The 144,179-nt window shown below is 40.9% G+C and overlaps 3 protein-coding genes across 8 annotated transcripts in view; 2 read left to right on the forward strand and 1 right to left on the reverse strand.

The window, feature by feature from the left end:
• Positions 1 to 18,093: 18,093 nt before the first annotated feature.
• Positions 18,094 to 89,388, forward strand: HIBCH (3-hydroxyisobutyryl-CoA hydrolase). Of its 4 annotated transcripts, none has more exons than XM_089523245.1 (14): positions 18,094 to 18,174; positions 23,143 to 23,185; positions 25,436 to 25,576; positions 26,501 to 26,585; positions 27,256 to 27,336; positions 29,276 to 29,328; positions 63,300 to 63,378; positions 65,727 to 65,872; positions 68,514 to 68,600; positions 72,330 to 72,388; positions 74,278 to 74,359; positions 83,762 to 83,881; positions 87,266 to 87,299; positions 88,365 to 89,388. In XM_089523245.1, exons 1-14 carry the CDS (start codon positions 18,137 to 18,139, stop codon positions 88,481 to 88,483), a joined length of 1,167 nt encoding a protein of 388 aa, XP_089379371.1. In that variant the 5' UTR covers positions 18,094 to 18,136; the 3' UTR covers positions 88,484 to 89,388. The 4 variants fall into 4 exon arrangements, with proteins under 4 accessions (XP_089379371.1, XP_089379372.1, XP_089379373.1 ...); XM_089523246.1 differs by lacking the exon at positions 18,094 to 18,174 and adding an exon at positions 18,399 to 18,465; XM_089523247.1 differs by lacking the exon at positions 18,094 to 18,174 and adding an exon at positions 18,534 to 18,600.
• A 2,699-nt stretch (positions 89,389 to 92,087) lies between these two features.
• AKAP19 (A-kinase anchoring protein 19) lies at positions 92,088 to 116,410 on the reverse strand. 3 transcript variants are annotated; one of them, XM_089519592.1, is made up of 3 exons: positions 116,166 to 116,410; positions 107,797 to 107,900; positions 92,088 to 94,574 (listed from the first exon to the last, which is right to left on the reverse strand). In XM_089519592.1, exon 3 carries the CDS (start codon positions 94,458 to 94,460, stop codon positions 94,194 to 94,196), a length of 267 nt encoding a protein of 88 aa, XP_089375718.1. In that variant the 5' UTR covers positions 94,461 to 94,574; positions 107,797 to 107,900; positions 116,166 to 116,410; the 3' UTR covers positions 92,088 to 94,193. The 3 variants fall into 3 exon arrangements, with proteins under 3 accessions (XP_089375718.1, XP_089375717.1, XP_089375719.1); XM_089519591.1 differs by lacking the exon at positions 107,797 to 107,900; XM_089519593.1 differs by lacking the exons at positions 107,797 to 107,900; positions 116,166 to 116,410 and adding an exon at positions 98,552 to 98,594.
• Positions 116,411 to 144,006: 27,596 nt separating this feature from the next.
• Positions 144,007 to 144,179, forward strand: part of MSTN (myostatin) — a 9,839-nt gene continuing 9,666 nt past the window's right edge. The window contains exon 1 of the mRNA XM_089519594.1: positions 144,007 to 144,179. This exon is cut by the window's right edge and continues 331 nt beyond it. Coding sequence (XP_089375720.1) covers positions 144,138 to 144,179 — 42 coding nt within the window. The 5' untranslated portion in view covers positions 144,007 to 144,137.

A 144,179-nucleotide genomic window follows, 5' to 3' on the forward strand; every position in this document is an offset into this window, starting at 1 on the left:
AAGGTTACAGTCAGCTCTCCGTATCCACAGATTCTTTATCCATGGATTCAACCATCCACAGTTAAAATATTTTTTTAAAATATAAATCCCCAAAAGCAAACCTTGATTTTGCTATTTTATATAAGAGACACATGTCTCTATATTTAATGAGATGTGAGCATCCACTGATTTTGGTCTCCACAAGGGAGGGGCATGGGCCAGAACCAAACCGCAATGGATATCAAGGACCCATTGTAGTCCCCAAAAAACCTCAAAGCCAGTTGGATTCTTTAATGCCCCCCTCCCTCCACCGTTACACTAGAATTATGATCCTTCTGGAATTTGTCCCTATGAAAGGGCAGGGTTCTTTCCATTTGTATAAAGAAGGAGAGGTACAGTGGCTAGACGCCCTTTCTAAACAAACTCTGGGAGTGCCTTGACAACTACGGAAGCAGGGCTGATCAATCTTTGCTGAGTGAGATCTTGCAGGGTGCTGCAAGGAGCACAAAGCAGACTTTGTCCTCCTGGAGAGCAAGAGGCTTTACAGTATTGATTACGTTAAATAGTACAGGGGCAGGATACAGATTTGCAGTAGATCCAGAAGGATTTCTGAGTTCCACTTGCTTAACAATAACCTCACATGCACCTTAAACTATACTGTTGAATGAAGAAAGATTGGGACTTTTTCTTCAGATGCCCTTAGACTATGGAATGACCTGCTGGAACAAATTTGACAGCTGAATATGCTGTCTGAATTTAAAAGAGCATTAAAAAACAGCCTCTTCTGGCAAGCTTATCCAGCTGATTTTTAAATCGTCAATTTTCCCTGTCTGCTTTGGGCTTGAGTCAACCAATCCTCTTGTGCTGGAGTATTAACTTCCTTCCATTTTGAGCATAGACTATTCTTGCAGATGTAATCATATACTGTATCGCAAAGTCCTCCCATAACTCATCTCCATTTGGTTATCCAAGATTCCAAGTAAAAATATCTCTGGTTTCAACTGTATTTTTAATTTAAAAAGATCTTCCACCATTTTATGAACCCAAGTCCAATATTTCTGTGCTTTATTGCAAGGCCACCATATATGGAAAAAAAAAGCCCAAGCCTTTTGCTTACATTTCCAACACTCATTCTTCTTAAACATTTTTGTTAATCTATCTAGTGTTAAATACTATCTATACATCCTTTCATAAAAACATTCTCTCATGTTATTACTCAATGTAATTTTCAAACTTTATGTCCCATTGTTCCATTAAAACTGGGGAACTGATATTTTGGGCCCATTTCACCATACAGTCCTTTACCTGTTCCCCTTCAGTTTCAAGTCTCAACAACATTTTGCACATCTTAGCAATTAAATGTTTATCATGAGAACATTGCTGAGCTTCAAATTCAGATTCAATTATTTCAAAACCACAAATTCTTTTGTCCATTTTTAAATCTCTCATTTAATTTTCTATAAACAAACCAGATGAATACATGATCTTCATTCTCTATTTCTTCCCTTGATTTCAATCTACATTGTTCTTTTTCTATTCCCAGCAAATCTTTACATATCTACCATTTATGTTATACACATATCTTTCTTTTATAAAAAGATTCCAGGAGAGAACATCAAGGAGGCAACTTTGAATAATAATCACTTTTATATCCATTCCATATCCACAACAATGATTTTCTTACATAGTGATTGTTAAAACTTGTCAAATTTATCTTATAACATAGATAACTATGCAAACCTATATTCATGTTGGCACTTTCCAAGTGCAACAATCTTTCATTCAAAAAGATAATCCATTATTTCAGCCACATCAAACAACATGTTGAATAGTATGATGTTATATATGGCGGACTCAGACCACTTTTCCCGCATCCTTTAACATTTTAAATCTCATTCTGGGTTTCTTACCTTTTCAGATAAAAGATGACACATCCTTCTGCCATTGTTCAAATGGTGCATCATTTTTTAAAAAGGCACACTTTGAAACAAAAACAACATTTTAGGCGGGACATTCATCATCATCACTGATATTTTTTCTAACTGGATTGTTTCTGCAGTGTGGATGCAACCATAGTTATCTTTTAAAAGATGCCAAATTTTCTCTGAAATATAAATCCCCAAATATTTAACTTTTTTCTCTCTATTGCTGTAAATATTTTACTATTTTTCAAGGAGCACAGGCTTTCCCTGCCTGTCAGTGGCTCCAAATGCCTTTCAGTCCCTGTTAAGGCAGCATCAGTCTGCAATGGGAGCTTTCCAGGGTCCTGATTTCTTCTTTGACTTCAACCTGCTAGACATGACCCTCTGAAGACCCTAACAGAACAGTGGTGTTCACCTCTGACTGCATAGATTTAATGTGTAAATCATATTGACCTTTAATGAAAATTCTTCTTCCGTCTCTGAAATGCAACCTTTAGCTTTTAATCCAAAACACAAATGACCCTGCAAAGAACTGTGACCATTTAAGCTGCTAGAATGAATTAGGTTTGCTCTCAAAGAAAAAAAGAAAGTGTCTAGTATTACAGAGCCTTTGTGTAACAAGTTCCCTTTTTTCTCACTAATGTTCTCTCCTAAACAAAACATTTAGAAAGGACAAGAAAATGCAAAAGCCTTGTTCACTCAGATCTCTGAGTGCACAGAAGGTCTGTCCATTATTCTGATGTTTTGATAAATTAAGTCACTATTTCAGCTATGGGAAAAAAATATCCTAAAACTGTACCACTCCATGTTGCCCCCTCCCAGGTTACCATTACCTGGCAACTTTAATGCACACTGTTCCTTTTCTTACTTTATATCTAGAAGTAAAACATGCAGTCTGGTCAAGGGTAACTATAAAAGAAGAATGATCAAAGAAGGGCAGGGAGTGATATGGAAAGGTGGACAGAGTGAGTGAATGGGTGGTATGGAGTTTCAGTTGAGAAGGTTCAGTTGTGAGTGACTGAGCAAACTATGGGGTGGGCAAAGAAAAAAAGGCATCAGTAAAAGGCTGATGCTTTGGATAGCTCTTGAAAAAGGGAGTCAATGCTGGGTTTATCTATTAGCATGCTGGCTAGAGCATTCCTGAGTTATAGTCCAAAATTTTTTTTTTCTAGGCTCTGGATAAAAGTATTATTTTAGTCTTTATTTTTTTAATTACAGTATAACCTTTGGTTGTTGCATTCCATATATACTAAATTATATTATTGAAATGTTCTGGTCTGGGTAGGCTGGGTAGGCTCACCTCTGACCTTGGTTTACACACAGTTAAGGAAAGTCCTGCTTTCTAAATTTCTAAAGAAATTTACTTTACGTAAAGCTATATGTAATACAAACTCGGGGACATGCTGGGACACCTATTCAGTGATCTCTAGGGGTGAGAGCCTTGTGTAGACCAGAAGGTTTTGCTGTGTGAGGTAGAAAGAAGATGACATTCCTGGCATTCAGTGTACAGAAGCTGTATGGATTGGTTGCTGAATATTATTCAGTGCTGGGAACCTGAAGACAGAAGGATAGCCTAGCAGGTACAAGACAGGCTTTGCAGCATGTACAGCTTTGTTTTCCAAAAGAACTAAATACCTGAGGTTGTGGCTGTCATTGTGGCCACCTCAAGTAGCTGGTTCAGTCTGCCTAATAGTAGGATCATTTCCTGCAGGAATCGCAGTGATGCTAATACTTAACTCTGAAATTGAGTCAGGATTGGACTCTCCATTAGGCAAGGTGTGGCAGCCAACCACAGTTTGGAAACTTTTGTTGTTCAAAGAATCATGGAGTAGGAAGATACCACAAGGGCCATCCAATCCAACCCTCTGCCATGCAGGAACTCACAATCAAAGCATCCCCAACAGATGGCTATCCAACCTATGTTTAAAAACCTCCAAAAAAGGAGGCTCCACCAAACTCTGAGAGAGCGCTTTCCACTGTCAAACATCTCTTACTGTCAGGAGATTCCTTCCAATGTTTAGGTGGAATCTCTTTTCTGTAGCTTGCATCCATTGTTCCAAGCTTGCTCCATCCTCAGTATGACCCCTTCAACTATTTAAACAGGGCTATCATATCACCTCTTAACCATCTCTTCTCCAGGCTAACTTTTTGAATTGTGGTGCCCAGAACTGGACACAATATTCCAGGTGGGGCCTGATCAAAGCAGAATAGAGTGGCACAATTATGTCCCTTGATCTAGATGCTATACTTCTATTGATGCAGCCTAGAATCACATTGGTCTTTTTGGCTGCCCATCACACTGTTGACTCATGTTCAACTTGTGGTCTACTTGGAGTCCTAGATCCCTTTCAAACGTAGTCTCGTTCAGCCAGGTGTCCCTCGTCCTATATCTATGCATTTCATTTTTTCTGCTTAAGTGCAGCCGTTCTTATCCATCGATTTTTTATGCTTGAAAATATTTTACAAATATACAAATTCCCATAGGCAAACCTTGATTTTGCCCTTTTATATAAGGGACACCATTTTACTATGCCATTATATTTAATGAGATTTGAGCAACCACGGATTTGGATAACAAGACCCACTGTACCTTACATTTCTCCCTGTTGAAGTTCATTTTATTAGTTTTGGCCCAGCTTTCTAATCTATTAAGGTTGAAATAATTTGTTTTCTATTTGGATTTTTGAAAGAATTTGTCTTCTATCTGGATTAGTAAGGATTAAAATAAATTAAGATTTGGGGGCTGTAAAAAAGCATATTTTCTTTGTTTGTTGTATTGCATCTTATGTAGCTGATAAGATATGACAATAAAAGATATGGAATCAACTAGACACAGAGAAGAAAAACCTGCTGCAATTGGCAGAAACTATTGGGACATACATTGTGGGGGAAAGGGTATTAGGGGGAATGAGCAGAGAGGATGAGCAAAGATGTGAAGAGAGGTAAGATTTGTAAAGCAAACTAATGGAATAAAGTTCACAGATATAAACATTTTAAAGGCCCCCTCCCTAAATTGCTACTCACAGGATTCTATAGGTTGTTGCCATGGTGGTTAAGGTAGAACCATAATGTGAATGGGCACAAAGCTAGATCATATTCTGTTCCTCTTGTTGGTTTTAATGCTTATGGCATGCCTAAAAAACTTGCAACCAACAAAACCAAATGCAGCCCAGATGGTCCCTCTGTTGAAACCTTTGCCAAATACTTGGCAACTGTCTTCTCTTCTTTACAGACCAAACCCAGTAGCTTGCAGAATTCCCAGTGGTTCCATCTGACAGGGCTCCCATTCATTGTTAGTGCATTGTACATTGTATCAATCTGGTTTTTGGTTTCTCACCACCCTAGAAATCAAAGTACTAGTCCTGAAACTATTTACCAATGATGTATTGTAACTGGAAAAGGTGAGTAACTGCCCCAGGCACTAACTGAAAATAGTTAAATAGTAAGTAAGCCTCCAGTAAAGGGCAAATTTTTCCAGCCCAGCAGAAAAGGAAATGATCACACAGTCAGAATCTGGAAAGTTACCTTTGTATTATATTTGGAAAACAGGTTGTTTTCCACCACCCACTTTTCCCATTTATTTAACTTGAAGAGAAATTAAGTGAAAAATAATCTCAACATGTTTAATCTTACACAGAAATAAAATAGGTGAATGCTGGGAAGTTGATAAAAACAAGGGAACGCTACAAAGAAAATGTTGGCAACCCCCCTTTTAAGCCTCTTGTTTACTCCATGGCCTCCTTTTCACATCCGCAACATGCTAAACATAGATTCCATCAGACAAGATCCTATTTCCAGGATACAAAGTAGCTTCACAGACTTTCTAGCTAGTTAATGAAAAAATGAATGTTGGGGGAAAACAGAATAAAAGAAGTGGAACTTTTTGATCTTAAGCATCATTCTACCTTTCATTTCATTGGCAAGATCTCTTGGGATTTGCTGTTGCTTACCTACAGCAATAGATTGGCTCCTGGGTCTTGTTCCTGCAAAGACATTTTGCCATACATGGAAAAGAAACAGGACCTCCTCCATAGGCATCATGTTGGCATATATACTGAATGCATGAATGACTAACAACGGGTGTACAACAAGATTTTAGCACTCTTGTGTCACAACTTCTTATGATTTTACCACACCAGGCTAAAAATGGGATTTTAACAGGATAAAATAGTCTTTGGCCAGAAGCTGGAACTGAGAGGGAGTTCACACAATAGGGAAAACTGTAATATATTGCTATGCATCTTATGTACAACTTAGAAATCCTTCAAATATATTTCAGAATATGAGGGTAAAAGCTAAAGCCTACATCTAATATTGCTCTGGCAGTGAAGCGCAAGGACAACAGAGCTTTCTGCCTGAAAAACCACCTCCAAAGGAGGGCTTTTTTGCTGGTGGAATGGGGTTACAGGGTCCTGCAATGGAGCAGGAGAGATTTCCTCTTTCCTGAATCTTCTGCTGTTCTGTTGGCAGCCTACTTTTATATTCACACTAAGGATAATAGTTTCACAGCATATTAGTGAAGTCAATAGCTTCTTTCACAGTAAAGGATTTATTCTCCAGTTCTGGAAGCTTAATCACTGCGTGTGAAAAGTAATACATGTTCAGGCATGAGAAGACATCCCCCCCCCCCTCTAATAATCTACATGAACTGTTCTAGTAATCCTGGAGCTCAGGGCCCCAAGCACTCTGACAGAATAGATGGTAAACACTGCTGTTGTTGTGTGCCTTCAAGTTGTTTCTGATTTATGGCAACTTTAAGGTAAACCTGTCAACAGGGTTTTCTTGGCAAGGTTTTTTCAGAAAGGGTTTGCCTTTGCCTCCCCCTGGGGCTGAGAAAGTGGGACTTGCCCAAGGTCACCCATGGCTAAGCAGGGATTTGAACCCTGGTCTGCAGAATTGTAGCTCAACACACAGACCACTGCACCATGCTGGCTCTGGATAAATGCTAACCGTTCAGAATTATTTAGCTACTCATGGCAGCTAATAATCCTGAATATCTATGTATATCTCTGGCAGTGATTTTTATACTGTGTGGTAGAAATTATCATTTAAACACAGGAGTATTGAAAGTGAGTAGGACAATTAAAGCAAACATTATTAAAGTAATTCCATCTCCTGTTGTAATCAAATTCTGTCATTTCTTTCCACCCAAGTGAATGTCCTTTTAAATAGTCATACCTCTATTGCGAAGATATTTGCAGTTGCCCATTGTTAAAGGTAATAATACTGTCAAGGATTCAGAATCTGTGTATCCTTTGAAGCTAAGCAGGGTCAGCCTAGTTAGTACTTGGATGGGAGACTGTCAATGAATCCCAGGTGCTGTAGGGTATATTTTAGAGGAAGAAACTGGCAAAACCACCTATCAACATTCCTTGCCTGAGAAAACCCTATGAAATTTATGGGGTCACCATGTCAACATGTGACTTGAAGGCACATACACATACCAAGGTATTGATATGTTCCAGTTCTGAAAATGTGACAGACTGCTTTTCTGTTATATGTTTCTAGCCACAAAACTCTACAGTAGACATTCTATTCTTGACAAAGGTGGTCATGTTGGAGGTGGCCTTGCAAATCCAGACACATCTGGATGATTTTTATTATCTGGACCAATTTCAACTGGACCTTCAGACAGGATATAAGACTAGGCCTCTTTTGGTTGCTTCGGTAAGTGATCTATTCCAGGGACTACCAGAGGGAGTCCATTCCTACCCGTTCTTGTAGCCCTCTCACTCCCTTTTGATGCCATTAATGATGGTATCCTTTTGGGCCACCTGATGAGGATGGCCATTTGGGGCTCCGTATTGCACTGATCTGGTCCTATCTATAAGATAGTGTTGGAGGACATTTTGAAATTCCTCCTGGACAGAAGATTGAAATGTAGGACATGTCCTGACACAGGAGGACATCTGGTCACCCTGCCGGGAGAGGCCTGGGGGGCACACTTTGCCCTATCTTGAGCTAGAGTAATTGAATGAATGGGAATTTGGTATAAATCAACACTCATTGATTCAATGGGTCTAGTGTAGCTGCAACTAACATCTGAATTTAAGTAATAAATACTTTTTAGCTGCTTTAAAATAGATCTCAGTGCTTGTTTGCTGGCTTGACTGGTAGAAAGCACATTCTCTTTAGCACCACAACTAAGCACATAGCAACACTTGAACCCTCTGACATATCTTTGCCACCATTTAGTGAGGCCCTATGGTCTGTGACTACAAAAACAACGGAAACCACTGCAGGCGTACTGTAAAAGAAATGGGATTATCCCTTGTTAAGTTACAATCACAACATAATGTAGTTATGTCTTAATTATTGCAAAAGTAATTCATTGCATGTTGTAACTACTGCTGGCTCCTATCTACAGATTCTGAATCCCTGGATTCCACCATCCACAGCTTGAAAATATATATTTAAAAATAATCCAAAAAGCAAACCTTGATTTTTCCATTTTTTAAAATAAGGGACAGCATTTTACTATGCCACTGTATATAACAGGACTTGAACATCCATGGATTTTGGTATCCACAGGGGATCCTGGAACAAAACCCCACCAGATACCGAGGGCTCACTGTAGTTATTTGCAGTCCCTAGTGTTAATAATTGAGCTGAGGCAATGAAAAATGTTTAATATCCAGCTATTATAAATTTTCATATGAAGTGTGGTTGCTAAACATTCATAGAGCATCTTGTTTGTCTTATAAGATGAAGGTCACCCCCTAAGATGCCATAGATTTATTGATTCACCACTTGCATTTACAGGCTCTTCAGAAATATTTTTAGACAGGAGAACCATATCTACTGGCAACACACAGGTTCCCGACAGATGAAAGGCCTCACTAATTGGAACTGCAATGGAATAATAATAATAATAATAAAGGTTACCACTGGACAAATAAATGGCTGGATTGCTATCTGTTGCTTTTCAATTTTAAATTGAGTCAAAACAGAACCACTACTGACTATGTGGCTTGTTTTTTGTGAGTTTTCAAGAACACACTGTATTTGCCAAGAAAGGAAGAAACTGCAGCACAAGCCAATTTGTTTTGATCACAGGTTGCAAGAGCATTTTCATCAGCATTGCTCCATGGAGAAGTTACTCCTGAGATGGACAGAAAGTTTCATTTGTCTCACTGAGTTTTTCTTCACTGAAGTATGTGCCTTCAAGTCACCCGTTTATGTTAAATTTATCTTAAAAGCTGTTTATGTGCTGTTTACACAAACCATTTGTATCCCTAACCTAAGGCATGCGAACACAGATTTTGAGTATCACTGATAGTGTATGGTATGTGCCTTTAAGATGTCTGTTGACATGGTGACCCCATGAATTTCATAGGATTTTCTTAAGCAAGGATTGCTCAGAGGTGGTTTGAAATATACAGATATTATTGCACTGTCCTTTTTCGTCCTTCCCTCCTGACCTAGGCACAGGCTGAAACCTTTTAAGCATGGATTTTATGGCATGCCTCCATGCCCAGGTCGGAGGCATCTCCGTACCTGATCATGGCATCCCGTACCCAATTCAGACTTCTCCTGTACTTTGCAAAAAACAGGAAAGTCCCGTTCTTTCAAAAAGAGCCGGAAAAGTTTGGATCGGGTACGGGATGCCATGATCAGGAAAACCATAAGTGAACCAAAGATGTCCTGTGTTTTAGGATACAGATTTGATCATTTCTCAGGAGCCCATTGTTTTGCTTGCTTGTTTGTCTAAGCTCTCCTGATATCCTTTCTATCCTTAAGGGGGCAGTTTATAGTCAAGCAGTTCAACATAAAAACCCCAAAAGCAAAGATTTTACTTTTAACCATTACAAAGAAACAGACAAAGAACATTACAGAAACATGAAAATACAGTACTTTGCAGAATAAAAGTATTTCCACTCAGCCCTGAAGTCAGTTTGGTGCCACTCCAGTTTATCTAGGAATATTATGTTCCAAATGTAGGCTTGCCATATCCCGCCTGGGGGCGGGACTTTCCTGGTTTGGGGCGGGGCCACACGGTCCCACCCCAGTTTGGCCCCTCCCCCGGGACCTCCCCCCCCAGCAAGGCCCTGGAGGCAGCTCCAGCCCTCCCCATGGCTGTGTGCCACCCTCCCCGCCTCCCTGCCTGACTTAAGGCTAGAGAGCAGGTCTTAAAGACATCTGCCACTCAGAGCTATTGCCAGCCCACTTGGTATATAGACCCTGCAAAAGGCATTACTTTCAGGTTACAGTGAGCAAAGAAAAAAAGGCCATCAATCGTTCCTGTTTCCCTGGGAGTCTAAATGCCTCCTCATCTTTTAAATGTCTACCACTCAGTATTGTTGTAATTCTTTATCACAGGGTCGTTTTTGAGGCCCTAAACACCTTTCCTTGTAATATGCAAATTTCTCCCGAAGCTGACCAATGGGAAAGAAGCAATCAGCCCCCCTCCCCTTGGGTTGGTTTTCAAGGGCTTGGAAGGAAGAGATTTTGCCTTGCAAGTTGCTGGTAAATAATAGAAGGCTTTGGGGTAGCAAAGGCTGCAGAAATAGTTTGACCCCCCCCCCTTAAACATCCATGGCTCAGTGCTATGGGATTCTGGGAATTGTAGTTTCTTGTGGCACCAGAGCTCTTTTGACAAAAGGAGACTGAATGGAGGCGTTGCCTGGCTGGGGGCAGAGCCTCTTGCCAGCAGTGAGAAGGCTGCCATGATGAGGAAAAGCAGGGGCTCCTCTGGTAGTCCTGGCCACTTCCCTTGGCTCCCTCCCTCCTCCTCCTCCTCCTCCTCCTCCTCTCAGAGCTCATTCACACTCCCTGGCTTTTCTCTCTCCCCCCCCCTCTGCACTTTGAGACCCCTTTAACTGCCAAAGCTCAATGCTCTGGAATTCTGGGGTCTGTGAGGCATTTGGCCTTCTCTGTCAGAGAGCTCTGGTGCCACAATAAACTACAATTCCCAGGATTCCATAGCACTGAGCCCTGGCAGTCCAAGCAGTGTGTTTTGGACACAGAGATCCTCCAAATGAATCCAGTCCCTAGCTTTTATATCTCTCACACACACTGCAGGAATAATAACCCACTTTGAGACTGCTTTAACTCAGTGCTAGGGAATCCTGGGAATGCGAGTGTTTGGGAGACATTGAGACTTCTCTGTCAGTGATGGCTCTGAGGCCACAATAGACTACAATTCCCAGGATTCCCCAGCACTAACCCAGGACAGTTAAGTCACTCTCAAACTGGATTATTTCCTCAGTGTGGATGCAGCTTTGGTGAGGAACTCTGGGCATTTCAGTCCAGCATTGTTTTATTTCTGCAGTGTGTTTTGGACCAGAGACAAGGTGACCAGGCATCCTCCTCCTTTTCCAGGACATGTCCTCTTCTGTCAATTTTCAAAATGTCTTCCATTTGGATCATGGCTAAGAAGCATGCATTTATAATTACATGGGTGATTTTAGCTTTTATTTACATTTTTCTGCTTGGGTGCCCTACATTTTGGGGTGAAGGCATTGGTCACCTTGGTCAGAGAGCTTTCCAGGGGTTAACTGCCATTCTGCTGTGGTGCTGGAACAAACCACCATTCCCAGAATTCCATTGCATTCAGCCAAGACAGTTAAAGTGGTCTCAAACCAGATTATTTCTCCAGTGTAGATGCAGCCCAAGCCTTTTGCCTCTCTTATGCCTGAGATTTCAAAGCCCAGCCTTGGCACCACAACAAACTACAAATCCCAGGATTCCATAGGATGGAGTGATGAGAGTGAAAGCAGTGTGGCAGCAGCCTAAGTGTGCTTAATGCAGTTCTTAACATAGTGCACCTCTTGCCTACAGTCTCACAAGACTTTTTTGTTTAACAGCTTGTACCCATTAACTCCATTTCATGTCTCCTTTATTTAGTGGGGAGGAATACAGACAAAACAAGTCAAAATGAAGAAAAACCAAAGTCCCTTGACCAAAGGGTTTGGTTGTGGAATAAGCCTCTGAAATATGCAAGAGGCAATGTTAAAATAAAGCCATGTTCAATGCTCAAATGTGCTGTTTGGAATGGGGAGAGGGGGGTGGCCAGAAAGGGAAGTACATTTCCGTGATCTGTCTACGAATAATGTCAAAATGTCCTCCATTTTGATCATGCCTAAGAAACATGGATTTATATTAACATTTCTAAAAAAGCCTCAATTTTTTTGCGTGTCCTCCATTTTTTTAAAATGTGTCCTACATTTGAAAATGTTGTCCTGCATTTGTCCTACATTTGTCCCGGTTTGGAGGTCCTCACTTATGGCAACCCTATCCAAATGGGTAACACTAATGAAAATGCCCTATCATCCATGTTATTTCAAAAGCTGGGGACACCTGAAAGATGGCAGAAGAAGCTGATCTCAAGGATCAAGGTAGGCTTACGTATGGGAGACATCTCTGGTTCTTTGCTAAAGAGGCCTAAGAGGTAGGTGTGATGGAATCTCTGTCCAGATTGGTCTGGCAGCTCCAACCCTTGCGCTCCTGTCACTCACCTTGCCCTTTCCCCTTTTGTTCCCTCCCTGGATCTTGTGCTCAAGCTTTGAGTTGACCATTGAGTCCTGAGCTAATGGCTGTATTGATCAGAGGGCTAAGTGTGGTAACTCAGTCTTCTCTTTCAGTTCTTAAATGCATTCAATTCCTAGGCCCCACTCTCACTATAAAAATAACATGGGATGAATCTGGGTTATTTCCTTGGTGTTCACACTTGCCCCAAATGCATCTTTTTTTTGGGGGGGAGGGCTACCTGGGTGCTGCATGATGGAGTGAGCTCCTGCCACTAGTCCCAGCTTCTGCCAACCTCACACTTCAAAAGCATGCACATGCAAATAGATAAATAGATAACACTTCTCATTGGGGAGGTAACAGTGTTTGGTGCAGTCATGCTGGCCACATGACCACCAGAGAAGTCCTCGAAAAATGCTGGCTCTTCAGCTTAGATGGCCTGGGAGATACTGGCAACTGCCATGGTGCAGGAGGCTGCCCAGGCATGTGTGAATAACACACAGGGTTAAAATGCTTCGTAGAGGTTCGCAAACCCAAAACGTAATGGGAACAACGATCTGGTATTGCATCAGTGTGGCAATCCGAATCTCCTCAGGACAAAAAAGTAAGTGTGAATGCACCTTTAATCGTTTTGGCTCCTATATCACTGTTTAACCAACACAAACTTTCCCAAAGATTGAAATTGTCAGTGATTATTTTCTGAAGAATGGTAATGTATGGGGGAGATGTTTTCTTTAAAACTGAAATAACAAAAAGTGGATAAAAGGAATTGAAAGTGCAATTTACAAATGTCAGTTTTCTCAAAAAGTGGATAAAAGGAATAAAGAGTGCAATGTTTCCCAAAGAGGAGTAACAACAACCTTTTCCTTTCTTTCTTTCTTTCTTTCTTTCTTTCTTTCTTTTTTTTTTTTTTGTGGTGGTGGGAAAACATCTCAATTGCTTTTAATCTCTCCCAGTCTATTTTTAATCTCTTTACATGCAAATTCTGCTTAATTTCTAGGAAAAAACTATTACAGTTCAGGCTGCATCTACACTGCAGAATTAATGCAGTTTGGCACCATTTGGCTCAGTGCTATGGAATTCTGGAATTATTGTGTTGTGAGACATTTAGCTTTCTCTGTCAAAGAGCTCTGTGCCACAACAAACGATAGATCCCAGGATTCCATAGGATGGGGCCATGACAGTTAAAGCTGTGTCAAACTGCATTAATTCTGCAGTGTGGCAACATCCTCAGTTATATCAGGAAAGAGGAGCAGCTCCTGAAAGAAACCTTTCCTAATACCTTACCCATGGGAAATTTGTTTCTCTACAGAGGTGAGCAAAATGCAGACCTCTAGGAGTTTGGCTAACCCTCCGATAATACCGTAGGTAGTGTAGCCAGTGTAAAGAAATTGCAGACTAAGAACATATTGAGGACTGTCTTTGATACTTCTGCTCTATATCAGTTATCTTCAACCAGACTCTCTATGATGTTAGACTACAGTTCCCATCAGCCTCAACCAACCTGCCAAGTGGTTAGCCATAATGGAAGCCCAGAAATCTGCTTTGCATGATCAGTATGTATATGGGAAGGAGTGTGCAACCTAAATGTGCTCAAGAATGTTATTAGCTATTCTTATTCCTTATACACTATAACTAAGTCTTGGCACAGGACATAGATGGTGTGTCTATTTCGTCATGCAAATTAACTTTGGGTCTTGGCATGGACCACACAATGGGGGGTAAGCCTTGCCCCCAAATGATCTGACGAAATTGGACCACTGAAACTCCAGGATCCTCAGTCTAGAATGATCTGTTTCTGAGCAAATGGTAAAATAAATAATCCCTCTGTATCAGAGATGGGGAGAACAGTGGCATAGTGGTTTGCATTTGGACTAAGACTTTGAGAGACCAATGTTTGGATACCCACTCTGCCAGGAAAACCCATCAAGTGACATTGGGCAAGTCACACTTCCTCAGACTTCCAGAAGGGCAACAACAAACCACCTGTGAATAAATCTTGCCAATAAAACTTTATAATAGGATCACCATAAATTGGAATCAACTTGAAGGCATATAACAATCATACAAATCAGGGATGGACAACATATCTTTCAGATGCTATTGGACTACACCTCCCATGACCCTTCACTATTGACTCTGCTTACTAGGGCTGATGGGAGTTGAAATCTGGAGGGCTATATGCTGACCACCCCTGCTGAATATACTAGAATTTGATTTAAAATAGTTAAGACGGAGGGTGATACCTAGGCTGTGAAATCAACTGACTATTCTATTTTCCTGTGAGTGAATGCTGCTGGTGTTCTAGATGATTGCCTGGTTTCTCTGACCCTATAACCTGGCCTGACTGTTCTTTCCTCACTGATACATGTCCGCCTCAATCAATTCATTTAGAAAATGATGCAGAACAGAATAGCCAGAGCTTTAAAGTGAGATGAAGCATTTTTCCATCAAGAATTCTCCAAAGCAAAATAAAACTGCACCAAACTTAATTTCCTGTTTCTGGCTCCTAATTTTTTTGTATCTGGACAAACTTTTCAAAACATGACCTGCATGCTGTTTACAGGTCATTGCTTTCAGCCTGAGTTTTCTGCTTGCAGTTCAATACATCTTTGCCTGTGGAGTGAGTCTCACCTAAATCAGTGGGACTGACATCTGAATCTAGACATGCACAGAGTTTCACTTTACATATCCCAACATAGTACTCAAGAACTGAATGATATGATCAACAGCATTGCAACTAAAAGATAATTTCAGGGTCCTCAAGAGTAAGTCTCCTCAATGACTAAAAGGGTGCAATCCTGCATCTACTTACCACCTACTTTTTTGATAGAGTTACAACATTGGTAGATGAGGTGAATGCTACGGATGTAGTGTATCTTGATCTTAGTGAGGCCATTGACTGAAGTCAAGGGGTGTTCAGCAATGGTCCCTCTTCATCCTGGAGAGAAGTGGCTGGTGGGGTGCCATAGGGTTTTGTCCTGGGCCCAGTGCTATTCAACATATTTGTCAATGATTTAGATGATGGAATAGGGGGTCATGCTTATCAGTTTTGGAGATGACACTAAATTAGCAGGGGTAGCCAATACCTCAGAGGACAGGATTAGAATTCAAAATGACCCTAGCCAATTGGGGAGCTGGGCCATGACTAACCAAATTAATTTCAACAGGGAGAAATGTAATGTACTACACTTAGGCAGAAAAAATGAAATGCATAGATGTAGGATGAGTGACACCTGACTTGACAATAATATATGTGAAAGAGATCAAGGAGTCTTAGTAGACCACAAGCTAAACATGAGTCAACAGTGTGCATTTTAATAGTATTTATTTAGATAAAAAGTATTAACATAAAGGAATACAAAAGGACAAAGCATAAAAACAAAATACTGTACTAAACATTATATCATAAATCTAACATTACAAACGTTAATTGGATCAGGACCGGATCAAAAGGAGCCACTTTTGTATATATCTGCATACTTTTGGTTATATTTTCATCCATATTTTCAGTAATGATTTTCTAACAAAGTGATTTTCTTGTTTTCTTCAGTCTTATCCAGTCAGTGATACAATCCAGGCAACAAACATAGTAGTATAATTTAAAATTGGAGAATGAGTCAGCAGTGTGACGCAGCTGCTTAAAAAGCCAATATGATCCTAGGCTGCATAATTAGGAATGTAACGTCTGGACTGAGGGCAGTAATAGTGTCACTTTATTCTGCTTCGGTCAGATCTCACCTGGAATACTGTGTCCAGTTCTGTGCACCACAATTCAAGAGAGATATTGACAAGCTGGAGTGTGTCCAGAGGAGGGTGACCAAAATGGTGAACGTTCTAGAAACCATGCCCTATAAGGAGCAGATTAGGGGACTGGATATGTTTAGCCTGGAGAAGAGGTTAGGAGGTGACATGATAGCCATGTTTAAATATTTGAAGGAATGTCATATTGAAGACGAGGTAAGCTTGTTTTCTGCTGATCCAGAGACTAGGATGCGAGCAATGGATGCAAACTACAGGAAAAGAGCATTTTCAGAGTGATTTTCATGTTAATCTGTGTATTGTTCTGTTGTTGAATGGCAAAGCCTCAGGGTGGGAGGATATAATGCAAAGGAGGAAACATCAGGAAGAAACTTTTCTGGAACATGGCCACATAGTCTGAAAAACCCACAAAAAACTCTGACCTGATAGTTGTTGGCATGGGCCAGAATTTCAGTGTTTTCAAACAGCATTTTATGCCCAGGATGGAAGCGTTGCTTTCAAAAGCAGCACAAGGTTGCCCTCTGGAGCCTTCTAAGAGCATTTCCATAACATGAACAGTTATTTGATGTTACCAAGAAACTGTGTTTTATTCCAGACGTAGAACCTGTTGCCCTCCAAATGTTGTTGGACTGCATTGCCCATGTTCTTTGACCACTGGGCATGCTGGCTGGGGCTGATAAATAGTTCTGCAATACTCAAAGGGCCATAGGTGTCCATTCCTTGGCCTGGTTGACATTCTAATTTCAACTCTGTCTGAGTATGTAGATACCATTTTGGAAATACAGCATTTAATGGGCTCCTTAAATCTAGGGGATGGAATTGTGTTGATTTCCACATATTGATGGGTGGCCACTCCAGGCAGCCTTGTCAATGGCAAAGAATGCTGGGAGTGACAGTCCATCAGCCTATGGAGGGCCACGATTCCCATCTTTGACCTAAACGCATGAATAAAGAACTCAAGGAAAATCTTATACATTTATCACATGAAGGAGATGATCAGGAGTTTATCCTGTGAATATCCTCCTGGAAAAATTGGGTAATTACACGTAACGATTTCACACGACGTCACACAAAACCCACCATTAAAGTGGTCACATAGAAGCATTAAGGCACATTTTTTGCTTTCGGGATTTCAGTGACAATACATTTCCGATGCAACTGAGTGTGATAATCATTTGCACAATTATTTGCCACTTCCGCTTCATTTGTGGGATGCTTTAAATGCACTTTAATCTCTCTTTAATGCCAATATCAGCCCCAGTGTGATAAACTCCCGACAGCCTCAAAGTCCCCATTGGACTAGGACTTTGGAGACCTGGGTTCGAATCCTGGCTCAGCCATGGAAACCCTCTGGGGGTGACCTTGGGCAAGAAGTCACACTCTCCCAGCCTCAGAGGACAGCCATGGCAAAAACCCCTCTGAAGAAACCTTGCCAATAAAACCTTATGATAGGGATGCCATAGTGTGGTCCCAAAGCTGTGCCCTTTTAAGGAATTTTGGACTACAGCTCCCAGAATCCCAGACTATTGGGCAATGTGGCTGAGGCTTCTGGGAGCTGAAGTCCAACATTTCTTAAAAGGGCCATTGGGAGTCACACAACAACCACAATCCCCACTTATAGTGCAGCTCTCAAGCCATTATTACACCACCCTGGCTCTCTACACACTGCTGCACTGTGCCAGTTTATGCTTTGAGGCTGCCTTTGCCCATTGGTTTTCATGGGCTGCAATAAGTCTCCCTTTCTGGCAGAGGGAGAGCTAAGACTCAGTTTACACCCAACCAACCCAAAGCGAACCCTGAAACTCCCAGAAGCAGGCGCGCGCGTCACTCTACAATGTAGAGTCTATATCTCTTCGGCTCTGCCCCGGTTGCTCTAGCCCACCCTCTCTATGTTCCCATGACCTGATGTCTCCTTGCGGGCGGCGCGAGTGGGTGACGTCATCGGGACGCGCCGTGCCGGTCAGCCAGCCTCTGCCCATGTGTTTGTGTTGGGCTCCAGTGCAGTGATGGGGGTCTTCGCGGGTCCGGTGCTGAGGCTTCCCAGGTAGAAGGAAGGGGGGGGGGGAGGAGGGGGAGGGGGAGGAGGAGGAGGGAGCCAGCCAGCCAGCCTTGAACTCTGCTGCCCCCTAGCGACATGACTACGACACTGCACTTTAAAATATGTCACTTCTGTTGCCTTTGGCTGCATAGATCCTGGAAGGCTATAGAACACCCTGAAAGACATGGGAGTGGCAACACATCTATAGTCCTGATGGGGAATCTGAACTCAGGACAAGAGGCTATTATAAGGACAGAATATGGACCAGAAACAGAATGGTTCCCAATTGGAAAAAGGGTCAGGCAAAGCTGTTACCTTGTCACACTACCTATCAGAGATCAGACTGGTGGGAAGATGGGAAGTGACCAAAATTTGGGCCACACCAGACCCAGGAGCCATAGGCTCACCTGCCAAAAGGCAATATTAATATTGGTAATACTAACATTAGATATATATTAACATATTAAGTATTAATAATAAGAACAGAATGGTTCCCAATTGGCAAAGGGGCCAGACAAGTCTGCATACTTTCACCCTATCTGTTCAACTTGTTTGCAGAACATATAAGAAAAGCAGGCTTGGACACAGAAGAAGGAGGAGTGAAAACAGGAGGAAGGAATATCAACAATTTAAGATATACAGATGACACCATAGTACAGTACTAGCAGAAAACCTCATAGACCTGGAACACCTACTAAGGAAGGTCAAAAAAGAAAGTGCAAAGGCAGGTTTAGTGTTGAACATAAAGAAATAATAATGACCACGTAGAACTTACATAAATCCAAACTAGACAATGAGGAAACAGAAAAAGTAAACAGAGTTATAATATCTGGGGTTAAACATTGATAGAAATTGGGATTGCAGCCAGGAAGTCAGAAGAAGATGAAGAATAGGGAAGGCAGCTGTGAAAGAACGAGGGGAAAAATCTAAAATGCAAAGATATACAACTGAGCACAAAAGTTAGAATCAACAATCTTACTTTTCAACTTGTATGCAGAATGTATTATAAAAGCAGGATTGGGCACAGAAGAACAAGTAAAAACACTGCTGTGATTTCCTCATTGTCTAGGTTGAATTTTTGTACCATCTCCATGGTCATTATTTTTGTTTTCTTTATGTTCATCATCAAGTCTTTAATAGTCTGGTATTTTTAAATAGTTGTTTAATTGCTCCATGTCTGTAATGTTTTCCTCTAGTAGCATGGTGTCATCTGCATATCTTAGATTGCTGATATTCCTTCCTCCTATCATCACTCCTCCTCCTTCTGAGGCTAAACATGCTCTTCTTATGATATTCTCAGCATACAGGTTGAATAAATAGGGTGACAGAATGCAGCCTTTCCTGACTCCTTTGCCAATTGGGAACCATTCCGTTTCTCCGTGTTCAGTTCTGATGGCAACCTCTTGTTCTAATTACAGATTCTCATCAGGACTATCAGATGTGGTGGCACTCCCATTTCACGCCTCTCTTGTATTCTGCTTTTCCACACACCTTAATGCTTTTGCCCTCTCATGTTGTTGCCACTGGATGGGGACCAGTGCCCTTCCTGCTCTTCTCCAGGGCTTGCTGCAGCATTCATCCAGGTGAAGAGCCATTGTCCAGGAAGAGCAAGCCCCACTAGACAACATGGTGTGGTTCCAGAGTAATGTCACCAGAGTGGATGGGCTACATGTCTTTTATGAAGATCATCTTGATCTGCTTGGATGAGAACCACATCATTGAAGTAGACAGGTGCACAGTTCTTACAGTCTCCCCTCACCCATAAACATCCTTTACAAGGCAGCATCTGCACTTTAAAAATAATTCTGGTTGATACCACTTTAACTGCCATGGCTCACAAAATTCCCAGAATTTCATAGCATTGAGCCATGGCAGTAAAAAACATGGTCCAAAACACTCTGCAGAAATAATCCAGTTTGAGACCGCTTTAACTGCCTTGGTTCAGTGATGTGGAATCCTGAGAATTGTAGTTTATTGTGGCACCAGAGCTCTCTGACAGAGAAGGCTACAGTGTCTCAGAAAACTCTAGTTCACAGAATTCCCTACCATTGAGCCAGTGCTGTTAAAGCAGTCTCAAACTGGATTATTTCTGCAGTGTGGATGCAGCCTAAGAGTGGGAAAAGCTCACTTTTTAACTGCTGCTGCATCATCTCTGCTGTGGGTCTGAAGGCCATTGTCCATGCTAGGTGGGGTTGATGGGGATGGAAGTCCCAAACATTGGGGCTGTATCTGCATTGCAGAATTAATGCTGTGGAATTCTGGAATTTGTAGTTTTGTGGGATATTTAGCCTTCTCTGTCAGAGAGCTCTGGTGCCACAACAAACTGCAAATCTTATAGGATGAAGCCAAGACAATTAACACAGTGGCAAACCTCATTAATTCTGCAGTGTGGCAGCAGCGTGGAGAACCAAAGGATGGCCTCCTGCATACATTACCTAAGAATCTCCTGTTGAGGCACATAGAGGGTTCTATGGCCCAGTGGTTAGTGTTAACAACGGGATCGTGGTTCAGTCCAAGTGAATAGAGGCCTGAATGGGAAAGGTGTTAGGTACTTGATTTGACTATTCTTGTTTTTTGAGTTTTGGGTACAAGTGGCTCTTGTAAAAAAAAATTGGCTTGATACTGCTTGCTTGACTGAATGTTGACAAATGTCAATACAATACATGCAGTGACAAATACTTGTTCTCACTTTATATAATGCCCAGTGCCCTGTTCGTCAAACAAGCTAACTTGCACTAAGTCATATTAACATGATCCAAGTCAAGTTAAATAATAGTCCATTGTCTGTATGTTAAGGGTGGGGTGAGATCAAGAGAGATCAAGTAGATAGGCAGAACTTTGTTTCTAAGCCGTTGGAGTCCTTATCCTGCTACGTGGCATGCTTTCCACTCGGCTGGAAATCATTTTAAAGTCTGTTTATGAACACACTATCAAGTGCATTTGTGTTAAGGTGTGTGAAAAATACAATACAAGAGGGTCAATTTCTATCTTTGTCCTAAAAATGGTGCATGTTTTCAGAAAGCTGGTCCACATGACATACATTTCTTCCAAATATATCACTTATGTAATATATCTTATACATTTGGATTTTTATATAATGTTAAGAACAGTGTTTGGTAACACTTTTATAAATTAGATTGTTGAATTATTACTTTAAAAAGTGAGCTTTTGAAACCTCCAGGAGTCTTCATCAGCTGGGGCATTGGGATGGGGTAGAAACCAAAAAGTCCAGAAATCATCCCACACGGATGCTGAAGTCACAGGTTTGTAAGGACTGTAAAGTCTCAAGGTGGACTCTGCAAACTCGAAGAATCAGTGTGAGCTGGTATGTTGAAACACTTGCCTCATGGTGCTAAATGCTACCGTAGGCCCATTGTATTGCTAAAGTTTACATCTGTATTGACTTGCCAGATCCCCATTGATTCAGCATATCTACGTACTTTTAGTTGGAATTAACCATTGGATTTAGCCATTAATGCATATGGAATTGCTCTCAGTTAACACTGGGTGGTACTGTAGTTATAAGACATAGGTCCAAAACACCTTGCAGAAATAATCCATTTTGAGACCCTTTTACCTGTCTGGCTCAGTGCTAGGGAATTCTGGGAATTGTAGTTTATTTGTGGCACTAGAGCTCTCTGACAGAGAAGGCTAAATGACTCACAAAACTACAGAGCCCAGAATTCCCTAGCCTTGATCCAGGATAGTTAAAGTGGATTGTTTCTGCAGGGTGTTTTGGACCATATTGCCAGTGTGCAGCAAAGCAATTGGATCTCATTGTTATCTTTGTCTCTGTGCACTTCTTTGAATCTGAAAGCAAACACTTTACATCCTTCTTGAATCATAGAATCGTAAAATCTTAGCACTGGAAGGGGCTTCAAGGGCCAATTAACCCAAAGCGCTGCCATATAGGAATGCACAATTACAGCACTCCTGAAAGATGTCAATCCAACCTCTGTTTAAAGATCTTTGCTGAAGGAAAAAAAATCTGTTTCCTTTAAACCTCTGTTTATTATTATTATTATTGTAATAATACTATCTATTTCTTTCCTGCCTCACCCCATGGTTCGAGGTGGGGAACAACAACAGACCAACAAATACGTAACATTAGTTAAAAACACAACATCAATTGAAGCACATCAATTAAAAGAACAGACAAGACACTGTGTTTTCTAAATGTTTTGACTACATCGCCCATAACCCCTGAACATTGTCAGGATGACCTGAGCTTTTAAGAATTGTAGAGCAAAATATATTGAGGGCACCACGTTTTCAATCCTTAACTTGTATGTAGTAAATGGTACCTCTAAGGAGAACGTGTTTAAACGTGTTTAAAGAAATATAAGAATAGATATGACATACAGTATTTCCAAGCGGTCATATGGAATCTTCGAGAAACTGTAAGCAGTGAAAATTGTAAACGCTGAGCTTAAGTTTGGGATGCTCACATTTCTCTCACAGGCAAGCAATTTGGCAACCTTGAGCTGTTTGGAGGCCTTGCTGTGCCTAAATGTCCCTGGACTTGTTCTAGAATGTGTTTTGCTCCCTATTTAAGGATTATTCCTGATTGTCACAGGGGAGAAAAAGCAAATTCAAAACAGTGAAATATTATATCCCCAAAGGTTTTTGGTTCTTAGCTTCCGTTTTCAGTCTAGGAGAGTTGCTACCAGAGTGACTATTAATGAATCTAAAAAAATAGTGTAAACAGGCAATGTAGAGTTTCCAAAACAAAGAGAAAACAATGTTGCATGGCACTGAAATGCAACAGCCAGCTCAAAAAGCCAAATAGTCAGGGCAGGACAAAGGGAATGAACAAAAATGAAAAGAGAAACATGTTTTGACATACTGAAATATGGACCATGAGTTAATGTGTGTAATTAGAAACAAGTTGGTGAAAAGTAGGTAGTGTGAAGGTTTAAATATTTACTTTGGCTGTGGCAGAGATATGGCTGACCTTGATTTTCTTCTTTTCAGGCTGAAGTCACTCAACAGGCTTCAGGTTATAATACAACATTTAGTGAGTATGAAGACCTTCTTCATATAAATTGGGTTTGAATTATAATAACCAAATGACAAAGAATGGTGCAGTGTTATCTGCAAATCTAGAGGGTCTTTGGGGCAGTGCTTTTCAAATGGCAACCGCAACTGAAATTACTTTTGAAATTAAAAAGGGGGTGGGGTGGGGGGAAAGTCTTATGGCAATCTGTTTTTCAAGGTGATAAAGGCTCCAGCCAGCATGATGTGGCAGTTTGAGCACTAGACTATGACTCTGGAGGCCAGGGTTCAAATCTTATTCAGCCATGGAAATCCACTGGTTGACTTGGGCAAGTCACACTCTCTCAACCTCAGAGGAAGGCAAGGTCAGATGATTCCCTGAACAAAGTCTGACAAGAAAAACTAAGGGTTGCCTTAGGGTAGAATTGCCATAAGTCTGGACCTCCAAACCGGGACAAATGTAGGACAAAATTTTCAAATGGAGGGCACATTTTTAAAAAATGGAGGACATTTGGGCATTATTCCTAGACAGATGACAGAAATGTACTTTCCCTTTCTGGCCACCCCCCTCCCCCCATTCCAAACAGCACATTTGGGCATTGAACATGGCTTTACTTAACATGGCAATCTCTTGCATATTTCAGAGGCTTATTCCATAACCAAACTCTTTGGGTTTCACACTGAATATGTCAAGGTGATTTAACAAGAAGTGGGTTTGCCCTCAGATTCAACTGTACTTCTCAGAAGTGTGTACTTGGTCAAGGGACTTTGGTTTTTCTTCACTGCGTATGAGTTTGTAAAAATCACAGCAACTTACAATGGTCGTGCCTCAGAAGCTGGCTCATTTCATCATCATCACTATCCTCTTCCTCCTGCTCCTCTTCTTACTCCTTGTCCTCCCTCCTCCCCCTTCCTTCCTTCCTTCCTTCCTTCCTTCCTTCCTTCCTTCCTCCCTCCTTCTTTCCTCCCTCCTCCTCCTCCCTTCCTTCCTCCTTCTTTCCTCCCCCTTCCTCCCTCCTTCCTTCCTCCTTCCTCCCTTCCTCCTCCTCCTCCCTTCCTTCTTCCCTCCTTCCTCCCCTTTCCTCCTTCCTCCTTCTTCCCTCCTTCCTCCCTCCTCCTCCTCTCCTCTCCTCCCTCCCTCCCTCCCTCCCTCCCTCCCTCCCTCCTCCTCCTCCTCCTCCCCCCTTCCTTCTTCTCTCCTTCCTCCCCTTTCCTCCTTCCTCCTTCTTTCCTCCCTCCTTCCTCCCTCCCTCCTCCTCCTCCCTTCCTCCCTCCCTCCCTCCCTCCTTCCTCCCTCCTCCTCCTCCTCCCTCCCTTCCTCCCTCCTTCCTCCTTCCTCCCTCCTCCTCCTCCCTCCTTCCTCCCTTCCTCCCTCCTCCTCCTCCTCTGCCTCCCAGCCCAGGCCCAAGTAGAGGAGGAGGTGGGTGGCTGCCTTGGCGCACTCTCCCCCTGCCCGCGCACCAAGGCAGGAGGCAGGCAGCCACCCACTTCCGCCTCAGCCTCCTCCTCTGCCTCCGCCTCCTGGGCCCAAAGAAGTGACCAGCGTGGAGGTGCGCCAGCCGGAGGAGGCGGTGGGTGGCTGCCTGCCAGTGCCTGCTGCCTTGGTGCGCACGCGCGCTCACAGGGAGCACCAAGCCAGGCAGGCACCTCTGCCTCCTCCTCCGCTTGGCGCGGCCTGTAACAGAGGAGGAGGAGGTGCGCCTCCTGCGCGCGCCCCACCACCCTCCCCTGCCTCCCCCCGTGCACCGCCTCCTCCTTCGCCTCCTCCACATGGCTGCATGGCCTGGAACGGAGGAGGAGGAGGAGGTGGGTGGCGCGGCCGCGCGGGGAGGCAGGGGAAGGTGGGTTGGCGCCGCGCGGGCCCCGAACCAGGGACTGGGGGCCAAACCGGACCGGGACCGGGAGGGGGCCCCCAAAAGCGGGTTTGTCACAGGGGCCGCCGGGTTATGGCATCCCTACCTTAGGGTCACCATTAGAAATGACTTGAAGACACACAACAACAACCAAGGCTCCATGGATGTATGAAAGCTTTTAGGTGTGCAAAGGTTTGGGGCAGTGAGGCCCTTCAGATTCTGTTGAACTACAGCTCCCACCATCACTCAACATTGCAAGGGCTGATGGGAGTTGCAGTTCAACAGCATCTGTAAGGTTGCATAATTTCCATCCCTGTCCTGGAGAGTGACATGCATTCTGTAGTGTCATGAATCAACTTGCAGTCAGCACCTTTAGCTTGTTTAGTCGTCTTGATTGTGGTTGTTCTTTTTGCATGCAGAGAATGTCCGGGACTACAGATTCTTCAGCTGAAGTCCTGCTTGAGAAAAAAGGATGTGCCGGTGTTATAACAGTGAACAGACCAAAGGCTCTGAATGCATTAAATCTTTCCATGATTAGAAAGATATATCCGCAACTAAAGGTTGGTGATTTTATTTAAATTACCAATGCAGTCAGTGTATGCCAGGGACTAAGACAGTAAAGGACACAGAAATATGGACCTATAGCAGAGACTGAGTGGTGATTGGCACCTCTAGCATTGCCTCATCTGGGCCTGATCCAGTCTGCATTGAGTCAGGTTCCTTTCTCCTCCTCCCATCCCAGAAAAACAAAGAGGAGTCCCTACCCCCATTTCAGAATTATTTTACTGCTCATTGGGCAAAAGTACGGGTGGACAAAGTATGGGCCATAGCTCACATTTACTTTAGGGGCCCCTAGGTGTATTCCCCAAAGCTCCTACCCCCCTCCAAACTCCCCCGGAGACCAAAGACCAGCTAAAATGGTGTTCTGAAATATGCTAGTGTGGCAGTTGTGCAGCTTTGTTTTATATACTATAGAAACTCCCCTTTCTGTTTTCAGCTGATGCTTCTGGGAGCCAGCTGAGTCCCAGTTCTTAGCTCCTGGGAAGCTAGATGAAAGTGCTCTGCTCCTCTCTCTCCATGTGGTCAAGCCTAGTTTATAGCCCAAGTACACTTTTGCCTGAGAACTCAATGAAAGAAGATGTGACATGACTATGCTTTCTGACATTAGCTGTTAGTTGAGTGTAACCGTTGGGAATTTCAGGTCCACATCTCTTAATTGCTTTCCCCACTTGAGTGCTGGCAGAAGAATGTGTGCACTGACAGGGTTGACAAGCATAGAGCCTGAGGTGATATTGTAGTTTTGGGTGTGATAGTTCATCTCTCTATCTACAAAAAATGAATGACTCAGTAAGGCAGGTATGGGAAACATGGCCCTTCAGATCCAACCAGGATCTGTATTGTTCTCTAACTTGTATATTCCATAACTGGGGGGGAAAGTAACCACTTATTTCGTCTGAAATAACCTTTTCCTTTGTTTCTTTTAGAAATGGGAACAAGATCCTGATACTTTTCTAATAATCATAAAGGGTGTTGGAGACAAAGCTTTTTGTGCAGGGGGTGACATCAGAGGTGAGGAATTGAGTTTCTCAACTTTGCTGGTATATGACTGTAATACAGATGAACTGAATTGAGTGTCTCAAATCAAAGTTTCTGGTTTGTGTTTGAAGGAAAGAAATGCTATGCTACAGCCCAATAAAGCACTTGAATCACTGGCTGAGCGGGAATTCAAACCCTGGTCTCCAGAGTCATAGTCCAACACTCAAACCACTACACTGTGTTGGCTTCCAGAGAAACAAAGCACTTTCAACTGGCCTCTCAGGAGCTAGAAGCTGAGACTACCTGCTTTGCTGTGTTTATAATCTGCCTTCCCTACCTTTCATTTTTACAATAACTTTGTGAGACAGGTCAGGCTGAGAGAAAAAGCGACTGACCCATGGTCACTTAGGGAATTTTACTGGCTTAGTGTGGATTGGAATGCAGATCTCCCTAGATTCTCTCATCATGACACCATACTTGTTATCATTGCTTCCCTCCTTCTTCCTTTGGTCAATTCATTTAGTTCTTCAAATTGCAATATAAAAAATATGTCAGTACTTGTGCAGAACCGAGGTTTAATTTGCTGCCCAGGATATGTTTTGATGTTTATCATGAAAGTTTATTGCAGAGTCAAAGTTCTTTGTATTTCACACTATTAAAAGTTGTGGCGACCACCTTTGACACTCCTTGTTTTATCTGCTAGCTGTCACTGAAGCAGGAAGATCTGGAGATAGATTGGCACAAGACTTCTTCAGAGAAGAATATATCTTGAACAATGCCATTGGTGAGTATGCCAGTCAGTGGAAGTACAATATGCTTCAAAATTGTATGTGGGTGGGTGGGTATGAGGGCCTGAACTTTCATATTAGTAGGCATGCCATGCCACGTTTAATGCAGGTTATGTTTGAACTAGATCTTCAAAGAGAGAAGCTGAAATGTTTGCATATTCATTTTTCTACCATTGTAGAAGTTCATGAATTCTGCTACATTTTGTATTAGAGCCAGCACTGTAAATTGATTGATTGATTAAATGGCCATGGAGCTGTGGGATCACAAGTTGCCCATTCTGGGTCTAAACACTGGATTTAAAACTATGATCATTTTGCTGGAAGATTTTGATTCTCTGTCCCTCTCCTTAGATAGATAAGGAATTCCTGCATGCAAACTCCCCCTTCTCTCATTCAAACTAACCATGTGACTTTGGTCACTCCTTTGGCACTAACTGACATTCTCTCAAAATATTTTCAATTGAGCTGTTGTGTTTCCATCTTCCTGCTCTCTCAACTTTCTTTGGAAAGATGGTGAGATAAATATTTCTTTTACCTGAACTATTCGCTAGCTAGATTAGGATATAGCTTCTATGTAAATATAGATTAAAGCCATAAGTAAACTTTTGTTTTGAAGTACAAGCTACTTGTATTGTTTTTGGAGTCAGTCTCATTTCTTAGGGAAGCATAGTTAGACAAAAGCACGTTTTGCTAACCTATTTTAAAGCTTGACCCTAACAAGCTTGGCTTGGCTTTGACATTTTTGATATTCAGTATTTTTGTTTCCTTAGCAAAGGCTGACACCTTAGGAAACTTAAATCATGCCACACATTTTCCTTTGGTGGGGGATGTCATTCCTCTATTGTTTGGTGAGGAATGCTGTTCAGTTTATTTAAAGAAGAACTGACAAAGGAGAAACTGGTTTTATATTAGATTTGCTTTATATGTTGAGTTTTTGGTGGACTCATTGAGGGTGCATTTGAGAATATAAAGTATGTAGACTAGAAAATATTTGTTTGTGAACAAGGATCTAATGGAACATGTTTACTCAAGAGCTGTGGTCCCTACACTTATTAACTGGTTGTGGTTACTCTGATGTGTATACCTAGTGGCAGCCCTGGGCCGGCTGCATTGTGAAAGATAAGAAGTCAGGTGGTTAAATAAGGAGGGATGAATATTAATACTAACAAATACTATTTGCATTCAGTTTTCTTTTACTTGAATTATTTAATTATCCTTACGTCATTTATTTTAAGTAAGATTTAACAGGTTTCTACCACTTGCATTAGTCCTGCATGATGATACTTTTAATATGTTATGGTTCCAGCATAGGGAATATTGTCCACAGGGTGGCTGGCTTCCTACTTAATCTTATATTTTCTCTGTGCTAGATAAAAAAAATATTTACCCAGGTCTCCAATATGTAATCAAAGCTGATTTTAATTTAACGGTTTATTTTTATTTTTACTAATACTGCCAGTTTTTGTTCTCTGGATTTACTTTTCAGCTATAATTTTCTTGATATTATTATTGTTGTGAGCTGTCTTAGGAGTTTTGTTAAACTAAAATGGAGTGGAATTTAAAACAACAACAAATATTTTGTTTAGAACAGGGAACAACAAAAGAGTTTTACAGCACCTTAAAAATGGACAGATTTCTGATATATGTATATATGCATTTGTTGTTTATTTCTTTTGTGAGCCGCCTTGAATTTCACTGCACAAGAAAGGTGGCATATAAAATACATAAATAAATGAATTCATCTGCAAGATTGCAGCCCCTGGTTGGCTTTGTCAGAGTTGACAAATATGGCTACTCTTTCTGGAATTTGGAATAGAATGAGTATCTGTTGGTCACCTTGCTAATCATTTATGTTATGCAGTAAGGCTATCAGAGGTCATTTTGTGTAGCTATGTGCATTTTAAACATGTAAATGTGTTGTTCCATTTGTGACAGGTACCTGCCAGAAACCCTATGTGGCACTTATTAATGGAATTACGATGGGAGGTGTAAGTAGAATTTTTTTAAAAGACACTAATTTATTTCATCTCAGTTTAAAACTGTCGGTGCATCAACCGTAGTGGTTTCAAAGATTGCCTTTCTAAACTGTTAATAAAATGGGCATTTTTAGTGTTTGTGACATGCTCCCAAACAGTCTCTTTTCTGAGGAATGTTTTTAATCTGAAAATGCTCCTAACTTTCCACTCCTGGTGCTGAAGTGTAAGCACACCTTGGCTGCGGAGAACATCCTTATAGACTTAGGGATGGGAAAAATATTTTAGTAGGGAAGAATAGGAGTTTTATTTCTCAACAGAGTTTTAGTGCTTGACAGAGAGAGATATGTTAAGACAGAGAGAAGCTTGAGGTGCATCTACACTGTAGAAATGATTTTACTTTTACTGTCATGGTTCCATCCTGGAGAATCCTAAGATTTGTAGTTTTTTGAAGCACCAGCACTTGTTGGCAGAAAAGGTTAAACACCTTGTAAAACTGCAAATCCCAGGGTACCATAGGATGGAGCTACAGCACTTGAAATGGCGTCAAGCTGCATTATTTCTGCATTGTAGATCCATCCTTTGAGGCAGACTTGGCTGAGTCGCTGGAGGGAGAAGGTAGAGCAGATAATGTACTACAGAGCAGAAGCCTAAGGGAAAGGTAGGTGGGAGAAAGTCCTGAGGAAAAGTATAAAAGAAGGGAAACTGCAGCAAGTAAGCTTTGGAAATGGAGGGTCAGAGTGTCATCAGGGATAGTCAAGAGTAAACACATTAGTCTTCCTGTATCTTCTGAGAGATGGGTAGAAGGAAAAATAACTCCAGATGACACTGGTCCTAGAACTGCAACGATGTGATGAAAGAGCCGCCTGTAATCAAGTTTTTGCTTCTATGAAAGTATAACTGTGGGGCGAAACAGATGGGCAGGAAAAAGTGGCTTGAAGCTACCTTTTCTGAAGCCACATTGAAACCCCACCAACTGCACTGCTGGCTCCCAAGGCAGCTGGAGTGCTCATGTCATGACCTCATGATATGGCTTCAAGCCAGGAAGAAGTGGAAACAAGCTGCTTCTTTTAGATACGGCTTTTCTCTGCATAAGGCGCCTAGAGGGCACTTTCTTGCTGACTTCAAGGCATGTGTAATCTAAACACCATACCTTCAAGTCAGCCTGAAAGCACCTCTTTTTGCCTGTCTGTTTAGCCCCTTATAGTGGCTATAAAAGACTGGGGATTTTTTTCCCGCTCATACAGAGTGGTGTAGCGGTTTTGAGCATTGGATTATGATTGTAGAGACCAGGGTTCGATTTCCAGCTCAGCAGTGAAACACACTGGTTGACCTTGGGCAAGTCACACTCTCTCAGTCCCTGGGGAAGACAATCACAAACCTCTTCTGAACAAATTTTGTCAAGAAAACTCCATGATAGGTTCACCTTAGGGTCTCCATAAGTTGGAAATGACTTGAAGGCATACAACAGCAACAAAACTCTTTGAGTAGAGGTATTCCCCTCTGTGCAGCACCAAACATTCTCTTTCCACAATAGTGAGGAAAGTCCTGCTGTCCTGCCTTGACCGACAGGTGTTATTCCAAATGTGCTGTAACTCAAGAAATAGCAGGATAGGTAGTTGAACTCCACAGACTGATTGGAGCCAACCAACCAAGTTTAACATGGAGAGAAGAAGGAAGGAAGAAGTAGAGAAGAAGGAAGGCAGACAAAGCAATCCTAGGCCATGCTCAGTCTGAATTACTTCAGCTTGGTTCTCTCAATCAGGCTGTGAAAGTCAAGGTGCCAGTGATATCAGGTGCCACTTCCCAACAGTATCTGACCCAAACAGTATATATCTCTTTAAGTAGGACATATATGCAGTATCTCCATCCTTTAAAAGAGACAGAAATTTCTCATGTTGTGTCTCTTGTTTTCTTCTGTTTTTGACCCCTTCACTCTGAAATGCCACATCTGTTATGGGATGGAGCCCAGGCAGACATAAAACATATGGTTCTCCAGGAGATGTTAGACTGCAACTCCCTTCTGCCCTAGCTGGCATAGCTAATGGTGGGGATCACTGGAAGTGTAGTTCAGTGACATGTGAAAGACTTTATGTGCCCCACCACTGTGATAGCCAAATCTTTCTTAGTTAAAACTGTACAGAAAACCTTGTGTTCCATGCAGCATGTGGCTTGGGAGCAGTCTTCCTGTACACATTCATTGCCTAGTGGTTGTAGCATGCAGTGACGATTTTCAGGTGTGACTGCATCATTACCAAGCAAATTTTACAGAGAGCATTTTCATGTCTTCTCACACGAGTTGTTCAGTGGGACTGCTTTATGTTTAGCATTGAGCTACTGAGTGCAGAGTAATCAAGTAATACCTAGAGAGAGCCTTGTTACAGGGATGTTCACATGCTTAAGACAAAACAAGTTTTGTAACCGGTGAACAAGACAAAATAATTTAACACATGTCTACAAGTTATATATATCCAAATATATATCATGGTTGCTGTAATATCACAGTCTTGCCCAGTTCTTCTCTGTATTTATGCTTTTGAGACAAAATTATGCAGGGCCTTTGAGTGCTGTTTGCAGTAGGTGATTAATTTATAGGAAAACTGCTAATCATTCATCATGTTGTTGTTGTTGTTGTTGTTGTTGTTGTGTGCCTCTTCTTCAGAGGGGATTTTCCATTGTCATCCTCTGAGGCTAAGAGAATGCGACTTGCCCAAGGTCACCCAGTGGGTTTTTATGCTCGATCGGGGATTTGAACCATGGTTTCCAGAGTCTTAGTCCAACATTCAAACCACTACACAATGCTAGCAGTGTGTGTGTGTTATTAAACTTCTTAATACTTAAGGGTCATGCACATTCTGAGTGTGTCATGGAATATTATGATTCAATCACATTTTATTTTCTTGATTATTTAATGAGTTCTGCATATGTTTTCTTGTTGAAACCATCTGCCTTCAAATGACATATACCAGAGGGGAACCGAGGTAGGAAGATGAAAACATCTGTCAAGATAAAATACTGTGAGGTGGGTCAGAATGGAAAACAGAACACTTCCACTTCAGTCAGACAGTAGGGCCTCTTGAGGAACATTTTACTCCTTCCCAGGCCATTGTTCTGAGAGGATTCACATACAAGGATTAAAATAGAGGATTAAATGAATTATCTTATATTGGCCTAATACAGCCTTATGTACAGAAACCCAATAAATGTTTACAATGTTGTTTAGTTTTTAGTTTACCGTTGGTTTGCAGAGTCATTAGTTTATGTTACTGTTCTGTAAGCAAAGAAGTGGCTGCTTAGGAAAGCTCAATAGTGTGTGATTTTTGAGAACGTTTTCTCCGAAAAATGCAAGTGCTGGCTATTCAGAAATGAAAATGTTTCATTTGGATGAATGATATATATTCCTAACATTGCAGAGGATTATATTAAAGGTCAATCTATTACTCTCTTCCATTAGTTTCTAAATCCACTTAAAAGAGCAGAATGAAGTTAGGTGTACATAGCAGATGAACCTTATCAGGCATGCAAAGCAGTGTAAATATGTTAACCGTATGCATAATGTTTTTAGTGCTCTGTAGTAAAAGCCATCTTAACGAGGAGCAGAGAGCACTGCAGGGCACTGAAGGTTGAGTAAAAGGTTATCTGGTTTGTGATTTCTAAATTTGCAGTTTGATACTGGTAAAAAAAAAAAGTGTTCTTCTAACAGCTAGCAGCAGTATTTGCCTGTCTCCAGAATATTAAAGGGAGGATCTCATTATATTGCAAAATGTACAAAGTCGTTTCACAAATTCTGATAAGCATGGGTAGCCATTTTGTTCTTAAATTTTCAAAATGCTGTCATAAGTCTTCCCCTGCCCCATGTTTATTGATGATGTGTGGGGACCCAGATTCAAAGAATGGCAAGTTGGGAGTTTGTCTCATTGGTTTTAATGAGACTGGCTTTTAGGAGTACAGTATATGCTTTAGAGATGTTGTGTTGCTGGGATCTAGCAAAGGCCATCCCATCATGGAACTGTTTCTGTCAGTGGAATTAGAAGGGACAGTCCTTCCTGTGCACCCCTACAATCCTGCCTTGGAGTGCTGAGAAACTGGGTGAAGCCATGCTTTATGTGGCACCAAGAAGTGCAGGAGGAAAGGCAAAAAAGTTTGGTTTAGTCCTTAGTCTATAGAGGCAAAGAACAACTAAAAATTTTGTGGCCCCTCCAAGGCTAATACAAAGGTCATGGCTAAAACCTGTGGACATTAAAGTCCTTTCCATCACTTGCATGAAATATAATCCTCAGTTAGAAGGTAGTAGGGGAAAAATTATGTCTGTGGGCTGAGGGAGGAAAACTGTAGTTAAATGGTAATGAAATGCCAAAAGTATGATCGATGAAAATTTTGTTGAAGCTTAAATGGGCTCTAAAGAAGCAGAGAGAGTGTTCGCTACAGAGTTATTGGTGATAACCCACACATCTGACAGTTAAAGCCTCGCCGACACATCATTTTTATTGCTTATGCTCCGAATATCTTTCTTGAATAGTAGTTTTCCCTCTGTACTTTTCTCAAATATTTAAACATACACAAGATCAGAGAAATGTTGTAGACAAGGGTGCATTTATGACATTGTGTGTGTATGGGGGGGGGGGGGGTAATGTGTGCAAGCATGGGCCTATTTATTTATGCCAGTGTGAAAGCACTCACTTGCTGATGCTTTCCAGCAACTGGTATTCTGATTCTGGAGATAGAGCCATCATGACTAGCAGCCATTTGGTGCTCTAATCCTTTATTTTGTAAGCAGCTTATTAAAAACACTTTCAATAAAAGCACAAGAAAAAAATATTCAGCAACAGAAACAATATGACTACCATGTGGTGTAAGGATTCACTTGGCAGGGCTTTCTGCCATCCTGTTATTCTCCTCTCCATTGGTATTGGATGCCTGAAGGGAGTGGAGCTGGGCTGCTGAAAATGGTAGAGCCCTTGGTGGAGATCTGGTCCCCCCTTGGTAATAGCTTGTAGTGAATAGGTGTCAGGTGATGTATCTGATCAGGCTATTGACTGGACAAAAAGGATAGAGGATAACTAGTATTTTCCCCCATCACTGGCTGCCTAGCCCTTTTTTTAGCTTATAGCTCCTGGAGATTAATCCTGAGAATTTCTGCAGACAAAGTATGGGGTCTGCCACTGGGGGTGCATCTACACGGTAGAAATAATGCCATATGACACCATTTTAAGTGCTGTACCTCCACCCTATGGAATTCTGGGATTTTCAGTTTTACAAAATCTTTAGCCTTCTCCGCCAAAGAGTGCTGCTGCCTCACAAAATGTCAAAAACCAGGATTCTGTAGGATGGAGCCATGGCAGTTAAAATGGTGTCACACTATATTATTTCTATTCTGTAGATGCACTGTGAGAATTGACTCCTTAATGGGCACGCACTTTCTTGTACAAGTTTCCTGGTTCAAGACTTCACATTGTAGGTTCAATCCCTGATAGGAAGGACAGGGAAAATGTCTGTCTGAAACTCTGGAGAGCTATGCAGATCAGCTTTCCTCTACTAGTGCCCTTGGGTTGTGTTGGGACTACAGCAACACTAATCCCCAGTTTGAAGTTGGAACCTTTGATATGTCAACCTTGTCCTCTGTCATTGAACTCCAGAGTGTCCCATAGGTTCATTTCATTGTGTTATCAATACAGTAGACTGAAAACTGGATTTTGTGCATAATAATAATAATAATAATAATTATTATTATTATTATTATTATTTATATTCCAAATTCCAAATTCGATCACAGTGGTGTACAGCTAAAAGTGATACACGATAACATTTATCATTAAATACCAAGGTTAGAATCATCCAGGCCATAGTATTTCCAGTTTATTGTGTGTGGGTGTGAAAGCTGGACAGTAGGGAAAGCTGATAAAAATAAAATCAACTCATTAGAAATATATTTGAGTACTACAAATATCCTGGATTGCCAAAAAGGCAGATACATTGGTTTGAGAACAAATCAAATCTGAATTCTCACTAGAAGAGAAGATGATTGAACTGAGGCTGTCATACTTTGGGCATATCATGAGTTGATATGATTCACTGGAAAAGATGGTAATACTTGATAAAGATGAATATATTAGGGAAAGAAGGAGACCACATTAAAGGAGGATTGACTCAATCAAAGAAGCCATGGCTTTTCAAGAACTGAGGAGGGCAAGACTCTTGGACGTCTCATTCATAGGGTGGAATTTTGCTTGACAGCAAATAACAACCAGAAATGATTTTCAGCACAATTGGGAGGCCATTTGTAGCTACTGTGATTGAACATGGTCCTGGTTTGAAGATCCAGTTGTTAACTATGGGCCTATACAGACAGGCCAAAATAAAGCTGCTTCAGGTCACTTTGGAGGTATGCTGTTTAAATGACACACACATCTTAAGAGGCCAGAAGTGGTGCCAAAGCTGTGCCCCGGTCCTTAGAACTGGAGCATGGCTTTGGCGTGGCTTCTGGCCTCTTAGGACGCATACATCATTTAAACAGCATACCTCCAAAATGACCCAAAGCAGCTTTATTTTGGCCTGTCTGTATGGGCCCTATGTGCTCTTTGGGTCCCCTTTCCCAGTCCCATTGCCTTGGATGATGGGGAAGGGGACAGAATTCCTTCAGCCCTCTTAAGAATAGTTGTGATTGTTCCAAAGAGCACTTTAAGGCACTTTGCACACAGAAAGTGCTTGCTAAGTGTTACAGTAAAACGGATAGCTATTAATGCATTCAGAGCTGAGTGACATCCAGCTAGCAAAGTTCTTTGTGCACTTGTTGTTTTGCTATGTGAATTCATTCCTTACACTTCCAGCTATGCAGTAAGCAATTGTTATGATAATGACATAAAGGTAAAGGTAGTTGAGGCTCTTTTGATGAGCACTTAGCTGTATGTTCCTGCTTGGTAGTATCAATTGGAGGTGTAGAGTTGTAATGCTAACTATTCAGTTGTCATCTGTACATTTCAGTAAACAGCCATTGATGCATATTGTACAATTTCACAGTCTTTAGTTATTGTTTGTGGATCCCTTAGATGGTGTTTGAAAGATGTGAAGTGCAAAAGTGTGGATTTTGCTCTTCAGTGTAGAGTAGGCTTGCACAAAATATGGCCTGATGTGGAATGACTTCAAGGCTCTTCTGCCACTCGACTTTCTCTTGAGGACAGGATCAGGTAGAGGAGGAGGACGGGCAAATGCTTGCCCTGCAAGGCTCCTCCACCACTCATCCTTTTCCCAAGGAGAGCGTGACTGAAATCCTCCTCCTCCTCCTCAATTAATTAATAATTAAAACCTATCTGCGACCTGAAGAAGTTTAACCTGTTTTAATTTTGGTCCCTATCTCCTGCCAAGTTGTGTAGGTCTGGTGTAGCACATACATTTTAGTCAGGTGAGGTTTTGTTGCAGATTCTTGGAGGATGTTGCTAGTTAATGTGCTGCAGCCTTTGACATTCTGATATCTTCAGTAGCATGTAGACATAGTGGGATTCAGATGCTATTATGCTGAACCTGGAAGCAGAATATAGAAACATAGGAAGGTGTCTCATATGAAATCTGGCCTTTGGTCCAGGTATTTCAGTGTTGCCCACAGTGAGGGAGAGAAACTATGTTTCTCTACATCTTTTGACTGAATGATTCCCATCATCCTATCCATGATGGCCAATTATAAGGGAGTGTGAGAATTGTAAGATAAACATTTGGAGAAACTGAAAGTTCTGTCAGTGGTGCTCTCTGGTTAAGAAACTACTTCAGCCCTGTTTAAAGATGTTGGGAAATGCATTTGGGACCTTCTTGCAGGCAAAGCATGTGGTCCCCTGCCAGAGTTGTGACCCTTCACTTGGTATAGTTGTGCTTTGATTTATTCTGCTTAAGGTGATATCTTTAATAGGAGAGTGTATTGTCATTTTAAGCAATATCATTCTTGTCTCTGTGAGGGATTGATTGAACTTCTTCTTTCACTCTTGTGTATAAAGCTTGAAAATAGTAGAGAAAAAATCATATAAATATTTGGTGGGATTTTGTTTTAAACTGTTTTAGTTCACCTTAGGGTCACCATAAGTCGGAAGTGACTTGAAGGCATGCCACAACAACGCTTTGGGTGTTTTGAGATTCTAGAGTGTGAATAGGAGCCTTCCTCAATACGTTTCCCCTTCGGGTACATCTTCAGTTTGGCTTTTGTTATGTGTGACACCTGCTTACACTTCAGTGAAGTTCAAGAACATCCAATAGATGGGGTTGTAGAGCTTCTCTTACATATTCTTTGGGAGTCTAGCTTTTTCAGTGGTATGCCCTTGTTCCCTTGAATACCATTTGGTTTGTGTAATGACTTCAGAACAACTTGGTCTGTTGAGAAGGAGAAGGACGCAGGGAAGAGTTCACAATATCAGGGACGTAGCCAGGATTTTAGGAGGGGGGGGATCCAGACTAAGTGTCACCATAATAATGGGGCTTGGGCGTGGCGGCGCAGCAGCATGCACCATTCATTTTTCTAATGGAAGGGGGGGGTCCGGACCCCAAGAACCCCCCGCCCCCATGGCAACGTCCCTGACAATATGCTTGTTAACTTTAGAAATGGATGGTCAGGTTCTGGTGACCTGCTCCTGTGCTAAAGGATATCCTGCATGTAATGGTGTTGGCTGTGGAGGCAGAACATTTTTTATTTCGAAATGCTCTAATCCCAGCATACATTTATCTTTTCTATACACTGAAACTAAGTAAAAGCGATTTGACAAAGCTTGCCCCTTTGCAAAACCATTCTGCCTTTAATCTAGTTTCACCATGGCTTGTTATAATATAAAAATGTTGGCATTTGCCATCTGGGTTTCTCACACATGTCTGTTTCCTCTGAGAGAGCAGTATAATACTTAATATTTTCAGAAAATGACTATACTAGAGTTACTAACTTGATCATGGAAGGCAGACTACAACCGCGAAAGTATTTCAATGCAATTTTACAGTAGCTTTTGTTTGGCAAGCAATGGACCCAGCCACCACAATTAAGTTATATTTATATAATTAAAATAGACTTGCTAAGCATATTTGCTTGTGTATTTTTTGATAGAAAAGTGTTATAGATAGTATAAAAATGCATAATGTTTTGCTAGTTGCAGCGATCCAATTTTGTGCTGTGTTGAAATAACACGTGAAATCCATGCAAATCACAAAGGCACTCTATAAACTCTGTAACAAGTTGGCAACAGAATAAATTGCAAGTTGAGAGGGTCAGTGCCCCATTCGCAGAGGGAACCTTTTCAGTGTGTTTACCAGATTGAAGTTCTGTTTGTTAGTCGACACTATGCATATTAATAAGGTGGGTGGGAGATGCAAATTGGCACTTTGAAAAATAAAAGAACTTTCATGCGAAACTGGCCTTGAAAGACCAGGAGCTTCCTTATTTGTGGGACAATGTGCAACATTTCAGTATGTTTATGGCCTGTCATAAAAACATTAAACATTCTATTAGCAGACTAGCTGAGATTGGGTCAGTGGTAGGAAGGTGGTTATTCCAGATAACTGTGCCAACTAACCTTCCCCCACTTTTAAAAACACAAAACAAAAATCAGACCACTTTGCTAGTATGAGATGTGTGTCATTTTTGAATGGGCAGTTGAATCCAGAAAGGTGTTCTTTTACTGACATTTCAACACTTTTAAATGAAAGAAATGTTAACCAGTGTGGTATTATGTTGCCTGTTGCTTTTTGTGTGCTTTTTGTGTACTGTGTCCCTGATGCTTGGATAGCAGCATTCCTCAGAGCAGTTCTAGCAGTAACAATTTAATTGGCTAATGAGAAAATACAGATCAAGTCTCCCTTATTGGAATGCCAAAATCTGAAATATTCCAGAATCCAAAATTATTCACATAGGTGGCTGAGATAGTGACATCTTCGCTTTTTGATGGTTCATTGGACATAAACTGTTTCATGCACAACATTATTAAAAAATACTGTATATAAAATTACCTTCAGGTTATGTGTATAAGGTGTATATGAAACATAAATGCATTTCATGTTTAGATTAGGGTCCCATCTCCAAGCTATCTCCTTACGTATATGCAAATATTCCAAAATCCAAAAAAAATTCTAAATCCAAAACACCCCTGGTCCCAAGCATTTCTAGTAAGGTAGACTTAACTTGTATAATTTCATCAGGTACAGGCTCTTGCTGAAAAACGGCAACATCTCCTTCCAGATTCCTGGATTAGAAATAAATAGCAGCAATGCATGGTGCATATTCTTAAATCAAGACATTTAGATTTGCAGATGGTTGCTGCTAAAGAAACAGCCTGCTTTTCCAGAAATGTGGTAGTGGTGGCAACGGCTTCTTTTGACGTATTTTTTGGGCTGGAGATGTTTTCACCAAGCCAATGAATAGAGGTGGGAATATGAACTTTAAAGTCTGGAAGCATCATGACATTTATTAAATTTTAAAATGGACGTTCAGAGGTTGACAGGGAGTATAATCTGAGAATGGCATAAAGTGGTGGTGGAAACTTCTCATGGACAGCATCCAAGTTAAATCTGTATAGTTCTGCAGTAAAATGTGTTTAATGATGCAGAAAATAGCAAATACAGTTGTCCCTCCACATTCACTGGGGTTAGGAGTGAAGGACTCCTGTGAATATGGAAAAACCACAAATAAAAAATACTATTCTTTTTACCTAAGAGAACACATCTCTAGGAACTTCTAGGTTCTCCAGCACAACTCTGTGGTCAACCTTTGGCAGAGTCATACTGAAAGGACCTAGAAATTCCAAGAAAGAACATATTAATTAATTAAGATGGGTTATACTTGAGCACATTTATTTATTTATGCTTCTGTACTATATCTTCCATTGGCTTTATTTTGGGGGGGGGGGAGTTTGCCAGGAGCCCTGGTGGCACAGTGGTTCAGTGCCAGTACTGCAACCACAACGTTGTGAGTTTGATCCCCAAGGGCTCAAGGCTGATTCAGCCTTCCATCTTTTCATAGGTCTGTAGAATGAGTACCCAGCTTGTTGGGGGCAAGAGGCTTACAGACTGTAAACTGCTGTTCCTAGTTCACTATGAAGTGATATATAAATGTAAATGCTATTGCTATTGCTACTTACAGAGGCCCCTATAACCAGCAATGGAAAATTGAATTACTGACTGAGGATAGTCTGGGTAGAATTAGTTGTTGAGAGGCCCAGTTCTACCTTGGCTGTGATCAGATGCTGAAACCTCATCAGCAACAGGCCTGAAATGATTCTCTGCTGTGTACCATCAGCTGTGTCATTTATCATCAATAAAGCTTATGCTGCAGCAGTATGTGTAACTGTTCAGCACCAAAGTCTTGGGGAGGTCTGGGGCTACACCCAGTTTTAGCACAGAGGAGTGTGAGAAGTAAATCAGATAAGGAAATCAGATTCTTTTATTTTAATTGGCCTACAAACCTTAGGGTAGTACCTGCCCTTCCATAGTCACTGCAGACATTGGAATAGTGGAAGTTTTCAAAGAAGCAAAAGGTGAAACACAACCTTGCCTATGGTTCTTTGACTCTTGGCAAGTTTGCCTTTGGGGGCTATTAGGAGCTGTACAAAGCAACCTCATTCTGCAAAGATTTATTATTGGAAAGTATTTATTAGCTGAAATGGTTGGGGTTTTTTTAATGGAAAACATTTTTATTGGAGATGCTGCAGTTTTTAAAACAAGAAGCCACTGCTCTCTAAGTCAGAGAATTGGGATGATCATATCATGGTTTAATAAACTGCAATATGTGCAAGCAAGAGGAGTGCTTGTGCAGTTATTTTTGCATAAGCCAGCAAACAAATCAGGAAACCTTCCATAAGCTGTAATTGTTTGTTTCATCCAAATTGGAGATCTCTGATTAACAGCTTTAGACTACACCAAAATACTAACACAATTGTGGTTTACTATGCTAGCTTGCTTTAAAGTTGTTGCTCATAGTTTTCTTGTTTGGATAAAAGAGGAAATTACAGTTTATAGAAGATGTTCCAGTTTGGTGTCTTATATGAAGAGAGGTTAAGGTTCTTCATTAAAAAGAAGCTGAAAAAACATTTGGGTGTTATATAGAAAGCTGCCATATACTGAGTCAGACCATTGGTATGCCAGTACTGTTGATATTCTAGGCAATTTCTCTGAAGAGTTAGAGGCGGGGATCTTTTCTTAGCCATAACTGGATGTGCCAAGGAAGGAACCTGGGATTCTCCATATGCACAGCATGTGCTTTACAGATGACTTATGGCCCCTTCCCCAGTATTGTGATGAACCACATCTTTCTGATTATACCGTATCCTGATGGTTTTGCCTGTTACTCAGTAGGGGAGTTGAATTTTGAAACAATTGAAAAACCCAATTGATTGCTAATACTTATACATGCTAATGGTGTTTTTGCTTGTGATGAAGATGCCTTGTTACAACATCTGTACTCAAGTCTCTGATATTGATTGTGGCTTGCCTGTATATGTAGGCCATGAACAGAATTTTAAAGACTGGCATTCTTCTACAAGGGTGCATTCCATAGCTTCCTACAGTGTCTGTATATAGTTTGAAGCATCAGCCAAGCTCAGCTGCCTTTAATCTGTACAAGACTGGCGAGCCCCTAATGTACACAATACCTATATCATTTAGGGCTGTACAGATTATTCATAATATAGTATTGGAACAGTAGCTAGTTGCAGATATGTAATACCAGCTGTAACATGATTATTTTATTATTTATTTATTTATTTATTTATTTTAGATGCAAGTTTTCTTGCTGATGGTATGCAACTGTCCCACTTAACTAGGTAGCTATTATCTGCTACGTATGTTTACAATACTCCCTTTATGTAGGAAATATGTAATTCTGGGATCATTCGGTATCCTACGGGAATAGTAAAAAAGTTTTAGAATAGGTTGGCTAAGTTTGCAAAGTAATAATCTGTCAGTTTTCAGAAAATACCGATAATATATTTCTACAAAAACATCTGGATAATCTGTTCTTCCTTTTGTTCATTCCATCATGGCTAGGGACATGTTGACATTGTGTATATGTGTGTGTGTGTTAGAGTTTCCCCTCTCCCCGCAGTTCATGATTTAAAACATCTCTTAAGAAAATATTTTTTAGTGTTCATGATGTACTTCAGAAATTCCTGCCTCTTAAAAATGGTTGATGAGTCATGGAACTACATAGATGGTACTTTGCTCAAGAAATGAATGAATGTCTAGTCCAAAAGAGTGTCATATTATTCTGTTCACTTTTTGAAAGGTGGGTGATTCACTCAAAATAATAGTTAGAAGATGAGTTTCAAAATGACTCTGAAACAGTGATCACATTTTAACTTAACAAATAAGGCCTTTGTGGATAAAAACTGCATCTTTATACTACCTTGCAGAAGCCTTATTTAGTTAAGATCAATACAGAGAATTTCTGTATGCAGACATAATGTGTATCTCCATCAGCACCACTTCTAGAATCTGTACAAATACAAAAAGTAAGTAGCTAAAGCAAAAAATCATTCCTGCACTCTTCTCTCAAGTAGAACATAACATTCTCACAGAAAAATGGGAGGTTAGCTTGTTTCCTTAACTGCTGGACTGCTCAACTGGGATACGTATTGAAGCCTAATGATAGCAAATACAAAATGAGCCCTTTCATGCTACTGTATAGATTGGTATTTGTTATCTGCAATGCTTCCAATGCTTCTGGAAAGCATCCTGTTGGTGATGAATGGCATATCTACTATACTAGCTGAGGACCTGAAGGAACCTGCAGTAATCCAAAGATATCATATACAAGGCTTCATATGAGGGATCCCTTGCCTGGACTGTGTGGGGAGGTTCAGGGGTCCGGGAACCTTTTAGCCTAGTAGTTTGTTAAAAATGTCTCAGATCAAACATCCAGTAGGCCCTTGGCATTCACTGGAGTTAGAGGCACAGGAGTCCTGTGAAAGTGAGAAACCACAAATAAAAACACATTTTTTTTAACTTGAGAAAACATTCTAGGAATCCTTAGGCCCTCCAGCGCAACTCTATGGACAACATCAGGTGCTCTGGAGGACCTACGAATGCCTAGAGATATGTTTTCTCTGGGAATCTCTAGATCCTCCAGTGTGACTCTATGGTCAACTTCCAGCACATTTACTCTGGAGGACCTAGAGATTCCTAAAGAGAATATATTAATCAAATCCATAAATAAGCAAAGCCACAAAAGTTAAAGTCACAAATGTGGAGAGCCAACTCTACCTGGAATTGGCCAGGAATCTGCTGGTTTGGAATACAGTGTCTTTTAAAAAGAATTGTTAATTGGTGCAAGAGGCCTCTGAAATTTATTTTAAAAATGAATTTGCACTTTTAGAGGAAATCCACTCTTTTGTTTTGTCCAGAAGTAGGGATCTTTGGGGAGCCTGGAGATGTCAAGTACCATAAAATGAGCCTTGAAAGGCTGCTTATCATCCCAGGACTGTGGTGTAATGGGACCAATAAGGGGATCTTCAGAATTGACAGGTGGCCACACAGTTTAAGAGCCAGTGTGGTGTAATGGTTTGAGTGTTGGACTAAGACTCTGAGAGACTAGGATTCAAATCCCTGCTGGAAGACCAGAGTTTGAATCCTTGCTCAGCCATGGAAACCCACTGGGGTATCCTTGGGCAACTCAAACTCAGTTGGTCTCGGAGGAAAGTAATGGCAAACCCACTCTGAACAAATCTTGCCAAGAAAACCCTGTGACAAGTTTGCCTCAATGTCACCATGACTTGGAAACAAATTGAAGGCACGCAGCAACAACAACTCAGCTTAAATATACAGAAGGCACCAGGTCCTGATTGATTTCAAAAGCTAGGCAGTGTCAGGCTTGTTAGTACTTAGTTGGTGTATCACCAAAGGAGTACTAGTGCTGTAGGCTATATATCTGAGGAAAGCAATGGTAAACCATGTCTGAGTGTTCCTTGTTTAAAACATAAGGTTGAATGCCCCTATAAAATTCATGAGGTCACCAAAAGTTGACTGATGACTTGAAGGTGCTCTCTCTCACACACATATACACAGAAAAAACACACTCTGACCCAACCCCTCAGCTCCCTGGCTAAGTAAATACCATTTGAAATTGATGGGTGGCTTCAGCACTTTATCTCTTACTAACTCAGCTTTGTCTTCTAATGCTTCATAAACTAAACAAGTTATATTAGAAGCTGCTTTTGACAGCTGCCCCCATGGTGTGGTAAATGTTGTTCTTTAGAAGATAATAATGGAAATGCCAAATGACCTTGACTACTGACTTGAAGATACTCTGTGGCTTTCAGAATTCATAGGTAAGTTGCCTTTATGTCCTGCAGGTGCCTAAAATCATCACTGTTTGACAGCATTTGCTATTTGATGTTTACCATCAGTGATTTACTGAAAACAGCAGATCTTGTCTGGTCTTGGAAGTTAAGTAGGGTCAGCCCTAGTTATTACTTGGAAGGGAAACCCCCAGCTGCTAAAGGCTGTATTTCATGACAAACCACCATTGAGTACTCTCTGCCTATAAAATTCATGGCGAAGCCATAAGTAAGGCACATATATCTGGAGGATGTCAACCTGGGGATTATCAATACACAATATCTATACTTGCACACCTTAAGGAAGCAAATTATTTCATAGATAAATAAAAAATATAGACCCCCTCCTCCCTCCCCCCCCCCCCCCCCCCCCCAGTTTGACAGTGCCAGCACAGTTCAGGTTGTTGCCTGGGCTGGGTCCATATGCTGCAGGGAGTGTTTTGCTTCTACAGAAGAGTGCCTTCATACGTGGCCTCCATTGCTGGCCCTTCCCCTTCAAGGCTGGAACAGCATCCCACGAGACAGAAGTGACTGCTGCTTATGCCCTTACATGGAGATGTTTGGATCTCAGCCAAGAGAGAGAGAGAGAGAGAGAGAGGAATGATTCATTAATGAATGAACGTATTTTATTAGTTTGATGCTGTTCTCGTGTTCTGTCCTTTCTATGACTAAGCAAGAAGCAAAATTGTAATTACAGGGTTTTACAGAGGCTTTCATTAGCTGAATGTATAATTTAATCATTTTTAATGTGCAATCTGAAGTAATTCTTCACAGGAAAGGAAGCTCAAACTACAGTCCAATGCCATAGAAAACTCTCAGTTTCAAAAGCAGCTTGCTGTGCATGTGGCATTAGACATGTGGTTCTTTAGTAGTCTTCCATGGGTTGGTATCCTCCAGATGTGTTGGCCTGCAAGTCTCATAATCCCTAACCCACGGGGTAGAGATGTTGGGAGCTGTATTCCAACGCTGCTATATCAGTTTAGGCGATAGAGGAAATGTCTTTCTTTGTATATTCATCTTCATGAATTGTTACAGAACTTTTGTTCTATAACAATATATGTTATACAACTTTCACTAATTATTTTGGGCAGATAGTGCTCAGCACACTTGGTTCCATGCTAAATATAACCTTTCGCCACTTTGGGTTAGTGGCAGAATAATGGAATGTGCTGTGTAAATTTAGAAACACATAGTATGGGGGAGTTACTATCAGTTAATCTTATCATTCAAAGAATGCAGTTTAAAGATAAGTAAGCACACAACTAATTGCTTGACTACTGAAATTCTTTGAACAGATGACACAGAGCAGCCAACAAGAAGGGTAACAAACAAGAATCACATGTCTTAATTATTAGCAGACTGTCCTGCATTTCATACATTCTTTATCAATTGATGTCATGGTGTGGTCGTACTGTTGACCATAGAAGATATCAAACTTTTTACATTTATCAAAATTGCTGATGTATGATTTTCCCAAAGGAAGGCTTATAACCCCTTACACAGTTGCTGAAAGCCTTTCAGTAGAAAAAAAGTGGCAGAAACTGAGTGTGGCATTTGGTGACTGCATAAAGATGAATGATAAGGAAACCAAAACGTTGTTCAGCTGTTAGAGCTGACCTGGAACTCTCCAAAATTGACAAGGAGGCATATGCTGTCCTGGTACAACACACCTGTGTCCTGACAACATAGTCTATGTATTTCTGTGCCAAGGTGCAGTTAATGGCTAACTAATCTTTTCAGTTATGAGCTGTTATGGGCAATTCTGTAATTCATACTTTTTCAGTGGAACAGCATCAGGTTGTCTCTTTGTTATTTGCTATTGGGTGTGTGCGCTAATGGATGGATCAATTGAAGGGGCAGAAGGAAAGATCATGTGGGTAGCTGCCTTGTCCTGTAGCTGGGAAGGACTGCTGTACAATGTCTTTGTAGTGTTCTCGCAATTTCAAAGGTGCAATATCTGAACAGTTCCTTTTGAAAGGTGACATTCCAAACTCTGATATGTGTATGTAGTCACACACACATAGGGAGACCCCAAAAGCGAAGAAACGTATTCATTTATAAAACACATGGGCACTTTTGATGTGGAACATTTTAATGACCAAAAAATGGTCTCCAACGTTCAGAACAGATGGTCCTTCAACTACCAGAGCACATGAATAGATGGGAATGCCAGAGAGGGAATTGTGCTGATAAAAGACTTTCACTGGTGCAGGGAAGCTCGTGTTTCATTTAACATCTCCACACATTTCTGTCTTTCCCTAGAGAAGATTAGCCAGAGGGTGCCATAATGCTTAGATCCAGTCTGGGGACTTCCCATAGCTATCTAGTTGGCCACTGTAATAACACAGCTGTTGTTATTATTTTATTTATTTATATCTTACCTTTTCTCCAACCCTGAGATTCAAGGTCAGAGGTGCCCATTAAAAAGAAAAAAACAACAAATTTAGATAACTCAGCACATTATTAAAGGTCCTCCCTTCTTCCCTAGTAATCAGTCCTGAAAATCCTGCCAAAACAAACCAACGAACAAAAAATCAGGTGCTTTACCATTCACCAAGCTGGCATTTACCAAATGCAGACTTGATAGTCTTATGTGATGATAACCATGGTCTCTTTTACGCTGCTTATATAAAGCTAGAAGTACACGGCATACAGAAGTTAAAATATAACTAATCTTCAATAGAATTAAAAGCATGTTCATAGTTATAGCACTTTTACACCACTTGATCTGTTCTGAATACATCTTATGGTTTCCTGAAGACAAACAAAGAATGTTAAATGGTAGAAATTTCCCAAATTCCTGGTCTGCAATCTCATTCTGCTAGCCAGCAATATTCCAACATAAAACTGAAAGGGAAAACTGTGGCTCTGCAGTCCAGACATGAAAAGTGCACAAAGTGGCTCTTGGTAATCTCAGATTTTCCCTTAACTTTCCTTAGGCCTTTCCTGTCTTCTCAGATCAAAAAGGTTCTCTTAAGTTCTTATTAAAATTATGTCTAAAAGAAGCCTGTTTATATCTGGATTGGGTATTCCTGGTATGAGTTCCAGGGGGAATAAAGGGATTAAGAGCTGCAGACCTAGAAAGTGGTTCTGTCTGGTGTCCATGATCAGCCCAGGAAACGGGGATTTGGGTAGGAACATATGAAGGCACAGCTTTACTACCAGGACTGCCATTATATGAGGATTCCTGGTAAGCGTGAGCTCATTTGCGCTGGTCAAAAGAAAAATGACTACTGGCTTTTCTTTGTAAGGTGACTTGTTTATGTGAATAAATAAATAAGGAATTTTGGCCTAAAGTGTGCTTACCCCTGCTAATGGACACATTATTTATAATGTTAAAGAATAACAACCAAAAGATTTTGCAATGCTCCAGACAGGTGAAAATCAATTCAACAACACCTCATTCCTTTATGCCCCATGGGGTATAGACACAAGGAGATCAATCTTCTTAAATTTGGTGGGGTCCCACAGGGCTCTGTCCTGGGCCCAGTGTTATTCAACATCTTTATCAATGACTTGGATGACAGAATTGGGGGCATACTTATCAAATTTGCAGATGACACCAAATTAGGAGGAGTAGCTAATACCCCAGAGGACAGGATCAAAATTCAAAATGACCTGAATAGACTAGAAAGCTGGGCCAAAGCTAACAAAATGAAATTCAACACAGAGAAATGTAAGGTACTGCACTTAGGGCAGAAAAATGAAATGCACAGATATAGGATGGGTGACACCTGGCTGAATGAAACTACATGTGAAAGGGATCTGGGAGTCCAAGTAGATCACAAGCTGAACATGAGTCAACAGTGCGATGCGGCAGCTAAAAAGGCCAATGCAATTTTAGGCTGCATCAATAAAAGTATAGTGTCTAGATCAAGAGAAGTAATAGTGCCACTGTATTCTGCTCTGGTCAGGCCCCACCTGGAATATTGTGTCCAGTTCTGGGCACCACAATTTAAAAAGGATGTTGAGAAACTGGAGTGTGTCCAAAGGAGGGCGATGAAAATGGTGAAAGGTCTGGAAACCTTGCCCTATGAGGAACGACTCAGGGAGCTGGGGATGTTTAGCCTGGAGAAGAGAAGGTTAAGAGGTGATATGATAGCCCTGTTTAAATATTTGAAATAATGTCATATTGAGGAGAGAGCAAGCTTGTTTTCTGCTGCTCCAGAGAACAGGACCCAGAACAATGGATGCAAGCTACAGGAAAAGAGATTCCACCTCAACATTAGGAGGAACTTCCTGACAGTAAGGGCTGTTCGACAGTGGAACACACTCCCTCGGAGTGTAGTGGAGTCTCCTTCCTTGGAGGTCTTTAAGCAGAGGCTAGATGGCCATCTATTGGGGATGCTTTGATTGGATTTCCTGCATGGCAGGGGGTTGGACTGGATGGCCCGTGCGGTCTCTTCCAACTCTATGATTCTATGATTCTATGATTAAATCCTTCAACGAATTCCCAGCTGCCAGTAATATTTCAGGTAACAGCTCTGCACTTTCTTTCCATGAACCATCTGCTCTCTTTAATGGCCAGTTGAATGAAAAAACACAAAAGTCAGGCTTAGACTGAGGTGCCTCACTTGGAGAGGTTCTGATTAGATCCATATCATTTCCTGTTTGGTTAAAATTCACATTTGAATCCTCACATTCAAGTTCCAATCCATTCTGGTATCCAAGCTATGTCTGCTGCCTCAATTTCCACTGCCTGATCCCCTTGCCAGTCATGTATTATAATCATGTCAGAATCAGAAAGGGTAAGATGAGAAATTTCAGTTTATATCATCTTGCAGTTCTCCCATAGCTACACTGCTTGGCAAGGTCAGGCCGCAATCCAGCAAGAATTCACCTATATTACCCCCCCCCCCCCGCCCCCAATCCCACTCATTGCTGGGGTAATACCAACCTGTAGGTTGATGGAAACCAGGTTATTATCACTTTGATTTGCTTGTATTGGAGCAAGAGCTATTGTCAAAATTCCCATTTCAGTTAAACCCATTAAGGCCTGAATATTGGCCTTGAGGCTAGAGAGGAGGCTAGAGAGTTCCTTTTTTAGATCCTGCAGACTCTAATAATAATAATAATAATAATAATAATAATAATAAGATTTATTTGCATACCACTTTTCTAAAATGAATTAATCAAAGCGGTTTACAACAGTTCGCAAATAATAACATAATACAGCATATCTCAAAAACATCATAACATCATAACATCAATGGCAATACATCTCAATACAAAGGCAACAATATAATTCTCAGTGCATATCACAAAACAGCCAATATTACATAACAACAGTAACAGCAATAACAATATCCAAACAGCAATTAGCCCTCCAACCCCCAGAGTTACCACAAAAACAAAAGACTCCAGATTGCCCAGATGGTATCAGGGCACAAGCCACAGTTCTTCCAGCCGCGCTAGCAGCAGCGGCAGTGGGGACGCCCCAAACAGGCGCAGGCGAGTCCACTGGCCTCTCTCCCCGATGGCGTGGGGGATGTGGAGGCGTCCTCCGTCGGGGCCGGCGAGCCGGGATTTTATAGAGGCCGCTGCCACCGGCCTCCTCCCGGTGGAGGGAAACGCCCCAAACAGGCGCAGGCGAGTCCTCTGGCCTCTCTCCCCGAAGGCGTGGGGGGTGTGGAGGCGTCCTCCGTCGGGGCCGGCGAGCCGGGATTTTATAGAGGCCGCTGCCACCAGCCTCCTCCCGGTGGAGGGAAACGCCCCAAACAGGCGCAGGCGAGTCCTCTGGCCTCTCTCCCCGAAGGCGTGGGGGGTGTGGAGGCGTCCTCTGTCGGGGCCGGCGAGCCGGGATTTTATAGAGGCCGCTGCCACCGGCCTCCTTCCGGTGGAGGGAAATGCCCCAAACAGGCGCAGGCGAGTCCTCTGGCCTCTCTCCCCGATGGCGTGGGGGGTGTGGAGGCGTCCTCCGTCGGGGCCGGCGAGCCGGGATTTTATAGAGGCCGCTGCCACCGGCCTCCTCCCGGTGGAGGGAAACGCCCCAAACAGGCGCAGGCGAGTCCTCTGGCCTCTCTCCCCGATGGCGTGGGGGGTGTGGAGGCGTCCTCCGTCGGGGCCGGCGAGCCGGGATTTTATAGAGGCCGCTGCCACCGGCCTCCTCCCGGTGGAGGGAAATGCCCCAAACAGGCGCAGGCGAGTCCTCTGGCCTCTCTCCCCGATGGCATGGGGGGTGTGGAGGCGTCTAGGAGATTCTCTTTTTAGTTTGAGCTGCAAGAAAACATTGGTCCCAAAGACATCCATACACTTCTGTGCGGGTTACTCACTCTTTCTTTTCTGTATCCTTCGCTGAAGACTCAGCCTGTTATACTGGTTATGAACTTGAGTTAAACAGAGGAGTAATAATGGTAAGGGCAAATCTCTCTGAAGAAACTTGCCAAGAAAACCCTATGAGACATTCACTTTAGGGTCACCGTAAATAAAAAATTACTTAGAGGCACACCACCACCACTACCACAAGAAATGATAGACATAAGGCATTTAAAAAGGATTTTCATGTTCTGGATCTGGAGACAAATTGTCCAACAGTTCTTGGTCATATAGATCTGCAGAAATTTTCAACATATCTTTACTAATATTAGTATTTACTGAAGAAACAAGATTCAGTGTTTTTGTGCAGTAAAAGTACAGGTAGTGTTGGCCTTGCTTGAAATCTCTTTCATAAATGTTCCTCCATTTTCCACTGGAAGACAGTATTCCAGAATAGACTTTGGTGTCTGTCCAGAGACAGATGCTTTAAGGCTCTGCTGCTGTCTGTGGGTTTTGGTTGCAACCATAGTGACCTAGTTACACATTCTCCAAAAAGTTTTTCCTTTTTTCTCAAGAGGAGAATAAAGTCCTTTTGAGTTGTCTGGGCCTTGTTCTCCTTCTTCCATTTCCCACCAACTTTAAATAGGGGGTGGTGAAAGTGATGGAACAGTTCATTCACAAGGCTTCCTGCCACTTTACTAAATCCTATTTGCTATTAAAACATGGAAACCTAAATGCCACTGCTAGCATAAAAACATCACAGCACCAAACAGCATCCCAGAAAGCTCTCTTTTTGACCATCCTGAAAAGCTTTTTTTACAGTCTTTCAGAGGCAGCTAATAATGTTCAAAGTCTACCGGCAAAGCAGGCAAGCTATTCAACATAAGAAGAGGTAGCAAATGACATATATAAACAAACTCAGTTAAAACTCCCTCCAAACAAGAGATAAATTAACATAAAATAAAACAAATTAGGCAAGGTTTGGAAAAACTAGGCAAAATAAGAACTGAAAAACCCAGATAAAACCTCAACAGAAAGGAAAAATGCTGGAGCTCTTTAGATCGCACCCTATTATGCCGCCACCATTTTATTTAACCTACTCAAAAATTAATTGCTTGATTTCTTTTACTAAACAAATGATGCAACCATAGTGTAATACATGTTGATCTTATACCCACTATTTTAGAAAACTCTCCTATCAGTCATAATATTTCATATAAAATAGAATATGACAGAAAATTCTGAAATGATGAGGACATGATGAATATGTTTTTTCTGTAAGGAAGTATCTTCACATATAAACCAAAGAAGAGGTTCTGTTGGTGTCTTTGCCATTTTTCTGTTGATTAAAAATACTGCAAACACAAGTTAATAACCCAGTTTTCTACAACAAACAAACAAACAAACAAAATGGACTACAGATAAAAGCAGAAAAACAATTTTAAAATTCAACACACATGAAACACCAGATTGAGTGAAACTATTCATTTCATAGCAAACAGAGTAAAACAAAGAGGCTTGTCTATCTTCTTGAGGAAGACATTAATTTCTTGGGACATTTTCTTGTTACCCAAGTAAAGAGAAGGTTCTGCTCTCATCTTAAAAGAGTCGGTCAGTTCATGGGTAGCCAGGGAAATGGCCTACACTGAGATTGTGTCTCTCTCCCGTAATGTCCCTAGTGCTTATGGTAGCATATCTTTGGTGCTAGAGAGAGAACATTTTATTTTCCCTAGCTTTAACAAGTTTATTTGTTTTATTTGGACTATTTCTATGCTGCTGTCAGGGATGCATTGTTTAGTACAGTAGGCCCTTATTATACATGGATTTTTTATACACGGATTCAAGCATACACGGTTTGAAAATGTTAAAAAAATATATAAATTTCAAATATCAAACCTTGATTTTCCATTTTTTATAAGGGACACTGGCAACTTGTGGTTTGTGTTGGTTAGGTTCAATCTATAGTTTGCAGGTCGTGATGAATTGCCTTGTTTGATGACATTAAAGATTCTGAATTGTGGGTTTTAGGCACAACTCATGGTCTTTAAATTCTATTTAGAGCAGAATTTGGTAAAAGTATTTGGTAAAGCAATACTTGTATTTTAATTTTGCATTTACATGAGTTCTTATATGTTGTATGCCTTCAAGTCATTTCTGACTTATGGTAACCCTATAATGGACACCCTATCTTGGCAAGATTCCTTCAGAGGAGGTTTGCCATTGCCTTCCCATGAGGCTGAGAGCATGTGATCTGCCCAAGGCTACCCAGTGGGTTTCATGGCTGGGCTGGGAATTGAACCCTAGTCTCCACATCTTAACAAAGAACCTGACATGAATCTATGTTATGTGAATAAACAGCAGTTTGTACTTTATCAGTGTTGGGGAAAGCATTCTGGAGTTTTCATCTGATTGTTTTCTACCTCTTTAGCAGCTGGAGGAGGGAGGGGTGGAAACTTGAGTCTGTAAAATACTTGATAGTGTATATATTGAGGATTTCTAGTTAGGCCCAAATTGCTATCATCTCCCAAATGTATAAGCTGCTTGTTGATTTTTTAGATTCCTTCCCTGTTTAGACATATGTGTCAGCTGCACAGAGTGATAAACACCCAGCTGTATTTTCCTGAGCCTTTGCTTTTGAGAATGGTATGTAATTCTTACCCTGAATATACTGAATGTATTGAGGATACTAATCTCCTGCTCCATGCCAATGTTTGTAAGAGATTGACCTGTATATTATTTATCACTAATGACTGAAAATATTGAAAGCAGCATTGAATTGAAACTGAAAAGGATGGCATCTTTGCTGATATTGCAGTAAATTTCCCATCTGGCATATTGGCTTCACTGCTAAGCCCCTTGAATGTTATCCGAGAAACAAATGGTGCAGTTAGTTTTGCAGCTAATCTCTGGCTCTCAGAGTCACTGCTGATAACAAAAGCATAGAAAAAAACAACAACAACAACACACACACACACACACACACACAGAGTTAACCCATTGAGTCATGGAATACCAGCAGTTGCTTGTTTTATCAAATGGACATTGTGGATAACATTTAGGTACTGTATAGCCAGTTTAGGGCAGCCATTTAAAGAAGTCACAAAAATAATTTATCTGTTAAGAAGGAGGCAACCCACTCCTTGGCAGCCAGCAGGAGACTTGGGCTACTGGTTTCTGAAGTTGGCTAGTGGCAAAAGAAAACATTGCCTTCTACCAAGTGGGCTGCTGGGAAGGGTCAAAGAGGAATTGATCCCTAAATCCCTGTCCCAAGTCTTGTGAGACTTCTATGTTTCTGTGTTGGACAGAGACGAAAATATTACCTTTCCTTTTACAGGTGCTACAGAAACCAGACAGGCTAGTAGAAAAGGGTCAGAGTGGTCCATTGCTCTTCTGCCTGAGAGCCAGGTATCTCACTTACATGAACATCCTGTTCACCTAAGGATACCAGTTGTGTTGTTGAATACATGACTGGTGTAAAACACCAGAGCTTGCAAAAATTGCTCTTTCTTTTTGTTTAACCACCATCTCCAGAATCCCAAGGCAGTTGGTACTGCCCAAAAGTCATGTTACCAAGCTCACCGAGACACTGTCAACAAATGAAACCACTTGAACAGGGATATTTTAATAATCACAGTTCTATAATTTCCTTTGAATAATTTCCTTTGAAAAATGCTGTGATACAAGATGAGATACTTATTGGAATTAAAATACTGCAGGCAAAATCCCTGTTACTACATCAGTGTGTTAAAATTACTTCTGTGGGGGTGGGGAAGCACTTGTAGTTAGACAGAAATTGTCTGTTCATGTGTTGTGTGGCATGTCAGTTCAATATGAGAACTTCAAAATATTAGAAGGTTCCATTTTTAGAGAAAGTATTACCAATGCAAGTGATGGCCACTGTTCTGATGACTCCGAGTGTTTAAACATATATTATGAGGGAGGATGTGTGATGATATGTACTAGGTTATTTTGAGAGTCGATAGCCATTTGTGTTGGACTAGCCCAGAATCAGAGAGTTAATAGATACCCCCAAGGGCCATCCAGTCGAACCCTCTGCTGTGCAGGAATAAGTAATCAAAGCACTCCCCACAGATAGCCATCCAACCTCTCTTTAGCCCCCCCCCCCCCGAAGAAGGAGACTCCACCACATTCGGAAGCAGTGTCTTCCACAGGGACCATCTGTGTTCATATTGCCCCCCCAACATGTGACATTCAGCCAGTCACACTCTCTCAGCCTAATCTATTTCATCGGGTTGTTGTAAGGATAATGTGGGATAAAAATGTACATTGCCATGACCTCTCTCTGGAAGCAGTTGAATAAAATCATCAACATTTGCAGTCCATATAGCTGCCTTTATCAGTCCTTGAGGCCTGGGCAAGTACCCTGGTTGGCTGTCACTGTTCTCCCCCTCCCTCTGTGTGTGCGCCTGTATGAGAGAGAGAAATCTACATTATTCATAGTAGCCTGTACAGCAGCTAGTTCAATATTTAATAAAGTTGTTGAGATATTTGCCAGCCCTGCTACCAACAGCTTTGAAAAATACATATTTTAATTGTGTGATATGGTAACCAAAAAAGCCAATGCAGTTCTATGCTATATCAACAAGATCACAGAACAAGGAAAGTAATTGTCCACACTATTCTGCTTTGGTCAGATTTCACCTGAAATACTGTGGACAGTTTTGGATACCCTGGTTCACAAAGGATATTGATAAGCTAGTAAGTAATATAGTAATAAAATTTATTTGGTCTTTGACCAGTATAAATTGATAAGCTATACCATGACCAGAGGCGGGTGACGAAGATGGTGAAAGGCCTGGACATCATTGTCGTTGTTGTTGTGTGCCTTCAAATCACTTCTGACTTATGGCGACCCTAAGGTGAAGGAAGCTATCATGGGGTTTTCTTGGTAAGATTTTTCAGAGGAGGTTTGCCATTGCCTTCCTCTGAGGCTTAGACCATATGACTTATCCAAGGTCATCCACTGGGTTTTATGGACAAATGGGGAATCAAATCCTGGTCTCCAGAGTCATAGTCTAACACTCAAAACATCAGGCAGTATGAGAAATGATTTAGGGGGCTGGGTTTGTTCAGCTTAGAGATGACAGGATTCAGAGGTGACATGATAGCCCTCTTTAAATATCTCAAGGGATATCAAGTAGAAGATGGAGCAAACTTGCTTTCTGGTGTTCCAGAGGCTAGAACAGGTTTCAAATTACAGGAAAAGTGATTCCACCTAAACATGTGGTATAACTTATTTACGCTAAGAGCTGTTTGAGAGTGGCCCTCAGAAGGTGGTGAACTTTCCATCCGTGTGTGGAGTTTTTAAAGCAGGGGTTGGATGGCCATCTCTCAGGAATGCTGTACTTGTGTGTTCATTCCTGCACAGCAGGGTGTTGGACTATTTAGCTCTTGGGTACCCTTCCAGCTTTAAGATTCTATGATTCTAGGTGAACCTGGGCCATTCCCTGGACCCATACCTGGGAGTCTTTAAACGGGTGTGGTGAAAGATTGAATGTTGGAACTTCTGCTTGCAAGACATGTCGTGCTCTGTTCCTGAACTGTGTTCCTTCTCTATAATTTCCTCAGATATAAGAAACGGTTGTACATCAAGTGCTTGACTTCTGTGGGGTAATAGAGCATGGAGCAATCTCTCTTCTTAGCTCCCTGTTTTGTTACACTTTGTCTTGTGTAAACCCATAAATCTGTCATTTCTTGGCACCTATCCACTTCAACTTGAATCATTGTGTCCTGTGTGTTACCCCTGACATTTACAGAAGTTTTTGTTCCTAGTAATCCTTCACAGTCCGAATGGAATGACTGAGGTTTTGTTCTCACTTGTTGCAATCATTCTTTTACAGGGCATATTTTGCTGATTGTCCATTGGAGATGCATTGGTGGGAGACTTTCGTAAGCCGGGATCTGGCACAAAATGCACATTTCTTTTTGTCTGGATGCTGAGTTGACTCTAAGTTGAAAGAGGTGCTTGAATCAGTTACTGAAATACAGACAACAACAAAACTTAAACCCTTTAACCTGGTGGGGGTGCATTTGTATTATGGAATGAATTAGTAAACTGACATTTACGATTTATCTTTATTTTTTTACACATGCTTCTTTATGTATTATTATTATTCAGTAGCTCAACTTACCATGTTGGCAAGAGAGAGGCAAACTCTCATGCATCCTAACATTCACACACCAGTATATTGATGATTGTGTGTTTCTAATGCCACAAAGAGTCTCTTTCATGCCCCCTTCCTAATTAGCGGTGTGCTTAGTTTTCATGAAAGATTTGGTATGGTTTGCTGCTTGTGCCTTGTTTGCCATCTTTCAAGTGTTTATTTTTTAAAGATTGTTAAGTCATATTTACCTGAGATGCCCTTTCTCTCAACCAGAAGTCCCTTTTTATGTTTGCATAACATTGTGTTGGGGAGGCTCTTTATCGCCTGCTAAAGGATTCATTTATTTAACAGCCTTGAAGTAGAGGAAATCATATCCTGAAATAATCTGGTTCCCCCACCGAGATGCACTGCTAGGGAACAGCCTAAGTGAATTAATTAGCCTTTTATTGTATTTTGAAGGTCAGTAATTGCAAGGCGCTGGCAGCCTGGTAGAGGTACTCTGTGCCAATGCCAAGACAAGATGATGCCACTCCAGATGCCCAGTTTTTGAAACTGTTCCTTGAGAGATGCTTCTCTGCATGATTGAGGACTTCTTCCAATGTCAAGTCTGCTCTCACTATTTCCCTTCCCTTCTTCTCTTTCTTTCTGTAGCCCCCCATTGTTTACATTCTGAATCTGAATCTACTTCATAGGATTGCTTAACCCCTTGTAGGCATGCAAGAGGCTGCATGGAAGGGGAGATGAATCTGTTGGACTGGAGAAGAGCAAGAACATGATACAGCCCATATTCAAGGGCACTTTTCAGAAAAGGGAGGTCCTGCATGATGGTCTTGTGCCAGAACTGTCTGAGAAGGCATCAGACTAGGTATGAAATGCCATTTTTGGGGCTCATTTGGAGGAAGTATGGTGAACTGGAGAGCTAGCTTGGTGTGGTGGTTTGAGCATTGAACCACAAATCTGTGAGATCAAGGTTTCGTTCCCCACCTAGCCATGGAAATTCACTGTGGGCATGTCATACACTGTCTGCCCCAGAAAACCCTGTGATAGTTTCATCTTAGTGTCATTATAAGTTGGAAAAAACTTGAAAATACACAACAACAACAAATCCTCCTTGAGATTTCTAAGTTGTCATCAAAAGCCCTGCTCAAGTCTTGCAGACTCAGGGCCATTGGCTTCCTTGATTAAGTCTATCCATCTGAAATGTGGTCTTCCTCTTTTCCTATTGCCTTTTACCTTCCCAAGCGTTATTGTCTTTTCTAGTGAGTCATGTTTTCTCATGATATGTCAAAAGCATGACAGTAGTCATCTTGGTTTCTAGGGAAAATTCAGACTTGATTTGCTCTAGGACCCATTTATTTGTCTTTTTAGCAGTCCTTGATATCCATAGAACTCTTCTCCACCAACTCAATTCAAATGAGTTGATTTTCTTCGCATCAGCTTTCTTCACTGTCCAGCCTTCACGACCATACATAGAAACTGGAATATGATAGCATGGGCAATCCTAACTTTATTCAGTGATATATCTTTTACACATGAAGATCTTGTTTAGTTCCTGCATAGCTGCCCTTCCAAGTCCTAGTCTTCTTGTGATTTCTTGACTGCAGTCTCCATTCTGAATAATGACTGAGCTAAAGTATGGAAAAACTTGAACTGTTTCAATGTCTTTATCATCTTCTTTAAAGTTATGTCAATCATCTGTGGCAATTATTTTTGTTTTCTTAATGTTTAGCTGTAAACCTACCTTTACATTTTTTTCTTGACTTTCTTCACTAATCATCCAAAGGCTTTTTCTACTTTCTGCTAATAATATCGTACCATCTGCGTATCTTAAATTGTTGATGTTCTTTCCTCCAATTTTCACACCATCTTTCTCTGAGTGTACTCCTGCTATATGTATGATATGGTTCAACATATAAATTAAACAGGGTGATAAAATGCATTCTTGCCTCCCCCTCTGGTCACTGAAATACCATATGCCAGATTAGGATATACAGAGAAAAAAGGACAGTCTAGATCAGGGGTCGGCAACCTACGGCCCGTGGGCCACATGCGGCCTGCCGAGCTGTTGGGACCGGCCCCAGCTCGGTCCTGCCACCAATTGTCTGGGGGACACCAACCTGGCCCCCGGCTCAAAAAGGTTGCCTACCCCTGGTCTAGATTGGCTGTCACCAACCTGGTTCTCTCAGGATATTTTGGATTTCCAGCTTCTATCATCCTGAACCAGCATGGCCAATCATGAGGAATCCGGGGAGTTGTAGTCCAAAATCACATCAAATTGGGGAAGACTGGTGTAGGCAAATGCCTAGACCAGTGTTAGCTTCCATAGATCAGAATAGGGCTACCAGCTGATTTAATAAAACTTTTAAATGTTTTTCATCCTCGCTTTAGATTGGTAAATGAATTATCTGGACTTAAATGTGCATAAATTTCCTTGTGGATAAAAGCATCGGGGGTGGGGAGGAGAGAAGCATAACATCTTTTGGAAGCACCCGGTAGCAGGCATGATGTTCAAAGAGGTATTCATTCTCTGTATGTAAGAAGCCAGGATTAAGATGGTGCTTACTATCTATTCTATGGTGTTTGTAAGCATGCATTCATGTGTGTGTATATATATAATCTGCCCCCTGTTTTAATCAAGGGCAATGTTGTAATCAGTAATCTTGTATCATAATAAAAGTGGAGGTAATATGTAAGTTCTAAGAAGTGGAGTGGAAATGGACATTTACTTGGGTTCTGGCATGCATTCACATCTTGGGTGTGGGAGCATTTGGATCAGATGCAGTTGGGCAATGCATAATTTAGAAGGCTTGAGGAGGGAAGGAGGAAATGCTTCTTTTGGCTCCTGTCACTGTCAATTAGCTGCCAGCATAGCCTCTCATGCTGCTTTGTTAGAGAAGTGGGGTGAAGTCAGTGCTTTCCCTCAAAGTCCTGGCTAAATGAAGAGTTCAGGGCAACCAAGGGGTGGATGTGGAAGCCTCTCTTAGAAACATCTCACAGCTGTTTGGGAAGGCCATCATATTTCTTGAGATGTTCAGCAATTAATGTGTATTTGAAGGGTGATCCATTATAGCTAGCCTCCCAAAAGGAGTTGAAAGATTTCAAGTTCCCTTGACAAAGGGGGGTTAATTTTTACTAGGAAAGTTTGATCTCTCGTGGCTTAACAAGAAAGGTAGAAAGACCAGGCATGGGAGCCATAATGTGATTATAAGTTATCAAGGGGGAGAGAATGTAGGAAATTGTTCTACTGAATCCAGTAGATTATAAATGAAAAAAAGATGGGAGGGTTTTTTTTCTTCTTCTGTACTCTACCTCACAATTCAGTTGTGTGTTTTCACTATGGATGGCAACTCTTATGTTGAACAACATGTTTTTATAGGTGGGCCTTATTTAGGAATACACAGCATGGTCTTTAATGACATTATACTAAGCATACTTTTCTGTTCTTGCACTAGCTAGTCTAACTGTTGTCCAAGAAGGATGTATCTTAAAGTTTCTACCTCTTCTGTAAGCTGTCATAGATGCCTCTGCTATTAAAACTATTTCTAAGTGTTCTTTGTGTGGGTAGTCCTGGTGGGATGATCCTTAGGACAATGTGCTCAGCAAACAAAGCAAGAGATCCTAGATCAGCATCAGACTGCTGAAAATGGGAAGTGGGAGCCATAATTTTGAAGGGAAAAGCAGGTAGGGATAAAATAACCCTAAGGATAAAATAACAAGGACCAGGATCTGTTGGAAGAGCCTTCTTCTGAGACCCTCTCCTTCTGGGAACAGTATACTGTGTGAGGACATGCAGAAGGGTCTCCTCAGCTGGAGCACCCTGGTTGGAGGCCTGATTGATGCCAGCATTGGTCTCATTTTGGCACCAAGTTAAAACTTAGCTTATTACAAAAGCCTTTGGGACCGAACAACTTTAGCCTGTGGGTAGAGATACATCATTCTATCTTGTTTTGACATTACTTTTTAATTTTGCAATTATAATCTTTTTAGCATATTTGAATTTTTCTGTGCAAAATTTTATTGCCTTACATTTTAAATTGTTATGATTGGTTTTATTGTAAATCAGTAAGAAATAAGCAAATAAATAAAATAATTAATATTCCTCTGCACATCTGTTTTATTCTATACCTCATCCACAGTCACCTGTATTCCCCATGCTGGTCAAAGTGAGGGTTTAGTTCTTCAATCTCATTCTCTTCCCTTGCTGTTGTAGAGACTTCGCTCTTTCCAGTTTGTGCTTTACCATGAAGTGTCTAGTTTATCCCTTAAGTAATATGTATTCAGCAATGTATCAGAAATCACGCTCTTTTTAATCAGCCTGTGTCCTACACACTCCACCATCTCCTGAGGTGGGATTTATCAACCTAAACACACAGAAAATTAGCCCATTGCTGCTTTTCAGAAAAGCTCTGTGTTGGGCCTTGGGGAGACTTACATACAAAACTGTGATACCTCTTTGAGATTTTCATAGCAGCACCTCCACTAAAGAGGCAAGGTGCTGTCCTCTTTTGAAAGTCACAGTCAGAGCTTCTGGTGGAGAAATATCGGTTGTTTTGGCTGCATGTACGGATCTCATCTGCACATTGAATATGTGATTTATTTGAATTGCAGAACCCATATTTATCATGTCTATTAATGCATTCTGTGTAGTGTGTGCTTTTAAGGAGCTCAAGGATTGTGTGCATTTGTATGTGAGAACCAGTTTCGTTTATTGATAGTGGTTTCTAGACTTTGGTTCTCCAGAGATTTTGGACTTTAGCTCCCAGAATTTCTGACTGTTGGCCGAGCTGGCCAGGGTTTCTGATAGTTGGAAATCCACAACATCTGGAGGGCCTAAGGTAGGGAACCATTAGACTGTTATTCTATGGAGGTCCAAATCTCCATTTGGCCATGAAGGTCCCTGGATGACTTGGGGCTGGTTCCTCTCTCTCTCTCAGCCTAACCTACTTCACAGTTGTGGGATTAAAAGATGGGGATGAGAACTGTGTAGTGAGATGCTAGGTAAGTCTGATTAGAGCCAACTACTCACAGCCTATGAATCCTGTGAAAGCGAAGGGCTATGGGGAAAAGATATAGTCAAGAGGCTGTCTATAACGGTATAAGTTAGGGCAGCCCATGGCAATGCAAAGGCCAGTTAGGAATCACTAAGATCTGAATAAGGTTTGGGGAACTGGTAAAGTGCAAGGAGTACAGGGAGGTCTTTTTAACCTAATTGTTACAAAATAAATCTTTATTGGTTTTATTTTCTACAACTGTGTTTGATGGTTTAAGAAGTGAAAGAGAATTGGTCATGCTTTACTGCACTGATCTCACTGATCAACATAGCCATTTTTTTTATATACTGGTCAAAGACCGAATAAACTATATTACTTTACATTACATTACATAGCCACTTGTTGAGGAATATGCTCACCTTGAGTATATTCACCAAATACCAGATCCAGTGAGAGGTCTTTGGGGTCAAAGGGGAAGGGGAGCGACAGGAGGCCAAGGGCTGGAACAGCAGGACCAAACTGGAGAGCGGATCCATCAAAAGATCCTTTGAATGCTACTTTGAGCTCCTTGGAAAAAAGACAGACTATGAAAGAAACATCATATTAGCAACTCTTGAGATGTAAGTGTTGCATATGTGCACATCTCCCTTTTTGGACAGGACTCAGGATGCTATTCTTTTGCTTTTGCACTCCATCCCAAATGTTTCTCCTGGGGCAGCTATTGAGGCCTGGAAGGGTGCCTTCTGCTGCTGCTTATCAGTAGTGAGGGAAAGGAGGTGTGTGGCTCTTCAGACCAGGAAGATGCTGCTGCTCTGGGCTCCCAAGGGAAGAGAAAAGAGTGTGAAGACCATCATTGAGCACACCTTCTACTACCTCCACCACTAGCATGCTGAATCCAGCTGCTACCTCACTGTCTGCATGGCCACCTTATTCCCTCCTTCCTCCATAGTCGCCTGTAGCAACAGCTGCCTCTCCTGGGACTTGACAGTGGATGGGAGAGGGGGAAGGAGGCAGAATCATGTAGGAGGAGCTGTTCGCCAATGTAAAAACTTGGCCAGTAGGATATCCAATATGCCCATATGTCTGGGTTTTTTTAAAATCATTTAATATTTATTTCTTACCCGCCTCTCCCCATGGATTGAGGTTGGGAACAACAACATTTAACAGACACACCACATTAGTTAAAATACATGAGTCAAAATACACATCAGTTTAAAAGGACAGATAAGATGTATACATATTAAAACAATCCACATTTAAAATTCATAGTTTTCTCTCTGTTGCAAACCTGTATTAAAAACTTTTCTTCTCTATTCTTTTTTTGATAGGGTGTTGGTTTGTCTGTTCATGGACATTTCAGAGTTGCTACGGAGAAGACTCTTTTTGCAATGCCAGAGACTGCAATAGGTAAAGAATGGGTGCTGCATTTTGTATTCATGAAAGGGCCATGTGGTGTAGAAGCCAGACAATTTTACTTGATTTGGAGAGGTACAGGATCAGATCCTATGAAGTTTACTGAGTTGTCCAGTCACACACACTCAAAACAATCTAACTCATTGGATAGTTGTGATGGTAAATAAGGGTAACTTGTGTCCATTATTGGCAACTGTTTAGTGGATAAAAATTGGAGTAATGGGGATGGTGCTAGTGGCTTGGATCTTGACCTCTTGTGAGCAGGACATCAGGATGTGCCCCTGGAGCAGAAAGTGACTGAGGGAAAGCAGTTTTCATTGATTCTCCCTGCATCTTGTTGTGCCCTTTGGGATTCTGTTGTGGGGATTGGACCAACATGAGAGGTGACACTGAGGGCTGCAGAGAGAACGGACAAATTAATCCCCTTCAAAGTTTCTACAGAGGGAACACTGAATTGGAATCTCTTCTGTAAATAAAGGAGTCCATCTTTTTATAGAAGGGCAATTTGAGAGGCAAGATTATCAGTCATAAGAGAGAAAATGTAAAAGGTTTGGAGATGTTAGCTCAGTTCATAAGAGCAGACAGTTTTGATCTTTAAAACATAGACTCATAGAACTAGAGAGTTGGAAGAGACCACCAGGGCCATCCAGTCCAACCCTCTGCAGGAATACACAATCAAAGCACTCTCAACTATGGCCATCCAGCCTTTGTTTAAAAACCTCCAAAGAAGGAGCTTTCACCACACTCCAAGGCATTGTATTCCACTGTCAAACAACTCTCACTGTCAGGAAGTTGTTCCTAATGTTTGATTTCTTTTCCCATATTTTGAATCCATTGCGCTATGCCCTAGCCTCTGGAGCAGTAGAAAACAAGTTTACTCCATCCTCAATATGGCATCCTTTCAAATATTTAAACATGGCTATCATGTCACCCTTAAACCTCTCTTCCCCAGGTTAAACAAACCCAGCTCCCTAAGTCACTCCTCATAGCGCATGGTTTCCAGAACTTTCACCATTTAGATCATCCTCCTCTGGACATGCTCCAGTTTGTCAGTATCCCTCTTGATCTGTGAGTATAACATGATCTGTGAAGCAGCAGTTTCAGGATCTGTGTCAGAGTTGGTTATCTGGCCTCAAGCTCTAAAGATACATATCCAAGGGATGGGAATGAGACCATTGCACTGGGTTAACTATTTTCTGAAAGACAGAGCAGTGCTCTCTGCAGACCATTTAATTGCTAGTGGTCAGACAACAATGTGAGTAGGAGCATGAAAGTGAATAACAGTGGGTGGGTCCAATCGGATCCTAGTCTTGTGGAAGGGCTTAACCCTTTCTCATGCTATCTCAGTGTGGATTAGCAGCCTAATGTTTCTATATAAGAATAGCTTCCATTGAAGTACACGAGAGATTCCCCCACCCCCGGTTAGTATCAGATACAAAGAGCTTGATCTGAACTGAAGCTTCAGCTGAGGATGGCGGGTTAAGATGCCTCTTTATCCCTCTCCCCCCTACATGTACATACTACAACTCTGATCTGGATCAAGCCCCCCCCCAAAAAAAATTTTTTTTACCTGTTTACTTCTTAATAGGTGATAGGATGGATCCAGACGTAAAGCAGACCATTGACATCAGTGGAATACAAGACTAATTTAATTCCCATTAATTTCAGTGAATCTATTTTATGGATGGCTCAGTTATGATCCAACCCATTCAGTGTCATCTAGTTAGGCTCCAAGACTGATCATATGGATCACTTGAAGTTTAATTCTGGAATTTTTAATATGGATTTTCTGCCTGCCAAATATTCTTCATGGTTCTTAGTTTCTGAGAACTGTCTTCCAAAAACAGAAAACACCATCCACTTGCCAGTATGAGAAGAATATTGATTTCAGACATAATGTTGTAGATGTAACTGAGAACAGTTTTAAAAAGAAATTAAGGTGATGACAAAATTTGAGGCAAGTGTCTTTCAGTTTATCTACAGCAAATGACATTTTTGTCACTTTTAGCGATACCGATTCATTTGTTAAAAAGTGCATATCAGCTCTTTTGGATAATGGAGGAGGAATCAAAATCTTGCTCTCTCTGCAGAGACTAATCTTGTGATCATTAAAATCATTAGAAAGGTAGCTTCAAAGGTCACAGCCAGAATTAATGAGGATTAGTATTGTAGCATGTCTTGGTGGAAGATGGGGGGAAAAACCCATGAGATTGTAATTTCAAGCAGAAAGCGTCACTTAGAAGGCCTTAGAGCTGGACAGAAAAGTCAGAAGAAGACTGCAAGTTTTAATTGGAGGAATTATTACCTTGCTTCATACCTTCTTTTTTCCCCTTTAATTACAGGTCTTTTTCCTGATGTGGGTGGGGGCTACTTCCTGCCAAGACTTTCAGGGAAGCTGGGCTATTATCTTGCCTTGACAGGATTTAGGTTGAAAGGAAGAGATGTGCACAAAGCAGGAATTGCAACTCACTTCATAGAAGCGGAGAAGGTAAATCTACCAAAGTGGTCATGCTTTGCCATGGTCATGATGTTTTCTCAGTAAATTGAAAGGCATAAAAGCTTGGGATTTTTGGAATCCACATCTTTTCAACAATCCACTTATACTTTTTGGTGAGCAGCATTAGTACTCCTTTCCCTGCTAATCATCCCAGAAGTTTTGTGGTTCTCAAAATAAACTTCTAGAAGACGGTGCAATCACTGAATTAGGCACACTTAGATTTCAGAGTTGGGGAACTTAAGGATTACCAAATGGTGCTGGACATGGTGCTCACATCACTCTCCACTAATTTAGCCCATGGTGAGACAAGATAGAAGTTGCCATTCGGTGACATCTTGTGGGTCACCAGTTCCCCTTCCATGTTTAAGATTATTAGTTTCAGTGGCTGAATTTGCTGCCCCTGAATGAAATTTCATCCACAGAGCACTTCCAACTGCAGAAGGTAGGGAAGTGACTTTCATGGATTTTCTCCTTCTTCCTGAAGCCCTTTGTCCCTCCTGTGTCCTGCCCCAAAAAAAAGCTCTGAAGGGCTGAGGGACCCAACAATACTGGGGCCGCCTCTGCAGAGTTAGAAGAGAATTGGGGGGAAACTGATCCCCCTGTTCCACTGTAGAGATCCTCCACTGAATTTATTTTGTCCATGAATGGAAGAAAATCTTCAATTTATAGAAGTTTAATTAGGCTCCAAGCTGGTGGATTTAAGCATGTTGCTTTCCGGGCTGAGAATTATGTATCCTCTGTGATCTTTTTTATTTTTATCCTCATTACAGTACTGTTCATTCTGGCCACCATTAGGATGTTAGCAATAGCAAGTACATTTCTATACTGCTTATCAATGCGCTTAAGCACTCCCTAAGCAGTTTACAATATGTAAGCTAGTTGCCCACAACAAGCTGGGTACTCATTCTAGCGACCTCGGAAGGATGTGAGGCTGAGTCAACCCTGAGCCCCTGGCTGGGATTGAACTCACAACCTTGTGGTTTTATTTTATTTTATTTCAATCCTGCCTTTCTCCCTGAAGGGACCCAAGGCAGGTCACAATAACAACCACCACACAGCCTCGATGATCATTTGTGTGGTGGTGTCTTCCGCTCTTTGCTGGCCATGTGAGTTCACTCCCTTACAGGTATCTTTCAGTAATAGCGACAGTTGGGAAACATGTGGAAGGCTTGGGCATAGGGCATCACTTCTGTGGCTCAGAGTAGCACCATTTTGGAACAGACTGGAACAAAGAATAGGAGCACATGGTGGTGAGGGAGAGGTGACAGCAAAAAGGAGCTTTCAAATTTGGGACCTTGCTTAAGCTTTGTGAGCTTTGCTTGGACTTGGCTAGCAGGGTGGAGTTGCACTGCTGCTTTCTTTCATCAGACAGGCTGAGAAAAGAGGTACCAGGAGAAACATTTTTTTTTGTGGGAGAGTGGACACGTGAAGCTGTGTGGGAAGTGGACACGTGAAGCTGTGTCTCTGGGAAGGAGTATCTGTGCTTGATTCTTGGAAGGAGTCCTTTGTCTTGGAGTGGCTCCTGTAGTTAAAATCTCTCCCTTTCCCAGTCCATACCAGTCTCCAGTCCAGAGCATGTGGCCTTTGTAAACCCCTATACACACACCGGCTGTGCCTTTCTTTGCCCCAGTGAAGAACTCAGAGACCCCCCTCTCTGGGGAGTTGGAGCAGCAACTGAGAAACTGTCTAAGCAGCAACCAAGAGGCCTCTTGGCCACACTGGCCTTTGTTGCAAGGCTGTTATGGGTGAGAGGCTTCTCGCTCGCTGCTCAGTTGCTGCTTCCAGGATGACAGGGCACAAAGGGAGCAGCAACTGAGCAGCCAGTCAAACAGCAACCAAAAAGCCTGTCATCTGTGCTGGTCTTAGCTGCAAGGCTGGCACAAGCAAGAAGCTTCTTGGTCACTGCTCAGCCAGCTTCTTGGTTGCTCCTCCAAAGGTGACTGGGTGCAAAGGTGACTGGTTGTTTTGAATTTGCAGTAGAAATGGTAAAGGTTTTCCCTTGACAAGATTATCTAGTCATGTCCAACTGCAGGGGGTGGTACTCATCTCCATTACTAGGCCAAGGAAACCAGTATTATCAGAGATGATTCGGTGGTCATGTGGTCAGCATGACTACATAGCGAACAGTAGACTTAAAATCAAGAAAGGTTTGGGGACCACTGTTCTAGACTAAGATTAAAAATTCTCAACACAGGTGCAGAGAGAGAATAGAAGGCCCAAGCAGATGAAGTCAAATTTATGGAGTCCTTTTTAACTTTCTGGCTGTCTTTTGACCTCATTTTTTGGGTATACAGTGGCCCCCATAGGCTTGAATTGGGTTCATGCTTCTGTGTGTGCCTGTCTGCGTGTGCCAGTGTGTGTGTGCAGGGTGCATGCCCCATCAAAAATAACAGAGGTCACCTCTCTCTGGATTATCAAGGTCGCGGATCTCAGATCCGCAAGTTAGGAGGGACAACTGTACAAAGAAGGGCAGCATCAAAGGGTCACAGTAGGCAGAAGGATGGACAAGCCCATCATTTCTTGTGAGCTCTTCGAGTTCTTTGTAACAGCTGCAATTCTAGCATTTTCCTGTGAATTAATACATTTTGTAATGATTTTTACAGAACTTTTGATGGATTTTTTAAATTTGCAGGTGGCTGCTTTAGAAAAAGATCTGACAGAATTACAGTCCCCCTCAAAGGAAAATGTTGGTGAGATCTTGGATTTGTACCATAAGAAGGTATGTGGATAGCTAACTGTAACAGCAGAGTTTGTAATGGAGAATACAGTCTTGACCACGCTGCTTCTTAGGTTTTTCCATGCATCTCAATTGAGACAGACCTGCGCTACATGTGGGAGGAATAGGCCACCAAGATTTCTTGGATTTTGTGTACAGTAAAATTCAGGCTTTGTGTTCATTTGCTCTCTCACCTCTCTCTGTCAGCTCTGACTTTCTTATAGATGGATGTATTAATTGCAAACAAAACATTTCAGATATGATGTTCAAAATTTAATTTAAAAATCTATATGAAACATTTGTTTCTGTCAGACATATTGATTGCTAAGAGTATGTTAAAGCAGATATAATTCCAAGTTAATATTGATTAGAAAAGCCTACACTACCAAGTACAAATGTTAACATTAGGAAATTATTTTTCATTTCCCTCCCCTTTTCCTTTTCCTTTTCCTTATGGGTCTTTTTAGATTATAAACCACAGGGAATGGTTGCCTTGTTCTTAGTGAGATCTGAGCTACTTAGTGAAAACCTTTCCAGTGAGATGTCATGCAATAAAAAAAACAAAAATACAAATAATAATAAAAGTTCTGATGTAAAATTGAATGTTTTAGTTGTATAACACGGGAAGGTATGTTTGCAACATTAAATGTCATTCTGGTGTTTTAGGAGCCTGCCCAGTATCATTGAGCTTAATAGCTTGAGAAGGTTCCTACTTGATTAGGGAGTAGTATTAAATGTCATCCCAGGAAAACACTGGAATTAAAATAAGCAAGGCTCAGTCCTGTAAACACTCACCTGAGAATATATCTCACTGACACCATTAGGGTTTACATCTAAGTAGACTTGTGTAAGATTGTGTTGCGAGATTATCACTTCTGTTTAACTAACGCAAACTGTGTAATCTTTTGAGTTTCACATAATGCTTGTTCAGGTGGAAAGGCATGAGTACTCAATCCCAGTTCTGTGTTGTTTGAAACCTTGCATGCTGGCCGAAACTGGACCTTTAAAAATGTGCATCCCTTTATCCAAAATGGCTACACCATTTCAGCAGCAAGGTTCTTTAATCTGCCATCGAGGGAGGTATTAGTGGAATGAATGTACTATCATGGTAGTACATTTTCAGGAAAGGGGAATGAGAAGGGAGGATACAGTGATGTACAAGCTGCAAGTTAATGGAGTGGAAGCTGTGTTGGGCTAGCCACCGGAATACAAATGAGAGGCATTAGTTTCTGATTTGCAGCTGATGCTATTGTAACTGAAACACATGTTTGTAGCTTAACCTTGGCCCCTGTAGTGCCAGAATATTCATAGCATCTGTCATGAGCATCCATTCAGATGTTTCATATCATGTGGGGCCTCATGGCAGGCAGAGAAGAGTCAATACCAGTCACCAAATTGACATTCCTTTCAATCGAACTGTGTGTAAATTTAGGTCCAGTAACACAGTGTATTACTGCAGACAGCTAGGGGGGTTCATTTGTGGGGTGGACGGATGCAGAGGAAGGACTGGCTGCAGAAACTTTTATAGTTGGAAGGAATTTCAACAGGTGCAGTTTTTATCACAAACAGGTGCCAGTTTTCTTTGGTTTTCTCTGTGTGTGTCTTTTCTTCTTTTATTGCACAAGCTGCTCTTGCTGAAATTCCTTCTCCTGCAGAACTTTTTAAGGGACAGAAGCACCACTATCATATTTCTTCTTCTGTGTTTTAGAACTCCAAAAGGGTAAGAAGGTGAAACTATTTCTCAGAATCCCACTAATATTCTTGTCCTGTCCCTGCCCTGTATTGCGTTGTGAGTCTCCCCCCCCCCCCTCCTTATTTTGGAGCATATTTCCCCTAAATATCAATTATTTCTGTTGACAAAGCATGTTTTTCACATACACATATTATCAGTTGTAACTTTCAAATGTACACATGTGCATTTTCCCCCATTACAGTGCACTAAAAGCTTTAGAAATGCATGGATTTTTGAGGCAATGGCCAATCCTGTTGTCAGTCCTGACAAACATAGACCCATTGATTCAATGGGATATACTTGTGTACTGACTCACTGTTTAACTGTTGATTCAGTTGGTCTACTCTAGTTGGGACTAGTCAACAGGATATTAACTAATATGTGCTTTGGCTCATTGTCATCTTGGGAGGTGCAAAATGTATATTTTTGTATGGAAATGTGAATCTAACAAATGTATTTCCTATCCCTCCCCATGGAGCAGATTTAGGCTCACCCCTGCTTAACTTCCCAGTACCGCAGCATCATTCTCACTGATCCTGATGCTAAGTAAAGAATCCCTGTAATCCCTTACTCCTGTCCATCCTGTGGATTTGTGTGCTGGTCTGTATAAGAGTAGATGTAGCTTTAGTATATGTGAGGGCTGTTCTCTTAAGAAGGCTCTTGCTTACATTTCATCTGTTATGGAAAGGGGGAAAAATAACATGGAATACAGGCATGCCTCATTTAACAAAGCAGACGTTCCTGGACATTACTTCTTTAACAGAAAATTTGGGGGGGAAATAGAGATGCAAAGAGAAGCAGTTCAAGATGCTTTTGAAAATTATTTTATCCCTAACTAACCATCTGCGCATGTGAGATGAAACAACCAGGTCAACTAAGCCTTGCTTAAGTAAACGAAGATAATTTGAAGTTTTTAGCGGCCTCTTGAAGGCTTCTTGAAAAATGCATCTGGGACGACTGCTTTCTTTTATCAGTCACCACTTTTTTATAGTTTCCATTTGGATGGTCAAACATAATAGACCTATGCTTTTTTAATATGTTGGGAGTATTTGGAGAGATACTCCCCTTTTATCTCTGTTTGCTACATGCTCTGTAAGGTATTCTTAAGGTAGCTGCTGTTTACTCTGTGTGTTGCAGGCAGGTGCACACAGCTATAGTAAGGTTAGCTAGAGCAGAATTCCATTCTTTCTCAGCTCAAGGTTTGTTTATTACATTATATACTGCAGACATGCTGGTGTAACTTGACTCTGAAAGTCTGGGTTTCTCCAGCATTCCTTCACCATCCTCCCAGTGTCAATGCTGCTAACGAACTTCCACCCAGACAGAGGACAAAGAACAGTGGGGCTATATGGACTTACAAAAGACTTTGTAAAAAGGAGCTTCTTTGTCAGAGGTTTTGTTAAGTAAAGTATGCCTGTATGTGAGGAAAATCCAACTCTTCACTGATGGGGTGACATTGATTCACAAAGCACTTTACTCTTTCCCAATATAGCATCTTGTATTTCTTCCATATATAGTCTGGAAGATTCGGGAATCCTTCTAAGAAGATTGTACAGTATGCACATTTGTTCTAGCAGGAAGTAAAGAATGTGCAAAGTCCATTATTGGATGTAGCCCTAAATTTCAAAGAAACCTTCAAATTATGTATAACTAATTAAGAGTTTCATGGTCCCATTGAATGGCCTAGGAGCCTGAGAGTGCAGCTTTGTTGAGGCTTAAAAAGTTCAGGGTTGATCAGAAATTTGGTTAGGAGATAATTGGGAGCGCCTTGTAGAATTACCCACTAAGAAACCTGTGTAAAATTGAGAACTATAATAAAATATGTAAAAATTTAAACGTGATAGGATAACTGCAGTAAGAATAGAGAAAAAATTGAAAGTTGAAAATAATTTGCCATGCTTGCAAAAAACTCCTTTTTGGTTTTAAAATTTGAATAAAAGGTGTTTTCCTTTCCTTTTCTTTTCTTTTTTCTTTTCTTTTCTTTTTCTTTTTGGTAATAGTGCAAACTTGATCAAGAAAAAGACTTCATTCTTGATGAACACATGGACAAAATTAACAGGTATTTGTGGTTGATTGCATCAGAGATGTATTGAGGGGAAGGTCAGAAAAACCTCTGCTGTGCTTGTACAAATATTTGTCTATTAGGTCTGCTTTGTTGATTTAGCAACATCTAAACAATTTTGGTTCTGCAGCGGATCTGAAATGCACATGAGGGCTGCCATCTCAAGAGCTTAGATCCATTGTCATTGCATTTAGAAAGGGGGCTCATCAGAGAGTGAAAGGGAAGGAAGCAAAGAAGTCTATGTAGAAACCTCTCCCTGTCTTCTACTTTTCCTGCATAGTTGGTTCTTGGAACTTATTCCATTATCTGGTCTATGATACTTGAACTGAGTTTAAATAGCACCCTGGAGTGATAAGCAGTGAACAGGAGAGATGATTCAGCAGCCCTCTCTAAATACACTTCACCTTGTATGTCATTCCCCACCCAATATGCAAGGCCTACGTTCAGTGTCTGAAATGAGAGAAGAAAGCAAGTGGGCTCATTTTGAAGTGGGAGAAAAAAGCAGGATGGTTACATTAGTTATGTCTGCCTGAAAAAATGGCAAGATAATAGGGTTGCCTGAAAAGAAGTGAAATAGCATCCCACTCCACTTCACACACTGCCCACATTGAAAGACATGGGTCAGCAGCAATCATGTCCAGCCCTTGAATGTTGTTGTCATTCATGTCTTTTCCACTAAATGTCCTATGGCACCCTGTAAAAGGAAGAGCTTTGTTAAAAACAGAATTTGTCAGAGCTTTGTAGAATAGGATCCTGCCTGATTTTTTAAAAAAATATTTGAACAGGGCTCTCCCCAGCCCACAAAAAAATAAGAAATGGTGGCACAGGATTGGAGCTCCAACACTTGTTTTAAAATCAGTGGGCAGAAAGAGAGTGATCTATCATCCAAGTAACTATGATTTGCTTAAATAATAACTGACATGTCTAAAAGGTTTAATGACTGTAAGAATATCTTTGTAACCAACATTTGATTACCACTTTGGCAGTGTTAATTATTGATATACAAAATCTCAACATGCCAAAAAATAAAAGCTTGACATCAGTGCCTTACTTTCTGTCTAAGTGCAGAATTTGAAGATGTGATGATCTTATGAAGGTATATTGGCAAAAGCATAAAGGATTGTAGTTTATTCCCTATAAAAACTCTGTCAGATTTGATTATTTTATTTAGGACTTTTTTGATAAGCTTCCTGTTTGCCTCATCTTACTCATCTAAGGGTAATGCAAACACATATGTGTGGTGTCCTTGGAGTACACATAGTACATTCATATATTTGTTAAGGGATCTAAATGTTTTAGTAGACCACAAAGTAAACATGAGTCAGCGCTGTGTTATGATAGCAAAAGAAGGTACTGCGATTCTAGGCTGCAATAACAGAAGGATTAGTGTCCAGATCAAGGGGAAAATAGTACCAATCTTCTGCAGGCCTTGCTTGAATACTTGTTCTAGGCACCACAGTGTAAGAAGGATATCAGCAAGCTTGAACATTTCCAAAGGAGGCAATCAAAATGGTAAAGGCCTAGAAACCAAGCTTTATAAGAAATGACTGAGGAAATTGGGCATGTTTTGCCTAGAGAAGAGAAGACAAGACAGTTTCATATCCATCTTCAAGTACCTGAAAGGCTGTCACTTTGAAGATGGAACAAACTTCTTTCTGGTTGCTCCAGAGTAGGACCCAGACTGATGGACTAAGTCATATGAAAGGAGGTTCATACTAAACTTGAGAAAGAGCTGTCCAGTCAGCTATGCAGCAGTGGAACAGATTATCTCAGAATGTGATGGACTGCCCTTCTTTGGAGATTTTTAAACAGTGGTCAGATGGGCATTCATCAGAGTTCTGTGATTCTATGATTCTGTGACTGATGTGTCTGTTTTCTGTTTTCAGTCTATTCTCAGCAAACAGCATGGAAGAGATAATTCAAAAACTAAAGAAAGATGGCTCTCCTTTTGCACTGAAAGAACTAGAGGTAATGTGGTATTTCCTTTTTAAATACGATTTTAAATCCCTTACGTAGCTTGACATGCATGTTTAACACACATCATGTGCTAGTTTTTAGCCATGTCACATTACTTACAAGGCAACTGACTGTAGCATTAGGTATATCACAATGTCTCTGGCTATTTCACTCAATACAAAATGATGGTAACTTATGTGTTCTGTCAGTTGTGGGGAAGAGGTCACACCTCCAACAGATAAAATTTTAGGGAGATTCTCTTGTCAAACTCAGGACCACAATTTATTCTTCTCTGAGGGGTACCTTAGTTTACTCCAGAGCCATTGTTCCAAAGGAACTATGTATCTTCTCTCAAAAGGGAACAGTATTGACTATTGACTAGGATTTTTGTTTCAACTTAGGTTGATTCTTGCATACTATTTCATTTTAAAAATACCTATGGATGGATGCACATGCCTACGTTTACTTTTCTTTAGCTATTCATAATGTATTGAAGCCAGTGCATTGCAGAAGACTGATTCAATCTGATTCATAATTCCATGAACAGATGAAGAAAGAGGTGATTTTTCCTAATTTCCTTTTTTCTTTTGCAGCTCCCCGTACCATCTTTCTTGCTGTTCTGGAGGGTCTCCCGACCCTTTGGAGCAGTTTTGGGGAGAGGAAACGCTCAGAGCTGGAGAGGGAAAAGGGGATTATTGAGAATTTCCTCCCTCTACCTTCTTTTTTTTTTGAAAGCTTCTGCTGGATTAAAGAGTTTTCTGTGCATGGAAAGACAGTATCTGATACCTCTCCTTTTTAAAGGTTCAATTTTGAATGTAATTTAAAAAGATCTAGTCTGACACTTACTGTTTCTACTATTGTATTGGTTCCATATGTTTTGTATTGTATCAGCTTTAATTCTTTTACACTGTACCCGAAACCAACAGAAGAAGGACACAGCGAATTTAAAAAGTGCTGTTTTAAGAAAATAGTTCATTTTACTGAGCCAAAGATGTACTTAAAGTATTTGCTTGAGGTTGTATCCTGGCCATGCTGGGTGGTCCTCCTGGGGAGTTTGAGTTCAAAAGGTAACTTTTCCAAGCTCAGCTTCTGCTGGTTGAGGCAGTATTGTGGTTCCTTTGACTTATATGGGCATTGTAATTTGAGCTGAAGTAAAGTATATGTGTTGTGGGTGTTACTGTAAATTGTAGTATTGAAAAGACAACGCTCCATAGCATAGAGAAAGCAACTTTGATTTACTAATAATGGTTTGCCAATGAATTAATATTGGTCATATCTTGAATTCTTCTTGATTGTCAATAACACTATCCATACTGTAGAAAAGGTTTAGGACTTAATCTGACTTGTTTAGTCAGTACCAGTTTAGAAAGAAAGTTGTATTTTGAGTTGCTTTAAGCAGAGGCTAATTAATTGAGGCTACTATATTTTAGATCCTGCTTAGACAAAGCCAGATAATTTTGTAAGCCTAAGTCCTATTTTCTGTTCGTTAATTGAGTCAGTACTTGACTGCTTGTGCCCTCTGTTTTCAGGAAAAGAAAGTGATATGAGTTACATACTTTTGGTGTTATCAAAACATCAGTCCTGGAACAGAGGTCCTAAATGATTGTCTTCTGCTCATTACCCTTCAGGGAAAACCAGAGGATCCACTGTAAAATTGTTTATTCACTCTCACTCACAGATGCATAAACACATTAGACACACTGGCATGTGCACACATTTTTGTTGATGAACGCAGTTACAATTTTATAGAAATAGTTAAGAGGAAGTAAATAATTTAGGCTTACCATAAGAGCATAATTCCTCCCTTGTCCTTTATCACTAGTTACTACAATAGATAAGAGCATGCACATATTTCTTTGTCTCAGTAATAAGAGCCCATTGTGTATTGACTGGACTGGGTGGTGAGTGGGTTTGGTTTTTTTAGAAGCAAGTTACAGTATTATTCCAAATTCTAGGTGCTTGATCAGATTCAGTTTAGACCATTTACACAGTCATCACTAACTGGATGAGAAGCTGTACAAGTCAGTGTGATGTGTGTAGAAATGTGGCTGCCAGCTGTATTTACATGTGTCTTCATTTTGCAATAAGCTGTGCATAACCATGTTTTAAAAACAGTAATCAGAAGGAGATTGCAGTGACTAGTTTAAAAATGATGATGATGATGATCATCATCATCATCCCACCTTTCTTCTGAAATGGGGACTCTGAGATCCTGGTCATGGATATGCATAAGACTCTAGATATCTGGAATCAAAATGCTCACATTGTCAAAAATGCATGTTGCTTTCAATCTGGGATAATTTGAAACATACAGTTGAATTGAAATAAAATGGTTGAGCCTATGCTTTACTTGAATCACAATGGACTTGAACTGGGCTTACTCATGTTTAGACTCATTAAACCAGCTGGACTTAATGCCATTATGATGGACTTGCTCCATTGATTTCAGTGGGTTTCCTCCAAGTATAATGAAGTCTGACCCCAATGCATATCACTGAGTTGCCTACCAGCCCCATTCCTTCTCTTCTAGAGAAAACACTTAGGATCTAATGAACCTTGACCAATCAACCAGGGACTCTGATTGATCACTCACAGCCCTTTCTTGGTCTGGCTCACTGCTGTTATGTAAATCCTTTAATGTACTGGGTGAAGTCTCTAACATATTTAATGGTTAGGGAAAAGGTGTTAGCTCTCTGTCTCCTCTCACAAGCAGATTTGGGGGCTTTTCCATATTCCCTTATTTGGGCAGCATTCCTGTAATCTGGGAAAATCCCCCACCTAACTCAGCCTTTGAGTAGGCAGTTGTAGTATTGCTCTTTTCCAGTTCTCCTAAAATGTCACCTTGGATTGAGGACAGGCTACAGTTTGTTCTGTAGTGGCTGTTTTTAAACCTACTGCAGAACAAATGCAACCATGTGATAATCCCCAGGATCCAGAAACATGGAGAATTGATTTTTACCACATTCCACAAGTGATTTGATAAAGTTCATCTCACCCCGTTGTGATGCTGCAGATACTTATCCCCTGCCATGTAATTTTCAGGTGCTCTGCCATTAGTTTACCCACAAGGCAAATGGATAAAACGGAAGACAGATTTCCATACCTGGACTCCTGAATTCAGTGGCAACCCATGATACATTCTGTTCCTAGTTCATACTTGAATCCAGTTGTCTGACAGAAAGGGGGGAAATGTCACTGTAAATATTGGCAAGTGGAAAATGCAGAACTGCATTTTTGACAGGCAGTGTAGACAAATGTCTGTGGATAGAGAGAAGCAATGCATAATTACTGAGCAGTTTTGTGTGGATTTGTCAGTTCAGAGGCTTTCCTATTTTCTATAGTCTTATTTTCTCACTGAAGCATTTACTTGCTCCTGAGTGGCTACTAATGGCTGCTTCAGCCAAGCCCTCTACTGTTTATCTTAGCTTTGTATGAGGAGTTTCCTTGCTTTTTTTCTTTCAGTTACTAAATATTGAAAACAGAAGAACTGGTTGATTGGTAAAGCTGCTGTTTCCAGGAGGATCCCTTAATCTGGGGAAGCTTGAATTCCAGCCCTCCCTTCGAAGAACAGCTGTTCATCTCTCATTTAATCCTGATGCTTCTTTCCCAGATGAGAAGGGAGGAGGGCAAGGCAGTTTCCTCTAAGCACTGTATGTTGTGCTCAAATGCTTGTCTCTCTGGAGAGCTATTACCACACAGAATTTTCCAGGGAGGATAGGCCTAGTGGGCATTGAGCTTTGGAGGACCACTTGTTTCATGTTGTCAGAATTTGAGCCCATCCTGGCCTATGCCTATATCATTAGTGGTATGGAGGACAAACTGACATTGGAGAGAGCTACCTTCTCTCCGGTGAGAATCCTGCATTTATTTCACTCCGCTAATGGGCCAATGTTTCCTCTGTTCTCTTCAGTTTCCTTATCTTGTTCGCCACCTCCTCTTAGCACATTGTATTTATTAATAGAAAGGCTCAGTGAATCACTCCTCAAGATTACACCCACCCTCTGTACTTTTCTGTCATTCCCTTTTCTTTTGCTTGACTGCCATTAAAAATACCTCCCCATTCAGCCTTTTGGGGATCCCTTGTACTGGTCTCCACTGGGACATTTTGAAAATTTTTAACACACCCCCTGGTATTTCACTCTGGCAAATGGTATGGATCTTAACATCCCAGTACGTGTGAGATGAGAGCAGAGCTTTCTAGTATAGTCTTTAGTCTTACAGGACTAGAGATGGATAGGTCTTTCTCTCTCACTGGGCCCTAACAAACTACAGTGTTTTTGCACTGTATTCCACTTTAACCACCATGGCAACATCATATGGAATCCTGGGATTTGCAGTTTAGGGAGGGGCCCTTAGAATTCTGTCAGAGAGCTGAGAACTCGCTAAACTACAAGCCCCAGAATTCCACAGGATGTTGCCATGGCAGTTAAAGTGGAATAACATCACTATAACAATGCAGTGTAATATGTCTGTCTGTCTGTCTGTCTGTCTGTCTGTCTCTCTCTGTCTCTCTCTCTCTCTCTCACACACACACACACACGGCTCACAATGGATTGTCTCAGAAGTAAGGCCACTTTTCCTTCTGCAAAAATGAGGAATTCCTCAGCTAATTTTGGAACCCATCCAGGTTTGCAGCATTTCAGAAGATCCCCTGTGCAAACCACCAGTGAGTGATGGTAGTCTGTATTAGTTTGCATAGGGGCCACTTTGAAGGAATTCATCGAGGTAAACTGTTGCTACATAGGATAAAAACCCTGCTCCTTAAGGGGACCCACCCCCTTGTCCAGTCAATGGAAACACATCACTTGGGGTTTCAGTTGTTGTTACTGTGTACCTTCAAGTTTTTTCCAACTTAGGGAGAACTAAAAAGGTTGCTGGAGGGGTGGTGGGAAAAGGGCACCCACTGCTGAGGTGCTGAGGTACTCCTTGGCTCTTTCTTAGTGGGTTCTGTTTGCTTTCTTCTTTCTGTTACAGTAATGAATTCTTTTCTGGCTTGGCAAATTTGGCAGTTTCTCATGTTCCGGTTTCTCCCACCCCCTGAGCAAGCATTATGGAGTTTCTGGTGCTTGTTTGTTTGGCAAGCTTTAGCAGTATTTTTGGAATCATACCAAGAACCAATGTAATGCTGGTGGACCAAAAAGCCTCTCTGGTTTATCTTCTATGGATCTGAGATTGAGCAGGAGGATGGAAGTGTCCAGAAGCTGCTGAACTGAGGCTTCTGATGGGCTGGATTTTACTCCTCCGTCCCACAGCTGGGCAACCTCTGTAGGGAAGAATTGTGTACCCCTGGTCTCTATTTGTAGAGTAGTCTTTTGATACCAGGCATGGGGTATCGTCTCCCAAACACTAGTAATGAGATACCCCTCAGAAAGTGGAGGGCTAGTGTGCAGGAGGATGGAGCAGCAGCATTTCAGGCAAAGGATTTTGTGTCCCCTTCTTGCTTGACTTGGCAAGCTGATGTCCAGGTGGGCCAAATTCCTGGCAGTGGTCAAATTCTTAGCAAGGACAGAGAATCACTTATGCAAGGAGGTATGAGATACCTTTCTGTGTAAACTTTGAAAGAGTACAGATGTTCATGCAATCGAGGGTTGCACAAATGAACTGCCACTATTAGATCTTGGTATTGGGATTTAAGCGTGCATTACTTTTTAAAAAACAGCACTATGTGGGCATGAGCAGTTAGTTTCCTCCATCTCATGCTATGTATGGGCTTTTGTTTTCTGCTAAACTAGTAAAATCCTCCAGCAAGTGCACAAGATAGGTGGTAGCAACCTCAGGTTACCCCTTGGTACCGCATGCAAGAGCTGCGCTTTGTACTTGTCATTAAAATTGAAATGCATGAAGAATGTGTATGAATTCTGGAAATGCCTTGTTGCCAGTTGCCTCTGGTTATAGAGAAAGCTCAAGGAACTGGAACAGTAAAGCGAGGACTAAGGTAGATGCTATTAACATGGGGGGGGGGGGCAGATTGGTGATTTGGGGTTTTATGGAGATTTCTTTTGCAGAGCATCATTTGTTCTTCCTTGCTTCTGCTATTAAGCCAGCTGGTAGTGAGTGATTCATGTATACAAAACCAGAGGCATAAAGCTGTCTGCTGCTTGTGCTCACAGGATCTGCCCAGCAGCTGGGAGTTAGCAGATGTAAAGTCCCAGGCAAAATGGGTCACTGCTTTTATCAGCTGGCGTCTGGAGAGGCAGAGTGAGAGAACTGAGTGATCAGGAGCCAGGGAAAAATGACCGATGCTTTCAGTGGGAAATCTGCCATTTGCCCCCATGGGTAGGACTTTAATGTCCCTGTTGAAAACATCCGCAGTAGGTAAATTTTAGGACTTGCTATTTCTCTTGTGTCAACAAATTAGCTCTTGCAATGTTGAATCTTTTCATCAAGCCACATGTTTGAAGCTTCTGTTTTTATTTATTTATTTATTTATTTATTTATTTATTTATTTACATACATCCTAATGGGGTGGGGGGGAGAGCTTCTTTTTTCTGTGGAGATAGGCAGAGGAATATTCCAGGAACAAGGAGTTCCTTTCCTTTGAACAGGAGGCAGGAAGCTAAAAGTTCGTTAATCCAAGAGAGGAGAGTTCTTACCCCCACCTGATTAGGAAATGGTATAGGAAGCACTTCATTCCTTTGACTGAGCTCAAATTATCTTCTCTGTTTGTTTAATCTGACTTGCTTCATCTTTCATTTGCTTTCTTTTTCGCTTCCATCCTTACTGTAGTTGGGAGAGTTAGGGCCTCAAAATTGATCCAGTTAGTTGAAGCAGGGGTTGGAAGGATGGAGCCTAGTTTTAGCTAAGAGTACCAACTGTGACTCTTCTCTTTTGGGTGGGGAGCATTAAAGAGTGGGTGGGAAATATTAAAACCTATGCTTTGTTACTCTCTTTCTCATGCCTCCTTCAGCATCAAGGATAGAGAGCCTGTTGCTCTCCCATAACAACCCTCATAAGCACCAGCTAGCACAGCCATTGCTCAGGAATTGTGAGACTAGTTATCCAGAACATCTGAAGGGCAACACGTTGTTTACTCTGCTTCAGGTAGATATAGGCAATGTCAGGCAAATGGGTTCCTGAGGAAATGAACTGCCACTATAATAAGTAGTTATAATAACAGTGCTCCAGGAGTCAGTGTGTGTTCATTCTATAGAAAATATTTATTGGGTTAAATCAGAGATTCCCAACCTGGTGGCATTTCAGCTATTTCCCATACTATTTCCCATACATAAGGATGGCAAATATGAATCAGTTATGTATATACAACAATAGGTTTGCACTTTCATAACTGTAATCATGAATTCCAGCCAATATTTCCTCCCGCTCAGATTCTGTTTTCTAAACATTTACTGTCCTAGCTGAGGCAGGCAGTCTCCATCCTGGAGGTTCAAGCTTCCTGGTTCTCAGGAAAGGACATTCCTACCTCTGAAGTGTTTCTCTTCTCTATATTGTATAAGGAGGCTCACTATGGAAAGGCAAACACTCACTTTCTGCAGAGTTTTTGCTTTAAAAGTGCTGATGTTTTTCTTACTGCACAGCTAAGAAGTCTCACTTTCCTTTACCAGCACCTCTGAACAATGTTCTAGGATACGGCAATAACTTGGTTTATTAGGCTTTTTCCAATTCAGAGTGGCTGGGCTTGCTGGCAGGGCCTTTGGAGTGTAGCAAGTAGATAAGAAGATGTTGGCTAAAATCCAAAGAGCTACTCTGGGTGTGTACAGTGAGACTTTGTACTTTTTTGTTTTGAATGGCAGAACTGGTTTGATTGCTTTTTGGATCCAGGCCTTAATATTTCTGGAAAACTTTTTCCCCTAAGTGCTCATAACTCAATTCTTTCAAGAACCTTTGAAATCTCTGATAACAAACATGTAATCAGTCCAATATAACAAGATACAAAACACACTTGAGAAGGCTTCTGTCTTCATTTTGATTTCAAGATGAATGGTAGCTGTTTCATGTGGCAGTCAGAGAGTGAGTGTCAAACAAGGCTGGGGAGTTTATTGACCTCAGATGTTTTTTGCTTGCAACTCTCATAATCCCTTACCATTAGCCATGCTGTGTAAGTGTGACATCTGGAGGTCATGGGTTCCCTGCTGGGACTGTGCTATGGGCACAGTGAAAGCTCCACTTATTCAAAAATGCCCACTATTGTCCCTCTGTATGTGTAATTCAAACCCTGGTCTCAGAGTCCTTGTCCTCACAATTTCTGGGCAGCTTTCAGAACTGTGCCACATCCTGATACTAAGGTGACAGAAATACTGTATTTTCTGGTGTATAAGACTACTTTTTAACCCAGGAAAATCTTCTCAAAAATCGGGGGTTGTCTTATACGCCGGGTGTCATCTTATAGGGCAGGTGCTGAAATTTCTGAGCCAGACTGAAGAATCTGCGGTCACCACATCTGGTGGGGGGAGCTCAAAAACGGCTGCGGCCACATCCCTACCATATGCGACGATCGTATGAAAGCAGCTACCGCTCTGATAGTCTTGGAGACAGGGAGGGCTGGGCAGGCAGGGAGAGCTGAACAATCCAAGCAGGCTTTGTATACAACAAGCTTTCCTGCTAAGTACCTGCATGTCATTTGAATTAAAATTACCATATTGAAATCAAATCTGATGGTTTTTTAATTTTTTATTTGGTGTGCATTGGAAGAGGGGTAGTCTTATACGGTGAGTATATCCCAAACTCTATATTTTAACTGGAAAAGTTGGGGGTCGTTTTATACGCCCAGTCGTCTTATATGCCAGAAAATACGGTAGTTATAAAATCTACTTGGAACTGCAACCATTTTCTCCATGTTTCTGCCTCTTGAGTCATTTTAGGCCCAGGGGAGTACTTGTTAAAAGGAGGCCTCTCCTGGGCCTAAAATGATTTGGGAGGAGGCTGAGAACATGATGAAAATGCTCCTGCACACTCCCAGAGGGCATTTGGGGACATTTTGTGTATGTGAGAGAAAGATCCAATGAAGCGGCCTGGGGGGGGGGCTAATGTGGCCCCTTGACATCTCACAGTTGCCCACCCCTGCTTTTCATGAACAGGAACATTTGTTTGGATTTATTCTAATCAGATGTTGGCTCTTGTTGTGTGTCTTCAAGTAATTTCCAAAACATGACAACCCTAAACTGCCGCCTTTTCTTCGCTAGGTTTGTTCAGAGATTTGCCATTACCTCCTCTTAGGCTGCGAGAATCACCCAGTGGGTTTCCATGGCCAAGCAGGGATTTGAATCCTGGTCTCTCAGAGTCCTAGTCCAGCACTCAAGCCACTGGCTCCACTCTTGTCAGGATTTATACTTTTACTGTTACTTGAACAGTATGAATACAGAAACGTAGCCATGTTTTTGGAACCTGTGCCACAACATTTTTCATGCTTGGAAACAGAAAATTTACTCAGAAAATGATTTTTTGTTTTGTCCACAGACAATTTCTAAAATGTCGCCAACATCTTTAAAGATGACCTTCAGGCAGCTTAGAGAAGGAGCTTCCTTGAGTCTGCAGGAGGTACTTGTCATGGAATATAGATTGAGCCAAGCATGCATGGTAAGAAATTCTGCATTTGGATGGTAATTCTGGAGCCCACAATGAAGCCTCTCTCCTCCTCCTTCTCTCAGATTAGTAGTAATACTTATTATTTGTTCTGTTCATGTTCTACCTTTTGCCCAGTGCGCTCAAGGTTACTCATGTCTAGTTTTCCTCCTCCCCACTTTATCCTTAAATGACCTTGTCAGGAAGGTTGGGCTGAGTAACTGGTTTGGTGTCACCCAGTGAATTTCATGGCTCTGCAGGCACTGGAACATGGCTCTCTGGCTGTTTTATCACACTAGGGGGCAAACAGGATTTAAATGAGAGTTAAACTAGAGAAAACCAGGAAATGCTGTGTGATAAATATCAGGCATTTCCTGGTTTTCTCTAGTTTAACTCTCGTTTAAATCCTGTTTGCCCCCTAGTGTGATAAAACAGTGAGTCTCTGTCCAAAACTCCAGCACTACAACACTGCCTCTTTCTTTCTTTCTTTCTTTCTTTCTTTCTTTCTTTCTTTCTTCCGGCTTGCTATCTGAAGTAGCTTGCAACAAATATAACTAGAGTTCAACTAAAATCGTATTTTGTTGTTGTTTGTAGTTGTGTGCCTTCAAGTTGTTTCTGACTTAGGGTGACCCTAAGGTGATCCTATCATGGGGTTTTCTTGGCAAGATTTGTTTAGAGATTTCCTACTGCCTTCCCCTGAGGCTGAGAGCATGTAATTTGCCCAAGGGCAGCCAGTGGGTTTCATGGCCAAGCGGGGATTTTAACCCTGATCTCCAGAGTTGTCATCCAGCACTCAAACCACTATGCCGTGCTGGCTCTCAAAATCCTATTTTACAAACATTATAAAAGTTAATTAAAGTCAATTAAAAGCAATTAGAGTGGGCCCTTGGTGTATGTTGGGGTTTGGTTCAGGACATCCCCCTTGGATGCCAAAATCTGTGGATGTTCATGTCCCATTACATGCAGTGGATAGTTATATGAAGTGGCAAAATCAAGATTTGCTTTTCAGAAATGTCTTTTAAAATATTTTCAAGCTGATGGTTGAATCTGTGCATGCAGAATCCATGGATACAGAGGGTTGACTTTTCATTTGAAAGCACATAGTTAAAACAAATTACAGCACATTTCATACATAATTTCAAAGATAAAAGGTTATCTGAGCCCAACAGAGGCTCAGACATTAGATTTCCTGGTTTAGGGAGATGTTTGGGGCACCTCCAGTTTGTGCTGTTGTCTAGAGTTGTCTGAACTAGCAAGATAAAAGTTCCAAAAATTTAAAAACCAGGACAGGAGGAGGCTTTCCACATGAAAAAAGTGGAAAAAATTGGGGGAAATCCTGCAACTGGGAGGCTGAGGTGGATGGATGGCTTGCACTCAGACATTCTGGGCTGGCACAGGCTATGCCAGTCGGGTGTCCACAGTAAATTTGGCATCACCAGCAAGCTCAAACATCAAGATATTTGAGTCTGCAGGAACTGAGCAAAGTTGTTGAGGACAGAGTGTCTTGGAGATGCCACATTCATAAGGTCGCCATGGGTTGAGATCAACATGAGGGCACTCAACACACACAAGATATTTGAAATTTTCACTTCCAGGAATTGACCAGACTGGAAAACAGGCTTCATGATGGCTTGCTGCAGCTCCTGCTCCCAAATCCTATGAAGTAGCAGCAGCAGCATGAGGACATCTGCATTTCAGCTGGAAAGAGATGCTCCCAGGCCATGCACTCGTGGGAGTGGGAGCAGTGGTTGTGAAAATGAGCAGCAGTTAAACTGTTTGTTTGTTTATTATTTCAAAGGACTGGATTTCATCCTCTTCCTTCTCCTCCCCACTGGTCCATCTGTGTAGAAGTGGTGGTGGGGCATTTGGGCCTGTTACAGACTGCCAAAATAAAGCTGCTTCGGGTCTCTTTGGAGGTATGCTATTTAAATGATGCATGGGTCCTAAGAGTCCGGAGGTCGCGCCAAAGCCACACTCCATTCCTAAGCACTGGAGTGCAGCTTTGGTGCAGCTTCTGGATTCTTAGGATGCATGCATCATTTAAACAGCATACCTCCAAAGAGACCCGAAGCAGCTTTATTTTGGCAGTCTGTAACAGGCCTTGAAGTCCATTCCATACATCTGCATACATGGACTAGGTTGGAGGAGGAGGAAGAGGAGAAGACAGCAGAAAAGAGAGGATGAATTTCCATTCCTAATATTTAAGGTTTCATTTGAATCAGAGTTAGCAATAACATCCAGTGATATGGTCTTCAGTATACTGTTTTGGGAGGCCTCTGTATGGTGTGGGGAAGGATAGGGTAAACATAGTCTGGGATTAATATCCAGAAACTGTGTTTTTCAGTACATTGATTTGGGATACTTCTGCATAGATGGATCAGTGTACAGCAGGACACAGGGGATAAACTTCTCAGCATTTTAACTTTGTGAATCCTATTGACCTCATCAAATCCTGTAGATCTTGATATCATTCTAGTTCGCCTATCCCCTTCCCCAGTTCTCCTTCTTGTACTTGTTCTGGGAAGTGCTATATGCTGGGAGATGAGGATAGGAGCGACACAAACCTTGAGTATGTACTGATGCCAGTGGGACCCCAGCACACCAAGAGTTAAAATGTTGAGAATAAAACGATCTCTCTTCCACACTCCTGTTTTATTCCTCACCAGTCCGCTCCATACAGAGGTCTTCCAAATCAGTGTACTGAAAAGTGGTGGGGATCAAAAGCTTCCCAAAATCCCTCCCAGGGTATTTTGAGTGTAATAAAAACCATCTGGTTCTCTCTCCATCTTTTTTCTGTAAGGGGCAAAAATGGCCTTGGGAAGCATTTGGCTCACTTTTCTCAGCTCTTTTGTCCTTTTAATACAGGCGATAGAGCAAGCTGCAAATGGCAGAAATTTTAAAAAAATATTTTCTTTGCATAATTATCCCTTTAAAAAAAGGAGACAGAGAAATATAAATGCAACGTCTAGCAGATGAGACACTTATAATATGTATGAAGCCCCAGCCCACTCTCAAGAGAGTGAGACATTTTTCTTCACACCAGTACTGTCAAGTGCTAGATAGTCTACAGTTATCCACACCCACACTAGTGGGTTATTCAGACATATTACTTCAGTGGAAGGCATGCATGTCACACAAAGACAGTGCAAACATACCAAACACTATGGTAGAAGTTTTCCCACAGAATTACAGAGGGATCCCTGAGATGGGTAGTGGAAGTTGCAACTGCATGGGAGACAAACGTATACGCCAAGCTGAAAACAAATTTACTCTTGTGTCAAAATCTAATAATCTAGGCTAGACCTAATTAGTAAAATTTGGCTTTGGAAGTACAGCAGGAGGAAAAAGAAGTGTGCCAGCAAATTCCAATATTACCATGAGTTTCTTTTTATTTTACAGCGAGGCCATGACTTCTATGAAGGTGTCCGTGCAGGTAAAATTGAAGCCAAAGAAGGTTTTTTAAACTGGGTTATGGTTGTTAGTCTGCTAGAACTGTTTTTTGTCCCCACAATATGAATCAACACAGCTGCTTGAGTATCTACACTTTCCTGTGGATCTGATTAGGGGGTATTAGCATGACAAATACCTGCATTTCCGGGTAGTAAAGTATGCATAATTAAGGTTTTTCTAGTACAATGATTCCTTGTTATTGACTGGGGTATGATTCCAGGACTCTCTGTGGATACCAAAATCCATGGATGCTCAAATCCTATGATACACAATGGCATAGTAAAATGTTGCCCCTTATATAGAATGGCAAAATCAAGGTTTGTTTTCTGGATTTTAACAAATATATTTTCAAGCCATGGATGATTGAATCCGTGGATGCAGCATCCATGAATATAGAGGGACAACTGTGCATGGTCAGATTTTAAACTGATGCCATTAGTTATTGCATTATACTTTATCACGGGGAGATATGTGTGTTTTTAAGTTACCTGCTATGAAAAAATGGCAAGCACTGTTGAGAGAATTCTTGAAGGAAGAAGCCCCCCATTCACAGCAGAGAGAAAATACCTACAACGTTTTTGTTGATAATATATGTAACCAGATTACTCAGCATGCTAAGCTCCATAGCCATGTGAAGTGCTGACTGAGAAGTAAATATTCAGGGCAGCTGTAGGTAATCCATTTCCCATTTTTACAGTAATAGCTTCATTTAAAAAAAAATCTAATGAACTAGTTATCACATGACACTTTCTATGATGGAAGCTGGCCATTCAGGAATACATAGTAAAAGCACTTGAAAGGTGCTCATCCCATCTTTGTTTAAAGACCTCCAGAGATGGAGAGTCCACCACCGGCTGAGGCAGTCTATTCCACTGTTGAATAGCTCTTACTTTAAAAAAAAGTAGAAAATGCGCAAATCTCATGTAACATGATGTACTACAGTAGTTTACCCTTGATATGCAGGAAAGAGAGAGAGGTTAAGATTTTTATACTTCTAATACAGACATTGTGAACTGATAACATTATTCTTTTTTGTTTTCTTTGGTAGTTATTATTGACAAAGACCAGTCACCAAAGTGGAAGCCAGCTGCTTTAGAAGAAGTAACAGATGAATTTTTGGACTCATGCTTTAAGTCTCTTGGAACCAGTGACCTCACATTACAATAGATTTGGACTAATGCCAGCCTAAGCATTCTGTTTTTTAATTCTAACTTTCTTTAACACAGTGTATGGATGATTATGAATGTATCATGCAAAGAGATAGTGAGCATTGAGTGAAATACTTATTGCTTATTATATAATGGAGAAGGCCTACATTTTTACAGACAAGTACATGAATAGCGGGAGTTATTGGGGTACTGCCATAGAGGCATTAAAGCTCTAGGATGAGAGCTGGATTATGTGTTTACACATTTTTACTTCTCTGTGTAAAATAAAACATATTAATACAGAGGCTCAGATATTCTTGGATCATCTAAAATAATAGAAATTTAATTATGCTAGTTAGGTGACATAGTTGAGCAGTGGCCCAAACAAGATTTGGGGAAGTGATCCATTGGGATGGGGTTCAAAGGAAAATTGAGCAGTCATCTAAAAGTAAATGATGTGGCTAATGTACCCTGTCCACCTCTAACTACTTTGACCTGATAAATCAGGATTAGATTTGTAATGAGATGAATTCTATTCATGAAAATGTGTGGTTCTATTTTGAGTTTCGCTAAGTTTCACTAGTTGTTGAAGTTAATTGATTAAAACTAACTAAATATGTACATGACTTAGAAAAAAGATCTGTAAAAAGAACAATATCTTCCAGCATAGAAGAGGCATTTCTTTTGTGTTTAAAAAAACGATTTGTTGTTTTAATTAATCTAGAGAATCTTTCAAGATTATGAGAAGGTTCTTAATTTATTAATGTACCTGATCTATACTAGTGTTAGTCAAAGCAGTGGCCTATGGACTAGAAAATTGCCAGTCATCCATTTTCAGTATGGCCTTATATCTATTCTTTCACCTATTTTAGACTCAAATGAAGACATTAGAACAGTAAATATTAACAGCAGCAATAAATAAAGAGTATTATAAGAAGCGTGTTCAGAATTCATTCTTACCTTCTGTCTGAATTTGCTTAAAAAGGTAGATAGCTGGACCTGTCTGAGTCTGAATCCTGCCCAGAAAAAGGTCTGTGAGTATTATCGGACAGTAGAAAACACAAAAAGAAATTTTCTGCTAACAATAGATTCATAAAGATATAAGCCTTCTCCAGAAAAAATAAATAGTGGTGCCTCAGCCACAGATGAGCAAAAGCATTCTGCCTTGCCATAGAAGCACTCCAAAAATATGCACCCACTCCTTTTGCAGAAAAGTATAATGAAGCCACATCTCAAATAAGTTGGATGACTCTTCTCCAACTTACCTTTCCTATCAATAGCACTTCTTCATCTAGATTAAGTTTTCATTTGTTCAGGTAAAACTGAGTAAGGACTTGCATAGCTTTCCCAGAATGTGATGAAAAGGGTAAGAGCTGGATCTGATGTGACCGTGCTAGAAAAAACTTCAAGTGAAATAACATGGTAGACAACAAGATGGAACCCTGTGGGACTCACAAATCAATAGCTGAACAATAGTCTCTCCAGCACCACCTTCCAAGACTGCTCTCTGGCAAGCACCAGAACCATTGAAAATAGTTTCCAGGTAGGTGATCAAGGAATGCAGTATGATTGACTACACTGAAAGCCAATGACACCTCTAATTTCTGAGTCCTCTTGCAAGATGACATCTGGGAACTGGTTCAATTCTCAGTAACTTCTACTGTTTAGCAAAGCAGAGATATTAAGAACACAGTTACATAAATAAAGGCAAAATCACTGAGATCAGCAGTGAGCCAACTTCTCACCTTGGTATAGGTTTCTCAGATCTTAGAGCCTGGTCTCTTCTCTGGCCCTCAGACAAAGGGTAGGATTGTCAAGGGTGTGTATTTTTTCATTTCTCTGGCATCCTCTTTACATTTATGGTTGATGCTCAAGGTATTGTGCTTTAGGACATTGCCAGGGGCTGTAACCATAACATCACCAGAGCTCATCTCCAGTGACATCCTAAGGGGTGACATCCCTAGAATTCCAATTTTTGATTTGAAATTTCAAGGCCAGAGACAGTCTTGACCTAGCAACCTTAGTCTAGTAAGGTTGAGCAAGGTAATTGGCACTGTTAAAAGGAAGCAGACATAAGCCATTGAATCAGATTTATCTATATGTTGACTCAACAATTGATTCAGTGGGTGTACAGTACTATACTTGGATGTAACCACCGGGATTTCAACCATAAATTATTGGGGTGTATGCACAGATTCCCCTCCCTTTACTCTATCATTATGACTGATGCTTTGCTAGTCTGTTAACTGTGGTCTTCTGATCATTTGTTGCAGATGTAGCAGTGCCCTGGAATTAGATTCTATTGATTTTAGCTAAAGCTATGGTTAGTCAATGAAAACGGGCATGTCACAACTTCCAAGTGATTGTGGAGCTCTATTTGTTGTGCACAGAGACTGCCTAGGCTTTTTATAGAGAGGCTGGTCAAACCACCTGTCTTCCCCTTGTTACCATGGCAATAGATAATGTCACAATTTAGATTTCTCTGAAGAATTAATGTAAGGAAAAGAGCTGGGGAAAGCTTATTCAGAAAAAAAGTCTGTTCAGTAATAGTTAATGACAAAGCAGAAATATCAAAGAGCCATATTGATCATGAGTAGCTCTCCAAAGAGAGAGATTTCAGAATTGGTAGGTAATTTCTCTTAATCCTGAATTTAGTTAAAGGAGAAAAGATACACATATATGATCTTCACCCTATTATATACTTGTTCAATGCTCAGAACGGGGGCAGCCTACATTGTGTCCATCTCGCTGCATGCTGCACTTTGGGGAATGCAAGAGTGATGCTTATTCCCTTTGCTTCTATTCTTCTTGCTCTCGTCTGAAGCTGCTACTTGTCTGGTGGGATAGAAGGGAAGAGGGCAAAGAGAGTGCTCTCATTTACATACCTGCCCTTTGGCTTTCTCAGTCATTTCCCATCTTGAAGTAAAAATCAATATTCCCCTTGTTTTTCTCCTGGATGTTTTGAAGGCTGGCACTTGTGTTAGTCCTAACTTGATTTTATCAGATTTATATCCCATGTCTGAGCTCTTTGTTCTAGGAGGTGAAAGTAGGATTTCTCATTTTATCCAAGCCCACCCATGTATTCTGTAGTGGGGGTGAGATTTAACTAGGGTCTTCTGCATCCCAACTGGATCCCCTACTTGCCTCTTTGTTTAGGATGTCATAAAAAGCATAGTGACATATATAGCAACCCATTTGCTCTAATGTTTAAATTAGACAGAATAATAGAGCTTGCAAAGGAACCAATACTTACTAGAAAGCAAAAGCCTTATGTAACACAATTGCAAACATCTAGATTTTGACATAAAATGTAATGGACCATGCTGAGAGTTCAGGCTTGAATGGGATGGCATTACATAGTTTTACAATAAGCCTACAGAGCCTTACTCAATACAGAGCATTTACGGGTCCCTAACTCTAGATTATAAATCTGTACCTTCGGTACTGAATGCCTACCAGTGCATGCAGTGCATACTTTTATACAATATGTCAGTATCATTACACCAGTTTCCACACCATAGGCTTTCAAGGTACTGCATTTTTTTAAAGGGGCCAAATCTTTTAACATGCTGAAATATATTTGTTTTTCAGAAAAATACACAAACGTATGAAATATTATTTTATTCAAACACGGTTCTGCAAGTGATTAATCATCTGGGTAGAAATAAAATCATAACACATATTGTAAAAATATACTGTAATATGCTGCTTAGGCTGCAGCCTCCTTATGCTGCTGAAAAACCACATTTACAAAGTTGTGCTCCAGACAGTACTTTAAAGCATGGCATAAGCTTTATCTATGTAATGTCATTTTCCTGATTTTTAAAAAAAATCAAAACATGAATGGCGTTAAATCCTGTAATACACAGAAGAAATCAACACTGGACATTTTGTGATGATGCATTTGCAGGACATTAGTTACATCACAGTTTTGAATAACAGGGAATACAGTTCAGTGTAGCCATTTCATTTAGGCTAGGACCTCTTTCATCACAATCACATATGTAGAAATGATAATATGTTTAGAAAAGCCCAGAGTTCCATCTGGTACTTCAGCTCTGGGCACGTCAGACTTTCCTTGTCATTCCCCCTGTGCTCTTTCTCATTTGCTATGTGCCTGGTTAGTAGTACTGAAGAAAAGGTTGTTGTGTGGAGGTTTGTGCCAAGAGGAACAACTATACAGCACCAGGAAAAGGAAACCTCCATCACTTGTGGCTGGTATTTCTGCTACACTGGATATAACAGAATAAAGTGACAGCCCTGCTCGGGATCTACCTGCCCTTTTTTTCTGTTTCAGTACTGAAAATGCACTGCAGTGGTTGGAAATGATATTGCATGAGATCAATGACAGTCATAATTAATCTTCTTTTCAACAGCTACTCATATTGCCAGAATAGCCGACAGCATGACCCCTGCAGTGCTGCAGGCATAATTTCTATCTCTTTAGCCCTGTACTGGAAATCATTCTTCATTGGAAATAATATTGAGGAAGCACACCAAGTAAAACTCTTTGTCATTTCACTGTATCTATAAATTTCTGGAAAATGCTACCTGGAAGCTTTGTCCTCTGTTCTGCTTAGTGCATTTTCTTCTCACACACAGTATTTTAAACTAGAAGTGGGGAACATGTGGCCTTCCTACATGCTGTTGTACACCAACTTTCATTAGCCTTCAGTAGCACAGACATGAGTAAGGAATAATGGGGAAGGTACGGCCCAGCAGCATCTAGAGGGATACATGTTCCCCATCCCTTCCTTAAACTGTGCACTCTTTTTGCCCTTTTCTTTTAACTGTGGACAATTATCTTTATCTTTGTGGCCTATACATATTCCTTTTAAAAAAACTTGTAATGCTGTCGTGTTGATGAATTTACCACTAAACGTTAACAACTAGAGTAATGTTCTTTTAAATACCCTACTCACAATATCAGTCAAATACTTTCATTGCAATTTGCCTTTTCTCAAGTACAGAGCATTCAGTGTTATTTCTATGTTCTTTTACATTTCCTTCATCTTTGGTCTGAAGTTAGTATTGGTGTGCTCAACTGAATGAAGTTGGAAACAACTAGCCCCATGGCGTCAGAATTAGATATGTCTAGGAAAGGAAGCTCTGGCAGTGGTAGAAACCATTTGTATGGTCCAGTCTTGATATTAAGCACTTGGATCTCATTTATTTCAATTGGAGAGTTCAGCACTATTAAGTATTTCCAGCTGAGACAAATGAGACCTTAGAAATGCTTAACTTTGGCAGGATTCTAGCCTGTGCTTAAATGTACCATTTCCCCTTAAGAGTTATAGTTTACAAGGATCAACAGCAGCCCAAATACTCCAACGCTACCATTAATTTAGCTGTAATCTTCTTTCTCTAATCCTGAACCAAGAACCCCCCCCCCCCCCAATTATGCTCATTTTGCTGTCGGTTTTAACAGAACCGAAGAACCTACTTCTTGTCCTTGTGCCGCTTTTTGGTGCTGCTATCACTACAGAGTAGATTTCTGGGTGCGCTGACTCACCCGCTAGCCCTGGTACTCTGGATGCTACTGTGGTTCCATTCATGATTCAATAGTAAAAGCAAAGTATTACATTACCACAGTCAAGGCTAGTTGCCTCTGTACCACTTGGTGTCTTTAAAATGACAACTCCTGCTGCATGAAGGTTGCTTTATTTGTGCTAGCACCAATACATTAGATGCCTGACAGGGTCATGTTGGGAGAAGCCAAATCTTGCCATTCATGGCTCGTCACTTTCAATGAAGGGGATGTCGCTATATTTGCTTTCAGTCACTGCCCACTGCTTCACAGCTTGATCCAGAATCTCCAAGGAGAGTCGGTGAGCGAAGTCCACCACCACAGTATTTGCTGAAGGTGACATCCCAGCGTTTGCTTCAATAAGGGAAGATTTGTCTATGTTGTATCCATTGTCGTAGCCAGTGATTTCCCGACTCCCATCATCCAGAATAGTGTTGGGGAAGGGGCTTTTGGATTTAATACATCCCATGGTAGAAGAGCACTGCAAAATTATGCACAATCCACTTTGAAGTATAGTCCTTCAGAGAGGTACAAGATGCCACTTTCTTGCAAGCAGACCAAAAGCACGTATTTCTCCCGATATCTGTAAAGAAAACATTTTACACTGTCAGTTTAAATTACTTACACAGAGCAGTTGGTTTTTGTGTTCTGCACAGAACAATTGTATACGTTGGTGAGAGTTTGATTTTTAAAATGCTGCAAGGATTTTTGTCTGTTTTGATCTTAAAAGTAAAAGGAGTAGTTTCATAATGGCTACAGTAAAACTCAAATCTCATTTCTTTAGCAGAGATGTTCAAAATACCTGAATTACTAGTCTAGAATAGTCTGTGGCTGCACCCACACTGCAAACAATCCAGTTTGACATCACTTTAACTGCCATGGCTCAATGTTATGGAATCCTGGGAACTGTAGTTTTGTGAGACATTTAGCCTTCTCTGTCAGAAAGCTCTAGTGCAGCAACAAACTACCATTAGGCCATGGCAGTTAAAGTGGTTATTTTTTTCCAGTACAGATGCAGACTTTGTTGCAATTTTACCATAAGAACACAGCTTTTAAAATGACCTTACAAATATTCTCTCTAACTATGAACAGTTTTGGATGTCCTAGAAGTGTCCATACATGCTGGGATGGGAGAGGAAATGGGAATATTAGTGAGAGCTCATGTATCCCTTCATAGGGGCAAACACACAAGGCTTCCATCCAATGGTTTTAAATGGAAATACTGTACGAATACCTACTTACACTTCCTATTTGTTAATTTTTTAAAAAAACACCAAGCTAAGCCAGGATGCAGGAATTTGGTGTAGAATCCCTTCAGATACTGCTGGCACTAGATTCATTGAAGTCTAGAGTTTAGAAATGTAACAAGATGCATTTACCTTTGTCACTAGACACATACAAGGTTATCAAAGTTACTCTGTGAATTATTACAGAGATCAATAACTGGTGAAAGCTTTTGATCAGTCTCCATAATTAACTACCTTTCGTTCTTGAACACTGTCATCTTTATCCTACACAGCACACTAGTGCTTCACATGTTCGTACAGTTTTATAACCACTAGTTAAGATTAATCCTCTCTTGTAAATAACAGCTTGTACAGATCAGGTTATAAACGTTGCTCGATGCAAAGGACAAAGAGATCCTGTCGTTCCGAATCTAATGATTACATACCCTTTCCCCCCCGAAACCATCTTAGTGAATTAAAAAAATGACAAAAATACTAAGCCACATTCATGGGCCAGCTAGATCTAGAACATTCTGGTCTGTGTCATATACTATATCCTTACGAGTGAGAAGGAGCCACAGAAACTCTTGTGGAGGAAAAGAAGGTCAGTAGGCTATCGCCAAGGAATTATATGGGGGCTACAACAAAGGAAAATGGGGAAAATTGAGAAGCCTGACAAAGAATGACATTGCCATGTAAGTTCCAAACACAGACTTTCCTGGTACAAAACACCACTTGAGCTTTGGGAGCTCTGTTCTGGAACTGCTCGGTTTCCTTCAGTCCCTTATACTTTTACTCCTAAATTAGTTAAATATTTCATGCTGACATAGATTTGTCTTTAATAGGATTGAGAGAAACATTTCTTGTGAAGACTGGCAGCCTCACCTCAACGATTCATTGCATTTTTTAAAAAGAGACCTTCAATCAAAAATACTGTATATACTCGACTATAGGTTGACCTTATGTATAAGTCAAGGGTAGGTTTGGGGACCAAAATTATGGATTTTGATATGTCCCATGTTTAAGCTGAGGGTAAAACTTAGAGGCATGTAACAAAGAATCTAACGTCTCACAAAACTACCATTCCCAGAATTCCCTAACACTGAGTCAAGGCAGTTAACGTCTCAAACTGGATTATTTCTGCAGTCTGTTCTGTACGTTACTTAACTAAATTAGTCTAGAACCTGAAGTTTATGAAATGATCAGATAGGTGCCAAGTCAAAACCTGGTTGTTCATGAAAGCCTTTGGGTCTCATTGGTTTTTCTCAAGTACTAATGTACATAACTTTATTTTATTCTTTTAACTATGTTTACTATGTTTTTAGTTTATTTGTGGGGGGGTTTCTGATGTGTTTTAATCAGTTTGTTTCAATGATATTTTAAGCTACCCTGAGCCCTGTTCCATCTACAGAATATTGATAGTCCTCTGCAATTCTTAGGAGGTGTTCCTTTACCCACAACTGAGGGCTGTCCCTTTGGCACTAGTCCTGACCAGGCTGAATTCTGTCATCTAGCATCTCCATGCTCTGTGACTGAAGTCTTAAAGGATCCACATTAATGCCATTATCTCTCCTTCAATGTGAAATACTGAAGTCCTAACAAACCATTTCTATTTCTCCTAAGAGAATAAAAGAGTCAGATCTATACACACTAGGAAACCAGAGGCCAAAGAAAGAATTTATATTTCATTAGTATTATTTTCAGGCATTAGTGTGAGAAAGGGAATTTGGAATTCTAGAGGCGCATCTTCCCTGCCCACACTTCTTAAAAGGTGATGAGTTTTTCATTGGTAGAGCACATGTGACTCTGTAGATCAAGGCTCTCTCTAATATCTGCAGCATCTGTAAATTTATTTCCTAAGAAATTAGGAAACAGTCTGCAAAACAGTCCTCAGAGGCAAACTGCTTTCAGACTGAGGCCAAAGGCAAACCACACATAGGAAAACAGTATGCAGTACATTGTAAACAGTGAGAAACACAATGTGTCTGTCACAGCTAAACAACTGTCAAAATAAATCTATGAAGGTAGCCAGTATGACACAACCTAAACAACAATTCTAGTGACATTGGAACATATTAAACTGAATACGCCTAGAGGCTGCAGAATGATCTTTAGACACCATCTTGAAATATAGCTAAAGTCATGGGGACTCCCCAGATTTCCTGCCATCATTTATTTGTTTATGGTCCCCTCATCAATTTTCAGCCTCTGCAGGATTCACCAATCGGTGGATAGAAGACAGACTGAAGACCAGCAGCTGCCCAAGTTCTCAGATGCAAATAAAAGGTGCCCCACTGTTATTTATAATGTATATAAAAGGAGTAGCCCATAAATACCCCAACAGCCCTTCCCAACCTGTTCAACATGTGTGATTTTAATGAACATATGTTGGTCACTGGTTGTTGTGTGCCTTCAAGTTGTTTCTGACTTATGGTGACCCTATGCTGACACTATCATGGGGTTTGCTTTGCAAGATTTGTTCAAAGGAGGTTTAAATAATAAATAAAATAAATAACTTTATTTATATACCGCCCTTCGAAACATCAGGGCGGTTAACGGCAATATTCAATACAATTTATAAAAACAATACCATTAAAACAGTAATAAAAGAACTTGTGCCAGATCACAAACAACTGACAGAGGGGGGAAGAGGACTCTCAGGGCAAAGAATCAGGGGTAAGCCTGCTTGAAAAAGAATGTTTTTAGCCCCTTCTTAAATTGGGCCAGGGAGGTTGCTGAACGGAGCTCGATGGGCAGCAAGTTCCAGAGGGTGGGGGCCGAGATGGAAAAGGCCCTTCTAGTGGGGTTAACCAATCTAGCTTCCGGAACTCTTAACAAATGCTGCCCGGTGGATCTGAGTGTGCGGGGCGGATTGTACGGAGAGAGGCGGTCCTTTAAGTACCCTGGCATTGCCTTCCCCAAAGGCTGACAGAGTATGACTTGTCCAAGGCCACCCTGTGGGTTTCCATGGCTGAGCAGGAATTTGAACCCTGGTCCCCAGAGTCCTGGTCCAACACTCAAACCACTATGCCACACTGGCTCTCACTAACATTTAACAAACAATGTACTTTTAAATGGGTTGTTCCAGCTAGTACCTCCACCATTTTCATCTTAGAAATCAAGGATATCATGATGCCCACAACTGTTATCTATACCTGAAACCATTTTAACTTATTGTATGCGTGTATTTAATTATAGTGTTTCTGTATTGCCTCCCAGCCCACAAGGGCTCCCGATGTGACAAACAAATAAAAATCAAAACAATACAAAGAGAAAAGCATTTTAAAAACACATTCAAATACTCTTTAAAAACTCCTAAAATCAGGCTACAAACCATCACAGGGTCCAGTTTTGAAACAGCTAAAACAGTAATTTCCAACATTCAATGCCATGCAGAACAACACTGTTTTTGCTGCCCACTTGTAGCTCAAAAGAGATGGGGCCAATCTAACTTCCTTGGTTAGGGAGTTCCAAAGTTAAGGTGTTGCTACAGAGAAAGCCCTGTTCCATACACCCAGCAACCTAACTTCACAAGGGGTTGGGACACACAACAGATCTTCCTCTGAAGAGGTCAAATTTCTGGCAGGCTCACATGAATGGCAAGGCCCGGAAGATGAGTTGAAGCACCTAAATTGGGCTCTACAGGCTAATGGTTACTCCAGCTCAGACATCAGAACTGCTACCAGACCCAGACAAAACCTCAGGAGTGTAGACAAACAACTGCCCAAAAGGAAGGTGTTTTTACCATACATCAAAGGAGTCACAGACAGAAGAGAGAAACTGATGAGTCTCCAAACGATCTACAGACTGACCAAGGAAATCCAGCAAATGCTGCGCTCAGAAGAGAACAAGAGGGACTCTTTCGCAGCCACAGGAGTTTACCGCACACCATGCAGCTATAGACAGCTATAGACAAGTCTACCTACCGACGACCAAATGCAGTGTTCAAACACGAATCAAGGAACATGAGAGACACTTCAGCCTGGGTCAGACAGAAAAATCAGCAGTAGGAGAAACATTATAAACTAATCTGAGCATAAAACGCTATTTGAAAATGCTGAAATTCTGGACCATGCCGACAACTATCAGGTCAGAATGCACAGGTAAGCCATTGAAATCCACAAAGATCTAGACAACTTCAACAGGAAAGTAGAAACCCTAAAAGCAAAAAAAGTTTGGCTACTTGTCCTGAAAAACACCAAAATCAAGACTCAGCACATGCAAATGAACATCACCCACAGTCAGGGGGTTTCCCAGCAGACAATGGATCACTAATTAAATAGATACAACTCCTACTCCCATAGCCTCCCACCCTGAGGCCTTGCTATTCAACAACAGACCAATACACAGATTGACATGTAAATCACTTCCTCTGTCACACAGTATATATACTCCACTCACTTCTATGCCACCATCCTCTGAAGATGCCAGTCATAGATGCAAGCGAAGCGTTAGGAATAAATTATTCCAGAACACGGCCACGTAGCCAAAAAACCCCACAAAAAACTGTAAGTGTGATAACCATAGGTGCCTCCTTATGGTTAAAACAGATTTCCATGCTGTTCATGGTGGCACAGAAATTATTCCAATGCATCTCTGTGGCAAACTGAGAAGGGAATTTTATCTGTAGTAAAACAGAGGAGGGTGGAATCTGAAAAGACTGGAAAACCTTGGGTTCTTTACCCTCTGAGCAGTTCTAGGATTCTTGCTATACCACATGGAACTGTGGGAGCACTGGTTTTGATCCTGTGCACTCCTGTGGCTTTTCAAAAGGACAGATGAGTCCTATGAAGAACTTGCAGTAGAAGAGGTGTTGTAACAACAACCTCCCCTCCCCAGGTGTTGCAGGAAGAGATTCGGTGTACCTACCAAAAAGCAATAGCCGGCCCTTTCTATTTGTGGGCTTGTCAATGCAGCCCTGCACACAGCACACCACCATTAAAGACAATGGGACTTGAGGTCCTGCGTTTTTTGACAACTGCAGGGAGTGATGGAACTGAACCCTCATGAATACAAAAAGCCAACTGTACTGGAGTTTGCTGTTTCTTGTGGGGAACTACTGCCTAGTGGTTTCCAGCGAAATGTATTATACACCCATTCAAAAGGATAGACCAAAACCATAAAGAGGCCAGAGGAAGAGTGTTAAACATGTAAATCAGGGATGTGGACACTGGGGTTCTTCAGCCAGTACTGCTGAGTCCTATCACAACAGGATCTCTTTGTTGAAAAGGATCCTAAGGAAATTGGTGAAGCCCATTACTAGTTCATTCAGAGCTAGTGCCTGAAGACAACAATGTCTGTACAATCCAAAAATGGTTTCCTGGAAGGCTGGCATTTGGGACCATGTTTTAGAATACACATTTTTGGCCCTGATTCCTATGATTTCCCCCCCCCCCCTGATTTGTTGCATCACTCCCATTTATTCTTCTGTGACTGGAAAATTTGATAAGCATGTCTATCTGAAATGTTGGTGGTGTGGCCTATTTTGCCAAAATCGGGTGTTTTGCCTGGAATGACTGGTAGAGAGTGATTCCTGAGCAATTTCTATGGTTTGTGGCATCACTCCCCTCATGGCTTTCTCAAACATTGCAAGCTCTTTCCTCTCCAACACTAAAAGGCTTTTCTGCACTCCATCTCTGCTTGGGCCCAGGATACCTGAAGGACCGCCTCTCCCCATACATTCCGCCCCGCACCCTCAGAACTTCTGGGCAGCAATTACTTAGGGTTCCAGGGGCCAAATTCTCCTCTACAACGAGGAGAACATACTCCATCGTTGCCCCGACCCTTTGGAACACGCTGCCCACAGAGCTCCGCTCGGCCACCTCCCTGGCTCAGTTTAGAAGGGACTTAAAAACCCTTCTATTTCGAACTGCATTCCCCGAGTGAAGTCCTAGATGGCCTTCCTCCCTATGTTGGCGGCAAGATGGATGGCTGACCGGGGTTTTTAAGTTGTTTTTAACATGTATATTGTATGTATTGTTTTTATTATGTTGTTCACCGCCCTGATCAATGGAAGGGCGGTATATAAATAAAATTATTATTATTATTATTATTATTATTATTATTATATGAGCTAGAGACCTTTTTTTTAAAAAATGAAAACTTAGAATCCATGCCAGCTAAAGACCTAACAGGTACTGGGTGCAATGTCTACAATCTGGATTTAAACTGGTCAGTCCAGTAACATGGGAACAGTACATTGTGAGTCTGGGATAATGCCCCCTCCTTTAAAATCTCCACCATTCTGCAGAAAAGAAAAGGTGCTGAAGAAGGAAAATGATAGCTTTTTATAATTATAATTTGTGGATGAATGAAAATGAAAGGGGAAGAGGAACCTATAGACCCTTTAAGACTAACTATGCAATGACTGAGGAAGTGTACTGATATGAACCAAAGGCCATGCTAAAATTTAAGCCAGTTAGGGTGTATCTACACCATCCACTTGATCCAGGGCCACTCCAGAGCATTATGCACTGACTGAGCCAGGACTGACCTCAATGGAGACCATATACACCGGGCTGAATCTGGTGCAATACCACATCACTGCAGCTGACACCACATCAGCCCTGCTGGTCCGTGTCGCTGCAGCCTCTCCTGCCAAGCAGCTCCCTGCAAGACCTGACTGTCATTTCTGCTGAGGTCAGAACGGGTTGCCCATGTGATCAACAAGGAGGGAGTCAGTCCTTGTTGATCACATAGGCACCCAATTCTGACCTCAGCAGAAGTGACGATGCACTGGGCAGGTTCCCATACGGAGGTCATGCTCATAAAGAAGTGGCAGCAGACCTCCAAAATCAGCTCTCCCCCTTTCCCCATGCTGTTTAGCATGGGAAATAGATGGTGTGGCTCTTGGTGTGTGGACAACTGGATCAGGCCGAATTGAACTCAGTCCAGCAGTCCACACACACAATGAACCCAAGATCACTGAGAATTTTCCCCAACTCTGCTTAGTTCAATGAAAAGTCAGAATGAAGGCAAAAAACCCTCAGATCCTCCCCAGAACCAGTGTAAACAAGCTATAAAGAACCTGAGGGGGTTCTTAAAGGGCTACTAGAGACCTTTTTTTCCTCCCCCACCCTTTCCCCTTTTGCTGCAACATACTAGCAGGGCTACTTCTGTGAGTGGCAACTTTCAATTTTGAAAGGAAGCCTACTGTCACTCCATCCCAACCTCTTCCCTTCTTTTCCACCTTACTCAAGGAAATTCCAAGAGAAGATGGAAGAGGCTTACCTTGGGGCAGGTTGGGAGTGTCTCCTGACCAGCTTACATTTCTTCCAGACTATCCCTATCTTCCATTTTCTGGTGCCTGAGATGAGGCACCTTTGCACTCTTTTATTTTCTGCACCCGGGGCAGAGCACACCCCTAGTTAGGATGCCACTAGTTGATAAACAGAGCGGCTACACAGAGTCCACTTGCACAGCCAGTAAACCTTATCTTTCTCACAGAATACTCTACAGCAGAAACCTTTGTGTCTGGAGGGCAATTTTCACCCAGATCCCATCAATGGGCGAGTGCATTATGATGCATTGGAAGTGATATCACCTAACTACTGAGGCCTCATCTTCGCTAACTAACTAAACTAATTAAAACATTTAAAGTTATAACCCCAAAAGAAAAAGGTTATTATTTCTTGGGTTACACCATATTAATACATAGTATGTTACATATGTTTTTGTTACTGTGTGCCTTCAAGTCATTTCTGACTTATGGCAATCCTAAGTAAGGCATATCACAGGATTTTCTTGGCAAGTTTCTTCAGAGGGGGTTTGCCATTGCCATCCTCTGAAACTGAGACTGTGTGACTTGCCTAGGTCATCCAGTGGTTTACATGGCCAAGCTGGAATTAAAACCTTGATCTCCAGAGTCATAGTTCAATGCTCAAACCACTAAACCATGCTGGCTCCATTACATGCATTGGGTAGGCCTTAGTTATTACTCCCCCCCCCCAAAAAAAAAAATTGCAGGTAACTATTTACAAACTAGAAATCATTAGTTCCTTCCAAGTTCTGAATCAATACCCATGTGACTGGAAACTTGGATTTTAAAAAACCAAAACCAAAAATAAGCAAAACTATAAAAGCCAGTCATTCCAGCATTCTGCTCAAGCTGTTTTGTTCTGTATCCTCTACTATTTTTCAGCCCCGGCTTTTTTATGTGTCTAAATTAAGTAGATTCAACCCTAATTGACTAGTGAAGCACACAACATTTCTCTCATTAAGCTTTACAGCTACCAAACAGCTATCTTGGCTCTGCCAGAATTCTCTCTCCTAATGCCACAGCTAGATGTGCTAAGTGCCTCTTTCAAAAAACAGCAACTGAGCAACAACCTTTTCCTTATGTTTTTTTATAAGCAGGCCACTTACCAATCAGTATTTTGCTCTAATGATCCACAGAACAAGAAACACAACTCCAAGTTTAGGTTTCTGTGTAACAAACAAAGATTTGTTCTTGTTTAGGAATGACAGGTTCAAATTAATAACAGCTCTACACACCAGGCTGCCCTGGATTTAATAGTACTTACAGCCAACACTTATGCATATTTGCTCAGAAATAAGTCCCATCAAGTTAAGTGGGTTTTACTTCCTGGCATTTAACTTAATTTGGCAAAAATCCTCAATAGAAGAATGTGCACAGAATGGAAACAGAGTTGAAATCATAGTATCAAGGGATATTTTAAGGGTTTTCTCTATACAGTGGAACCTCGCCTTACACGGGGGATCCGCCCCCCCCCCTACATAAGGCGATTCCACCTATGCTTGAGCCCTATTATAGTGAATGGGGCTTGTGCCTGCGGCGGCACGGTGCACGCATGCAGCAGCCACACCTGCCAAAGTACAGTCGGCCCTTCTTATTCACGGATTTTTTATACACGGATTCAAGCATACACGGTTTGAAAATGTTCAAAAAAGTATAAATTTCAATTGTCAAAACTTGATTTTCCATTTTTTATAAGGGCCACCATTTTGCTATGTCATTATATTCAATGGGACTTGAGCATACACGGATTTTGTTATACACGGGAGATCTTGGAACCAAACCCCAGCGTATAACAAGGCTCCACTGTATTACAGCGCGGCTTCCGTGCAAACCAGTGCACCCACGTAAGGAGCAGGCACACTGTAGTTGAAATTTCGCAGGGCTACTGTATTTTTAATAGTTTGGAAACTCACATAGGACATTATCATACAAGCCCTGTTTTTGCTACAATTACGCTAATTAATGCAAATGCAAACACACTGATTTTAGAACAGCCATCATTGTATGTCTTTGCATGCAACTGGGGCAGCCACCGCCACTGCATTCTCTTCCTGACACCCCCTTAATCCCTCCTCCATGCCCTATGCCCTATCCAGCAGGGTTTTTAAATTTTCTTTTTAACTTTTTTACCACAATTCTGCAGTTCTGCTAATGAAATTTAATTAAAAAAGAAAATAAAAAAGAAAACAAATACCCAAATAATAATAATAATAATAATAATGGGATTCAGCTTGCTTGGGAAAAAAGAGGGGGAGAGGGGGACACCAACACCATGTGACTGCCAATATTGCAACTGCTGTGGCAGCAACGTTTTGCACATGAGGAGTACTGGGACTGCCCCATGTTTGGGAGCCATTGATGGGTTTGCCCCATCAATGGAATGTGATGCCTTAACCATGCATTGCAAGCACAGCAGCTATTGATCGGAGGCGATGTTGCGTGATAAGTATCACCAAAGGTGTTATTTTACATCTATAACTGCAGTTTAAAAGCTGTGTGTGATAATTTCCTTAGTCAGGTGAGAGTTTCTTCCTAAAAGATGTGGTTGGGATCTAACAGTATCGACTGTTCTCTCTCTCTCTCATTCTCTCCCTCTCTCTCTCTCTCTCCAAAAGATGACATTCTATTCCAGATGTCTCCAAAAAAGACAAATCATTGCTCTAAAGATGAGAAACCCTCCTTGCACAGAAATAGTAGAAATAGTAGGAATACAGAGTTACCAGTTGAAGAAAATCTATCTGAAGGCAAAACCACTAAACCAAGTAAGTATATTAACTACTATTGATAATAGTAGTTAATATACTTATTTGGTTTGGTTGTTTTGCCTTCAGATAGATCTGAATTGTTAGCAGTACAACTACCATAAGAATTCTCTTTTATAATGCTGGCACTGTGTAGTGGAAAAGTATTCTTGTACTTCCTCTTTCATTAAGCAACATATCATTGCAGTTATCTTTTTAAACAAGGGCTAAAGTAGAAATACCCCCCCTTGATTATGCACTACAATGCCCCAGTTACAGTTCACCTTTTAGACCAAAGATTTATAAGCTTATCCTTGGAGTGTGGCAAATAAACACTTTCTTATCAATTTGTTAGGGTTTCATTTTTTTCCTTCCAACATTAAATCTGTAGTTGCCCAGAAACAATCACAGATGAGATACTATCCTATTGTTCCTAATTACCAGAGCCAATAATTAATTTCTGTATGTTTATCTCACAAAACTTTGTTTTCAGAGAAAACTTGTCATTATTATTTTTTATAAATTTGAATAAAGATTAATTAAAAAAAACTTATCATTACTTTACCACTCTTATCTGCCAGCATAAGTGGGCATTCTTTAGGTCTCACTCAGCTCCCTCACAGTCTCTATACAGGGACGTAGACTGGGGGGGGGGGGCGTTCTTGGGGTCCGGACCCCCCCTTCCATTAGAAAAATGAATGGTGTGTGCTGCTGCGCCGCCACACCCAAGCCCCATTATAATGGTGGCGCTTAGTCTGGACCCCCCCCCTTCCTAAAATCCTAGCTACGTCCCTGCTCTATAGGTTGTGTGTGTGTGTGTGTGTAAACAATGCAATTTGATTCTAGTGCACTTGGATGTAAGTGGGTGCAAAATATACCATGTCCAGTTTTAAAGGTTTTAACTGTCTGCCTTCTGTTGGCTAGCTTACCACTATCACTGCAAAACTACATCAGGGTCTCATCTATCCTGAAAGTAGATGTTATTAAATGAATTGGTATTGCAGATAATCAGAAGTAAGGATAGCAAGCTGTAACAATAAAGAAGAACTGCTCACAATCACTTTGCTAACATGTTTGCTTTCAACAAAGTCTACCCTGTGGTGACCTTTATCCGGCAACCAAAGGGTACAGAATACATCGTGCCAGCTACTGAAGCTCAAAGGCTTTTTCAGCAGGCAAGAGTGTTAAAATGGCATACGGGAGGAGGAAAGTGATATTGTTATGATCACGTCTAAATATCTGTATTTGCATTTTTGCTTTGGAATGTTATACAAGAAGTGTATATACCCAAAAGTAAGGATTCTTCCTCATGGTCATGAGCTGATTTGGAGCAAAGGCAGTAAACAGAAGCAAAAACACTGGCTTCTCCATTTGAAATTACAAAGAACTCTCCTCAGAAAACTGTACAGGGGTACCTCATTAACAAAGCCTCTGCTCTTTTACCAGATATTTTTACTCCTTTCCAGACTTATTTCCTCCTCATCCTCTGTCTAGCTAAATGTTTTTTTTTAGCAGCACCAGCATTGGGAGGGTGGTGAAGGAGCGGTGGAAGGACACAGACTTTTGGAGCTGGGTGTAGCAGTAAGTAATGCAGTAAAGCTAGAGCAAGGAGTATGCTAGGGAAGATGGAAGAAAGGAGAAGGAGAGGAAGACCACTTGCTAGATAGATGGGACTCCATTAAGGAGATCACGGGTATGAATCTGCAAGAACTAAGAAAACAAATTGAAGATAGGGAGTCTTGGAGATGTCTCATCCACAGGGTTGCCATAAGTTGAGATCAACTTGAGGGTGGTTAACAAACATAACAAAATAGTCAATCCTACTGTAGCTCTGTGTGCCTGCCTGAACAGCCAAGGCAAATGATAGTTGCCTCCAGAATTGTTTTCTGAGCATCCATGAAACAGAGAGAAAAGAGGAGAACTGATAAGCCTGTCATATCAGTTATTCTCAGCATGTAATAACATCATAGTTCTAGAGGTTTGGCCACTACAAGAGGAGGCTGGTGAAAGAAGAAGTCATCCCTGGATACATTTTGGAAGAAGTTTTTAAGTGCTCTCTAGAATGTTCAAAATATTTGTATAAGGCTTTCCCGTCTTTGTGGCTTCATTTCACATCTATATGCTAACTGCTTTGAATATAAAGTTTTTTGAAATATGTTCACATGTTTGTTTGCTTGGTGGTGTAGGAATTTATCCCCATTCTTTCCATGCTATTTCTGCCTTTGGTACCAATTTTTGGTTAAAGAAGGAATGCCCAGAAACACATTCACTTCATTAACCAAGTGATATGTATTTGTGCCATCCAGTATTCCATTTCAGGAACCAGTGGACAGCTTAATATGTTTATGGTTTTAATGTGGAAGTAATATAAACTGTGTATGCTGTATGCCACTCTGAGATCCCATGATAAAGGGTGGGAAAGAAACATTTTAATTAACTGTCCTTTTCAGCATAAATTTAATGAGTTCCATCCGTCTGGATAATTTTTATGTTTAAATTAAATGTAATTAAGTTGGACGTGCTTGATAACCTTTCCACCCAGTTTCATAGCCATCGCTGATTCCCAATGAATCCACTTACATCTCACACCTGAGAAACTCTTGGGAAGTGAAGTGAAGGAAACAATTGTTTCTCTGCAAGATGCTGTTTATCCAGGCTCAGGGACTGATCCAGGAAATCGTTACCTACAAAGGCAATGACACCCAAAGTGAGTTCTTAGGTTAGTCTAGTACAGACTTAATCTGCCTGGTGAATCACTAAATTCTTCACCACCATGATTTCCTCACAGCAGAGAATTCCTTAAATCAGCATTTCACAAGTTAAAGACTTTATCACAGACTGTATTGAAACCACCATAAAAGTTTGATAATATTGCCTTTGGTGATACCTACTGCATGACGCAATCTCCCTCTCATCACTGCCTTGTCCTGGAAGTGTGGTCAGCCTGCACCTTACCATTGATGCAAAAATCCACCAATAAGCTCCCAATGGGGCTGGTACAGTTGGTTCTTCTTATCTGCGGGGGGTTCTGTTTTGGACCCCCCTGCGGATAGCAAATTCTGTGAGACTTCAAGTCACGTTCTACTCAATGGCAATGCAATATGTGCACGACCACGTTGGTGCAGCTGTGTGTATGTGCCACTAGTGGAGAGAACATGGTGAGGCCATCTGCAGATGCTCCAATCCTAAGATGGCAAATCAGCATTAGGAAAGAGTCAACTCTATAGCACTAGTCTCCAGGTGTGATATATCCACCTGCGGCAGTTCCGGGATTGCACAGTAATGTGGTGTTAGTGTCTTCTCCTTTCCCCTGTCCCCCTTCTCTTCGCTATTCCAGACCAGCCCCCCCACTTTCTTTTTTCTTTCTTTTTTGTTAAACTGCATTTGCATAACTCTGCATCTGCATTACAAATGCAAGGTACACTGAGTAGGGCATAGGGCAGGGCTTCAAGCTTAAGAAGATCAGAAGAGAGTGTGCAGGACCAACAACTACCAAGTTGCACTAATGGAGGGACATGAGGTAAGGTGTGCTCCCAAAGTTGTATGTATGCACTTCCCTTCATTAACATGATAATGGAAAGAATGGGAGGTTGTGTGACAAACACTGTCTCCAGAGCTATAACAATAATATTTCAAACCCTACTACCTTTGGTTCTGTCTGCTAATCAATGCATTTCTGGGTTTTTCACAAGAACAGGAATAGGGTATATTCTACTAATACTGTAACTGGATCAAAATATTGAGGTTTGCTATAAACTATGCAGACTACTGAATTCAACAAACAACAACATACATGAATGCCATCACTTCCATTGTAATACTTGCTAGTCAAGGGCATGTGCATGTGGGGAGATATATATGTTCAGACGTATTTTGAAATCTTCTATTTCTGAGTAGAACAGACCTATTCTCTAGCATTATCACCTATCTCCCTGGTAACCAGCCACATACACTCCTATTCAATCCTACTTTCTAGCCTCTTTTACATCAGGACCGCTAGACAGGGAACACATTATGAATATCTATGGCACCTTATAAGCTTCCAAGCTTAGAATAAGCCCCAAACTGCAGTTCTGCAGACACCTTATACTACAACTAAGAGGTTTTATACTACACTTATCTGTTCCGATTTGCGGGGGATCCATTCCAGACACACACCCCAATCGGGAAAATCGCCAATATTGGAGCCCCACTGATTACAATGGGGGCGTGCTTGGGAGGGGGTGCCACTATATCCCTCCCGGCTTGCCGTCCACAAAAGACCAAGGGACGCAAACGGCAAGATTGTGCATTGGGAGGGACGACAGTATACTACACCTTATACCACAACTATGTTTACCAGAACCGTTTCGTGAAAGATCCTGCACAAACAAGGAAATTAGCCAGCACATCAAACAGTAGCAAAGCATGGAGAAGGAAAACAGACTATACCTGTCAAACTGCAGAGAGGTCACTTGTCAAATTTCAAATGCATATAAATACCTACAGGTATACTTAAGTTAACAAAGGCTCTGAGAATAAAGTTTCTTTGTACGAAGTCTTTTTATGTCTGCCAGCCCCACTTTCTTCCTTGTCCTCTATATAGCTAGATATTTGTTTTAGCAGCAAGGAAATTGGGAGAATGAGGGAGGAGGGCTAGAGAAACATGAGCTTTTTGTGCTGGATTTTGGAAACATGTGGGCGCTCCACATTCGGTGGAGGTTAGGGGGCACAGGAGCCCCGCGAAAGTGGAAAACTGTAAATTAAAAATGCTATTTTTTTTACCTGAGATAACAGTTCTCTAGGAATCACTAGGTTCTCCAGCATAAATCTATGGTCAATATCTGCAAGAGGTTAACCACAGAATTGCACTGGAGAGCCTACAAATGCCTAGAGAAGTAATGCATCTACTTCATTAACTGAGGTATTGTTGTGTACTTTGAAGTCATTTCCAATTTATGGAGACCCTAAGGTGAACCTATCATGGGGTTTTCTTGGCAAGATTTGTTCAGAGGGGACTTTACTTTCTCCTGAAGCTGAGAGAGTATAATTGTACAAGGTTCCCCAGTGGTTTTTCATGACTGAGCATGGATTTGAACCCTGGCTCCAGTCATAGTGCAATGCTCAAACCACTACACCACGTTGGCTCTGAGACATGCCTATACTTTATTAGTCTTTCTCTTTCAGATTCAGGAGTGACTACCTTCAATGTGAATTCTTCTGCACTGTCAAGATTTAATTCAATCTGTGGAGTGGTTTTCTGAATAAAAGCTGTGGGAGCAACTTCCTGTCCTCAGATGTCTGGTTATACTGATGGATTTTAATTTATCAGACCTAATCTGTTCTGGAAGCCCTAAAATACTATTATTGGGTCAAAGGGGTGTATATACAATTTCTGGCCTAGTCACTAACAGACTGAATGAACTGTGCAAACTTTTCAGTCTACTTATTCCTTGCCACTTAAGGCAAGAGGGAGAAGGGCTAGTATGTCATTGCCATGTTGACCAGCACTGCTGCTCAAAAGTACTGGTTGGCAAGTCATCAACTATGGGTTTCGGGGGGGGACGACAAGTGGAGCCAATGGGCACAAATATGGTACTGGAACCAGCAGGGAAAAATAGCTGCTTCTCCACATCAGCTAGTTTGGGATGCACTGCTGTATAGCACCGGCATTTATATTTTCTAGCTTTTCCTTCTGAAGTATTGCATTTTCTTTGCTCTAGCACAACGTATCAAGGCTATCTGCACTGCAGAAATAATCCAGTTTGACGCCTCTTTTAACTGCCATGGCTCAGTGTCAGTTTTGTGAGATATTTAGCCTTCTATGTCAGAGAGCTCTGGTGCCACAACAAACTACAAATCCCAGGATTCTATAGCACTGAGCCACAGCAGTTACAAGGAGTGTCAAACTACATAATTTCTGCAGTGCAGATGATGCCCAAAAGCTAAGACATTTGAAAAGATCCTTCAGAGCAAAGGAAACATTCAGCCTTTACAAAGCAAATCTTACTGTTGTCTTACATCACCAGCTACCTTAGATCATTGAAATGAGTTCTTCATTTCCAATTTAGGTGGATTAGAATATGGTCCAAGAAATATGTCCAAGGAAAATGTTTCAACGAAGATTATATAATGCTAATCTTGTAGTTTGTCAGCAGCAATTTCCAATTGCTGTAAAAATATTAAATACGTAACAAGGCTCAAAGGTAGCCATAGACTATGCAAATTTCTGTCAAGGATCACAATCGCTTTCATGTGTAAAACCTGTCTGTGGCTTCCCAAGTGATTTCAGATTAAATACCTGAAAGACTCTGGCCACATTAGAGCTGGGAAAAGTCACTTTTTTGGATCACAACTCCCTAAATCTTCCTGCTAGTATGGTTCGTACCTATGCTGCTGGGGAATTTGTTAATCCAAAAACTAATATTTCCAAGCTCCTGTCCCCATCTGTATATGTTTCTGTTTTCTGCAGAGCTGTACCTGATGCAGCAACAAAACTTGTGCAACCTTCAGCATAGACATCTCACCACACAGGTGTTGAACTATCAGTCCTGTCATCAGAATTAATATTAACTTCCATTGGGTGAATAACAACATGATCCTCCATCAGCCCACTTTCCTGCATACTTCCTTGAAGTCAATCCTATTAAATTATAAGGGATATTCTCAGGCATGTACATACAGGACAGCCTTATCTTCCAACCTTGAAGCAAACACTAAGTACAGTTTTTTAAAGGTTTCTTAAGATGGGGTAACCTACCCCAGGGTCTAACAAGCCTGAAGGTCCCCAGTGTATTGGTCCATATTGCCAAAGGTTAGCAGACAAGCAAAGTTGTGGCCATCTGACCATTCAGCTTTGGCCTTCTTATAATATCCAGATTCAAACAGGAAAGCCAGTCCTACATTTCCCCAGAAGTGAGCTGCAGTGCTTCCTTGGCTGAAGATTTTAAAGATGGGACAAGCAACAGCCTTGAGAGTGGGAAGAGACCTAAGTTCTAATAGTAACTTCAGGATTTCTGGAGCTGATTTCCTGCAAAGGAACTAGAACTAAAAAGTCAAGCATTATAAAATTGTGTGGGATCAGAGCAGTTGTGGAGTCCCTTAGAAAGAAAAACCAGCCCCAACTCTCATTACAAGGAGTTTTACAGACAGCCACCTGATGAATAACAAGTGATTGTGTCTTTGCTCAATTAGGCTCATCAAATTATACAGTTATGAAAGACCCTAAGGTCTTCTTATTCATCAGGTGTCTGTCTGTAAAACTTCCAATGAGAATTGGGGCTGGTTTTTCTTTCTAAGGGCCATTCAGTCCAACCCGCTGCCATGCAGGAACACACAGTCAAAGCACATACTCTGTGGACCACATCCAACAGATCTGGAGTGTGGAACAGTATGTGGAAAGCTTTAGGTTCTGTTAACAATTTTTCAAACAAAGATAACTGTCAAAAAGAGATGAATCTGTGTGGGATCCACAGCAAAACCTGCACATTGTTTTCCTTCCATGATTACGTGGATGTCCAAGTCCTAGAAAATCTATTTTTGCAACTATGCATTACTCTACAAGCTGCATTCTGATCACTGTTGCAACAAGCAAGTGTGGTTTTAATAAACAAAGTGATAAAGCATTACTTGGGATCTGAGACAGTGGAAGAAAGGCTTAATCATTTTATCAAGCTCTATGCAGAAGCTAATCCATTTTGACAGTTTCAATGATATGCTTGCCAAAAATGAAAGCAAGAAAGAAGCCATTCAACAGGCTACCTGTTTTATGTATTAGATAGTTCCTTATTTAAGAAGTGGTTTGAATTATGCAAATACTGTACTTGAAAAACATCTTTTCTTTGCAAATCATGTTTATGTGTAATGATTTATAATCTGAGATTCCATGATATTCTTTCTGCCAATCAAAGCAGATTAAATAAAGTCATTTCACAGCCATGAATGCCATTTCACCAGACAGGCAAGAAGTTACCCTATGTGAACTGGAATTAGTGACTATTATCACAGTACAGTAAACTACATCACACATTTTAATGTCAATATTCCATTTACATTAGGCTATCTAATAACAATATAGAAGGGAGCAGACTACATTTTGAAGTAGTAAACATTATAATAGTGGCATTTAATTCTCCAAAACAGCTCAAGTTACTAATCAAACCCCCCTATCTACACTTAGGGGGTTCAGTCTGAGCAGTGGAGAGAGACCTGAAATATGTTGATTTAAAAGGGCCAGTATGGTGTAGTGTTTGACTATGACTCTAGAAACAGGATTCGAATCCTGGCTCTGCCATGGAAACCCACTGGGTGACTTTGGGTAACTGACACTCTCTCAGCCTCAGAGGAAGGAATGGCAAACTCCCCCTGAAGAAACTTGCCAAGAAAAACCTGTAATAGGTTCGCCTTAGGGTCACCATCAGTCAGAAACAACTTGAAGGCACACAACAACAACAACAGCAACAACAAAAGAAGCAGACACTGTCTGGCTTATTGACAGTCTTTGTTTTGCATTTCTCAGGCCAAATGACTTCCAAGAGAAGGCAGCCTCTCAGGCTCAATGAAACCCACAGATGCTTAAACTATGACAGTCAAACCAGAGATTTTCCAACACCTTTATCTCCAAGATGGATGAAGACCACCAGACACCTCTCAACTTTAGTAGACCTCACATTTGAGTGGTGTCTCCACTCCTCGCCTGAGTTGTGAACACATAAACACAATACACACACACACATGTCAGGGGTGTAGGACTGAGAAGGCCAGTTTCAATAAACAGGTAGCAGCAAAGTCTTCATAACAAATACATCTGCCAGTCCAACCTCCAAACTACACCAGTCATTCCCAAACTTTGGTCCTCCAGGTGTTGGGATTTGAACTTCCACAAGCCCAGTTACTTTGGCCAAAATTCAGGAATTCTAGGAGTTGAAATCCAAAACCAGGGTGACCAGAGGTCCTCCTTTTCCAGGACATATCTTACACTTCAACCTTCTGTCCAGGAGGAATTTCAAAATGTCCTCCATTTAGAGCATGGCTCAGAAGCATGGGTTTTATATTTATATGAGTGTTTTTAACTTTTATTTTGCAACGTCCTCAATTTTTCTTTGTGTCCCCTATGTGTCCCCTATTTTCTGGCGCCTTGTCCTCCTTTGCGGTGAGGACATCTGGTCATCCTATCCAAAGCTCCTGGAGGACCAACGTTTGGGAACCTCTGTTCCACACTGTAGAAATGATGTGGTTTGACACCGCTTTAAGCGCTATAACTCCATCCTATGGAATCCCAGGGTTTTGTAGTTTGATAAGGGCTCTAGCTCAGGATGGCTATTATGTCCTAACCACAAAGTGGGACAAGGCACCGCAAAATGTAGGGCATTCAAGAAAAATGGAGGGCATAACCAAATCAAAGCTCGAACGCTCATATGAATGTCAAAACCCCTCTGAAGAAACCTGCCAAGAAAACTCCATGATCAATTCACCTTAAGGTCGCCATAAGTCAGAAAGGACTTGCCGGCACACAACACACACACACACACACACAAAAGAGTGGAGCCACTGTGGCACGGGGGGGGGGGGGTTTGAGTGTTGTACTAGGACTCTGGAGACCAGGGTTCAATCCCTGTTCAGCCACGAAACCCACTGGGTGACCTTGGGAGAGTCACACACTCTCTCAGCCTCAGAGGATGGCCATGGCAAGCTCCTTCTGAAGAAACTTGCCACGAAAACCCATAGGGTTGCCATAAATGGGAAACGACTTGAAGGCCCACAGCAACAACAACAAGGGGTAGAGCCAGTGTGGTGTGGTGGTTTGAGCAAAGGACTCTGAAGAACAGGGTTCGAATCCTGACCATGGAAACCCACCGGGTGACCTTGGGCAACTCACACTCTCTCAGCCTCAGAGGACGGCCATGCACAACTGCATTGCTAGGGTGAGGATAGGGACTTGGAGGCACACAACAACAACAACCAACAACAACGAGGTGGAGCCACAGGGGCAAACCTGGGGAAGCCAGCAGCATCCAGATGGGCATTTTGGATGGGAACAGCTGGGCAGGAAAACCAACAGGAGCTGCACCCAGTCCTGCCACCCTTTGGAGGCCCAGGGACACTTGGCACATCTGGGCTGGTTCAGGACCAGATGTGTCCTCTCCACAAAGGAGGACAAAGCACCCCAGAATGGAGGACCTGCCAGGAAAAGGGAGGACATTGCAAAACAAAAGCTCAAAACCCTGAATACAAATATAAACCCATGCTTCTTAAAGCCATGCTCCAAATGGACTTTCCAGGAAACATGGAGGGCACTGCCAAATAAAAGCTCAAAACCCTAAAATAATAATAATAATAATAATAATAATAATAATATAATCTCCAAGTGGAGGGCCTTCCAGGAAACATGGAGGGCATTGCTAAATAAAACCCTAATATCATCATCATCATCATCATAGTATAACCTCCAAAGGGAGGACCTTCCAGGAAACATGGAGGACATTACCAAATAAAAGCTTTAAAAACCCTAATGTAATAATTATAACAATATAACCCACGAATGGAGGACCTCCGAGAAAATATGGAGGACATGACCACCACTAAAAGCTCAAAACCCTGAAATATAAATATAAATCCATGCTTCCAAAGGAAGAACCTTTCAGGAAACATGGAGGACATTGCCAAATAAAAGCTAAAAAACTCCTAATAATAATAATAATAACAATAACAATAAAAACCTCCAAATGGAGGACCTCCAAGAAAAAATGGAGGACATGACCACCTCTAAAAGCTCAAAACCCAGCAATATAGCTATAAACCCATGCTTCTAAAAAGCCCTACTACACTTGGAGGACCTTTGGGCATTCCTCCTGGAGAGGAGAGGGCTGGACTGGAGGGCGTGTCCGGGAAAAGGAGGACTCCTGGTCCCCCTGGGCTTCAGGGGAAGGGGTTTCTTTGGAGGGCAGGCAGGGGTCCCTTCCCCTACTCACTCCTCTCCTCCTGCCAGCTGTGATGGTGGTAGTGGTGATGGGGGTTGTTGCTGCAGCAGATCCAAGCCCGGCTCCCTTGCGGGCAGAGAGGGTGGCGCATCTTTCGACCGGATCCCGGGGCCCCAGAGCCTGGATGGCCTCCCTCAACGCCTCCATAGGCCGCCCAGGTCAGGAAGGGGACCTGATGGGGATCCCCAGCCTTCTCCTCCTTCTCTTCCTCCAGCTGGGTGCATTGGCTCTGCCTCTGGTTGAATGGACCCTGCTGCTGCTGCTGCACCAGGGAAGCCTCTGCTCTCTCTGCCAAGGCAGGTTGCTCTCCGGCGCCACCTGGAGGGACAGAGCCGCCACTACCCCTGGCAGCCCAAAGGGGAACTCTTCCAGGAATTGGGCATGTAGTGCTTGATAGAATTGGAAGAGACCCCAAGGGCCATCCAGTCCAACCCCATTCTGCCATGCAGGAACACACCATCAAAGCACCCCACCCAGCCTCTGTTTAAAAACCTCCATAGAAGGAGACTCCACCACACTCCAAGGCAGCATGATCCACTGCCAAACAGCTCTTGCTAGCTGTAGTTTCTCCAAATGTTGAGGTGGAATATCTTTTCCTAGAGTTTGCATCCATTGCTCTGGGTCCTGTTCTCTAGAGCAGCAGAAAACAAGATTGCTCCATCCTCAGTGTGACACCCCTTCAAATACTTAAACTATCATATCGTACAGCTACAAAATGGGCAGAATGGATCCCAAAGTGGACAACATATCGTATCATACAGCTACAAAATGGACATCTAAGCACCATACTATATCGCAAACTCACTGACCACTACATGTACTTACATGCCTCCAGTTTCCATCCTGAGCACACCATTAGACCCATAGTCTACAGCCAAACCCTCCAATACAATCGCATCTGCTCAGACCCACAACACAGGGATGCCAAACCCAAGGAATTACAAAATGCATTCCTCATACTACAGTACCCACCACATGAAGTGAAAAAACAAATAAACAAGGCAAGGTGTGTACCCAGAACTGATCTATACAGAACAGATTGAAGACAGAAAATGACAGAACCCCACTAGTGGTACATACAGCTCCCAACTGGGACCTCTCAGGCACATCATCAATGAAACACAACCTGTTCTGGACAATTATGCCACTCTTTCAAGGGCTCTTGGTGGCAGATCTTTACTCACAGACAGCCTCCAAACCTCAAACAGGTACTCACCTACAGGACAACACACGGCACAGATGGGGTACTAAGCCTTGCCACAAACCAAGATGTCAACTCTGCCCACACATTTATCCAGGAAATGTCATCACAAGACCTAATGGTATCACCCACAATATTAGGGGGGCCTTTATGTGCTCATCGTCCAGTGTCATCTATGCTATACTGTGTCATCAATGCCCTTCAGCATTGGGCAAACAGGCCAGTCCCTGAGCCAGAGGATAAATGGACATAAATCAGATATCAGGAGTGGGAATACACAAAAATCAGTGGCAGAACATTTCAATCTCCCTGGGCATCCCATCCCAGACCTCAGAACAGCAGTCCTTGAACAAAAGAACTACAGAAGAAAATTGGAAAGAGAAACAGCAGAACTGGAATTCATCCACAAACTACAATCTCTCAACAATGGATTGAAAAAAACAATGGTTTCCTGACACACTGCATGCACTTCCACACTATTGGACCCCATCTTTATGGGGGGTGCCCTACATTTATCTATTCCCCTCGCCACAGGCTAGTCCCATTGCAAAACTGGATCTGCCATTTCATCTCCATGTACAAAGACCAGTTTCCTATGTCTTTGTGCACTAATGGCCATAGTTAAAATTTGTCCTGCAACTTCTTTGCATACACAAAGGATTTGTAATTTGTATTGACATCCTCACATACCAATGACATATATATATATGTCTGTACCTGGCTTCCACTCCACCAAATGTATCTGAGGAAGTAGACTGAAGTCTACGAAAGCTCAAGCTGCCAATTTCTTTCATTCGGTTAGTCTCAAAGGTGCTACAAAATCGCTCTATGAACTATCATGTCATACATCGTATCATATCATGATACTATCATATTGCCTCTTAACCTTCTCTTTTCAATAGCAATAACAAGTATATTTCTGTACCACTTACCAATGTACTAAGCGGTTTACCAAGTGTAAGCTAATTGTCCCCAACGAGCTGTGTACTCATTTTAGCAACCTATGGAAGGATGCCAGGCTGAGTCAACCCTGAACCCCTGGCTGGTATCGAACTCACAACCTTACGGTTTGTGAGTAAGTGTCTCTAGTACTGGCATTTACTGCCATTCCCCATGATAGCTATTTGTAAACACACACCACTCACAAAAACCAGCCACACAAGGGGCTAGTATGAATACAAGGGGCTGGTTTAGCCCTCAAAGACATTCACTTTACACTTTTAAAAAACAAACAAACCCACATATTCTGTTTGAGAGCACCATTTCATATTATCCTTGTTGTTTTATTACCAGAATTGTCAGCTGGTGCAGGGAATGTGGTCTGCATCATCCACTCAGAAGTAACAGTTCAGTAGGACTTGTTTCCACAAATGTGTGTAGGAGTATAGCCTCAAAGTTTTTGCAGAAACTTTAACAGTGCTATTATATTACATATATTGGAAGCACTTTTGAATTCATTTGTCCTCTGGGTCCAAGTCTGGCTTCAGGACTGAAATTCTCTGGGTCCATTTGGTGAATGCTTTTCCTCACCAGGGAGGTGTACAAGAGGAGTGCCTTGATAAATGCTATCAGCTATGGAGAATAAATGCTATCCTTCTGGAGTGCCTTACAAAGGTGGATGATTTATGGAGGCTTGTTCCCAGAGCTTTTGTTTACTTATGACCCATGCCCCTGTCACCCTGCTCTTTACCATATGAGACCAATTATAGAACTAGTCAGGAAATTTGGGTTGAAATGTCATCAAGAAATTTATGACCTCCAGCAATCTTCCTAATTCCCACCTTCTGATCCCAAAGATATGGTAGAAAACAGTGCTTCATGGGACATGGCAGTTCCAGCCCAGATTAGTGTGAACAAGATGAAATGTAATCCAGAAAAGATGGTAATGATGTTGCTGGGATTTCTGCTGGCATGAAGAACACCTTTCCTAGATAGTCTGCATTTCTCTTGAAGAATCAGATAGGTTATATATTCAGCAATTCAGCCAAAATTAAGCAGACCTACCCTTTTTTAAAAGTGTAAAGTGAATGTCTTTGAGGGCTAAACCAGCCCCTTGTATTCATACTAGCCCCTTGTGTGGCTGGTTTTTGTGAGTGGTGTGTGTTTACAAATAGCTATCATGGGGAATGGCAGTAAATGCCAGTACTAGAGACACTTACTCACAAACCGTAAGGTTGTGAGTTCGATACCAGCCAGGGGTTCAGGGTTGACTCAGCCTGGCATCCTTCCATAGGTTGCTAAAATGAGTACACAGCTCGTTGGGGACAATTAGCTTACACTTGGTAAACCGCTTAGTACATTGGTAAGTGGTACAGAAATATACTTGTTATTGCTATTGAAAAGAGAAGGTTAAGAGGCAATATGATAGTATCATGATATGATACGATGTATGACATGATAGTTCATAGAGCGATTTTGTAGCACCTTTGAGACTAACCGAATGAAAGAAATTGGCAGCTTGAGCTTTCGTAGACTTCAGTCTACTTCCTCAGATACATTTGGTGGAGTGGAAGCCAGGTACAGACATATATATATGTCATTGGTATGTGAGGATGTCAATACAAATTACAAATCCTTTGCATGGAGTGCAACTTTGTGACTTGATTTAAACCCAGGATTCAAATTTGCACAGAGCCTACAGCGGATGGTCTCCTCTTCACAAAGTCACATTATATGCACAGAGGGGAATAAAAACACACAAGGAAGAGAGTGAGGCTGTCACATTCTCTCCTTCACGTGTTTAATAAACTCAGATGTATACTGCCTGATTAGGGCTTTAGCTGTAATAGAAAAAAAATCCCAAATCTTTATTATTCACTCCTCTATGTATTTGCCAGAAGCCACTCTGGTAGCTACAATAATATAGACATTCCATACGTTCTTTACTTATCGTATCTTTTGTAAATGTTACTCTGAAAGGTAGGTAATGGTTTGAGTCTTATATTCTTTTCAAATTATTAATTTAAAAAATTCCCCAGTATTTTTTTCTAGAACTGTTGTAGTTTTTTTAAAAAGTACTGAAAGCATAAGCACTTGGCAGATAGACAGTGAAAGCCTTTTTAAAAGGTCACAAATGACAATGCAAAAATAAAATAGTGATAATCTAACACCCCCTAAGCAATCTCCCTCTCTTCCTCCCTCTCATATTCTCTTTCTAATCTTCCAGTCAGTATCATTGCCAATCCATTCCCATGGGAGCAACAAGAAGGGGAAAAACCTGCAATTAAGAATAGCAAAGATGCTTATGGGTTTTTCCTTTTCTGCAGGATCAGTTTTCTCCTTTGCTCTTGCATAGTCACCAAGTTACCAATTGTGTACTGTGGGTACCACAATGCTAGTGATAAGTGGGACTTAGGGCAACCCTAATTCAAATCTATCACAGGGGTGTTGTTGTTGTTGTTGTTGTTGTCAAGATATGTTCAAAGGGGACTTGCCTTTGCCTTCCTCTGAGGCTGAGAGTGGGTGACTTTCCCAAGGCCACCCAGTGGGTTTCCACTGAAAAGTGGGTAATCCAATGCTCAAACCACTGCACCCTGCTGGCTTGTTACTAAGGGAAATACCTCTCTCATTGTAAGTCAGAAACAATTTGTTGATGTTTTCGTTCTTGTTGTTGTTGTGTACCTTCAAGTTATTTCCAACCCTAAGGTGAACCTATCATGGGGCTTTCTTGGCAAGATTTGTTCAGAGGTTTGCCATTGCCTTCCTCTGAGGCTGAGAGAATGTGGCTTGTCCAAAGTTACCTAGTGGGTTTCATGGACAAGCTGGGAATCAAACCCTGGTCTCTAGAGTCACAGTCCAACACTCAAACCACTAGGCCATGTTAGCTCTTCAGGGATAATAGCCTATACAGAGTTAAGATGGTAAGAGATCTCAGCAAAAATGGATATGAAATAAAGCATAGTTTATCAAGACTTTTTCTCAGGACAAATCAGAAAGGAAGAGAGGAAGCTGTTGGGCCCCACGTGGCACAATTAAATAGAACTCCACTTGCAGGTATTGCTACAAGCAAATCAGCAGCATGAAACATGGACTGGCACCACAAGGAATACTGTATTGTCCCCTTCAGCTTGATATGTCAACTACCAATTTCCTGTGAGGAGATTTAACTGTAGTGCCATTTCCTTTGAAAAGGCACAACGGAGATTCATTCTGAAGTAGACCTTTTTCTGAAAGGACTGATTGACAGCCAGATTTTGGAAGCAACAGGCTTACTGGCCCCTTTCCTTTAGTGATAAAGAGAAACACCACCCTTCTGAAGTTCCTTCCTATTGGTTGCCAGACGGACCCTACCCCCATTTCAGGAACTCTGATTTTTGACAGAAGACACATAGTGCACTTTTTCCTTGGCTGCCATCTTGCTAAGACCTGCCAACTCTGTTAAGCCCCTAGAAATTGTGAGGAAAGCCCAAGGAGAAAGGCAAAGCCCCCCCCCCCTTTCTGGTCTTCATCCATTCAGTAGGTCTGTATCCCTATTGAATCTGTTTGGCAGGTTGCTGCAACTAAAACTTCCGTTCTTCTATCAATAAGGTTGGCTTTTGCCATCCGCAGATTTGAGCAACAATAAAAACAGATAGTGTTGCTTTATTAAAACTCTCACATGTCCCCATTTTTCCTTAGATAGCCCTAGCCCTCCTCCACCATATATGTTGAGATTTTACTAATCTGCAAATTGATTTAAATACAGTGGGCCCTTGGAATCTGATGAGGTTTTGGTTCCAGGACCCCACTGTGGATACTAAAATCCATGGATGTTCAAGTCCCTTTAAATACAATGGCATGGTAAAATGGTGTCCTTATATAAAATAGCAAAATGAAGGCTTGTTTTTTGGAATATATATCTTTATGGAATGTTTTCATGTTGTGGATGACTGAGTCCATGGATAATTAATCCGTGGAAATGGAGGGCTGACTGTACAGTTAAATAAAGGCATTTAAATTATCATTTTGATGGGATAGCACAATGGACGAGTTAAAAAAAACCGTTTGCATGCTTTTTAATGATAATGATTTTATATTGTTTTTTAACATGTTGTTTTAATGTGACGATTTTAATTCTGTTTTAAAATTGTAGTGTTTTTTTTTAATCTTATTCTTTTCAGAGCTGCCTTGGGTCTTAATCCAGGAGAAAAAATAAATGAAATAAAATAAAATAAAAATGAGATCCACATTCTGGCATTTCCCATTGTCCTGGGTATCCAAAACTACAGGGAGCTGCATCAATGAACCCTTTAAAAGGCAAAAAAATAAAATAAAATTTAATTTAAAAAATATAACATACCGTCCTGGCATATATGTAACACTTCTGTGTGTCTGTGTGTCTGTGTAAAATTAATTACAATAAACCCAATAAGGAAGCACTTAAGAGACAGGAGGAAATACTATTTTTGTTCTAACCCTTTCGTGTCTCACATCATTAGAAATGAAATCTCATTCAACACAGTAGGAAGCATTATCAAGCATTCCGAAGAGCACAGCATATCTGCCAAACAGCGAAGGGATTAAGTGAACAGAGGCCATTAAAATACTCCAAAGAGGATCAAAGTGATTTGTGACTGAAAAAATCACAAACTAGAGATACAAACAGCTGAGAAGTCAGGCTGCCAGCTGGTAAAATATATAAAAACATATATCAAGTGGTAGATAGAAACTTGTAGAAATCTGATGGTGACGGCGACAATGGTGGAGATGATGATTTAAGAATAGTGATGATGATGATTGATGTATGATATTTAGGTCTGGGTCACATAAGCAGCATAAGGAAGTGGCAGAAGGAATGGTACCATTTCAGACTGTCCAACAGAGGACTGGGAGTAAAAATAGACAAATCACTTGAATGTAGCTTATTTATTTAAAGTAATTTTACACCAGTTGTCAGTCAAAAAGATCCCCAGAGTGGCTCACAAAATGAATAGTAAAAGTCATTGTTTTCATGCTTAAACTGAAAAAGACATGACACAAAAGAAAAGACAGAAAGCTAGGGAGGGAGGATATTAAAAGGCAACATAGACATATGATTTTATAGAACAATTCTTATAGATGTCTTTCTGAGAGTGAAGGATTAAGCAGACCTCTTGAACTGTTCTTTTTCTAGGCAGTACATGGGATCAGACTGGTCTTCCCCTTCCTGTGATGCTATTCCTTGGAAACAGGAGATGCAGCCATCCAATAGTCCTTTATCTATTGATCAATGGATAAGGCAAGAGTGTACTCTGCACAACCATGTTCTACTAGTTTTATGTGCTGCCACAGATATGATGATACATACTGTGCCTGGCAGCATGCCCTTGTAGGGCTAAAAGATAGGAAGAAGTAATCAAATTTCTGTTCTTAATGGCAGGGATGAGCAAAATGCTACTTGCTTTGGTCATAAATGATTGCCAACTGTTTTTGAGTATTTCAGTTTTTAAAAAAGGTCATGATACATTCCCACAGACACTGCTGGTACTAGGGATGAAAATCTGCAATAATAGATTTGCATCTACTATCACAAAATTAGGATGTTTAAACAGGGAGGCACAGTCTTTGTCTCGGCCATAATAGAAATGTTCTGTGCATGTAGACATCAAATGAGTGGAGGCAGGAGTTTGTCAAGAGTTCCTAATGGTGCTCTAATGGTAATAAAAAAAAAAAAAAAAAAAGGAAGATTGGAATCTACACAGATGCACTAATCTCGGTTTTGACCCTTTGGAATATGGACCAAATCCTTCTGGTCCTGGATGTCAAGTTTCAATGCCATGGTCAAATGCATCACTGATTTGCAAACAATTTGACATAATTATTTGGAAAACTGAGATGCTGATCATCTGCAAGAGTATGTCTGGGAGGAGGTGAAGTTGTTAGAGATTATGAAGAAGTAAGATTCATAATTATCCTTTCTGGGTGAAGAGGAGCAGGATTAAACTACTGAACAGATTTATTTATTTTTTTTGGATCTATACTTCAGTCTTTGATATATCTCATTTTATATTCTTAATCCCTAAATGGAGACTAGAAGGGCACGCTATAGAGAAAAGCAGATTTTTGACACTTCTCCCCTAGAGTAGAAGGCAGTATATTTAATTTCTTCTGTAATGTGGTGAGTATAATCTAGATTCATATGTCTAGAGTAGACAGTGGTGATTATAGCATCAAAGAGGCCTTGGATGCCTTGGTAACAAGCAACTGGTCTTGGGGAACAGAAGTCTGGATATATTTTCCACTTGGTGAGCTTGATGGTGATCTTGAAAGGATCTTGAAAGGCCATTAGTGATAAGAGTGACCTTGAGATTCTGTCATTACAGCTGGAATGCTCTTCATTTTTCTTCCTCCTTTCCACTTTCATCACTGATATCAAGGGTTTTAACAGTTCTCATCAACTGAATTTTATGTTCCCATCAACTTTGGAAGATTCCCTTTTGGAAACCCTGCAAATTATCTTATCAGCAGCAAATGGGGCCAGCGCTGTAGTATGTTCAAAACTGGCCCTTTGGTCATATAGAGTTAGTAGTATGGTTCTTTTAATTCCTGGCCAATCTATGTAGGCATATATTCTTCTATGATTTTGTAATTCATAATATTTTTGTTTATTTAGAAAAAAACAAATTTAAAAGCAGGGAAGCTGTGTATTACAGGACACACTAGCATAAACTTTGTATATCTATCACAGCAAAGACTTTTTTTAAAAAAGGTGTTAAGAACCTCCCCTTCATTACAGTTCAAATACTCCAATTGTGACTTTAATTGATAAAATAAAATCTTTACAATGCCACTCTCCATTTCATTACCTCTCTCTCCTAGTTTTCTCTCCCCTCTCTGTCCCCTGGTGAGTCACCTTTCCATACTGAACAAAAACAGAGCTATGCAAAGATATAAAATGTTAAATTTCAGTTCTACTGGGCTGAGAGTAGTCTGTTTTTCTTTCCTTTCTTCGTGAAACCTTCAGCTGTGCTATATTACTCAAATTTAGAGCAGGTGATCAACCCTTAGTCTTTGGACTTTCTTATCACACAGGAGGAAGGAGGGAAGTTTCTGAGCCCATCTAGTTAGATCAGGAAGACAAACTATTGAACAACAATGGTACATCAACAGAATCTCAGCCACCCATCTTCAAATATAGTCACTCAAACTCAGCAGATAGCAGGACCAAGGACTTACTTGGTCAGGAAATGAAATCATCTCTAAAAACAGATAATCCGAGATGGGACTGTGCTGTTCAGGCTTCTAAACTTGTGCCCTCAGGAAGAATCCTAGGCCCTAGAGAGAATAAATTGGCCCTTGAGAATATAGAACCTAAACATCCCTGAAAATAGCACATTAATGGAAATGTAACCAGTAATTTATAGTTTATGCTGATTCTGTCCCTATTTTACATTTATCTGTCTCCTGCTGAAAACTCACAACTGAATGTTTGTTACTGACTAACATATTTAAAAAGTAAAGATATAACATTATTTGTGGCATAAATAAACAAAACAAATAACAAGTTTTGGGGGGTTCTTTTTAAAGCTATACCTTAAAGAAGAGCTGTTCTTCAATTCTTTTCGAAGTTATTTTGCCACTGATAATTCAGTTCTGTCTTTTGATCACCTCTTGTCACCAGCATCTGACTGCCATTTCTTGCCTAGACAGGAAAGGTTTCCTAGGCAAACATTGCTCACACAGCCATTGTGACACAATGGCAAGCTTCAAGGCATTTTAGGATGAGGTTATATATATTTAAGGGTAATGGCTAAGTGGTCAGATCACATTAAAAGGGATGTTAACTCTTAAGCGAAGGACTGATCCTATGTTTTCCAATTTAGGAAAGCAGATCCACCACTGTATAATCTCTGAAGTTAGTTAGTTCCTGTAACTAACCATTATAATAACTGAGAACACTTGACCAACTAAGACTGATGCAGCTAGCCAACCATGTTGGAGCACTTACATTTGTTGACAAGTTGCTTAGACTGTAAAGGCAAGCTGAGGCAACAGGGTCCCTATTGCCCCCTCAGATTATCTCATTTGGCAGGGTTGACATAAGTGACATCTTCTCCCACTGATCAGAATAATACAGTTGAAAACTAACATCTGCTGCTCATGAGCTGCCTCTGTGCTGCAGGAGTAACGGGTCAGGCTCTGACAAAAGATGTCCTAGGCTGGGCCTCATGGTGCCCTACATACCTTGTGTTAGGTTCACAAGATACATTGAGGATTCATCTTGTCTAATTTCCTGGATGAACCGATGAAGCTGATGGAAGTGGGACTGAAGTGTCCAAGACTTTTGTTCCTGAAGTCTCTACAATTATTACCAAACCTGTCACAATATCATTGTTGCCACGACAGCATTGAGGTTCCATGTTTATAACTGAGCTGAGGCACAATATAGGCCATACACACAATTTTGTATTTTAGTCAAATGAAATTGAAGAGAGATGGAAGATATTGTAGATTTTCACATAGATCATAGATTGAAGATATTTTAGAGTTTCACACAGATCATCCCCTTGGAGCCTTATGGTTCCTAGTAATTCATAGCACCCAAAAGGTTGAATTTGGGTGCATGGTCTTAGTTTTTGTATGGTCTGCTTCTAATAGCAGATGGGAACAATAAATGCTCAAACTTTAAAAACTTTACTTTCAAAGTTCTGGTTGTTCTCTGGAATATGACTCTTCATTCAGACTTTTAGTTTTCCTGATATCCTCCTTTGTGGTTTCTACTGTATTTTACTAAACCAAATTTTCTTTTAATATAAAGCACTTTGAGAGGTTTGGGCTTGAAAAGCAGGCTGTGGGGGAGGGAGGGAGACTTGGGCAGTTAATATAATTGCTCCTAGATTTCATCTCTTTCTGAAAAGAGTCTAGTTACTGAATAGTGTTTGATAGAATGCTAGAATCTGATTAAAGTAGAAGGAAATCTTTTGACTAACAGAAGTACCTATGACAAGGATCAGAGAGGCAAGGGTCCATGTGTGTGTGCATGCATGTATGTGCATCTGTAGGTAACTGTTACACTGAGCAAGACACCCTGGAACTGTTTATATTGTACCACAGCCAGGATGGAGACTGCACTCAAGAAATCAGAAGAAGACTAGAAATAGGAAGGACAGCTATGAAAGAATGAGGCAAGATCCCAAAGAATACAGATATACAACTGAGGACTAAAGTTATCCTTATCCAGTCCACTGTATTCCCCAGTATCATGTATGGGCATGAGAGCTGGACAGTGAAGAAAGCAGATAAGAAGAAAATCAACTCATTTGAGATGTGGTGCTGGAGAAGAGTGCTGAGGATACTATGGACAGCCAAAAAGATAAGCAAATGGGTCCTTGAACAGATCAAGGCTGAACTCTCTCTGGAAGCCAAGATGACCAAATTGAGGCTGTCCTACTTTGGCCACATTATGAGAAGGCATGACTCACTGGGAAAGACAATAATGCTAGGAAAAACAGAGGTCAGTAGAAAAAGAAGACTGGACACTAAATGGATTGATTCAGTTAGGGAGGTCATGGGTTTAAATGTCCAGGACCTAAGCAGAACAGTGGAGGAGAGGGGGTCTTGGAGATGTCTCATCTATGGGGTTGTCATGAGTTGATGTCAACTTGAGAGCAGTTAACAACAGCAGCCAGTTCACTGTTGACTAGTTATGTATGGTTGACTGCTGGTCTTGATTTAAGGAGGTAGTAAGAGTGCCCTGTTTATAGAGGACATTGCCTGCATATGTGTGATTTTGAGTGTTTTATGTTGAGGCAATCAAATGATGAGGGGGAGGAGAAATGGGCTGTTGACATGTGTGTAGTAACAGGCAGAGGCAAGTGTGATGGTGCACCCTGGCTTACTCCCGAGTACACCTCTCATGTTACTTGCTAAAGGAATCGCCACTTATTTGAGTATCCAGTCAATAGTGGGAAATAAGACCAAAGGATGTGACCAGATAGTAGTGTGCCAAAGCTCAGGTAGGGACATACTCAAAGGAAAGCAGTTGAATTATCCACTCCTAGAATGGAATGAGAATGGAACCCATGAGGTTCAAGTAAATTAGCTGTTTCATAAGGAATGAGAATGGTCTGCATGATTTACTTGGGCAATTTTGGGAGAGGCAGCAGAACGTTTGTGCAGACCAGCAGATGCAAGAAAACGTTTCTGCATTTGTCTTACTGGTGCAGTTCTAGAGATATAAAAGGCAAGAGCCTGCCTAGCATGCAAGGAATGTAGGTAGTTGAAGTATACTATACAAGAAAGATGATTTCCTTATATATGTGGAAAGTAAACGCCACCTTATAAAAGAAAAGAGATGTAAGGCTACCTTCATCTATGTGGACTACACAGAAAATCTCAAAGGTAACAGAAAATAAAGAGGCTGCAAACCTTTCAGGAATCACTTCACCAAAGGATTCATGAAGAGCAAATGTTGCTCATGAGCAACCCCACAACAGAGGAAGAAGAAGAAACTAGAACCACAGCTGACAAGGCTCCCAAGGGATTAGAATAATAGTTTGTATTATTGTGTCATAGTTTGGAGATGACTCTGGTCAACAGAGGGATTGGAGGAAACATGTGGACAGGTGGTAGATCCAAGGAAACAAGAAGCTGCTCCTCATTATCTTTTCTCTATTCCAGCTTTGTTGTAATACCTTGTATATTTTGCATGCAAAGGGGATCTGGATAACCGAGGGCCAGAGCAGACGGACACAAAAGAGTGGCTCCAGTCTGCTCTGGTCACAAGCTCAGGGCTGTGTTGACTCCCTGGCCTGTTCCCAAAGTGGGCCACAACTACTGGACCTAATCCGTGCAGCAAGCAGCTAGAGCATGACTTCGGGCCACTTTGGAGGCATGCATCATTTGAATACCACATCTACAAAGTAGCTGGAAGCTCCTTCATTTGGCCTGTTTGTTCCGAGTCTGAAAGAAGCTTGTAGCATAAGCTTTGGTAGCCTTGAGTCTACTTCCTCAGATGCATGGAGTGGAGTGTCCAGACCTATATAAGAAGGCTTTGTGTGCGAATAGCAAAAGAAATGCAAAGCCTCTGGCTATAGTGATGAGGTGACGAGTTCAGTTTTAATGATGGCCATTGAGGGATAAAGACAGAAGTGAGGATGTTGCATAAAGCTAGTCAGGAAATGTAGGAAAGCTTGATTCAGAGAGAAAAAAGAAAGGACCAGGTAAGTCTCCTGAGGAGATGCCCACCTTACTTGTGTACTCCTGGATTGCCCCACCCCCTGAATAATTGTATACTCCAATACAATAAATTGTATTGGAGTATACAGTGGCTTGGATGATTCTAACTTTAGTGTTATACTTTAGGATTTTGTCTAGTTCTTTCATGGCTGCCCTTCCCATTCCTAATCTTTTTCTGATTTCTTGACTGTAGTCTCTGTTCTGATCAGTCTTTGATCCAAGGTAGGAAACTCTTTAAGTATTTCAATTTCTTCATTGCCTAGGTTGGATTTGTGTAGTCCTTCCATGGTCATTATTTTTGTTTTCATTATGTTCAGCATTAAACCTACTTCCTTTCTTTCTTCTTTGACCTTCCTTACCAGTTGTTCCAAGTCCATGGTGTTTTCCACTAGTAGTATGGTGTTATCTGCATAGCTTAGATTGTTGTTTCTTACTCTTATCTTTACTCCTCCGTTTTCCAAGTCTATACCTGCTGTTTGTATAATATTTTCTCCAGACAGCCTGATCAAATAGCATGATAGGATGCAACCTTGCCTGACATCTTTGCCAATTGGGAAGCATTCTGTTTCTCTGTATTCTGTTCTTTCTGTTCTAACTGTAGTCTCTTGTCCAAAGTACAGATTTCTCAAAGTGGTGGCACTCCCATGCCCTTAAGAGCCATCCATAGCTTTTTGTGGTCTATGCTGTCAAATGCTTTGCTACAGTCTATAAAACACATGCTAATTTTTTTTCCTGGAATTCCATCCAACCTCTATTCCACTATAAAATTCTAATGGAAAGAAGACCTCAAGTCAAGAAATATGTGGATTTCAAAATGAGAAACATATAATTTAAAGTGCACTTTTCCTCTTGGAGGTTTATAGCTGTGATTTGAATCAACCCGATTTACACCAATCATCTCTAATCCATGCTATCATGTAGTGTAAAGAATAATTGGCTTCTTTCAACTGTAACTTTATAATTTAATATATCGACAAAAGAAATTCAGTGTAGAGCAAAACCATAGTTACGTGTTGTCATTTAGTAATTTGCAACCATAATGCATGTGGTTTGATTGATCTTATTTATTTGATTGTGAATGGGAGATTAATTTTTAGCCTTAGATGATTAATTCACATCAAGAATCTGGGTTTGAGATATTATTCTCTATTTATAGATTAATTGACTTAAAACTGTTTTAAGCTTTGCCTGTGTAGTTTCAATTCCACTTATTTTATTAGTTGTTTTAAAAACCTTTTAGTTACTAGTTTTAAATGCATGTACTTTCAAAAACTTATCTCAAAAGCTGCTTTGGGTCTCATTTGGATGAAGGGTGGGATAGAAATTAAATAAACATTTAAAAGAGCTGAATTGTTAATGGCTTTTGTGTTATTATATTTATAAAGGAGGATATTGTGTACTAGTATAAATGTGTATCACTGCCTTCAAAAGCAACTGAAGGACTAAATTCTGTCATCACCAAGGATGATCACTTTCCTGATTGCATTCCTCCAAAGAGGCTACTTCTTTCAAGCCACTTGAATGAATGAATTTATTATGGCACTTGGCCAGCACAAAAAAGATAAAACAATGTCACGATTCGCAGGGTGTCAGATATACTGCACAGTAATAAATGCATTATTTTCCTACAAAAGTATATATCCAGATAGATGTCAAGAAATCCACAACCCACCCACCCCATGACCATCTCAGAAGTATCAAAATATTGTAAAGTATTGCATTGTCATAGTTATATAGTTGTCTAGTTATATAGTTATATAGTTGTATAGTTTCAAGCCACTTGTAAAAACTTAAGATGCTTTTCTCTGATTTGATGACCATATTCCTTACTGCGTACCTGCGAAGAATGTATGACTTCCATTCCATTTAGATACCACAGCCATTCATTAGTGTCCACTGGCAAGCTAAACAAAAGAGGTTGGTTGTCACTTCACTTTCCAATTTGTTGTTTTTGTTATCTGCCACCAAGGTGACTTTGACTTATGGCAACTGCATGAACAAGAAACCTTCTTCTGTCTTTCTTGACTGCAGTCTCCATTCTGATTAATGACTCAGCTAAGGTATGAAAAATCCTGAACTATTTCAGTGTCTTCATCTTCTGCTTTAAAGTTACCTAAATCAACTATGGTCATACAACTGCTTTTTAATTCACAGAATTAAAATAATGCTTACTTCATTTAAGATGCACACTCTCCTCTTATTTATAGTGATTGATTTAAAACGTTCACTTGCTTCTAAATGGAACAGGAATTAGAAATTGTAATGAAAGCCTGTGCTCAGCGAAGGTACCCTTTGGCCACATGAACCCTTAGTGCAATAGTTTGCATAAAGGTTACATGTAGGGTTGCCATAAGTCAGGACCTCCAAACCGGGACAAATGTAGGACAAATGTAGGGCAACATTTTCAAATGTAGGACACATTTTTAACAAAATGGAGGACACACAAAAAATTTGAGGTTTTTTTAAAAAATGTTAATGTTAATATAAATGCATGTTTTTTAGGCATGATCAAAATGGAGGACATTTTGGCATAATTCCTAGACAGATGGCAGAAATGGACTTGCCCTCGGGTTCAACTGTACTTCTCAGAAGTGTGTACTTGGTCAAGGGACTGTGGTTTTTCTTCACTGCGCATGAGTTTGTAAAAATCACAGCAAGTTACATTGGCCAAGCCTCAGAGGCTTGTTGATATCAATATCACCATCATCATCATCATCATCATCATCATCACTATAATTGTCCAAGAAAGGCAGACTTGTTAGCATTCAAAGCGCCATAAATACACAGAAAATGCACTTGCATATATTTAATAATAAAAAATAATGGGGAAAAATAAAAAACAAGCAATAATCAAGCAATAATAAAAATTAATGAAACAAAATAAAAACAAGCAATAAGAAAAATTAATGAAATAAAATAAAAACAAGCAATAATAAAAATAAATGCAATAAAATAAAAACACACAATAATAAAAATAAATAAAATAAAATAAAAACAAGCAATAATAAAAATAAATGCAATAAAATAAAAACAAGCAATAATAAAAATTAATAAAATAAAATAAAAACAAGCAATAATAAAAATTAATGAAATAAAATAAAAACATGCAATAATAAAAATAAATAAAATAAAATAAAAACAAGCAATAATAAAAATAAATGAAATAAAATAAAAACAAGCAATAATAAAAATTAATAAAATAAAATAAAAACAAGCAATAATAAAAATTAATGAAACAAAATAAAAACATGCAATAATAAAAATTAATAAAATAAAATAAAAACATGCAATAATAAAAATTAATAAAATAAAATAAAATAAAAAGCAATAATAAAAATTAATAAAATAAAAAAACAAAAAATAAGTATTTAATATTTTTAAAAATTAATTTAAAAAACCCCCCAAGGCAGACCATGCTGCGGCCAGGGCAGTGCTCGCACGGGAAGAGGAGCCCGTCCCCTTTGGCCAGCCGGCCAATGGCTGGCTGGCCCAAGTGGACGAGCTCCTCTGTCCTAGTCCTGCGTGCGGGCAGGAAAGCCCCGCCGCGGGTGGTGTGGTGGTAGCGGCGGCAGCAGCGCTGGCAAGGAGGAGGAAGGCGGCGCTGCCCAGGAGCAGGAGGGCGGCACTGCCCAAGAAGAGGAGGAGGAGGTGGGTTGGCGGCCAGCCGCATTAGTGGCCGTGGCAATGGCTACATGAGTGCGGCCGGCTTGGAGGCGGGACAAAGGCCGGGGTTGGGGGGAACCGGACCAGGGCAGGCAGGGGGGCCCAAAAGCGGAATTGTCTCGGGGGCCACCGGGATATGGCATCCCTAGTTACATGTAGAGTAGTTCATAGTCATACAGAGCCTTATAGAGAGAGTTTACACACCCATTTCTACATTTAAAAGATAAAGGAATAAATGTAGATTTAACCAACAAAATGCATCAAGTATTTTTTTTCCAATTAATTCTACGAATAGATGTCTGACCCTTGTGTTTCTGTATCTGCTTAAAGTCATGCTTTGAAGAAAGGAAAGGAAAGGAAAGAATAAAATCTGACTTGTGGATTGATGGAAAACAAAGATGTGGAGATTAACGTAATGTCCAGTCAAAGCTGTGGCCACACTGATATTGTGTAGATTGCCAGGTCTTGAATGACTGAAAATCAACTTGTGATGTGTTAAACATGTAGCAAGGAACTTAGGAAGTTTGAAAAACAAACAAGTATTTGTGGCCTACAGTGCTCCCAAGCCATGTCTAGGCCAATTCAGATCAGGGTTTTGGCAAGTAACTAAAGTGTGATGGCTAGTTTGAATGAGCAGACAGGAGGCCAACTTAATTATTAATGCCACACATTTGTCACATCAAAATGTGAATTTGCAAAAGGGTGAAAAAGAAGTGGGGTTTTAGAAATGTTAAAAAGTCATGTTTATCCTGAGAAAAACATGATTTCTGAACATTTTAGTCTAAAAATATTTCAAGTGGCTTATGTTTTCACAATTCAGGAGGAAACTCATGTTTTAAAAAAATAATATATTTGAGCCTCAAACATTCCAGCAGAGGTCAGTATATGAACACTTTCAGTATACAACTCAACCGCTTCGTTTTGTTAATGGGCTTTATGTAGGGAATAAAATATTTAGTATTAAGACAATATACAAAAACGCAGGTTGTTATACTTTTATTTTAATTTTTTTTTTAAAAAAGCACCACGGTGAAGGCAAACATATGGGGATGGTGTGGGGGTGAATGTGGAGATAAATGTTGAAATCCAAAGCTAGAATTCAGAGAGTGATGCAGTTTGCAGGCCTAAATCCAAATGCTAATCCCATTTACAATAAGTGTATTATATCAACAGCTTTCAAAAATGTGCATGATACATTTTGTGCATTTGGGTTGGCCATTAAAGGTATTACTGTTTTGTGAATCCAGAATTATTAATGAAACGAATGAGAGATGGTGTTAATGAACCCCCCCTCTCTCTCACACACACACATTGCCTAGTCAGTTCTTTATCCAAAGCCTACTTCTCCTGGACATTACAAAAATACTTCTTGCCTTGTTAGTCCCTCAGGTCCCAGAAATTACAATGTTTGAGGCTGCATCTGCACTACAGATCTAATACATTTTGACATTGTGAATTACTCATGGCTCAATGCTATGGAATCCTGTGATTTATAGTTTTGTGAGATATTTAGCCTTCTCTGTCAGAGAAATCTGGTGAGACCACAAACTACAAATCCAATGATTCCATAGGATGGAGTCATGACAGCTAAAGTGGTGTCAAACTACACTCTTTCTGCAGTGTAGATGAGGCCTATATCACAAAATGTGACCCACTTACTCAAACAGCAGTTCCAGCAGTGCAAACAGGTTAGCAGTCTCTGTGAAGGATCCTTCCCCATCCCATTTCTAAAAATAATAAATTCATATTATAACCAAACATTTCTTTTTAGTTCTAAAACCTGGAAGACACAAGAAAGTTGTAGAAACACTTGAAATCTGTGCAAAGTAAAAACCAAGGGGGTGGGGGAAAGTCGTATCATAAGAATAGAGCTTCAGACAACTTTCTCCTTTACATTATAGAATAGCTTTATTCCTGAGTCCAGTTGTTAGATTGAATTAATGTAGATCTATTGCATCAACTGCTTAATGGTTAGTCAACACTTATATAATTCCATAGATATAGTACTAGCAGCTGGATTTTGGCAGTGGTCTTCAAGATACATCTATTCAAATTCCCTACATTGTCCAAACGCTATTGTACACATGCAAGATTGCTTTCAGTTTACCAAGCTGTGATAAATATTTACTGAGATGCATTTGTATGAACCTGTTAAGGTTTGATTAATTTTCGTTACCCAAATCAACAACAACAACAACAACAACAACAACAGGTTTATTGATTAGTCAGCTGATCATATCAATGGAATACAAAATACAGTTACAAAATACAATATATAAAATACAAGATAAAAATATCAAAATATTAAAGTTAAATGTCAATTTAGAATAAAAATTTTAGTTAAAAATTTTGCCCTTCTAATGTTAATGTAATTGAATTAGACAAGTAACTAAATGAATGCACACCATTCCACAAGAGATTCTATAAGCTGCTTTGCTAAGTTGAGCCACAATACTACCCAACTCACTGCAAGTATTTTATGTTATGTGTTGCTTATGTTAGTACTTCTGTTCACTGTTGCACAAAGACTAGCAGAAAAACACCAACTCTTACAAAATTTCTTCTAGCAGTGTTGGAAATAACTCATATTCTCATTTCTACTTGGGGCTGAAATCGGATCTTGTAATTTTTTTAAAAGTTAAAAATAGTGCCAAATGGATGGGTAGTCTATAGAAAATGGTGGACACCTTATTTTCCAGAAAAGGGGGTTTATTTTGATCCTCTTCTCACCCAAGCTGTCATAGATGGCTTACCCTCAACACCATTGCAGAGGTGATTGTCCATAACTGTCCATTGTAATACTTTAATGTGAGGTATAAACTGCATTTTTGCAGTGGCTGAAACATCATTAGTGAAATCACTTGAATCCTGTTTGCCATGCTGTCAATTTGGCATCTACACAAAAGTGTTTTTTTCAATCCCCTTCTGGCCAGCGCCATCACTTCAGAATACTCCAAGTGGCTGCTTGAAGCAGGGCTGGGACCAAGTCTCACTATAGCGATGCCAAAATGAAATTTGATGTGATTCTCACACCAGATGTCCGGGAACATCTCATGGGACTACAAATCCTGTGAGACTTCATGATCTTGCAGACCTATATATAGGTCTGCATATGTGCTGGCCACCTCTGGGCGGGAAGGAGGTAATGCCAATCTAGGCTAGCCCCTCCTGTGATGGATATGGAAGAGAAGAGGGGGGCATCAGGCATGAGTTAAATTGGGAAGGGAGGGAACCCCTGGGGTGAATAGATGGACAAAAAAGTGGGGGGATCTGCAATTTGGGCAGATGCCAGTGACCTCCTCTCCAGTGGACCAGTTGGACATGTCCCACCAATTGGCTGTTACAGCAAGCCCTGCCAAAGCTTTACCAGATCTCTACAGCTTGATGCCCCAATTACGCATTTGCTGGTCTAGAAACCCTGTGTCCCCACTACCTTACTTTTACTACATATTGCCTGCCCAAGGAAGATGTTAGTTATGATTATAGCTGATTTGTAATTGCAGTATAAGCATTAAAGTTGTGGTCATCCCTTTTAACTCATAACGTGGTGTCCAGCTTCTCTGTTCTCTGCACAAAAGGATATACACATGCATGCTACACTTGGGCCACTTGTTGAAAGGAGAAGATATTTGGTTCACAGGAATCACTTTCCTCTAAAGAAGGAAGACACTACTTATCCCTCCCAATCACTCTCTTGCCATGAAAGCAACTGTGCAGGAGAAAAATGAATGGGTTCAGGGGAAATGGCTGGCATGATTGATTTAGGATAGACCAACTGCAGGTGGAAAGATCGAGACCCTGCTAAAATTGTGTAAGAAGAGCCATCACATCCAAGTGGGAGTAGATATGTAGCTAGAGCAATTGTGTAATCATGTCAACTTCAAAAAGAGGCACTATGGTTGCAGTTACCATGGGAGCCAAGTATCATCCCACCACCATCATACTGAAATGGTGGTCCATATAATGTCTTAAAGCGACCCTGACCAGTTTTCTGCTAAAGAACTAGAGTTGACTAGTGAACCTTGGGGAAACCTTCCACCTTGTAGGTTTTATGATTCTGCAGTGATATGAATAGAGAAACATGAGGCCCAGGAATAGGAAATTGCATAAGGCTGCTAAAATTGATACATGATTCCAAGTGGCCCAGTTGAAGTGGGTTATGTTCTGAAGGTAGATAGTTTACACAACTCTTTCAGCAAGTGCCAGGTGAAATTGAGAGATTAAAATAAAGCTGTCACTGTAGTAGCCAAGTGAAATTGCTTCCTTTGATTAGCAACCTTCAATGGTTTCAACTGAAGTGGTAAAACAGAATGCTATAGAACTAGGAAGGAAGGGCAATACAGTGTGACATGAATTGTCCCTATTCCACAATTGGATGTAATGTCCTTTTGTAAAGATGCCATATGGACAGCATGGCAAACAGGATTCAAGTGATTTCACTGAAGCTTCTTTCTAATACAGTTCATACCTTGCATTAATGCATTACAATGGGCAATTATGGACAAGCTGAGAGCCAATGTGGTGTAGTGGTTCAAGTGTTAGACTATGACTCTGGAGACCAGGGTTCAGTTCTCTGCTTGGCTGTGTCAAGTCAAGTTTATTGCTTTAGACCAAAGATCTTTGCATAGAACTACAATAGATACATAAAAAATACATGTAAAATACACAAATGTTGTATTCGTAACAAAATACAAAAAGATTTATGAATTTAACAATTAAAATAACAATTATATCTCAAATACCATTATTATATATGGTCATCACCCTTACAACTAATGGCTAATTCAGATATATATTTCCTCCTAGGTTTTTTTTGCTGCTAAGGCAAATAAAGCCACTCTCCAGGTCACATATGTGTCAAAGTCCATGAGAAGATGAAAGACTGTTTCTTGTAGACATTGGCTAAAATTGGTTACAATTAGAGGTGTCACAAAACGTTCCCTGGGTTCTTTATAAAGTGGGCAAAATAATATATAATGAACAAGGTCCTCTATGTCTGAACAACCGTATATAAAAGTGTGATCTTTTATTGGGATGCCTCTGTGCCTTCCAGATCTGTACGCTGAATCCATCATATTCTGCTCAGCTATGAAACCCACTAGGTGGCTTTGGGCACATCACATGCTCTCAACTTTGGGGGATGGCAATGGCAAACCACCTCTGAACAAATCTTATCAAGAAAACTGCATGATAGATTTGTCTTAGGTCTCCATAAGTCAGAAACAGCGTGAAGGCACACAACAACAACAGCAATTTTAATAGCTTGTTCCCTGTGACCTTTTCAGGGCCCTACTGCAGTTAACATTAGCACATATAAGTTTGGAACTGCAGTTAAATCTGCAAAAGTGAACAAAAGATGAAGTGATGTGGTGTCGACATGACTTCACCCAAAGACATTAGTTGGCATCAGAAAGTTGACTGGAAATGGAATGTTTTCAGAAAATATGATATAAACAATCACATTTTGTTCCTGCATTTTATTACAATGATGTATAATGCTTGTGCAGTTGTTTCCACTGTAAATCTTGTTTTTGAACATTGCATAACTCTTATAAATATTTTCTCCAGCATAACATGTGGCACATAATGATTTACATAAGGAGCAAATTATTATTTATACCTTAATTCATCTAAGGGACTTTGAATGGAAAATGTTAGCCTTTTAATTCTACCACAATTCTCAATATCTTTTGCAATTAATTAGACATATATGCATGTGAGTAGTATATGTATGTATAAACAGATGATCCAAAGATGGGGTTTTGCATTGTTACTGAAAACTCACTAAGGGTTGCAGTGGAATGGCTAAAGTTTAATTTTGACAATGATATTTGGAAATTAATCCACTTTCTAATGAAGCTCTGCATGTATCACAATTGCATATTAAAATGGTGTAACCATTCTGTTAAGTTGGACAAACAATCTGTTTAGCTCAGCAGTCTCTCTTCTACTGGTGGCTAGTAAGATAACCATTATGAAATTTACAAGAAAGCCATACTAATACCGATATTTCTATTTAGTGCCCAATATTTGGCAGCCAATGGGTTATTGCAAGTGAATAGCACTTTTAGCTCTTCAGGGTACATGGTCACTTACAGACCTAACCTTTATGCATCATACTTTCTGTTAAGAAATATAGGGATATACTGGCATATGGGCACACCAGAAGGCTCAAGGGGAGAGGCAAAACAAAGAAATAGGATGAAAGCCTTGTTTTCATTGTTGTTAACTGCTCCTGTGTTGGCCCTAACTTATAGCGACCCTGTGGATGAGACCTCTCCAAGACTCCCTGTCCTCCACTACTTTGCTGAAGTCTTTTAGATGTCTAGATTGATGCTGATGACCTCCTTAATGGAGTCTAGCCATCTGGAATATGGTCTTCCTCTCTTTCTACTGCCCTCCATCTTTGCTAGCATTGTTGTCTTTTTGAGTGACTCATGCTTTCTCATGATAAAGTATAACAGCCTCAGTTTCACCATCTTGGCTTGCAGGGAAAGTTTTGATCTGTTCTAGGAGCTATTGTCTTTTTGGCTGTCCACAGCACTCTTCTCTAGCACCACAGCTCAAATGAGTTGATTCCTTTCCTATCCATTTTCTTCACTGTCCAGTTCTCACATCTGTACATGGTGATAGGGAATACTGTAGCTTGGACAGTTCTGACTTTGGTGCTCAGTTGTATGTCTTTACTCTTTAGGATCTTGTCTGTTTTTTTTATAGCTGCTCTTCCCATTCCTAGTCTTCTTATTTTTTGGTTGCAGTCAATATTTGAACCTAAGTATGAGAATTCTTTAACTGTTTCAATTTCTTCATTGTCCAGGTTGAATTTATGCATTTCTTCCATGGTTATTATTTTTGTTTTCTGAGGCCCTGTACAGACCAGCCTGAAAGGCCAGCCTTGGGGTGGAGTCGGCACATCGCATCCAGATGACGCATGTTCTGACTCTGCCCTCAGTTGCCATGAAGCCACACGCTGCTCCTCTCCCCACAAAAACACACACCTCCATTCCTTAAGCAACAACAGTAACCAGTGGTGTCACTAGAGTAGGCGCCACCTGGTGCAGTAACTCATGGTGTCAGCCCCCCCATTGACCTCCTCCCAAACTACATCATAAAGAATCCTTACTAATGTTTTTGTGCTATTGTTACTCATAATTTCCATATATCACTGCATGTAATGGTAACAGTAAACAACTATCAAAATGTAAATAGGTAAAGGTAAAGGAAATCCCTTGACATGAATGTCTAGTCATAACCAACTGAAGAGGGCAGTGCTCATCTCCATTACTAAGCTGAAGAACCAGAGTTGTCCAGACATCTCTGTGGTTATGTGGCCAGCATGTCTGCATCAAATGCTGATACCTTCCCACTGAGAAGTGGTCCTTATCTATCTACTTGCATTTGCATGCTTTCGAACTGCTAGGCTGGCAGAATCTGGGACTAGTGATAGGAGCTCACCCCATCATGCAGCCCTCGGGCTTTGAACTGCCAACCTTCCAATCTTACAGTCATCAGAATTGGCGTCTTAGCCAGTACCTTTACATTACAATATCATACATACAGCCTAAATGATTCATGTGGTTAAAAATGTGGTAAGATGTGATGTTTTTAAAGAAAATGTTAAAAGAGTTGTAAATATATATATATATATTTTAAAAATTAAAAATTTAATTTTTTTCAAAAGCTGTGGCCTCTTTGCCCCCTCCCATTCAGACTCACCCCACTTACACCATCATTTCACCATTTTAAAGGGACACCAGTGGTTGCTATAGCCCATTTCTGGCAAAAGGCAGATGCTTGGAAATCAGTGCTGCCATCTCCCCTTAGGGCATCACCTGCTATGGTCCACACCCCCTGCACCTTGACAGCAACCTGTGCTACATAGAACAAAATCCAAAATCATCAAAACACTGAAACATTTATCGGCCATCCAAAATGCACAAAATATATTGTACAAATTATCAATGCATCACTGGCTTCTTCATCAGACAAAGATCCCGGAGAAGAAAAATGACAGAGTCACAGGCCTACCTATTGACTCAGATGGTACTTCAGTTGTCAGTTAAGGTTATCTGGAGTGATCTCATGGCAGGTAGAGGATGCCCCCCTTCTTGGCCAGGGACAAAGGGACTTAAATGACAGGCAATAAAACCCCCATTGGTGACTGAAAACTAACTGTGCTGTGGCACACATTCCTCAAGGCCAATCACTGATCTTTTCAGTGGAGAGAGCTCTCCTTTCACTTCTGAAAGTATCTGGGTGGATGGATTGGCTTTTGAGAGTATACAGCCTCTCCCATGTCCAGCTATCGTCTGTTAGCAGGTGAGGGAAGCTTGCTATCCTTTTCTCTATGAATTATTCAGAGATTATTTATTTGACCATTGTATTTAAATAATTAATGTGGGTGGCAGAATGTCTTGCATACTGACCTAAGGAAGTTCTCAGGAGGGAAATTTGTTGTCCCTTCCCCACTCTGACCATAAAGCTTCCCCAGAGAGCAAGTTCACAACTTTGATCCACCCTTGGTTTAGGTGTTCTCCTCTTTTCCAGTAACTCCCCAAACCCAATTCTATCTTTTTCAGGAGAGACCCTTGAACTTCTCAGGAGTCTTTTAGGAAAACAGTAGAGGCAAGGGAGGGAGATAAGTTACCTTATCTAAGCAGTTAAATCCAATAGTTATCCTAGCTAAAGTAGACCCATCAACACAGGGCATGTCTGCAGGGACCAAATGAACCAGTTTCCTTCCACCCCCACATCTTCCTATCCAGATGATACAGTTTGACTACACACTGTCTACATGTGAGAATGGTCACCATCTTGCTCCAGATTTTCTCAGAAAATCCAATGCATTCTGATACTGGGTGGTTGTTTACTGTCCCACTGTGCCGCCCACCACCTCCAACATAAGTTATTCCTCTGAGGCCATAATGAGATGCCCAGCCAGGTTATGGATGCCTGGCACCTTGTTTCTGGCCTCAGAGGGAGTAAGGTGAGCAAGTGGTGTCAGGCAGCACAATAGGATGCTGTGTAGACACCTACCTGGCATAGCTCCAGAAAGCATAGGTAACAGGGGGATTTGGAGCAGCATTGGAAAAGCCCAGCGTATTCTGACACATGTAGACCCATCCTGACTGGTACCGATAGAAAATGTGGACTCAATAACTTCCACTGATGGAGTTGGCAGTTTGTACACGATTTAGGCCCAAGAGTCTATATTTTCCCCCCTTGTTTTGAAATATGTAAAACAAGATAGGGAGTTCACTTTGGGAAAATATTGATTTTTTTTTTTAATTGCCCCTCATCCCACCCTTCACTGCTTTTGGGGAATTGCATGAAACAGGTGAAATGTTTGCTCATTGTGAAGGGGAATTAGTTGTTCAGTTTAATTGGGTGATGACCCTATCTTGTCATTCTGCACTGGAGGTTTCATTCTGCCTCAAAGTACATAGTAGCAAAAATGAGAACACTTCCCCTGGCCTGGCATCGCAGGAATCTTTCCTAGCTTATTGGCCTGCCCTGCAAGCATTTGGCGGAGTCTTACTCAGTGGAAACTGGTAGTCAGTCAAATAACTTTTCTTTTGCAAGGCAATAGCCTATTAAATGGTTTCATCACATAATCATGCTATGTTTCTTTTTTTTTTTGGGGGGGGGGGTGGAAGGTAAAGGATACAACATGCTTTGAAGCTGCCAGCACAAGATGTCAATCATAATGAGTCACCAGTAAACATAGCAGTTTTGCATGACATTTACACTGTAGAAATAATGCACTTTGACACCACTTTATGAGCTGTAGATCCATCCCCTGGAATCCTAGGATCTGTAGTTTTGCAAGGTCTTTAGCCTTCTCTGCCAAATAATGTTGGTGCCCCACAAAACTACAAATCCCTGTATTCTGTAGGATGGAGCCATACCAGTTACAGTGGTGTCAAACTGCATTATTCGTATGGTGTAGATGCGCCCATACTCTAATAATACCCAGAAAGCTGAATTTTGCCAATACACACTATACAGAGATGCAAGAGTTGCTGCATAAAATATCTTGCCTGCCCAAGAAGTGACCTCTTCTGGGGTTAAGTCAGTAATGTATCCCTTGATCATTGGCACAGTCCAAGTAATAACCACCTGGTGGAATGATATGAAGCTACTGAATCCATTCCTACCTCTGAACAGGTGACCTGTGCTATCAGAGCTGACCACTCCAACCAAATGTTCAGGGGGGTATACACATGGTTATCTTTAGTTTCAGCTATCACATGGCTAGTCTACTGTTCTCAAGGATTTGTGAATAGTCGATATTTTTAGGAATGTGATGTCTCACAAAGCAAATATGATTAAATACTTATGCATTCTAAATAATAAAAAAATACTTCTGTAGTGTGATTAATACTCAGGTGCAGCACTGAATAAGATTTTCCTTGATATTCATTGTTTTTTTAATCAATAGCACAAAATATAAAATTTAGGAGGAATTTTTCTTTGGCAGTGAATGCCTTTCAAAAGTGTAAATGTTTTGTGTTTCAATTACTGGCTACCCTTTTTGGATGTGAAAGGGATATATAGATTGATTCATAATAAAAGAAGCAGCTGATTCACATTTAAGAATGGTAACACTATCTGTTGATACGGCTGGCCATATTCCTTGGAAACATTTCAGCATGTGAGGAGAAAATCAGCTTAACCTTGGCAGTAACAAAATAAGGTCCAGCAACTTATGACGGACATGGCTTTAACATCTGACAGCTAGATTCATTGTTGGTTTAACAGCCAATCACCACTTTTGACGACACAAGCTAATGAAGGGTTGGAATATAAAAAGCCCTCTTGGAATATACAAGATTCACCAGAGTGGTGAGTTGTCTCAGATTGCATTTGCCTTCAGTGATTCACAGAGTACTGAAAGATTAGGAAAAGAACTAAAGAAAGGAGAAAAGGAAAAGAAGGAAAAGGACTCCAGTGAATGTGAAACAATGCAAAAGTTTAAAAGCTATATTTATATTTATCTTCTCATG

Source organism: Sceloporus occidentalis, unplaced genomic scaffold (assembly GCF_023333645.1).
Source record: "Sceloporus occidentalis isolate IW3139 unplaced genomic scaffold, rSceOcc1.0.p SCAF_4, whole genome shotgun sequence".
In the NCBI taxonomy this organism is placed as follows: domain Eukaryota; kingdom Metazoa; phylum Chordata; class Lepidosauria; order Squamata; family Phrynosomatidae; genus Sceloporus; species Sceloporus occidentalis.

Bases quoted from the DNA above. Each gene is read 5' to 3' on its own strand.
- HIBCH (XM_089523244.1), top strand. From the start codon at position 19,814: ATGTCACCAGAGTGGATGGGCTACATGTCTTTTATGAAGATCATCTTG. The intron at 23,186-25,435 runs GTGAGTATGAAG...TTTTGCATGCAG, and splicing joins AGGTTATAATACAACATTTA to AGAATGTCCGGGACTACAGA. The intron at 65,873-68,513 runs GTAAATCTACCA...TTAAATTTGCAG, and splicing joins ACTTCATAGAAGCGGAGAAG to GTGGCTGCTTTAGAAAAAGA.
- AKAP19 (XM_089519591.1), bottom strand. From the start codon at position 94,460: ATGGGATGTATTAAATCCAAAAGCCCCTTCCCCAACACTATTCTGGAT.